The 144,179-nt window shown below is 44.0% G+C and overlaps 1 protein-coding gene across 1 annotated transcript; it reads left to right on the top strand.

Moving 5' to 3' along the window:
- The first annotated feature begins 56,966 nt into the window (after nt 1-56,966).
- On the top strand, nt 56,967-134,083 carry MOB3B (MOB kinase activator 3B). Its single transcript, XM_065405921.1, has 3 exons — nt 56,967-57,384; nt 124,663-124,865; nt 133,742-134,083. Exons 1-3 carry the CDS (start codon nt 56,967-56,969, stop codon nt 134,081-134,083), a joined length of 963 nt encoding a protein of 320 aa, XP_065261993.1.
- The last annotated feature ends 10,096 nt before the right edge of the window (nt 134,084-144,179 follow it).

Genomic DNA, 144,179 nt, shown 5'->3' with positions numbered 1-144,179 from the left:
GTACAATACACACGGGGAAACCTCAGGCACATAGGTTTCAGTTCAGTAAAGTACTTAAGCACATGCTTAATTTTAAGCACATGAATAGTCTCATGGGATTGCTCATGTGCTTAAGTACTTTGCTGTTTTAAGGCTATAGAGCTGTTTAACAGTAGTCAGATTTATTTTTTTTCTTTTTAATTAATCATTTTAATCTGGAAAGGTTTTAATTTGCAGTGCATGTAATACTAAATTTTCCTTTGATCTTGCTGCTTTTAAGATGTGGTTCCTCACTGCCATCCTGTCACACCTAGGCAGGCATAGTCCTGTGCACAGAAGCGACACCCATCTTAATAGGCATTCTCTATCCAGAATTAAAGATTGATTTTTTTTTTTCAAAGCAGTGCACATTTTTCATTAAGGCGAAGGGAAGATGAGTGACTAAACTCCTGCACTGCTTTGAAAATCTCCACAACTCTGCACAGGTGTGAAATAATAACAGCATTTCTGAACCTGACTGGCAAAAGATTTTAGATTTTTTTTTTTCCCCTCCAGATTCTGTAAATTCATGGACACTTTTAATTCTGTCCTGATTTTAATTTTCTTTCAGAACTGTGCATATTTAGAGATCTTTTGTTATATAGTCAGAGGGGAAAAAATTGAGCAGATCTAAAAGCCATATACAGTAGTCCTTACTTGAATACAGTGGATGGGCTCTGAGGTCTCTTGAATGGCGAATAAGCTGACGCATGTTTGAAGACGATCATTTGTTTGATCCATGTAAGAAAAAAGGGGAGGGTGGGAGATATTTGATTACATTAGTGCCAATGTATGAACTGTTTAAAACTGCCATTGCCTTTATGTGTAAACTTGACAATATAAATAAAAACTTCCTTCTTAGTGTTCTGTATTGGTGTAAACCATTGCGTCCAAAAATCTGTACCAATTGTTGAATGTGTCATAGTAAATAGGGAGAAAACAACCCTAGAGATTACAGGGACAGGTGCATTTGAAAGTAGATGATTGTAGCTGGAAACTAACCTTCTAGGTCAGAACCTCTGCCAACCAATGCTCTTGAGCTTTTCTTAGCCCTGGTCTACACTGGGGGGGATCGATTTAAGTTACGCAACATGAATAACGTAGCTGAAGTCGACTTACTTAGATCAACTTACTGTGGTGTCTTCACCGCGGTGAGTCAACTGCTGCCTCTCCCCCGTCGACTCTGCTTGCGCCTCTCGCAGCGCTGGAGTACAGGAGTCGAAGGGAGAGCGCTCAGGGGTTGATTTATCACATCTAGACTAGACGTGATAAATCGATCCCCGCTGGATCGATCGCTACCCGCTGATCCGGAGGGTAGTGAAGATATACCCTTAGTTTGTATATGTTGTGCCCTTTCAATATTTTAATCAATCAGTTTAAGAAATTCTGGTACAGTGTCAGATCTTCTTATGTATCATAGCTAACCCATACCATACCATATGGTAACCCATACCAGAGGTGTATTGTCCTCTTGACTCAGGCATGTGTGCCCCTGAGACTTCTTTTTAATGAAGAAATCCCTATATATCAGAAAAGAACAAAATCAATGTAATGATAAAAGGCAACAGTAAATAACTAAAAGCCATAAAATAGTTGATAGACCCGGTAAAATGGACATAAAACATTTTCCCAGCTCCAGGAGAGAATACAGTAGCACTCTTTAAAAACGCTCCACCTATTTTTAGGATAAACGTGTTAGGGCCAAATTTTCAAAAGAGCTCAGCTCCCACTGAGAGCAGTACGAACTGCTGCATGCGGAGTGCTTTTGAAATTCTGGCCATTTCATTTTAGCTGCCGAAATGGGAGCTGAACTCTTGGGAAGCTAGCCCCAGTTATGGGGGCATGATATTTTTGAAAATCTGCCCCTAAACCTTTTACATTTTTTTAAAAGCAGGAAATGGCTACTTTCTATCCAAGGGGGGGGGGGGGAATTACCTTTAATTTCTAAGTTTTTATTTTGTTTGTTTGTTTTTTTAAATGAGATGGTCAATAAACAGACTCTTTTCATTTCCACTTGAACTCTTTCCCGGGAACAGTTGGTGTAGTGCTTCTCTTTAGGAAATCTTTGATTCTTTGGAAGTATTTCTTCATGTTCAGAGTGCTCTGTAGGACCACATTTCCTGAGTTGTCTATTGCCTTCTGCGTCTCTGCACCCAGACATGTGTCCAGCTGCTCGATTTGCCAGTAAGGAAGTGGCAGTCTGGAGATGAGATTTTGGTGGAGGATAAGAGTTTGATAGAGAACACCAGCGCAAGAGAAATTTGCAAGAAATGTCTTTGAGCCCAGATGATCATGACGATAAAGTTATCAGTCCATCTCTCCTTGTCTTTGTGCAGAACCTGTAAGCCAGGATAGAGTTTTGTTAAATGCCTTTTGTGGACTCCATTGTTGCTCTTCCATGACTCTAAATTTATTTATTCTGCATGAGATAGTTGTATTAATCATATTCGGAGAGTTGTGGTTTTTTCACTTTTTAATGCCTTTGAGGCTTCTGTTTAATGAGTTAATTGTCTGGCACTTTTGCCACCTTCTTTGCCGCCTGTTAAAAAGTATAATATTAAGTAATATACTGTGGACAGATAATAGACACTATCCTATAACAGATTAATCAGATCCCAAACATGTCCCACCCTCTCCTCCTCTCCCTAGGGTGCTTGAAGTAAAGCATTTTTCCATACTGTCTGCTCCCAGATCTTCAGTGGTTTCTTGCTCAGAGTGGTGGTTGTGTTTTTGTTTTTGTCCCTCCCTCACCTTTGACCTTGCTTCCAAGTGGTAATTGAAGCATTAATCTAACGTTTTTCTTCCCTTTGCTGCACACTCACATTCATCTATAGAGGTTAATGGTGAAACTCTATTGGCTTGAGCAGGGCCTGGATCAGCCTATTACAAATTCCTGGGCTGCCTTGATATTCTGAAACTGAGAGAAATCTTCAATCTGCAGTTCAGAGCCCTTACCTCAGTTTCTTTGGGTCACAAAGTCTGGCTTTAATTACTCTTCATATGGGGATCAAGTGCCTAATGCTGCACTACTGAAATTGGTGAGTGTTCTGGGTGCGCAAGGAAGCCTGGAGTAGACTCTTACACTTAACACTATCTTAACTTGGCCATGTGAATGGCTTTTTCTTTCTAATATAGCAGTTTTTTATAGCTCTTGGGCTGAACTGTTCTTTTTCAAACTTGTCTGGTTTTTTACACTAAACATATTAAAAGTTTTTGATCAGGTCTCTGTTTATTGGTACCAAAAATCACTGGGCAGAAGTTAACTGAAACTTTAGTAAAGCACAGATGGTTAACAGGATGAGGCATCTTATTGATTAGTCTCCACAGAGTTTGGTTACCAGCTATGGGAATTTATAGGTGTTAACTACAGGGGAGCATTCTGGGAGCTCATTTAACTGAATGCTGTTGAAACCGAGTGGAGGGCAAGGAGAAAAATGAATATTTAATTGACTGTCAGGTCTGTTCCCTAGGGCCTAGTTCATCCCAAGATTGAGCTCCTGGAATGCTCCCCTGTAGTTAACAATTTAGGGTAAATCAAATAAATGTACTGTGTGTGTGTGTTCATGCCCAGAAATGTATGTGTGCCACTCCTGTTTATTTCAATTGGAAATACACATAGCATTAGCAGGCAAGTTGGGATCTTATGGGTTTAAAATTTTTCACATGAAATTCTTTTTGTTGAAAAATGACCATTTTTGAAAACAAAATTATTCATGAAAATTTGGCAACAATTTTCATTTGGGGGTGGAATTTGTGAAATATTTTAATAGATTTTTTTTTTGAAAATGTGACCTAAGCATTTACTGAAAATCAAGTTTTTAGTAAATAAACTTTCAATAATCATTTTAGCATTTTCAATAAAAAAAATTACTGTAAAATTTTGAAAAAAATATATTGTAAACCCTTTGACACAAACACCCCCCCCCCCCTTTTTTTTTCTTTTTTTTATTAAACTAGATTTCAACCAAGGGTGGTAGTGTTTCTTCACTAAAAAGTGAGAAGAGGAAAATTAAAATATTTTACGTTAGTTACCTAATTATCCCTTATTTGGGCACCTATGAGAGCTCACTGGGACATGTTGTTTTTTTTTACCATGACAATTTGTGATAGAAACTAAAATGTTTGTTGCAGTTGCCTGGGGGGGTGGGGTGGGAGGAAGGATTTTTTCAAAAGAATTGTAATTTTAAAAAGTTTCAATGAAAAAATTCTGACCAGCTGTACCACCGATTATTGTGATTGTACATGATATTAGCTCGTGCAAAAAGACAAAATAAAACTACAGCAGGAAGTAAGCTTCTGGGCCAGATTTTTCAATTCATGTACAGGCGAGTCTCATCTTACGCTGGGGTTACGTTCCGCTGTCAGCGCGTAAAGCGAAAATTGCGTATAGTCAAAATTACATTGAGTGTAATGGCGGGCGGAATCGCCCGCACTACAGGTATAGTATTTAAATTGTTATTTTTCTCCTTTTTTTTGTTTTGTTTTTGCCGACCGCGCAAAGCTGAATTCGCGCATGTTAAATGCCCATAAGATGAGACTCGCCTGTACATTCGTGTAGTTCCACCAATTCACACCAGCTGTGGACCTGCCTTTCTCTAGCTTTGTTTCGACAGATCAGTGTCTCAACTTTGGGCCTGTACGGAGTGTAATGGCAGGGCTCAGTTTGTAACATGGCTTGAGTTACTATCCCTACTTTCATTCCAGTCCATTGGAAAGATGAGCAGTGACGGCAGAGCTGCTTGATAGGATGGCATATGATCATGAGTTTTAGGAGATTCTTGTGGCGTCCTTTAGCCTCTTAGCGGACTCAGTGTGTATTTGAACTTCTGTCTCTGAAGGCTCCAGCTCTGGGAGTTTTCAACAACTGGTTTGTAGCTTCTCTTACACTTCTACTGTCTAAACCCTTAGATACCTAGGAGAAAGATAAGGGGAATAATTTATTGTCTATATTCTCAAGCTATTCTTGGATCTTTGTTACACAAAGAGATGCTGAATACCAGGCACTAAGGCAGTAGAGCAGAACTTGCTGCACTATATCATCTTGGCTTGCCTCTGCCCATGTGGCCTGATGATAAAACTCCCATTGATCTCAATGGAAGTTCTGTCTGAGTATGGAGTGGTTTGATTTGCTTAAAATACTTTTGTTACAGTCAACATACTGTTCAGTGATTAACACCCATTTCCAGATCTATTGATTACAAAGGATATCATGGCTTATAACAGACTAAAGCATCATTTATAATTTTGTCCTTGGAACTAGTTCTTAAGTAATTGCATTTAGTAAATCAATATTAACATGATGTATGTGCCTATACATAAAAGATCAGGACTATTTAAGAGATGATTCCTTCACCTCTGTATTTCCTAGTACATCTTATCTTTCTCTGTGTGGCTGTCTTTTAGCAGGCTGTATGCACTTTGGGGCAGGAACTGTCTGTTGTTAGTGTATTGTACAGCACTGAGCATATTGCCAGAGTTTATATAAACAACAAGAATACTAGCATGAACAAATAGATCTTGACCTGCATGGTGCAAAAGAGGTATGAATATCTCTTAACACATTGCTAGTTAACAAATATTCAGATTTAAAATTTTGGGGCTATTTAAAAAAGCCGAAGAAAAGCTGTAGACAGTGTCTCGTGATAGCAGATTTTAGAATAGAATGCAACATGGCAAAATGAATAAGCTACTCAGTGCTAACACTGATGTTGACCATTTCCAGTGTCTGCATTTGTTTCACACTGGATGCATGTATTTAGGAGTGTGTGTATGTGTAACTTATTTTGGGGTATGCCTGGCTTTCTGCATCTGATGCATATATCTGCATGTGCTGGGCAAGTCTTTCTGGAAATTGTATGTATGCGAAGACCGCTGCACCTGATTTCTCCAAACTTGACTTCATGTTGCAGACTTGGCTCAAGGAAATGGTTAGACAGAGTAGGTCTTTCTTAAAGAGCTAATTGCGAATGGCTGTATACTTTAAAGTGTTTATTATTGTTTACATTTATGCATAAAAATACAACCACTAATATTTTCCATTTCATAAATTTTTACTTCCCTGTGTTTGAAAATCTTTTTGTGTTTATACATAAACCCTACTTACTATGATTGGACGTGAGCCATAAATGACATCACTGATATGTCCCCCACCCCACCCCCATCACTTTGCAAACTTATTTGGGGCAGGTGATTAACAATATACTAGACATTATGAGATCGTGAAGATACAGACGAGACACTGCAACTCAGACGTGTAGTGCTGATTACAGTACCTGGCCTCTGGCTACTGTGGGAAAAAGTATTAGTGTTTAAGGAAGACAGCTTTGAGATCTGGATTAGGAGTGAGACAGTTATCATTTGTTACTCATAATAGGCAGCCTTCCTCTTTTTTTGTTTGTGTGTTTTTTGGTAAGTGTAGTGCTTCTGAGGGGACTGGATTGACCAGTTTGAATGGGGGAAATCCTCAATCCTCAACACAGGGCAGTGTTGGTGTTAGTTTTCTCACAGTGTCACGGTGCCTCAAAGGGGTGAGATTCTAGTGTTTGGCATGACCCTGGAAACTGCTGAAAAAGGTGGCTGGTGCTAGTGATCATCTGCTAGAAACTAAACCAAAATCACCATCCACTTGCTGCATGTTGGTTACTGAACCCTGGCAAGATGCCATGGAAATGCTATGATAACTTTTTCAGCCACTACAGACCTGGGTCAAATTTGAACTCTGTAGCCCTTTATCAATTCCCTTTCCCATCTAGTTCCTCCAGTTATATATATATATTGTGACAGACCCAGACCAGTGGGGTACAGGAGTCTGGTAGAGGGCAAATATACTGGTCACTGGATGAGTAGTTTTTTTGTTCCCTGAGTGACCAGAGCAGGGGCTGCACTAGAGTAATCAGGAACCTGCTAGAACCAGTTAAGGCAGGCAGGCTAATTAGGACACCTGGAGCCAATTAAGAAGAAGCTGCTAGAATCAATTAAGGCAGGCTAATCAGGGCACCTGGGTTTTAAAAAGGAGCTCACTTCAGTTTGTGGTGCGAGTGTGAGGAGCTGGGAGCAAGAGGCGCAAGGAGCTGAGTGAGAGGGTGTGCTGCTGGAGGACTGAGGAACACAAGCGTTATCAGACACCAGGAGGAAGGTCCTGTGGTGAGAATAAGGAAGGTGTTTGGAGGAGGCCATGGGGAAGTAGCCCAGGGAGTTGTGGCTGTCATGCAGCTGTTACAGGAGGCACTATAGACAGCTGCAGTCCACAGGGCCCTGGGCTGGAACCCAGAGTAGGGGGTGGGCCCGGGTTCCCCCCAAACCTCCCAATTGACCTGGACTGTGGGTTCTCCCAGAGGGGAAGGTCTCTGGGCTGTTCCCCAACCTACATGATGAATCTCTGAGACAAGAAAATCCGCCAATAAGCGCAGGACCCCCCAAGATAGAGGAGGAACTTTGTCACAATATATATATATATATATAGCTTGTGTTCTTGTAACAATCAGAAAAGATTCATGCAAAGATACATCTTTTATAGTAGTTGTTTCAGGTTCTCCCCTGGACAATTACCCTCTGCAGGAATCTCTGAATTGGGTAAGTCCTGAAATAGCTCTCTGCCATTGAATGGAGACTCAGAGATAGCATAATGCAGTATTCTTTCCATCCTTGCATCTCAGTAAAGTTCTGTGATGCATCAAGTCATGACACAAAACCAAAACCCTCTCATGGGATTGGAAATGGCACTTGCTCCCAAATGCTTTATCTTGGCAGTGCTGGTGAACTGGAGAATAAGTTGTATTATGGTTTGGAGTTAGTGTCCTGCAGGTGAAGGATGAGGTTTGGACACTGGCTCACCTTAGTCCCTCTCTTTTTCTCACCTGTTGTTAAGATATGCAGGGTCTTTAAAGCTGGAATAATCAAAATGCCGCAGTGAAACTAGCGAACAAAGATTTAGGGTTTTTTCTCCACTAGTAGATTAAAATTCCTCAAAGACAAATTGCAGCCTATTACAACAACTAACCCTAAGCCATAAATCAGGGGCGAGTGATGGCTACAGTACCTCGGTGGTGATGGTGACAGCTTTATTGTCTAATGGGAATATAAAGACAGTAACCATTATTCAAAAGATGTTTAGTAGACAGTGGGGTACTGGCCAAACATGCTGTCTTTCTGCAGCTCTGAAGCTAGAAAGACTTGTTACAATTTTTCTTCAAACTGTGAGGAAGCTGCCTTATTATTGCTATGGAGACTAGGCAGGGTTAAACTGATGGGAATGTCAATCTGAACTTTTTAAGTAATAAAAAGTAACTGAAGTTTATCTTAGAGGGACAGCAACCAATTCCAGTGACCTAGCATCCTTCCCAAAAGGGTCACAGGGGCCAGTCTGATGAAACACTGCCCATTTATCAGTAGTTAAGCACAGTTCAGAGCAGCAGCAAATATATTTATTTACTCTCATTTGAAATGTTGACACAAAGGGAGCAGTATGAATGGTGGTAGGATGCTCCTTGTATAATTGAGGGGGCATAGTGGCAGAAAACTCTGGCTCTCATTGACACAAGATTATAATTGGTGAATCAGATGAAGTAACCAGCTGATTCAAATCTTAATACATGGCTAGGAGCATATGGTGAGAGAGATTAGCTAAGTATGCTGGGCTGAATCGATTTGTACAGAGTATTAAAGTGAGTAAAATAGGTCAGATTCTGAGTTTGATTACCTTGGTGTAAAGGCAACTCCATGTAACGCCATGGAAGTATGTAGACTTCACACTGGTGCAAGAGCTTTAACACAAAATGGTACAGGACTTCATTGTAAAGTTTCAGTCACAATATAGATGGCCCAGATTCAGCCCTAGCATAAGCAGATAGAACGCTGTTCAGTGAACAAATGCCTGCTAATATCTGGACTTGGATTTGGCTCAATAACTGTAATGGAACTCTCCGGGTTAGATTCTCCTCTGGTGCAAATCTGCATAGCTCCATTGCAATTAGTGGAGCGGTTGTGTCAATTTATAACAGATGGGGATCAGCTCCTTCATCTTTAAAAAAACAAACAAACAAACAAAACAGTTTAACCATCCCATGGTAAACTTGGGCCTGATTCAGCACTGCTACTACATTTCTACAACTCCAATGATTTCAATGGGGTGACAATGGCATAAAACTGGAGTCACAGTAGTAAATCAGGGCCTTTATAGCTAGGAATAATTGAGATTGATTTTGCTGTCTCGTGCCTGTATATGAGGAATTAATTCACTGATTTCAGTTTAATTTCACATGTGTAAAAGAAGTGTAAGAGGAAAATGTGTCACAATTGTGCTCATGGAACAAATGCTCTCCCTTCTACTTTAAAAAACAAAACTCTGAGGAGGTCTGATTCTCCTCGCATCTATTTATACCAGTTGGAGAACAGAATCAGGCCCAAATTCTTTGTTCTGAAGAGTTTATTATGACCTTCCAGTTGATCTGGAAATTACTGTGGTGTTGGGGGGAAGAAGGGGGACGTGTAGAGGGGAGCAACACAAGATTTCAAGCGAGGAACAAGCAGTAATAATAAAAATAACAATATTTAGCTCTGTTAGGAGCAGGTGAACTATTACAATTTTCCATACGTGTTTATTAAAATAAATCCAAATGCAAATAAATGTATTTGTTGCAGTTGCTCTGATTTGAGATCAGTGCCCCATTGAGTCCCTAGGCATTGTGCACACACCCATAAGTAAAGACGTCCCATCCCTACCCTAGAGAGTAGAGTTGTTTGTAAATTCAGAGTTTTACTTGAGATGGCGGTAGCTTGTAACCCCTCCAGTTTGTTTTGCACACATAGAAATCTACTTTACCCAAGAGAATGGTTTTGATTTGAAACTCTCCTCTCTTGAAAACACAGAGAAAGAGAGAGCTTTCTTACACATTTCTCCTTCAGGGATTTCTCTTTTAAAGTAAAGGGTCTAGGTAGAGGCCAGTCTCTACACACTGATCTTTCACTAACCTAGTGTTAGCTACACATATGCAGTCACAGCAGATGTGTAAGTACTTGCACCAGGGGACTGAGGGAAAATGACTCTGTGACGGGTTCCCCCCAGGGTGCCACCTGGAACTGGGGTACCACTGAGCCCGTCTGACCCACCAGTCTGGGCTCCCTTTCACACTGTGCTGCTGTGACAAGTTGCTACGCTTTCCAAGCTTGTTTTTCCACCGGCATTCACACTGGAGGGACACACCCAGCTGTAGTAACATGCAAACAGGCTTTCTGACCAGGAAAGCTAAACAGCTAAGGCACTTACCAGCTTCTCAGGCACACCCCTCCTCTGAAGGGTAAACCCCAAATTATACCGTCTTGTGCTGCACAGGGAACTGTACAGCATAAGCTCATGAAATTCGCCTCCTCCCTCAATGTGGAGAGAGATATGCAACAGCTTTTTGCCCCCCAGTTATGATTTTCACACACTGATTTTAGACAAAACAAAATAAGTTTATTAACTACCAAAGATAGATTTTAAGTGATTATGAGGGATAGCAAACAGATCAAAGCAGATTATCTAGCAAATAAAACAAAAACGCAATCTAAGTTTAATATACTAAAGAAATTGAATATGTGTAGCAAATTTCCCCCTAACTGTTGTTTTAGGCAGATTGCAGAGATTCTCGAAGGCAAGCTGTCCTTGCTTGCGGCTTAAAACTCCAGGTATTCCTTTTACAGGCTAGACATTTCTCTAACCTGGGTTCAACCCTTCTCCCCCAGTTTAGTCCTTGTTTCTCAGGTGTGTTTAAACTGTCATCTTGGGCGGAGAGCCAGTGAAGAAGAACCATGATGATGTCACTCACCTGCCTTAAAAAAACTTTTGCATAAGGCGGAAACCCTTTGTCTCCCAGTTGGATTCCCACGCCCGGTCAGTGGAAAAACAGTAGTATTCTAAGATGGAGTCCAGTACCAGGTGACTTGGTCACATGTCTCTGTAGGACCATAGCAACCATGACTTGGAGGCTGCTTGTAGCATACTCTGGAAGGCTCCCCGATGGGAGATTAGCATCTTCTAAGACGTATTGTTTTCCCTAATGGCCCTTCCCAGTTAGACATCTAAACTGATTGCATTCTGGCTAGTGGGCGTTCCCCAGGTGTAAACACGTTTGTAATAGATGCATAGACAATATTGCTAACTTCAGATACCAGAATGATACATGCATACAAGTAGGATAATCATATTCAATAAATTATAACCTTTTCAATGACATCTCACGTGCCTTATCTTGCACAAAGTACATCATAATTATGCCACAATCATATCATATAACAATATCTCTATGAAAAATATGGGGTGTAGTGTCACAGACTCCACTGATCAAATTAGAAACTGTGACTGTCTGTAATCTTTTAAAAAAGAATAATTAAACAAGGCCCACATTAATTTTTCATCTCTGAAAAAGCTCCCTGGAGTTTGGCAAGTGACTCGTGTTCCATAAAAGAACTTGTTTGCCATAAAATGAGAGAGAATGTGACTTTTAAAAAAAGATCTCACATTTTAGATCACATTTTTTTAAAACTAATAATACAGGAACAAAAGGGCCTATTCCCCTCATTATGTTGGTTTCACACTGAAGGAGGAATACCTAATCCCCTTCTGCTGTTGCTGTGGTCTAGCAGTATGTGCTTCCATGTAGGATGTCTAGGAACTGGTCTTGAACCAGGCCTTTTATTCCCAGGGTCTCTGAGAGTGGGAATGTTGCATAGGTCAAGAGTTCAGTCTTCACTAGTGGGAGACAAACTGCAGGGTTTGAAAACTGTGGAGACAGAGGTGTCTTGTGGTTAGACCTGGGGACTAGGCGTCCCGAAATGTGGGTTCTAAGCCCAAAGCCGACATCATCTTGATGGTGACTAAGGGCACACCATTTAACGTCTCTCTGTCTTAGTCACCCTTCTCTAAAATGGGCATAATAATAATTTCATCGCTATCTCATGTGGTCAGGATGTCATGAAGGTCAATCAGTGTTTCACTTTGATATTGTTAGATGGAGGTGGTGTATTAGAATTATAGCAAATTTCAGCCCTCTGACCAGCATATTAATTCCTGAACTGGTGGCCGAAAAATCATGATTAGTCTGAGGAAATAGTGATGGTTTTAAGATCTGATATTTTATGAATTACCAGGACTACAAATAAATGCTTTAGACTGTATCTTTGGATAGATGAGTGCTGGTTTTTTCACATTTGTTCATAGCCTTGGCAGACTGTCCGATACTGGCCCATAAATTCACATCATTCTCATTCTTGACTCTTTCCCTGGTTTCTGTTATGACATGAATTTAGTAGCCACTGTCTCGAGTTATTAGAGCTAAAAATGAGATTTTATACTTTTTTGAAAGCTTGGGATCCCAGTTTTCAAATGGTACAAAGCATTCATCTCTGAACTGGAATGTTTCTTGAGATGGGTAATCAGAATTATATGATTTGATAGGATTCTGGATATTGCAGTCTGGCTGAAATGCTTTCAGGACTGATAAACTTTATCAAACCCTGGTTTTACACTGTTCATCAAAAAAGAAATGCTTTTGATTGTTGGAATGTCTTGTGCCTTTCAACAGGTTGAACCCCTTGTGGTTAGTTAAGTGGTAACATTGTTGGACTCTGAATGCAGTTCTCTTCATTTCCTCTCAGATGAAGGCCAGTGGTTGCAATATAAAACCTGTAATGTAATCTAAAGTATTTATAAGGCACCTATCTACTATGTATATAAGCATTGTTGAGAGGGGGGTCGATTCAGTCAAGGAAAAAATTGGAGGGATAATCAAGATTGCATCTAGAGCATGGAGTATCTACAGAGGGTAAATAATAAGGTCTCAATAGATGGCACAAAAAGAAGGGACAAAATACTCTGTTGATATTTGTTTGAATTCCAAAAAGCATTTCAATGTGGTTTTATTAACAACTGTTTTGTGTGTTTTATCTGTCAACCTTCTCTTTCTCACAATCCCCTGAGCGGGTGCGTGAGGAGCAGGGCTGACCTGGTGGGCACAGGGGATCAAATTTATTGATATTGGCCAGACCCTTTGAACAAGAAGGCCATCTGCTCCGTATGCTGGAGTCCATACCAGCCTGCCAGCTTTATGCATTTGTGCCAACAAAATCTGGATAGGGAAGACCTCTTGGATGGCCTGACACATGCTAGAGGGATTTCGTGGCTTCTGACCTCACCTGCCTCAGCCTTAATATAGAGCAGGCCTCAAAATTGGCAGGAGATTGGCCTCTCTGGAAACAGGGGATACAAAGTCTCTACTAGGAGGAGAATTAATGATTGTGAAAATAACAAGATATCAAGAAACCTGGGGCGTTCAAATGTCCACACTTAAAAACAAGATTGTGCGGGTCCCCAGAAATCTCCTTGCAGACGTACGTGTCTGTGAACCACTGTGCTGCTGTGCCTTAGACTGCCCTTGGCTTCGGTTACCATAACATCTGTTAAACACGTCATAAATCAGTTGTTATAAATAGTTGGGCTAACGTTATTGCTCTGTCTTTAAAGTGGTCATCTTGGCAGCCAGTAAAATTAGCACTCAGCAGAACATTGGTGGTGGTGATTTAGTCTGGGAGTATAAGGTTCCAGATGCTTTCCTATTTGCACCAATTAGCAATATCTGGATTTTAGTCTTCTTTCTTTCATCTTTCTTTGGGGGGTGGGGTAGGAAGAGTCTAGCCTTATTAACATCATGTACCTGTATAGTTAAATTATCCCCTAGCACGTACAAAATTAAGATGTCCTCATAGATTCTGCAAGCGAAACATAATCTCTTGTAGTTACTTTGCATACCAAGTGACTTTCCCTTCCCATAAACAAGCAACTTTGTGGTGCCCTTTTCTTCTCAAAGAGGTGGAAGGCCTGTGGACTTGAATCACAGGATCAAATAAGCTAGAGAGGGAAAACACCACTCAATAACCTTATCTATCCCCTGCCAGTGTAGAAGTGTTCTCTAAATTTAAATTTTTTAGATCTTTGCCCAATCAAATGACTCAAACAATAAGGCTTCCGCTATGTCCCTTGTGAGAGTGTTGAATACTTTAATAGGACTTTGGTAACTTCTGTACATTTAGGGATAGAAGCCTGAAGGTCAAAGTTTCAAAGCCTGCTGATGTCCTATAGGGGTCCTTAGTGTGCGGGAAATATGAGCTAGTGATTAGAGCAGGGAGTTGAGCCTCCTTGCTTATATTCTCAGCTCTAGCAGTGACTCTCTGGCCTTGAACATGTCTCTTCGCCCCTGTGTGCTTCATTCAAAGGAGATTCCAAACCAGGAGGCAGGAAACTTGGTATTTTGGGTTCTGTGGTGTGTGTTATGCAAGAGGTCAGATTCAATGGTTGTAATGGTCCCTACTGACCTTGGAATCTATGAATCCCACCTTCAGGAAGTTTTACCTAGAAATATTGTGGAGTGGTAGTAGTACATCCTCCACCACGGCTCTTAACCGCCAGTGGATGGGCTTTTGCTTTACTGCGGAATGTAGGACTGAACAAGCAAAACCTATTTAAAAAAGAAGAGTAATAAAATAGAAATCCTGCTCCTTTAGTTCTTAAAGACAGAATCGTTCCTTATTTGCATGTTTAGAGAAATCTTACTAGCTGGGGCCGAGATTGCAGCCTGTTGAGTGTGAGCTATAGTTCCTCTCTTACAGAGATGGGGGCCAGTTACCTACAAAGCAATATAATATTAGTATCATTATGTTCTAGATTACTATGTCCTGTAATAATAGAAGATAGAATAAGGTTAATATATATTTATATCCTATGTTATATATAATATTAAAGCAATTTATGTTGTTAATATTATTATCTTGTAATATGTAATGTATAACACTCAATATAGTCCCGAGTTATCAAAAATATATGCGTACAGCACCTCTGTGGTGGAGGACAGCTGCCAGTCAGTACACAGCAATGGGGTTGTCTTATCTAGAAAAAATTGTTGTGCTGCTGACAAGCCCCTGCAGTTTTAATATGGGAATGGGTTTGAGTTAGAAAAGGGTTGGCCATTGTGGTTGGAGAAAGAGGAGGGGACTGTTAAGTTTAGTGACATGCTGTTGCCCAGCTGAAATGACTTCAAATCTCAATCAGCTAGCTAAATTAAATTTAAAAATTGTCACTAGTAATTAATTCCACGTATAACTAAGACATTAGTAGCAAATGCTATATGGGATGTCTTTGTCAGTGAGTAAATATACAATACTGTTGTCCCAGTACTGCTGCTCCTTGCCTGAGGAGGTTGTGAAGGCTAGGACTATAACAGCATTTAAAAGAGAACTGGATAAATTCATGTAGGTTAAGTCCATTAATGGCTATTAGTCAGGATGGGTAAGGAAGGGTGTCCCTAGCCTCTATTTGTCAGAGGGTGGAGATGGATGGCAGGAGAGAGATCACTTGATCATTACCTGTTAGATTCACTCCCTCTGGGGCACCTGGCATTGGCCACCGTTGGCAGGGCCGCCGAGAGCGGGTTCGGGCTCCGGTGAAAATTTTTTTTTCGGGCCCCCCCAGCAAGGGCAGACCGGCTAAACAGGGCCGATAAGGGGAGGGGGGAAGCTGGGGAAGCTGGGCCCCCTTCCGGACTGCCAGGCCCCGGTAATTTGTACTGGCTTCCCCCCCCCCCCCCCCCTCGTCGGCCCTGACGGTCGGTAAACAGGATACTGGGCTAGATGGACCATTGGTCTGACCCAGTATGGCTGTTCTTATGTAACTTATGCAAGAGCTAGGTATGTGTGGGCAAATAGGACATAAGGGAAGGAGGGAGTCCACTTTTGCTTAGTTTGACTTATCATTATGGGTGGTACCATCAGCTTGAGGTGCCAGATGGAGTTACACCCATTTACACCAGATGAGGATCTGGTGCTGTGGCTCCAAGTTTATCAGGCTGGTTCCCACTGGACAGATGTCCACATTGCATAAACAGCCTCCACCAGCAGTACTAGTAGGTAACTTGGTTAATAATTTTGGCTAAAAGGCCAAAGATTGAATGGGCATGGATACGTTATTCCTTTCTTGCTTGGGGGTGCCGCACGCTGAAGATTGATTCACAGTGGTGGAGTGGCAAGGGATAACATGTACCTTTGCTGTCCATCTTGTGGGCCAGATCCTCACCTGGTGCAAATCAGCGTAGCTCTATTGACATTATTATTCTACTCTGATTCACCCCAGATTAGCACCTGGCCCTGGCTTGCTGTGTGCGTAACAAAGGACTGCAGTCTGAGTCTGCCATTCTGGCATCTTGCACTAGCACTAAATTGGTTCATGCTCATCCTGCCCTGATTCTAGCACTGTTGGCCAATACCTGATGTATGTGATTGGCATAGAAATAGAATCAGGGATCCAGCATGCTGATTTGGGACTTGCCTCCCCACTTTGCAACTCATTTGTGTGGGAGTTAGAGTAGTGCTGTCCTAGAGACACACACCGATCTAGCCACCCTCTGATTTCCTGAGCTGTTTGTAGATCTTTGTTCCTAAGGAGCTGGATCTCAAGTGTTTTTGTTGGAATCCATGAGAGGAAACTCTTCTGAAACAGGGAGGAGTTCGTGGAGCAAGTACCTTTGCCATCGCAGTGAAGTCAGTGAGCAGCCCAAGCTTTTAGCTCTGAGGATTTATTTTGAAATGTCTCATCACAGCTTTTAATGTAGCAGAGTCAGCAGGCTTCCATGCAACGTAGCAATATTTTGTACTGTGAGTGAACCAAGTAGCTGTGGACGTGCCAAACCTGGGCTGCAGACCAGCTTTTCATACAGTTTATTTCAAAGCCTACAATGCTGCCAGCTTTAAATCCCATGGTAGAGAAAGAAATATGGCAAAATATTGTTCTAGCTGGAAATCTGTACATCAGGCAAACAAGCGGGCTACTGTGCGTCATTGGTGGGCTGCCAAAACATGCCGCTCTGCTGTAAATTTCTTCATCCTGGTGTGCTTGGTGCTCCCCAAAAGAGTATGCGCCTGAACCAAAGCCCATTGGTCCAATCACAGACTTTCCACTGATGTCAGTGAGTTTTGGATCAGGCCTGAAATGAGTAGCACGTTTTAAGTTTGGCCCTTGGGTGTAACATAGGACTGTTGCAGTCTCGCTGGAAGTAGATTTGAATTATCACCAAGGAAAAGAAATTCTTTTCAGGCAGTTAAGTAGCAAGCTGCTGCCACAGTTCCAGGAGTTTTCATTTCCATCTGCCTGCCCAGGCAACTGATTCAAACTGTGACCGGTCTCAGTAGACCAGTGGTTCTCAACCTATTTACCACTGTGGGCCGCATATGCAGTTCTCTATGTGTTCTATGGGCCATGTCCACACACGATATACAATACCTGTACATCTACATGGGCTGCAGCTGTGTGTTGATTGGGCTGCGGGTTGAGACAATTGACAGTTGGGAAAGGCCAACACAGCTCCTCTCGCGTGAGCTCTGAAGACACACCACAGTGCACGGTCAGGGAAGAAAAATGGGCTATGCTAATGACTTGACAGTTACATTCAGTGAATCTAGTATTTAAATCACCACCGATTGTACTGATACATGTCAGAGGCTGCTCTTCAGAATGTTGAGCAATGACTGTAGTAAGCAGAAATACCAGAAAAATCAAAGTTGGTTGCTTCCCCACCCTAATAATTACACATCTTGATCTTCCCCAAAGTGCTGTTGAATGTCATTGATGCTTTCTTTAGGGGGTTACAACAGAACCTTATTAATTAATATTAATGATGAGGAATCCAGTGCAGATTGCAGTTGCTTTTTAATCAGCAAATTTTAAAAATGCTCCTTTCTGTCACAAAGATACCATGCAAAAGTATATAATGCATATTAATTATGATTTAAAAAATAAGTTTAATAATTTCAGTTATTTAAACCTGAAATTTCACGGTGTTGTAATTGTAGGGGTCCTGACCCAATAAGGGGTTGTGGAGGGGTCACAAAGTTATTTTAGGGTGGGAGTTGCGGTATTGCTACCTTTACTTCTGCGCTGCTGCTGGCGGTGGTGCTGCCTTCAGAACTGGGCAATTGGAGAGCGGCGTCTGCTGGCCGGGAACCCAGCTCTGAAAGCAAAGCCACCGCCACCAGCAGCACAGAAGTAAAGATGACATGATATGGTATTGCCACCTTTACTTTTGCGCTGCTGCCTGCAGAGGTGGGCCCTCAGTTAACAGCCGCCACTCTTCGGCCGCCCCGCTCTGAATGCAGCAGTGAGAAGTAAGGGTGGCCTGGTATGGTATTGCCACCCTTACTTCTGCGCTGCCTGGCCAACAGCTGCCGCTCTCCGGCCACCCAGCTCTGAAGGCAGCACAGAAGTAAGGGTGGCAATACCGCAACCCCCCTAAAATAACTTTGCGACCCCCCCCATCAACTCCATTTTGGGTCAGGACCCCCTATTGGAGAAACGCTGGTCTCCCCTGTGAAATCTGTATAGTATAGAGTAAAAACACACACAAGACCAGATTTCACGGGGGGGAGACCAGATTTCACAGTCCGTGACACGTTTTTCATGGCCATGAATTTAGTAGAGCCCTAGTAATAGTATATCCTTTACATTTCTTTTGACAAGTGCAGTTTAGTGTTGATTATTTTTTCTCATGCTTCATGCTAGACAAGTAGTTCGTTTGTAAAAGTGACTAAGTCCTAGGAGCATGAGTCCACACTTCTGCACTTGGTTATTATGTCTTTATTGCTGGCTGGTGTCAAAGTTAGACTTAGGACTCAGTTTGTCAGACCACTCTGTTTTATTAGCACAGCACTCTGCTAATAACACTCAGATAATGTGAGCACCATGCAAGATTCAAACAGTCTTATTTATACAGATAAAAGGGTGCGAACTAAACAAAGGGACAGAGAGAGCAAAACTGTAAAATTTGCCTGGGGCACAATATGCATATCCTGCTTCCTTATTAACTCTTATCGATCTAAGGCTAATGCTTCACCAATCCCCCTTAAGTGGAGCAATTGATTAACAGTTAATGTCTGCTTTCCTGACACCTGGATTGCAGCATTTCTTTTCTACTTAAAGGTATATACAGCATTCTTTAATTTATTCTATTTCTTTAATATAATTCATTTCACTTTCACACTGGGTCTTCTGCAGAGATTGAAACTGGCACCTTTGGGACTGAAAGCATGAATCTCTCCTGTCAGAGCTAAAGGACTAGTTCTGAACTGTGGGCGGCAGTAGCAGACTCATAAACTGTTATACGTGGTATAGCCACTCACTGGGTGGGACAGAGAGCCTGTCTGTGTTAGTGTGGGTTATGTGAAGTGGGAGGTGACTGCAGTGTTTTTGTATATGAGAATTATGAAGTGAAAGGAAAAGTAGTATGGTCAATAAATGCCACAGCGTCATCAGAACAGATCTGTTTCAACACCAACTCTTCAGAACGTTTTAACTTCCCATTGTTGCTGCTAATGAAGGTGTTTGAAGCCACAGCCTGTCCTTGTTTTGGATGTAGAACTCCCAGTGAGGTTTAGGGCGACCTGACAGCAAATGTGAAAAATTGGGACGGGGGTGAGTGAATAGGAGCCTATGTAAGAAAAAGACCCAAGAATCGGGACTGTCCCTATAAAATCGGAACATCTGGTCACCCTAGTGAGGTTGCTGGTAGGTTTGCACACAGACTGAGGACCTGATTCTCCTCTCAGGTTAGTTTCATGCTGGTATAACTCCGTTAACTTCAGTAGAGTTTACTTTTGATATAATGAGTGTGGGGATAGCGTAATCCTTTGAGGTCCTCCCAGATCTTCTTGATTGGTTCTCAGTTTGAGGTGTAAGGGCTTAAATTGTCATTCATAGGGCTAACTCTAAAGAGTGTCATTCCCTCTTCAGTCTAGCACTGCAACACTTTGAGACCGGGGAGACAGACCCACCCCAATCTGTGGGAGAGAGAGGACAAAGTATATATTTCTCCACACCCACATTATGCCCCACCATCTCTCACTAATCTCTCCATTGAGAGCTGAAGTGGTTTCTCACTGAGGAGTGCACATCAGTTTCTGGGTCTCTAGGGAACTTGCCCAGGTTAGTTGTGGGCAGGGCAGTGTGAGAACTGCTGTCTGCTAAGCGAAGCATGACAAGCAAACTGGGGCTTCTCCTGACTTGATCCTCCCTCCATGAATAAAGAGTAGGATTTGCTGTTGCCTGACAGCAGGCCTTTCAGACTCTGCTCCTTCTCGCTCAGGGTCTGTGAGACCATCATTTCTCAGGCAAGGTAATACAGTAGCTGGTTTTTAAAGTTACGTTAAGCTTAAGCCTCTGTTGCACTCCAGGGCTAGGCTTGTATTTGAAGTGGTACCTCCATGGCTTGATTCCTATTGCAGGGTTCTTGTAATTGCAGAATAATTGGCATTATCTGTGGAGTGAGAATCCCACTGCAGATTTCCCAGCCTCTCCCTCTCCATTTTTGGTTTCTTTTATTCGGGAACTTTGTATTGGTGGCAGAGAGAAGTCCCATTAATTTGTATGGCGAGTTCTTTTTGCTGTAGCCTAAGCAGCATCTTAATTAGGGTGTTCTATGGGATGGGTAGGGCAACTTCTGATGCCTAGCGAATAAATAATAATAATAATAATTATATGACACACCAGCTCTTCCCTAGCACTGGGTAGGCGTGGAGGGGTGTCTCCTAACTTCCAGATCTGAGTTCCTCATGCATGGCATCCTTATTATGGCTGGGACTTAATTGTGTCCTCGTTCCAATCTCTGAAGCACTGGGAGGGGGTATGTGGGTAGAGCCACACCTCTTGAGCAGAGGAGGTCTATGGTATTTTGCTGTGCACAATTAAATTCCTTACAATCACTATTATAAATGAGTAATACACAACATTTCTATTAAGAAGAGACTGGAAATAACTTTTAATTTGGGGGAATTTCCTTCTCAGTTAGGTTCTGCCCTTCAGCTGACTTCTTTGAGCCAAATGCAAACGAGCTGCTTTCCCATATGTGCTCTCAGCAAGAGAGGTCTCATTCCTTTCCTCTCAGTAGTCTCAATCCGCTATAAGAAGCCGCATTTTATGACCAGACCCAGAGACCTTGGCTCCAGAAAATCTCTCACTAGAACAGAGCACTGACTGCTCCACTGTTGAGAGGATTATGAAAACTAGTCAAACAATTTTCTTGCACCACATTGGGTTGGGGAAAAGTAACAACTGCTCTGTGATTGATGTGAAAAGCAGTAAGAATTTTTTCGAGTGCTTAAGTAGTTATTAATCATGTGAGGTACAGATATTAAAACCAGGAGCCTGTTATTCTCCAGCATCCTAAGTAAGTGAGAACCACAACTTTCTGCATTAATCACAGAGCTGCCAAGGGATGCCAATGTGTGTGTAGGGGTGACTGGGAGAGGGAAGTGGGTGGGAAATTGGAAACAATGCAAAGCTTCCCCTTTCATGCTCTTCCATTTGTCCAAGCTCTCCTCCCCCATCTGTTCAAATCTTTGGTTTCCCTCTCGACCATCCATCTCCCCACCTCATGGCAATTACTAGACAGTGCTGTTGGAGGGTATCCTGTCTCTGTCTGTCTGTCTGGTATGTGTATGCTTGTTAAGTCTGATTTTTCTTTGTAAACTGCTATAGCATCAAAGCCAAGGGGAAGGAAGATGGAAACTCCCCACTCCACCCCAAGAAACTTGATTTCCTTAATGGCATTTATACAATCATAGAGGTATAGAGAAAGGTCATGTAGTTTGTTCTGCCTGCAAATGCAAGATTGTTTTCTATCAGTTATCTTCTAGTGCTTTGTATTGGTAAGATACTGGCTACTTCAGGATCATTAATTGTGTTTGATTTCAAAGGCAGTAGGCATCCATTGGGGGCAGAAATGGGTAATGGTTCCTTAGTTATCAATTCCAGGGGAATAATTAGGATTTTTTGTCGTGGGTAGTGTCGAAAGTTTTTGTGATCAGACACCTGCTATTGGACTGAACCTATCACAGAGCCAGACTGTTGTATATTGTTAGTGGTTCGTAGAGGGAGCTGTTCAGGCTGAGAAATCGACTGAGGCCTGTTGCCTGTTCCAGTGAGGGGGTCCACTGGAAAATGTGACTGCAGTACATAGAGGACTGTATATGGGATTTATGATTTAAATCCATCTAGATTCTGAAGGCAGAGGGAATTAGCAGAAAGAAGCCTTTACAGCTGCAAGTCCATGGGAATTCTGCTGACCTTCCTGGCCATGCAGCTGGGGAACCTGCTCCCTATTCCAAGGCAGTATTTTTGGTAGCAGATCCTACATGCTGCTTCTGGCACTCTGCAGTATCACACCTCAGGGTAGCATGAAGTTCTGCTTTGTAATTTTAATGTACCTAGTGCAGGTGCCAGCTGTGTTTTTTTTTGGCTGAATTGCCAATTCAAAATCATTGTTAGGCCTGTGACTAATGCTACAATCCTGAGCAGTAAAATGGAGCATTTGAGGTCGAACGTTCATATACCTGGGCTCTCCTTCCCTGAACACATCGGCCAGCGCAGAGTAAGCATCCCAGGGCTAATGCGGCCTGGAAGGCAATGGGTGTTTTCTGCTGCATCATGCCCAAAGGTTGCAAAATCTGCATAGAACTATTGATGAGATTACTCGGCAAAGAGGATATCCAGTAACAAGGCCGTCATAACAAGATTATCTTCTGACTAGATCATCCCTTGATACAGGAAGTTCACTTGGCAACAGGACTGACTTCACCACATAATAATGGCCTAGACTAGAGCGACAGCAGTACTAGTGCTCTGTGATGGAAGGACACCAATCCAGCTTTTGTTTTCCTTACTCAGGCATAATCTTGTTCTCCATTTAGCAGTCTGGCTAGGATAAAAGATGGTGGCAGTCATGTCTGCTGGGCTTGAGGGTTGCTAGGAGGGAGGGTATGTTATAGGTGTTAATTACTACATGGAGCAAAAGGCTGCATATGCAGGTTTGGGAATATGCAACAGATTTCTTTGGATCAGGATCCCAGCTGTGAAGTCTGAATTTTACAACTCAGGTGTGAATTTTGTCTGCTTCCCAGCAAAGACGTTAAATTCCGCCTTTTAATGCCAGGTCAGGATTCCTATTGGCAACATGCCAGACCCAGAGCAGAAAATGAAATTAAAAAAAAAAGATTGGATGGGATGGTTTGGAGTAGCTGAGTATACAGGTCTGGCAAATATGCCCTTTGTAGTGGGATGGGCGAAGGATGGAGTGTTGCACACTTAGGGCCCAAACCCAGAGTCCTTAGTTGTATTTGGTGGGCATTTTTCCTGAGGAAGGAATGCAGGCGTTGGCATACCTTGTTGATGGCTGGTGTGGGGAAGCAGAGGAAAGTTGTTTGTCCAATTCTTTCGGTGAGACCAACATTTTCAAAGCATGGTGCCCGAGGTTCAGTTTTCAGATTCATATTTAGGAACCTAGATATAAGTGGCCTGGTTTTCAGAATTGCTAAGTACCCATCAGCTCCAACTGAATTGGAGTTGCAGGTATTCCACACCGTTCAGAGCCAGGCCACTTCTATTTAGACACCAAAATATGGATTTAAGAGCCTAACTTTAGACATCCAGGTTTGAAAATTTTGGAGACTGTTACCCAGGGTTGGCTGTTACCCAGGGTTCTCTTAACCCAAAGCTGGGGGTGACTGTACTCTTTGCAAGGCAGTGTCAGGAACAAATCAAAGGGGGACACGGCGCATCCGTCTGATTTAATATTGGCACAAACCCAACATGCTTTCATCCGAACTTACTATTTTATTAAGTATCAGAGGGGTAGCCGTGTTAGTCTGGATCTGTAAAAGCAGCAAAGAGTCCTGTGGCACCGTATAGACTAACAGATGTATTGGAGCATGAGCTTTTGTGGGTGAATACCCACTTTGTCGGATGCATCCGACGAAGTGGGGATTCACCCACGAAAGCTCATGCTCCAGTATATCTGTTAGTCTATAAGGTGCCACAGGACTCTTTGCTGCTTTTACTATTTTATTAGATCTCAAGCACACACAAATATGCAGAGTGCCCCCAAACAATAGCTACCCACAGTCTGAAGGGTCTTGAGTGGTCAAACGACAAGGTTCAAATGGCCAGCTACCCGCCTGTTGCTGGGGATTCCAAGAGATAGCCAGAAGGTCAAATCCAAATCATGCAGACCTCTTTCCCCTTTTATGCTCAAAGTGTCACATAGTTTGTCAATCACCTTTCACCGGTCACTCCCTCTCACCAGTCACTCATCTCCTCCCCTGGCCTGCCTACTTATGCTAAGGCTGCTACAAAGGCCGTACAGCTGCTTTTGGCAATTAGCATAATAATCAATATTCTAATACTGGCAGGGGCCTAGCATTCTGCTGCACAGCCTGTGTCTCCACTAACAGAGGCCAGCACACTTCCGTGTCTCTGGTCAGTGGTACATTTTAGATCTTGCTCTGTTGAACAAACCGAACTGCAATGTACTTACGATGAGTTAAATGACTGAGAAAGGGAGAGTAACATCAAAGTGCCAGCACTATGTGTCTGTCTGAGTGTAGACAGGTTTGCTTTACATCACGAGACCTCCCTTTTATGGAGACATCCAATGGAATTTAATAGAAACTGACAATGTTTCTGGAAGCTTTTTGGGCTATCCTATAGAATTTAATAGAGAATTATATACCTGCTGGATAATCCTATAAAATGGTTCATGAAACCTATAGTAATGATCTAATTCACTATTCAGTGCTGTAGGTTTTTAGTAATTTCTGTAGAAAATGTATTAATTTTCTATTGAACCCTATGTGTCATCCCCCCGTTATACAGTATTCGAAAATATAATAAATATTCATTTCTAAAAGTACTTGCATCTCAGGATCTCAAAGCACTTTGCATGGATAAATTAATTAAGCCTCACCTTAAATGCAGATAAGTATTATTATGCTTCATTTAGAGTTGGATAAACTGAAGTAAGAGAAGCAAAGGGACTTGCCCAAGGTCTCGCAGTGAGTCAATGGCAGAGGTTGGAATAGACTCCAAGGGTCCTGACTACCTGGCTCTTACCACTGCAGGGCACTTCATCCTGATGATGAGGAAAGGGACTGAATGTACCCAACAAAATCAGTTCCACAACTTTATGAACTTGACTATGGCATGGGACCTATTTGGGTCATCCACATGCATACTGTGGTGGTTAGCCTGATCTTGCTGGGTGAGACTGAAAGCAAGGGCTAAGGTTTCAAAAGGTAGTGGTTCCGGAATAGACAACTTCAAGGGACCTGATTTTCATACAGTGGGTGCTCAATAATGTATGAAAATCAGTCACTTCTAACGTGCCTTAAGTGGGGCACTCAGCACCCAAAAATCACTACTTGCTTCTGAAGATCTTGACCAAGGTGTGTCTCTCCATATTCAATGCTAATAGGGCGGGAAAAAAAATCTCTGTACCATCTTTAGCATTAAGATCCAAATCTGAACGTATGACCCAGTTGCAGTGTCTGTACGTAGCGTTAATTGCTGCTGAGATGGTTTGCTTGTTCATTTGTGTGGTTTTATTTGTGTGATTATTTATATCCGCTATAGGTCTAGATTCTGACCTTTCATCTAGAAATGTGAAATAGCTGAGTTTTAAATTTTGTTGATGTAATTATTGAATTTATAGCATAGTGCCATTAGCCGCTATTGATGTGAGGTTGTATCGTTAGTTAGTGCTGTAAACTAAGTTGATAGGCATTATTATTTGTAATGACCTGGTCACTTATACAGCGGTGTGTTTTAATTATGATACAAATGCTGTGTTTATATCACTGCACTAATGCTGTCAGGCATTAGTATTAAAGCCAGCTACCATCTGTACCATTTATAATGATCTGAGATAAGCTTCTGCTTAGACAGGGCAGTGTCATTTGATTAGATTAGTGTAACTAACTGAAGGAATATGCAATAGTTCAGAATATTTATCCAGTGTGAAAGCTGCCTTTCATAAGCATCTAGTGTCTAGAGTCAACCATCTAAGTTGTTCTGCTTTCCATAAAATTCATTAAAAAAAATTATCTTTTGGAGGCAAATTTTTGACAGTGGCCTATTAAAAATCACACCTACAATTTCTCCTAACTAAGGGCCAGATCCTTGGTCTCCCCTTTGTGCCATTTCCATGCCATGCAAAAGGGGTAGAGAGTTTCCTTAACAGGGTAACTAAGGATTCTCCTTGTGTACGACTTTGCACTCCAACAATCCCTACTTATGTAATGGTTTATTGGGGACAGTTGCAGACCGAGTAAGTTAAAGCATCCCGAAGGCTCCTTTAAATTGTGCTGGAGGTTAAACCAATCCCCAACTCTCCCCGGATTGGGGTAGGTGGGGAGAGGTAGGTGTAAAAATACCTTTAAGCCATCTTTGATTCTCATCCTCCAAGACAATAGGTTTCAGTACTACTTAGAGCTCAGCTGAACCTGAGGGTCTGGCCCTATGTCTCTGTGTATGCAGAAATTCAGAGTTGTGCACAAAAAAACTACTGAGTGCCCAATTCTGAGTTTTTTGGTTGTACAAAAACTTAAGTGTAGAGAGTTACATGCACAGAAACTTAAACCTGAAGAATTGTAAGCACAGTCCCGGAAAAATGGGAGCCCCTTTGAAAATTTGCCCCTTTCTGTCCTCCTGCAGAAGAGTTCTTTAATGTTCTGTTTTTCATGCATGGCATCATGCAGAACCTACTCCTCTCTTTCCCCTTGGTAAAGGCAATACAAATAGATGTTCCTACTATTGACCTTCCACTAGAAACAAAACCGGTATCACTCTCACCTAGTGAGTAACAGTGATCTCTGTTGCACAACTACCAACCATGGACTACAGCTCTGTAAACCTGAGTGAACCTAGCTGTGACAACATATAAAGGTACGAAATGGAAGGAGACGGCTAGTCATTCTGGAAATTCTGAACCTCTGAGTTTGGACATAGGAGCTCTGTTTTGGAGCTCAGGCGTAAGTGAAAATAAGTTTATTTTATTACAGCAAAGGGATCATTACATTGGTTTTGAAAATGAAAGGTCTTAATTTGACTTCAATGGAAGCTTAAGTCCCGGGAAGCTAATTTCCCTTAAGCCATGTGCTTCATCGCACACCCACCTCTAGGAAGGCAGAGCGTTAACCAGTCCACTTGGACTCTGCTGAGAATGCCAGAGTGTGAATTTGTAGGCTTCTTTGTGCTGTCAGTACCTGACAAAATTATTCTTAAAGGGGCAGGTGGGTGTGGGTGTGAGAGAGAGATATCAAAGTATTGAGTAAGAAACAAAGTGGGCTTGGTTATTGGAGATGCCGAACACCTGCATTTCTCATTGACTTGACTTCATTATGTTGTGTTGTAGTGCCTCTATTTCTCCCTCCCCCCTTCCTTACGTTTTAGCCTCAGGAGAGGTATAACGGAGACAATATTGTACTTTGTAAATTCCTTGGGGCAGGGACTTTGTCTATCTAAATTGGAGGGGCACAGAACAGCTCCCATTGACTTCACTTGCAATTGTGGGTGCTCAACACGGCTAAGCATTAGGCCCAATGTACCCCAATTTGCAAAGTATTGTCTGATCTTAGGTAAGTGGCCCTCGCATAATCTGGTGCTGATGGGTGCCTTAGGAATCTGTCTAATAATAATAATGATCAGTTTTGAGTGAGACACTGAGAGAGAAAGAGAAATCAAATGATTTGAGAGAAGTGTCACCTATCTCAGCAAGGCCTGGTGTTTCTGATGAGAACACTAGCTGCAGTGAATAATGCTTTCATTCAGTATTGATGTTGTCATCTGATAGTGTCCTGGTAGCCAAGTCTGAGTGAAGATTTAAACAGATGACAAATTAAATGCTTGAAACACAGTTTTCTGTGCCCTTTGGGTGAACATAACATCTGCCTGCTAATGGAAAAATGAAGTTCCAAGTGGAGTGATGCTAACAATTCTACTAGCCAAGGGACGTGATAAATAAAAAAAGAAAGGTAGGGTTATTCCTTATTCCCTAATACCTGGCACTGATATCTCTCCCATGTTGTGTACCATGGAAGCAGGTATTGAATTGATACGTTGTAAACTAGTCACAGAGAGCCATGTTCTGCGCTCATTTACACCCCTATTAAAAACAATGAGATTGCACAGATGTGTAACCCCCTTATGGGAAAGCCTTATAAAATTTAATGGAAGTATATCCACTTTTCTAAATGCCTTTTGGACTAGCCCATAGCACTAAATGGAGAATTAGATTCCCTGCTATAGATTTCTACAGGCTGTTTCAAAAAACTTTAGAAAGGCTCTCATTCTTTACTGTAAAACTCTCTAGCTTTTAATAACTTTTGTAGAACGCTGTTACATTTCCATAGAACCTATAGGTTTAATCCTTATTACATTCTATAAGACTTTTCAGCATTGGCCTGATTGAAAGCCCATTGAAGTTGATGGATTTTGGATTAGTCCCTAAGGGAATTATGTACAGAATTTGGCCTCCAAAGTCAAATCCAGTGATAAAAAAAATATATATGTTAATATGAATATATCTGAATATTTGTTATTACATGTTTTCCATTGGCAGAATGCAGACATTTCATGGCTGATTTTCAGAGCTGTCAATTTGTTTGAGTCACTTCTGTTTTCAGAGTGTGCAGCCCAGGAAGAAATAGCAGTTAGTACATTTGGGAGAAAAAAAGTAGCTATTGAAAGAAATGGAACAGTAATGACACTTACCAAAGTCTGGAAACTCCTGATTTCATTGCGGTGTAAGGTTATTCCATTATAGTTGTAGAGTAGATGGTTTAATCTCTTTGTGCTTGCTGTTTTTCCCCTTAGATCTTTTACCTCTCCTTCTCTTAGCTATCACTGTACCATCATATGCTCTAAATTCAGCTATATAGAAACCTCATCGTGGTAGTAAGTCAGGGCCAGATTCTGCCATCGTTACTTACATTGATTTCATTGGGACTATTGAAAGAATAAGGCTTTGTTCAGTGAACTTGTTTCTGATCTCACAGCATATCCACCTTAGTGTGACTCTCTTGACTTCACTGAAGTTAATCTCGATTTGTACCAGAGTAAGTGAGTCTAGAATCAGCCCCAAAGTGGGTAAAGGAGTAAAAGTTGGCCTTTGAGGACTATATAATATGCATGGTAATCTGTTGTCCCATTATCATAATACATTTTCACTATGAATACTTTTCTCTGTCATACACATATGCTCATGCACATAGATGCAAACACAATAACTGGATCTATATGCACACGATAAAAAAAAAAGGAATGTTGTCAGGTTACATTTTATTGCAGATCTGCCCATGATGCACTTGCCTTCTCCCACCATCCTTTCCTGAAAGCAACGGCAAACAATCATTTTTGCGCCTAAGCCTGGGTTACTCGTGCGGATGCCATAGCCTGGCAAGCCTGGACCCCGCTCAGCTGTACATTGTTGTTGTGAGCATCACAAACACCTCGCGCATCGTCCTGCAGTATTTGCCGAGCCTAGCCAGAGCCACCATGGGGAAGATTGTGATACCACACAAATAGCCGTGCTGGAAGCCATGGAATGGAGCAATTCGCACATGCTGTCAGCGGCAGCCGGGTTTGTTGACACGGTGGTACGCCACTTCTGGGCCCGGAAAACAAGCACAGACTGGTGGGACCGCATAGTTACGCAGGTATGGGATGAGGAGCAGTGGCTGTGTATCTTTCGAATGCGTAAGGCCACTTTCATGGAACTTTGCGAATTGCTTTCCCCAGCCCGAAAGCGCATAAATTCCAAAATGAGACCTGCTCTGACAGTTGAGAAGCGAGTGGCGATAGCCCTGTGGAAGCTTGCCAACGCCAGATTGCTACCGGTCAGTCAGGAATCAGTTTGGAGTGGGTAAAACTACCATGGGGGCTGCTGTGATCCACGTAGCCAGGGCAATCTATTCACTTCTGCTAAGAAGGGTAATGACTCTGGGAAATGTGCAGGACATAGTGGATGGCTTTGCCGCGATGGGGTTCCCTAACTGTAGTGGGGCGATAGATGGAACGCACATCCCTATCTTTGCACCAGACCACTTTGCCAAAGAGTACATAAACTGCAAGGGGTACTTCTCAATGGTGTTGCAAGCGCTAGTGCAGGGGTCGGCAACCTTTCAGAAGTGGTGTGCCGAGTCTTCACTTATTCACTTAAGGTTTCGCGTGCTGGTAATACATTTTAACGTTTTTTAGAAGGTCTCTCTCTAAAACTATATTATATAACTAAACTATTGTTGTATGTAAAGTAAACAAGGTTTTCAAAATGTTTAAGAAGCTTAATTTAAAATTAAATTAAAATGCTGATCTTACACCGCCGGCCCACTCAGCCCGCTGCAGGCCTGGGGTTCCGTTCACCTAGTTCGGCAGCGGGCTGAGTGGGGTCTGCGGGAGCCCGGCTGGTAAGGGGCCAGCATCCGGAACCCCAGACCGGGGTGCAGGTGGGAATGTGGGGGGTGGGTGCAGGAGCTCCCGTTTGCTGCTCAGGGTGGGGGTGGGGATGTGGGGGGGTGCAAGAGTCAGGGCATGGGGGGCTGGGTGTGTGGGGGGGTGCAGGAGTCAGAACGGGGGCTGGGTTTGTGTGAGGGGGAGCAGGGGTCAGGGCAGAGGGCTGGGTGTGTGGAGGGAGTGCAGGGGTGTGTGGAGGGCATGGGGTGTGGGAGGGCTGGGTATGTGTGGGGGGTGCAGGAGTCAGAACAGGGGCTGGGTGTGTGTGTGGGGGGGTGCAGGGGTCAGGGCAGAGGGCTGGGTGTGTGTGTGGGGGGGTGCAGGGGTCAGGGCAGAGGGCTGGGTGTGTGTGTGGGGGGGGTTCAGGGCTGGGGTGCTCGGCTCCTGGGGGTGCTCATGGCAGGGGGCTGGAGGGGATATGCCCCATCCCCACCCCTTTCCCCAAGGCCCCGTCCCCACCTCTTCTCTGCTTCCTCCCCAGAGGAGCGAGCATGCTGCGGCTCTGCTCCACTCCGCTCCCCCTCCCCTTCATAAGGGCGATCAGCTGATCGGCAGCAGGGAGAGGGAGTGGGAGGGGCAGGAAAGCACCATGCTGGGGGAAGAAGTGGGGGAGGAGGGAGCTTGGCTGCCGGCATGACCAAGCTTCTGCCTCCTGCCCCCGCAGGAGAAATCGGTGGGCAGGGGGGCTGAGTGGGGCCAGGACCCCGTCAGGCAGCAGCGTGCCATCAAAAATTGGCTCACGTGCCGTCTGTTGCCGACCCCTGCGCTAGTGTATCACAAGGGCCGTTTCACCAACATCAACGTGGGATGGTCGGGAAAGGTACATGACGCGCGCATCTTTAGGAACTCTTCAGAAAGCTGCAAGAAGGAACTTCCTTCCCAGACTGGAAAATTACTATTGGTGATGTTGAAATGCCAATAGTTATCCTTGGAGACCCAGCCTACCCCTTGCTCCCATGGCTTATGAAGCTGTACACAGGCAGCCTGGACAGCAGTAAGGAACAGTTCAACCATAGGCTGAGCAAGTGCAGAATGGTGGTAGAATGTGCCTTTGGATGTTTAAAGGGCCCTGGTGCAGTTTACTCACTGGGTTAGACCTCAGTGAAAGAAATATTCCCATTGTTGTTGCTGCTTGCTGTGTGCTCCATAATATCTGTGAAAGTAAGGGGGGAAAGTTTCTGGCGGGGTGAGGTGTTGAGGCAGATTGCCTGGCAGCCCATTTTGAGCAGCCAGACACCAGGGCAATAAGAAGAGCACATTGAGGCGCACTGCGTCTCCGAGAGGCTTTGAAAACCAGTTTCATAAATGCTCCAACACTGATGTGACAGTTCTGTGTGTTGTTCCTTACCAAGCTACCCCTTTTTTTTTTTTTTTTTTTTTTTTTTTTCATGTACTGCCCTGTAAACTAAACCCCCACCAATCACAGTGTGCACAGTGAATAAAGAGCCTCTTGTCATGCATTTTTATTATGCTAACAAACACTGAACAGAGACAGCAATGAAAAAATAAAAAGTGGCCAAAAGATTTCTTTATAAAAAATAAAAAAATAAAAGAACCCTGAGCAAATAGATTTCTCTGTCAAGGTCGTGCCTGGAGCGACTCCTTCTGGCAGAGTTAGAATTCTTGAAAAATAGGATTCAGAATGGAAATGCCCTAGGGCTTTGAGCGAACAAAGCACTTTTTAAACTTTAAACTAGGGCTGTCAATTAATTGCAGTCAACTCATGCGATTAACTCAAAACATTAATCATGATTAAAAAAATTAATTGCGATTAATCGCACTTACAGTAATAGAATACCAATTGAAATTTATTAAATATTTTTGGATGTTTTCCTACCTTTTCAATATTGATTTCAATTACAACACAGAATACAAAGTGCACAGTGCTCACTTTATATTATTATTTTTGATTACAAATATTTGCACTGTAAAAATGATAAACAAAAGAAATAGTATTTTTCAATTAACCTTATACAAGTACTGAAGTGTAATCTCTTTATCGTGAAAGTGTAACTTACAAATGCAGATATTTTTTGGTTACATAACTGCACTCAAAAAAACCAGTGTAAAACTTTAGAACCTACAAGTCCACTAAGTCCTACTTTTTATTCTGCCAATTGCTAAGACAAGTTTGTTTACATTGATGGGAGATAATGCTGCCTGCTTCTTATTTACAATATCACCTAAAAGTAAGAACAGGTATTTGCATGGCCATGGTACTTTTGTAGCCGGCGTTGCAAGGTATTTATGTATCAGATATGCAAAACATTCGTATGCCCCTTCATGCTTCGGCCACCATTCCAGAGGACATGCTTCCAAGCTGATGATGCTCGTTAAAAAAATGTCAGTTAAATTTGTTACTGTACTCCTTGGGGGGAGAATTGTATGTCTCCTGCTCTGTTTTACCTGCATTCTGTATATATTTCATGTTATAGCAGTCTCAAATGATGACCCAGCACATATTCATTTTAAGAACACTTTCACAGCAGATTTGACAAAACGCAAAGAAGGTACTGATGTGAGATTTCTAAAAATAGCTACAGCACTCGAACCAAGGTTTAAGAATCTGAAGTGCCATCCAAAATCTGAGATGGATGAGGTGTGGAGCATGCTTTTAGAAGTCTTAAAAGAGCAACACTCTGATGCTGAAACTACAGAACCCAAACCACCAAAAAAGAAAATCAACGTTCTGCTGGTGGCATCTGACTCAGACAATAAAAATGAACTTGAGTCTGTCCTCTCTGCTTTGGATGGTCATCAAGCAGAATCCATCATCAGCATGGAAGCATGTTCTCTGGAATGGTGGTTGAAGCATGAAGGAACATATGAATCTTTAGCGCATCTGGCATGTAAATATCTTGCAACACCAGCTACAACAGTGCCATGTGAACACCTGTTCTCACTTTCAGGTGATAATGCTACCTGCTTCTTGTTTACAATATCTCCTGCAAATTGTAACCAATCTTGTTTGTCTGAGTGATTGACTGACCAAGAAGTAGGACTGACTGGACTTGTAGGCTCTAAAGTTTTACATTGTTTTATTTTTGAATGCAGATTTTTTGTACATAATTATACATTTGTAAGTTCAACTTTATCATAAAGAGATTGCACTACAGTACTAGTATAAGGTGAATTGAAAAAAACAAGTTTTTTTTGTTTTGTTTTTTACAGTGCAAATATTTGTAATAAAAATAAATATAAAGTGAGCACTGTACACTTTGCATTGTATTGTAATTGAAATTAATATATTTGAAAATGTAATAAACATCCAAAAGTATTTTAAAAAATTGGGAGTCTGGTGGCACCTTAAAGACTAACAGATTTATTTGGGCATAAGCTTTCGTGGGTAAAAAACCTCACTTCTTCACATGCATGGAGTGAAAATTACAGATGCAGGCATTATATAATGACACATGAAGAGAAGGGAGTTACCTCACAAGTGGAGAACCAGTGTTGACAGGGCCAGTTCGATCAGGGTGAATGTAGACCACTCCCAAAAATAGATGAGGAGGTGTCAATTCCAGGAGAGGCAAAGCGGCTTTTGTAATGAGCCAGCCAGTCCCTATTCAAGCCCAAATTAATGGTGTTAAATTTGCAAATGAATTTTAGTTCTTCTGTTTCTCTTTGAAGTCTGTTTCTGAAGTTTTTTTTTGTTCAAGTATAGCTACTTTTAAATCTGTTATAGAATGTCCAGGGAGATTGAAGTGTTCTCCTATTGGCTTTTGTATGTTACCATTCCTGATGTCCGATTTGTGTCCATTTATTCTTTTACGTAGGGACTCTCCGGTTTGGCCAATGTACATGGCAGAGGGGCATTGCTGGCACATGATGGCATATATAACATTAGTAGACGTGCAGGTGAATGAGCCTTTGATGGTGTGGCTGATGTGGTTGGGTCCTCTGATGGTATCACTGGAGTAGATATCGGGACAAAGTAGGCAATGGGTTTTGTTACAGGGATTGGTTCCTGGGTTAGTGTTTCTGTGGTGTGGTGTGTAGTTGCTGGTGAGTATTTGCTTCAGGTTGGGGGGCTGCCTCTAAGCGAGGACTGGCCTGTCTCCCAAGGTCTGTGAGATTGAGGGATCGTTTTCCAGGATAGGTTGTAGATCGTTGATGATGTGCTGGAGAGGTTTTAGCTGGGGCTGTACGTGATGGCCAGTGGTGTTGGGCCTGTCCTGTAGTAGGTGATTTCTGGGTACCCGTCTCGCTCTGCCGATCTGTTTCCTCACTTACCTAGGTGGGTATTGTAGTTTTAAGAATGCTTGATAAAGATCTTGTAGGTGTTTGTCTCTGTCTGAGGGAATAAAATAAATGGTATTCTATTGTTGTTTAATAGTGCGATTAATTTTTTAAAATCGCGCGATAGCCCTACTTTAAGCACGTGAGGAGTCCCACTGACTACCAAAAGTCAAGTCAGACTACTCATGTTCTTAGTTACGCACATGCTTAAGTACTTTGCTGTATCAGGGCCCATGTGGATGCTACTGGCAGGGTTGCCAATTTTAGTTACACATATTCCTGGAGGTTTCATCACATGACATAATCTTTAATTAAAGGTTAATCTTTAATTCCTGGAGACTCCAGGCCAGTCCTGGAGGGTCGGCAACCATAGCTACTGGAATTGAAGTTACAGTACTCCTTTGTTTCCACTAGGTGCTATGCACTTTCAAACTGGACTGCTGTCAGAGCTATTGAATTCACATTTTCCTGATCATCATTTGTGCCTGTCTGTCACTGTTGCTCTGGAGGAAGATATTAATCCTGGAACAAATAGAAAACCGCCTGTAGCGTTATACAGCACTTCATGTGCACATACGCATGAGCATAAATAGGAAACCATGAGTTTCTTTTCTTGGTCAGGGATTGTGTGGGAGCTAGTGAAATTATGGTGTGGGAAATTTGCAGCACAAACTAGTTCTGTGGGGTGGGGGTTTAGCCGTCATTAAAACTCCCACTTTTAAATTGTGTCAGATTAACAGTTAAAATTTTAAATTAAAACAAGCAACTGCTTTTTAGCAAGGACTAAATTCAGTTCAAACTGGCTTCAGTGAAATAGCACCCTCCTAAGTATTTATCATCTGCACTTACTCTGGCGGTTGGCTGCTGTGACCACAAAGACCACAAAGGGTAATCAGATATTATGCTTCAAGACATAAGCTGTTTACCACAAGGACAGGAAAGAACACAGCTAACCTTCCTTCCTGATCAGTTTTTCACAGTCATGTACGTAATGGATTTTTTATTCCCTTCCTTCTGAATCATCAGGTAGTGGGCATTGCTGGGGCAGATCCTCCGCTTGAAGTCAATGGAGCTGTGCGAGTCTATCCCAAGTAAGGATCTGCCCCTTTAGCTCTAGTGTGGCAAATCCTCTGTTCCAAGTGGCTAGAAAGGTTTGGATTCACCTGTGCAAACTGGTTTACAGAGACAGATGAAACTGTTCTCAGATTGATGCTGGTGCTTGTGGGACAAGGCCCCTCTTTACTTACCCCTGCTGTGTTAAGTAGTATAGTGATTAAACACTGTGCAAAGCTAGAGAAGAGCCTTTGAAAGCTCGTTAAGCAACCTTAATTATTCAATCCAAATATTAAATAGAATTATAGACTTCCCCTTGAGCTTGAAGGGGGAAGAATGTCAATGCAGAGTTATTTCCCACAGTGTATTTTCTAGTGCAGAGGTCCCAGAACCATGGTCTGGGAAGCCCGCTGGAGAGCTGGCTGGTTAAATGGTGCTGGCTTCTCTTCCTGCTTTCTAGCTGCTAAATTGCACTAAAAGACAGATGAACATATGTATTACTTTTTTGGTGTGACTTCTACAAGTGATCATTCACTGTAGGTACAACAGTAATGTGACCAAATGGGAGGGAAGGTGTGAGATTGTGAATGTGAGGGGATTGACAAGGGTTTCCACCTTTTTTCCTATGGTGATTGTGTTCAGTATGAGTGGGTGGGAACGTGAAATGGAAGACATTTGTAGACGTTTCGTTGGGAGGGAGAGGTTGTAGGTTTTATTGGTGTGTGGGCGCATGTGCTGGGACAGAGATCTGTCTGTATGTAGTTTCTCTGATCAGATTTCAGGTACACCAAATGCTCTTGAAAGCTCTGTGTTAACAGGTGTGGTCCTGCAGATGGACCCAGCAAGACTTGGTATATTGATTTAGGCTTTTAGAATGTAGGTGACTAACAAAGTTCAGGTGCTATGTTTCTATCCTTATGTAAGGAGGTATATATTTAGCTTACTCGCTTTTTTCCTGCTGCATAATACTAGGTCATTTCAACCAAATGATAAGGTTGAACATGATGAAATTACAGGGCAGTGATCAGAGAGGCTTTTTGGAGGAAAATCTCTTCAGCGCTAGGGTTGGAATGTTTAGCTGTGCGTAGGAAGAGCAGGTTCTGAAATGAGTTCTTTTCACAGACTCTGTGGCAGCTTCATTTCACTGATTGTTGAAAGTACAGGGCACATGACCAGTCAGTCCCTTTGACCTCACCACTGACTAGGGGCTGTCCCTGTAAGAGCTGTAAGCAAGCAGCTGTCCGTGAAGTACAGTATTAGCATAGCTGCCCACTCTAAGGATCAAGTATATTATTATGTTGTATTTAGCAACATTTAGAAGCTCCAACTAAGATCATGGGCCCATTGTGTTAGGCACTGTACAGAAACATAGTAAGAGACAGTCCATGCTGGGAAGAGTTTATAATGGAAATAGACAAGATGGGCATAGGAAATAACATTACCTGGTTTTTACAGGTGGGGAAGCGGTACAGTGAGATTGTGACATAAAAGGCGTCTTTGGCAGATCCAGAATCTGAACCCAGATCTCCTGGGTTCTAGTCTAGGGCCTTAAGTACAAGACAGTTATTCCATTCAGTACTTAGAAAGATAAATTCTCCCTTGGAATTCTGAAACGAATGCATCTTGCAGTAGGTTCTCTTTGGTCTGAGTCTGACATTCTTTGTGATACAGTGGATTACTGCAGCTCAGGACGATGCTGCCACGTATCATTTTGAGTATTTCTGTCCAAACCCTTGAAAACAAGATTTCTGCCAGTACTGACCGTGTGGCATCCATTAGGAGATGTAGATTACAATTAAAGTCACCACATCAAGTCCTGCATTGGTCCACACTGTGTCACTGAATAGTAATACACAAGCATCAGAAAGTTTGGAATAACAGTAATTATCTTCTGCACTTACATAGTGCCGTTCATCTGTGGATTTTGCATTGTTTTACTAAGAGAGTTAAGTATTATGATCTCTGATGCACATATGTGGAAACTTCAGTCACCAGGATAATTAACATTTTTAATCCATAAGTAGGAGAAAATTACAAGGTTTTTGACTTAGCTTGCGTTATTGCTGATATTTATAGGTAATTGTTCATTTTCTTTCATACTTATTAATCTTGTAAGGAACTAGAAATTTCACACTAGATTTGGCAAGCCCTGCTTAGGTGCTTAATAGGAACAGGCAGAACGCATCTCCCTCCTCTGTAAGTAGAAATCACATTCTTGGTCTTGCACTTCCAAACTGAGTGTGTCAAGTTCTGACAGGTGCTATACTCCTCTAAGTGGAAGGGCATCTGTCATCAAGCAGATAAGGCTGCAAGCTGGGACTCGGGAAACCTGGATTCTGTTATCTCTGCTACTGACTCTCAGTGATTTTAGGGAAATCTGTTCCTCAGTCTTCCCATCTGTGACATGGGGTTAAAGATTCTTGTTCCTCTATGAATGAAAAACACTATACAAGTGTGAAATATTACAACATTCATTGTAATGGGGCAGGCAGGCTGTGGCACCAACTCCTTCCATGCTGGCCACTGGAGCAGGGGCAGTTCATGCTGCACCCTTTAAAGGGTGCGGCAGGCCCCATGCTGGTGTGCACCTTTCCAGCAGTCCCCGCACGCAATCCAGCCCGGTAAGCTGCACCCGTGATCCAGAGCCAGTTCTGAGTCCATATTGAGACGGGACCAAATCAAACCTGAAGGAAATAAATATATTTAGTGGAAAACCATGTATATAATTATTTTATGACCTGTTAATTTCAAAGCTGTTTGTGAATTTCCTTTCTCTCCTTTCACCTGCCCTGCCCTCCCATTCTTTAAAGGGTGAAAGGCAGGAATGTAACAACCCTTCGTGTTTCCTTTTAAACAGTTACTGCAAATTCCAAATTCTGTGTAATGCAAAACAATTGAGAATCAAAAATTATTGTGGTGAGAACTACATCTGTAAAGATAGTTGGTAGAATTCTGGAACGGCAAGTCAGTTCCATTTCCATTCATACCACAGTAACCAAGCCCAAGCATCAAATCTAGTATAAAAACATTAACAACTTATAAAAGCGATGTTCATAAGAACAGCTTCCCAAACCATGCACACACCACCATAATAGCCATATTTTATTAGCAGTGGAAGGAGGTGCTGGGTCACAAGGGCTTGATAACTGAAAGCATATACTGTTCCTCTACTGTGAGGGCATGTTCTAATAACTGCAGCTGCTACTGGATTAATTACAATTGAGACCATTAAATGCCCAAAGAGAGTATGGAGGGAGAGGTAGACAGGACACAATAGATAGCAAAATTGCAATGCTTAAAAGGACAGTCAGAAATTATAGGCTTCATGATGTGATCTGTTGTGGGTGTTATTAAAAATTCAGCACTTGTTAACCGTCACTACACAGCTATGCAAGTAATCCCAATAAACTCAAATGGTGCTACTCATATGCATTCATTTAACCATGTGTATGAATCTTTGCAGTGTCGGGGCCTTAGGTTGTGAAAACACATAGGGGCAGGGACTGAACTTTAATTTAACCCATCTATTTATATGGCCTCTTCCGTGGTAGATGTCAGCATTATCTAATTCTGTGGGGTGTGTTGCATATTAGGGCCCTGATCCTGAATGGGGGTTTCTGAGTCCTGCTGTAATATAAATATTAAATAATAATAGTAATCCATATCCCAAATACAGGAAAATACTGCAGGTATTGCGGGTACAGCTGCATGGTAACTGTTGACATCTTAATCATGATCACTGTATCGTAATGATATTTTGTGAGAGGGTGTGAGAATTTAGTATCAGAGGGGTAGCTGTGTTAGTCTGTATCCACAAAAACAATGAGGAGTCCGGTGGCACCTTAAAGACGCACAGATTTATTTGGGCATAAGCTTTTGTGGGTAAAAAAAACACTTCTTCAGATGCATGGAGTGAAAATTACAAATACAGGCATAAATATACTGGCACATGAAGAGAAGGGAGTTACCTTACAAGTGGAGAACCAGTGATGACCAGGCCAATTCAGTCAGGGTGGATGTGGTCCACTCCCAATAATTGAGGAGGAGGTGTTAATAGCAAGAGAGGGAAAATTGCTTTTATAGTGAGCCAGCCACTCCCAGTCCCTATTCAAGCCCTAATTAATGGTGTTAAGTTTGCAAATGAATTTTAGTGCTTCTGTTTCTCTTTGAAGTCTGTTTCTGAAGTTTTTTTGTTCAAGTATAGCTACTTTTAAATCTGTTATAGAATGTCCAGGGAGACTGAAGTGTTCTCCTACTGGCTTTTGTATGTTACCATTCCTGATGTCTGTTTTGTGTCCATTTATTCTTTTATGTAGAGACTGTCCGGATTGGCCAATGTACATGGCAGAGGAGCATTGCTGGCACATGATGGAATATGTAACATTAGTAGATGTGCAGGTGAATGAGCCCCTGATGGTGTGGCTGATGTGGTTGGGTCCTCTGATGGTGTCGCTAGAGTAGATATGGGGACAGAGTAGGCAACGGGTTTGTTATAGGGATTGGTTTCTGTGGTGTGGTGTGTAGTTGCTGGTGAGTATTTGCTTCAGGTTGGGGGGCCCTCTGTAAGCGAGGACTGGCCTGCCTCCCAAGGTCTGTGAGAGTGAGGGATCGTTTTCCAGGATAGGTTGTAGATCGTTGATGATGTGCTGGAGAGGTTTTAGTTGGGGGCTATACGTGATGGCCAGTGGTATTCTGTTATTTTCCTTGTTGGGCCTGTCCTGTAATAGGTGCTTTCTGGGTACCGTCTCACTCTGTCAGTCTGTTTCCTCACTTCCCCAGGTGGGTATTGTAGTTTTAAGAATGCTTGATAAAGATCTTGTAGGTGTTTGTCTCTGTCTGAGGGATTGGAGCAAATGCGGTTGTATCTTAGGCCTTGGCTGTAGACAATGGATCGTGTGATGTGTCCTGGATGGAAGCTGGAGGCATGTAGGTAAGTATAGTGGTCAGTAGGTTTCCAGTATAGCGTGGTGGTTATGTGACCATCACTTATTTTCACTGTAGTGTACAAGAAGTGGATCTCTTGTGTGGACTGGTCCAGGCTGAGGTTGATGGTGGGGTGGAAATTGTTGAAATCCAGGTGGAATTCTTCAAGGGATTCCTTCTCGTGGGACCACATGATGAAGATGTCATCAATGTAGCGCATGTAGAGGAGGGACGCTAGGGGACAAGAGCTGAGGAAGCATTGTTCTAAGTCAGCCATAAAAATGTTGACATACTGTGGGGCCATGTGAGTACCCATAGCAGTGCCTCTGACTTTAAGGTATAAGTTGTCCCCCAAATCGGAAATGGTTGTGGGTGAGGACAAAGTTACAAAGCTACCAGGTGTGCCGTGGCCTCATCAGGGATACTGTTCCTGACAGCTTGTAGTCCATCCTCGTGTGGAATATTGGTGTAAAGAGCTTCTACATCCATGGTGGCCAGGATGGTGTTTTCAGGAAGATCACCAATGCATTGTAGTTTCCTCAGGAAGTCAGTGGTGTCTTGAAGATAGCTAGGAGTGCTGGCAGCGTATGGTCTGAGGAATAACCTCAGATAATCCTGCTGTCAGGGTGCCAATGCCTGAGCTGATGGGGCATCCAGGATTTCCAGGTTTATGGATCTTGGGTAGCAGATAGAATACCCCTGGTCGGGGCTCTAGGGGTGTGTCTGTGTAGATTTGTTCCTGTGCTGTAGCAGGGAGTTTGTTGAGCAGATGGTGTAGTTTCTTTTGGTTCTCCTCAGTGGGATTGGAGGATAGTGGCCTATAGAATGTGGTGTTGGAGAGTTGCCTGGCAGCCTCCTGTTCATAATCCGACCTATTCATGATGACTACAGCAGCAAACTCCCTGCTACAGCAGGGACTTAGAACAATGCTTCCTCAGCTCTATTGTGCTAGGTGCTGTACAAAGGCAAAACAAAAAGGTGGCCCCTCCTAACCTACAGAGCTTCCAGTCAGAATAAATGGATTTATTGTCCCTTTGTTGGGCTGTATCTTGCTTACCTGATGTTTTCTAGCTATGCTCCAGTCGCATCCAATTTCTTAATATATTTTTATTGGTCATTATTTACCTTGGATTTATTTAATGTTTTCCCCCTTGTTTCTTCAGTAATCCACAGGGAGCGTAGGCTAATTAGGCTTTTGTATCAGGGTTTTACATGTGATATTTGAAACCCTGCTGATCCCATTGTGCATGGGTTAGTAGGTTTTGTGGATCTGGTAGGCTTCAGGATTGAGGACCTGATTCTACAAACACCTTTGAGTAACTTTAGTCAATGGGATTACTCACATAAGTAAAGTTACTCATGTATGTATTTGCAGGATTGGGTCCATAGTAGATAAAATGCTGGAGTTCCTTGTACATTCCTCAATACTTTGTTCTACATCTTGTGGCCCTATTTCTGATCTTACATCACTGGTCTCCTGATTTTATACTGGTGTAAATAAGATCAGACTCAAATCCTGTGTCATTTATATGAATTAGTTTAATTTTCCACAGATCAATAGACTATCAAATATTGTGGGTTTTTTTCTTGTGGTCCCTTACACTGGGCATGATCCTACAACGTGGGACTAATGGGGTAAGTCAGTAAAGTCAATTTTCCCATTTTTTTCCTTGCACACACACAATTGAATGCACATTATTGCTTGCTAATCAGATTTTGGTTTACATGGCAAACACTTCTAAACATTTGGAAAAGCTTATTTCCAGTCAGCACTTCGATAAAGTGTTGATTTTTTGTTGTCATGTAAGGATTTAAAGTTAGCCTTCCAACAGCTATGAAGGAAGGGAAAAATGCAGGGTGAAAAAAACCCTGTAATCCCTTAATGAAAATAACTTTGAACCAAATCTGAACTCCGCTGGCTCCAGTGGGATTTACACCATTGGAAATGCCAGCAGAATCTGGCCCTGAAGCCGCAGACAGCTTCCTTTCACTGGACGTATTAATCTTCCAGTGTTTATATTTTATGTATGGGCATATACTGGCTGCCAAGTAGTCTCACAAACTGTGGACAAAGGGGTGGGGGAGCATAAAATAAAAAACATTTGCATCTGCCTGCTCCCAAAACCTCTCCCCCCAAGACGTGTAGAGGGGCCAGAGGTGCGGTCCGTGCATTTGTATGTATGCCTAGTCTGGCAATGGCAATGACGTACCTTTTACTATTGTTGCTAGGAGCTCAAATAATCTGGGTGGAAGGTGTGTGTGTCTGACGTGGGTGGGGAGGAAGAGAGGGGATGTTGCTGGTCAGAACCTGCATGCATGATTGAGCTCCACGCTTATTTGTGTGCCCATTTTAGGGCCCTTTCGCCAATGGATTAGGATTTCCTTTATGATTCTTGTTACCTACACAATACAGGCACAACCATGTCTGCTGTATGAATCTCTGTTGCCTGATCTACACTGTAGATGAGTCGGGAATTTTCCCCATGTTGTCTCTTTCCCTGTGATATAGTTACACTGATATAGATATGTGTGTTGTTTTTTGAGTGTAATTCAAATTGCACAATTTTAATGAAAAGTATATAAATAAATGGCATGATATGTTTTCGTCCTTAACTACTCAGACAACGCTCCCCCCCCCCCCCCCCTTGTATAACCAGGAAAAGTTTATTCTGAACTCAGGACAGTGCTTTGTTTTTCTTGTTTTGTAGGTTTGCTGCATTTAGACGTTTCAAACAGAGAATGCGTTTTAGCTTGTGAAACCTTGTGGTTTGCAAATAGGAATCTGGTGATGCTATAAATGTGCACTTACACATGCACTCGTGGGCCAAATTCTTTCCTGGTTTAACTCATTACATCCTGGAATTATGCCAGGGATGAATGTAGCTCCTTGAACAGATAGGGAGGCAGGAGGCCGAACTTGAAAAGTGTATAAAGGGCTTGATCCAAAGCCCCTTAAGGTCACCATGTATTTCTGTTGACTTCCTTGGGCTTTGAATCAGGCCAGTAGAGTACTCAAGACAGAGAATGGCGTTTGGAACGGCAGAGGAGAGCGTTAGGGCTGGCGATGAGGAATTTTCGAGTATATTGCCAACTCGGGTGCCAATAGAGGCTCACTGTTTAACAGAGGCTAGACAAGTCACTTAACTCTGCTCCAATTCCTTCCTCAATAAAATGGGGATAGTACTGCGCTGCCTCGCAGGGGCATGATGAGGCTTAATGAATGATTGCAGTGTGGTGTGACATCATTGTAGGAAAGGTATGTGCATAAACACTGTGTGTGTTCATAAGCACAATGTATCCTCTTTTTATTGACTGCAATTACAACTCAGTCGAATTGTGCAAGTTTAATTAAAAGTGTTTACACAAATGGCATATGATGTTTTTGTCCTTAGTCACTCACACAATATGTTTGTACATGGATTTCTTTGTGGTGACTGGGTGGTTAAGAAGTGCTTTCTATTCCTTTGTGACCTTTATCCGTCTGATATTCTCACTAAAAGCTGCTTCAAAGTTTGTCCGAGTCCCATATTTGAGTGGTAGATGCAGTGAGAGCAGCCTCTGTTTCCATGGTGCCACTGGTGAAGCCGGTAAGGATCCCACCTCTTCTTCATGAGGAGATCTCAGCATCTGCTTATCAGACACTAACAGAGTTAGTGTCATCACCCATAGCACTTGTCAACATAGAATATATCAGAGTTAGAAGGGACCTTAGGAGGTCATCTAGTCCACCCCCCTGCTCAAAGCAGGACCAATCCCCAGACAGATTTTTACCCCAGTTCCCTAAATGGCCCGCTCAAGGATTGAACTCACAACCCTGGGTTTAGCAGGCCAATGCTCAAACCACTGATCTATCCCTCCCATGCAAGGGGAGTTCACTGAACTGAATTATTCCTCAGATACAAATCTACCCCTTGGGTAGTTGATGGTAACTGAGACACGCCTCTTTCAAAGGATATTGCTATTAAAAATAATAGACCCGGTTCTGCTGCTGCTGACGCTAGTGTTAATTGGGAGTAATTCCTGTGACCATCAATGCAGTTACAATGGTATAAGCCTGAGGAAAGCCAGGCTCAAAATGGCTTAAGTAATCTGTTACCAATAATATTACAGACTATTAAAACTGAGAACTCCTCCTCAGCAGATGAAAACTGGCCTCGCGCTATTGACAGTAAACAGAGCCAGACTGATTTATACCAGCTGGGGGTAGGACTTAATTTTTTTTTTTAATGTTACTTTTTGTGCTTCCAGCTGCCTGAAATTAGACTGAGGGGTTTCCCTTTTGTTTATAGTGTCGGATTCTAAAGCACCAGTTTTTATTTTGTTTGTATTCCCAACACTGTAGAGGGGATGTTGAACCTGCCATCGCTAGATCACTGGTACCAGTGTAGTTCAGTAGTGGCTGAAATGTGTTGCCATCTAATGGCCGTTGGGTGGCCTGTGTGAAATGGCTCGGTGGTCTCACTCCAATTTCATGTTGTACCTCACTCCTAACCCCCACCCCCACTAGCAGCCTTTGATGGCAGTCTGAGCTCTGAAGCTGAGGTTTTTTTAGGCTTGGACTGAGCCTAGAGACTGGCTGGGATTTTCAAACTAAGTCTAAAAGAGTTGCACGCCTCCATAAATCCCATTGAATTCCATTGCAAGTTGGGTGCCCCACTCCCGTAGACTCCTTTGGAAATCCCAGCCTAAACTATCCACTCATCCATGGGACCATCCCTACAGGCTGGAGTTGAGGCAACCTGACAAGCAGTGTGGGACAGCTTACACTGCTCCTTCCTTGCCTGTAAATGATGTGAAAGCTTCATTCTCCTGGGCTGTTAAGGTTTTGCCTTTCATGAGCACTCAGTTTAAAAAAGTTAAATTCTGGAAACCAAATGGAGCTGGTTGCTTTAATGAGGGGGCAGGAAATGTAACCAAAGTGGGAATGCTGGCCGTTTCACGAGAGGAAAACGCTCTCCTTTCTGTACTGCTGTTTGGGTCAAGAGGGTGTTTAATAAACTGGCAGAAACACACAGCAAGCAGGGCTCACAGAATTATCTCAGATGGGTTGGTTCACCACAGGATCCCATGGAAGTCAGATAATGCTCTTTCCCATTGCACTTCCACATGGGGGGGGGGGAGGAGAAAATGAGTCTTTTTACTGAAAATAGCCTCTTTTGCCTTTTGCACATTCCTTGCTTCAGTCACATTTAGCAGAGATCAAAATCACCTTTCGCTGAACATGACCCATGAATCTGACATGCAGTCTGGCCTTGCAAAGGGAGTGAATAGTTATACTTTTTAATATTGAATCAAGGGGCAGGGCGATGAATGGGACCTAGACAAATTAGAGAGGGAGATGCACAGAGGGACCTAGACAAATTAGAGGATTGGGCCAAAAGAAATCTAATGAGGTTCAACAAGGACAAGTGCAGAGTCCTGCACTTAGGACAGAAGAATCCCATGCACTGCTACAGACCGAGTGGCTAGGCAGCAGTTCTGCAGAAAAGGACCTACGGGTTACAGTGGACAAGAAGCTGGATATGAATCAACAGTGTGCCCTTGTTGCCAAGAAGGCTAACGGCATTTTGGGCTGTATAAGTAGGGGCATTGCCAGCAGATCGAGGAACGTGATCATTCCCCTCTATTCGACATTGTTGAGGCCTCATCTGGAGTACTCTGTCCAGTTTTGGGCCCCGCACTACAAGAAGGATGTGGACAAATTTGAGAGAATCCAGCAGAGGGCAGTGAAAATTATTAGGGGCTGGAGCACATGACTTAGGAGGAGAGGCTGAGGGAACTGGGATTGTTCAGTCTACAGAAGAGAAGAATGAGGGGGGATTTGATAGCTGCTTTCAACTACCTGAAAGGGGGTTCCAAAGAGGATAGATCTAGACTGTTCTTAGTGGTATCAGATGACAGAACAAGGAGCAATGGTCTCAAGTTGCAGTGGAGGAGGTCTAGGTTGGATGTTAGGAAAAACTTTTTCACTAGGAGGGTGGTGAAGCAATGGAATGGGTTACATAGGGAGGTGGTGGAATCTCCTTCCCTAGAGGTATTTAAGGTCAGGCTTGACAAAACCCTGGCTGGGATGATTTAGTTGGGGATTGGTCCTGCTTTGAGCAGGGGGTTGGACTAGATGACCTCCTAAGGTCCCTTCCAACTCTGATATTCTATGATTCTATGAATGAAGAAGAACCTGGGTTTATATCACACAATTCTGAGCACTAAATTCTGCGCTTAGGATATGTGCAGGCATCTCTCACTTGTTTAAATTCGGCCTTTAGGTATTCACATACATGCATGTTGCTGGAGGAAGTTGTATCTGAGGGCAGAGTTTGGCCCATTGAGTTTAGTGGGAGTTGTGTAACTTGGAGTGGACTTTGGCCTAGTGGGAATCGGATGTGCATTTCCAAGGGCAGAATTTAACTGTAGCTCTTGATACACAGAAGACTACCGAAGATCAGAGATGACAAATACAGAGAAATTTTGTTTCTGTCTATGCTGAATAATTTGGACCTGTTTCTCCACTCCGCTATACCAGTTTTACACCAATGTAAATTCACTGATTTTGCTACGTGTGCACGTGTTTTACTACAATCAATAACATTTGTATTTGGAATACAAAGGAGTCGTCAGAAAAATTCCTCTGATTTCTCCCATAGAAATATAAGCCCGTTGAGAATTGTCTCGATTTGTGTCCCAGGAAGAGGTGGATTTTTTTCAGCCTTTATTTTAAATAGATCAAGAGCCTCATCCTGCTCTTATTGAAGTCAGTGGCCAAACTCCTATTGCTGTGAGTGAGAGCAGGACCGGGCCTGAGGTTTGTAAAGCATTTTGAGCAGTGTATGGAACAGGTCAGAAAGGAAAACTGAAATGCCAGGGGCGTTTAGGTGGGTGTGATATAATAACCTGAGGCTAGGTCTACACTGCAGCGGGGGTCCGACCTAAGATACGCAACTTCAGCTACGTGAATACCGTAGCTGAAGTTGCGTATTTTAGGTCGGCTTACCTGGCGGTGAGGACGCGGGAAAGTCGACCGCTGCCGCCGACTCCGCTGCCGCCTCTTGCCGAGGTGGATTTCCGGAGTCGACGGCAGAGCGATCAGGGATCGATTTTACCGCGTCTTCAGTAGACGCGGTAAGTCGATCCCCGATAAACCGATTGCTACCCGCCGGATCGGCGGGTAGTGAAGACAAAGCCTGAGTTGGAATTAGCTAGGACGCCAGGGTTAGCACCCCTACTCTTGCAGAAAGCACAGTGGGCTCTTGAAGTGGTTGTAACCTTGATTTTGCTTTTCACCCAAAAGTTGGCACCTCCAGTAGCACAGCACTCCCTAACTCCGTGCTGGGATACTGGCTCAGTGCTGGCTCAGAGGGGAACATGTCATCAAATGAATTATTAATGCAACGTCCCACAGCACTTGGCTCTTCCTTGAGAGTCTCCCATCCAAATACCGACACAGCCCAATGCTGCTTATCATGGGTGAGCTGCAGCTGATGTGGCTTAGCATCATTAAACTGTGTTGGGAAGCTGTTTCCTAAACTGCCGTAGCTTTGTGCTTAGCTAAAGAGTTCCAAAGCCAGTTGCATTTAGCTTTCTTTTTTCCTTACCCTGCCTGGCGGTTTATCTGGGTCTTGGTTTAACATCACTTCAAGGGGTGTGTTGGGCATGAAACTTGGACAGTTTTATCCATCACTCTCCACTGACTTGGATGCCACTGGGAAAGTGTCTGTCAACCCATGATCATAGAATCATAGAATATCAGGGTTGGAAGGGACCTCAGGAGGTCATCTAGTCCAACCCCCTGCTCAAAGCAGGACCAATTCCCAACTAAATCATCCCAGCCAGGGCTTTGTCAAGCCAGGCCTTAAAAACCTCCAAAGAAGGAGACTCCACCACCTCCCTAGGTAACGCATTCCAGTGCTTCACCACCCTCCTAGTGAAAAAGTTTTTCCTAATATCCAGCCTAGACCTCCCCCACTGCAACTTGAGACCATTGCTCCTTGTTCTGTCATCTGCCACCACTGAGAACAGCTGAGCTCCATCCTCTTTGGAACCCCCCCTCAGGTAGTTGAAAGCAGCTATCAAATCCCCCCTCATTCTTCTCTTCTGGAGACTAAACAATCCCAGTTCCCTCAGCCTCTCCTCATAAGTCATGTGCTCCAGACCCCTAATCATTTTTGTTGCCCTCCACTGGACTCTTTCCAATTTTTCCACATCCTTCTTGTAGTGTGGGGCCCAAAACTGGACACAGTATTCCAGATGAGGCCTCACCAATGTTGAATAAAGGGGAACGATCACGTTCCTCGATCTGCTGGCAATGCCCCTACTTATACAGCCCAAAATGCCGTTAGCCTTCTTGGCAACAAGAGCACACTGTTGACTCATATCCAGCTTCTCGTCCACTGTGACCCCTAGGTCCTTTTCTGCAGAACTGCTACCCAGCCATTCGGTCCCTAGTCTGTAGCAGTGCATGGGATTCTTCCGTCCTAAGTGCAGGACTCTGCACTTGTCCTTGTTGAACGTCATCAGGTTTTTTTTGGCCCAATCCTCTAATTTGTCTAGGTCCCTCTGTATCCGATACCTACCCTCTAGTGTATCTACCACGCCTCCCAGTTTAGTGTCATCTGCAAACTTGCTGAGAGTGCAGTCCACACCATCCTCCAGAACATTAATAAAGATATTAAACAAAACCGGCCCCAGGACCGACCCTTGGGGCACTCCGCTTGAAACCGGCTGCCAACTAGACATGGAGCCATTGATCACTACCCGTTGAGCCTGACGATCTAGCCAGCTTTCTATCCACCTTACAGTCCATTCATCCAGCCCATACTTCTTTAACTTGGCGGCAAGAATACTGTGGGAGACCGTATCAAAAGCTTTGCTAAAGTCAAGGAATAACACATCCACTGCTTTCCCCTCATCCACAGAGCCAGTTATCTCCTCATAGAAGGCAATTAGGTTAGTCAGGCTTGACTTGCCCTTGGTGAATCCATGCTGACTGTTCCTGATCACTTTCCTCTCCTTTAAGTGCTTCAAAATGGATTCCTTGAGGACCTGCTCCATGATTTTTCCAGGGACTGAGGTGAGGCTGACTGGCCTGTAGTTCCCCGGATCCTCCTCCTTCCCTTTTTTAAAGATGGGCACTACATTAGCCTTTTTCCAGTCATCCGGGACCTCCCCCGATCACCATGAGTTTTCAAAAATAATGGCTCTGCAATCTCATCCGCCAACTCCTTTAGCACCCTCGGATGCAGCGCATCCGGCCCCATGGACTTGTGCACGTTCAGTTTTTCTAAATAGTCCCGAACCACTTCTTTCTCCACAGAGGGCTGGTCACCTTCTCCCCATACTGTGCTGCTCAGTGCAGTAGTCTGGGAGCTGACCTTGTTCGTGAAGACAGAGGCAAAAAAATCATTGAGTACATTAGCTTTTTCCACATCCTCGGTCACTAGGTTGCCTCCCTCATTCAGTAAGGGGCCCACACTTTCTTTGACTTTCTTCTTCTTGCTAACATACCTGAAGAAACCCTTCTTGTTACTCTTAACATCTCTTGCTAGCTGCAACTCCAAGTGTGATTTGGCCTTCCTGATTTCACTCCTGCATGCCTGAGCAATATTTTTATACTCCTCCCTGGTCATTTGTCCAATCTTCCACTTCTTGTAAGCTTCTTTTTTGCGTTTAAGATCAGCAAGGATTTCACTGTTTAGCCAAGCTGGTCGCTTGCCATATTTACTATTCTTTCTACACATCAGGATGGTTTGTTCCTGCAACCGCAATAAGGATTCTTTAAAATACAGCCAGCTCTCCTGGACCCCTTTGCCCTTCATGTTATTCTCCCAGGGGATCCTGCCCATCTGTTCCCTGAGGGAGTCAAAGTCTGCTTTTCTGAAGTCCAGGGTCCATATTCTACTGCTCTCCTTTCTTCCTTGTGTCAGGATCCTGAACTCGACCATCTCATGGTCACTGCCTCCCAGGTTTCCATCCACTTTTGCTTCCCCTACTAATTCTTCCCTGTTTGTGAGCAGCAGGTCAAGAAAAGCTCTGCCCCAGTTGGTTCCTCCAACACTTGCACCAGGAAATTGTCCCCTACACTTTCCAAAAACTTCCTGGATTGTCTGTGCACCGCTGTATTGCTCTCCCAGCAGATATCAGGGTGATTAAAGTCTCCCATGAGAACCAGGGCCTGCGATCTAGCAACTTCTGCTAGTTGCCAGAAGAAAGCCTCGTCCACCTCATCCCCCTGGTCTGGTGGTCTATAGCAGACTCCGACCACGACATCACCCTTGTTGCTCACACTTCTCAACTTTATCCAGAGACTCTCAGGTTTTTCTGCAGTTTCATACCAGAGCTCTGAGCAGTCATACTCCTCTCTTACATACAACGCAACCCCCCCACCTTTTCTCCCCTGCCTGTCCTTCCTGAACAGTTTATATCCATCCATGACAGTATTCCAGTCATGTGAGTTATCCCACCAAGTCTCTGTTATTCCAATCGCATCATAGTTCCCTGACTGTGCCAGGACTTCCAGTTCTCCCTGCTTGTTTCCCAGGCTTCTTGCATTTGTGTATAGGCACTTAAGATAACTCATCGATCGTCCCTCTTTCTCAGTATGAGACAGGAGTCCTCCCCTCTTGCTCTCTCCTGCTTGTATCATAGACTCTTAGGCCTGGAAGGGACCTTGAGAAGTCCTCTAGTCCAGTCCCCTGCAGGACTAAGTATTATCTAGACCATTCCTGACAGGTGTTTGTCTAACCTGCTCTTAAAAATCTCCAGTGATGGAGATTCCACAATCTTCCTAGGCAATTTATTCCAGTGCTTAACCAACCTATCAGGAAGTTTTTCCTGATGTCCAACCTAAACCTCCCTAGCTGCAGTAACAACCTTTTATGCACTTGAAAACTGTTATCATGTCCCCTCTGTCTTCTCTTTTTCAGACTAAACAAACCCAATTTTTTCAATCTTCCCTCATAGGTCATGTTTTCTAGACCTTTAATAATTTTTGTTGCTCTTCTCTGGACTTTCTGCAATTTGTCCTTATCTTTCCTGAAATGTGGCACCCAGAACTGGACACAATACTCCAGTTGAGGCCTAATCAGCACTGAGTAGAGCAGAAGAATTACTTCTCCTGTCTTGCTTACAACACTCCTGTTAATACATCCCAGAATAATGTTTGCTTTTTTTGCAACGGTGTTACACTGTTGACTCATATTTAGCTTGTGCTCCACTATGACTCCCAGATCCCTTTCCGCAGTACTCATTCCTAGGCAGTCATTTCCCATTTTGTATGTGTGCAACTGACTGTTCCTTCCTAAATGGAGTATGTTGCATTTGTCCTTATTGAATTTCATCCTATTTACTTCAGACCATTTCTTCATTTTGTCCAGATCATTTTGAATTTTAATCCTATCCTCCAAAACACTTGCAACCCCTCCGAGCTTGGTATCGTCCGCAAACTTTATAAGTGTACTCTCTGTGCCATTATCTAAATCATTGATGAAGATATTGAACAGAACAGCACTCATTATGCCCTTCCAGCATGACAGTGAACTGTTGATAACTACTCTCTGGGAACAGTTTCCAACCAGTTTTGCACCCTAGTAGCTCCATCTATGTTGCATTTCCCTAGTTGTTTATGAGACGGTCATGCGAGACAGTATCAAAAGCTTTATGAAAGTCAAGATAAACCACGACTGTCGCTTCCCCCCTATCCACAAGGCTTGTTACCCTGTCAAAGAAAGCTATCAGGTTGGTTTGACAAGATTGGTTCTTGACATTTAAATTCATGCTGATTGTTACTTATCATGTTATCTTCTAGATGTTTGCAAATCGATTGCTTAATTATTTGCTCCATTATCTTTCCAGGTACAGAAGTTAAGATGACTGGTCTGTAATGCCCTGGATTGTCCTTATTTCCCTTTTTATAGATTGGCACTATATTTGCCCTTTTCCAGTCTACTGGAATCTCTCCCGTCTTCCCTGACTTTTCAAAGATAATCGCTAGTGGCTCAGATATCTCCTCAGTCAGCTCCTTGAGTATTCTAGGATGCATTTCAGCAGGGCCTGGTGATGTGAAGACATCTAATTTGTCTAAGTAATTTTTAACTTGTTCTTTCCTTATTTTAGCCTCTGATCCTACCTCATTTTCACTGGCCTTCACTATGTTAGACGTCAAATCACCACCAATCTTCTTGGTGAAAACCGAAACAAAGAAGTCATTAAACACCTCTGCTATTTCCACATTTTCTGTAATTTTCCCCTCCTCATTGAGTTAACGGGCCTACCCTGTCCTTGGTCTTCCTCGTGCTTCTAATGTATTTGTAGAATGTTTTCTTGTTACCCTTTACATCTCTAGCTAGTTTGATCTCGTTTTGTGCCTTGGCCTTTCTAATTTTGTCCCTACATACTTGTGTTATTTGTTTATATTCATCCTTTGTAATTTGACCTAGTTTCCACTTTCTGTAGGACTCTTTTTTGAGTTTTAGATTATTGAAGATCTCCTGATTAAGCCAGGGTGGCCTCTTGCCATACTTCCTGACTTTCCTACTCAGTGGGATAGTTTGCTCTTCTGCCCTTAATAAGGTCTCTTTGAAAAACTGCCAGCTGTCTTCAATTGTTTTTCCCCCTAGACTTGCGTCCAATGGGATCTTACTACCAACTCCCTGAGTTTGCTAAAGTCTGCCTTCTTGAAATCCATTGTCTTTATTTTGCTGTTCTCCCTCCTACCATTCCTTGGGATTGTGAACTGTATCATTTCATGATCTCTTTCACCCAGGCTGCCTTCCACTTTCAAATTCTCAACCATTTCCTCCCTATTTGTCAAAATCAAGTCTAGAACAGCCTCTCCCCTACTAGCTTTCTCCACCTTCTAAAATAAAAAATTGTCTCCAATACATTCCAAGAACTTGTTGTATAATTTGTGCCCTGCTATGTTATTTTCCCAACAGATGTCTGAGTAGTTGAAGTCCCCCATCACCACCAAGTCCTGTGCTTTGGATGATTTTGTTGTTTAAAAAAAAGCCTCATCCACCTCTTCTTCCTGGTTAGGTGGTCTGTAGTGGACCCCTACCATGACATCACCATTGGTTTTTTTTATCCCTTTTATCCTTACCCAGAGACTTTCAAAAAGTCTGTCTCCTATTTCCATCTCAACCTCAGTCCAAGTATATACATTTTTAATATATAAGGCAACACCTCCTCCCTTTTTTTCCTGCCTGTCCTTCCTGAGCAAGCTGTACCCTTCTATATCAATATTCCAGTCATGGGTATTATCCCACCAAGTCTGTGACGCCAACTATGCCATAGTTGTGTTATTTGATAGCATTTCGAGTTCTTCCTGCTTATTCCCCATACTTCTCGCATTAGTATACAGACATCTAAGATACTGATTTGATTTCCTCTCCCAATTCTGTCTTCTCTCCTTTATCCCTGCTATAACAGCCCATGCTCCTCCCAAATTCTAACCCTTCTCCCACATCTCCATGTTTTTGACTTATCTGTGGGCTTTGGTCACCTGCCCCCTTCAAACCTAGTTTAAAGCCCTCCTCACTAGGTTAGCCAGTCTATATCCAAATATGCTCTTCCCCTTCCTCGATAGGTGGACCCCATCTGTCTTTAGCAGTCCTTCTTCCTGGAACAGTACTCCATGGTCAAGGAAGCCGAAGCCCTCCTGGAGACACCATCTTCGCAGCCAGGCATTCACCTCCAGGATGCATCCGTCTATAAAAATAAATAATAATTAATGGAGATATCCCATCTCCTAGAACTGGAAGGGACCTTGAAAGGTCATCAAGTCCAGCCCCCTGCCTTCACTAGCAGGACCAAGTACTGATTTTGCCCCAGATCCCCAAGTGGCCCCCTCAAGGATTGAACTCACAACCCTGGGTTTAGCAGGCCAATGCTCAAACCACTGAGCTATCCCTCCCCCTCTCTGCCTGGGACCCTACCCTTGACTGGCAGGATTGAAGAGAACACCACCTGCGCTCCCAACTCCCTCACCCTTACTCCCAGAGCCCTGTAGTCACTTGTGGGAGTGGTGGCTGCGATCCTCCCAGCCTTGGGGGGACATGGCTTCTCTTCCTGCACCTTTGGGGGTGATTCCTCATTGCTCGTTGCCAGGGCAACATATCCGTTTTCCATCACCATGGTGGGTCGGTTGGGAGAGAGGGGTGGAGCACTGCCTGCTGCCAGAAGTAACCAGCAGCCAGTGTCCTCCCTGTGACAGAGCCATATCCTCCTCCCCTAGTGGTGTAATAGCAGTCCTCTCTAGCTGGATAGCTCCCTTAGCCTTGGATGTCTCCATATGAATATTCTCAAGGAATTCCTCATGGGCACGGATGCTCCTCAGCCTAGCCACCTCCTCCTGTAGCTCTCCCACCTGCTTCCTGAGAGATTCCACCAGCAGGCACCTTTCACACTGGATGGTCCCCCGAGCCTGGCTTTCTGTGAGTGGGAAATGTAGACCACAGACTCCACAAATCCACACCAGGATCTGGGTAGAGGCATCCATGGTCAGGCTGTCTGTCTGGATACAGGTGGAGGTGACAGGAGCAGTGTTGGCACTGGCGATGCAGCCCTTCCTAACCATAGGGATTATATTATGACTCCCTCCCACAAACACCCTCTCAAACTCCCCTGTTTTGCAGTCCCCTGTTCGCTAGCTCCCCTTGCAGTGCAAGGATGTGCCAGCAGCAGTACAAGGGTTTGCCAGTGTTGCTTAGCTGCTCTTGCTGACAAATTGGCAGGATGCCAATCTCTGACTATTTTTGTTTTCTTTGTGGTTATAAATGCTCTATTATGGAGAGGATGCCTCGCACACCAGATTACTGTCTGTCGAGGTCTGTGTTGGTATCTTGTGTTGATAGAAAATGGGGGGAGGGTATTTCCTTTCTCCTCCTACCCAGTTGGCAAAGGCCTGGGAGATAATTTTCAGAATAATGTAGATTTAGTGCTTTGGACGTGTGGTCTAGCAAAATTTCCGTGTGTGTGTGTATGTATGTCTTGAGGAAAACAGTATAGCAGTATAATCCCCTAAAGAGAATTCATTAGAAGTTAATGGTACAAGATTTTTGTAGTTCTCTGCATATTTGAAACCTTTTATTGTATTTGAATAACACACTGCATGAAATGCCCCCTCTCTAGAGATTTATTCGTAAAGCCCTTACTTGTTTCTCAAGAAAAACTCCCATTAAACTAGCCACTAACCACCACATCAGCTATTAGTATGCTTCATTTACTTATGATAATAATCCCTGGGCACATGTACATAGAACGCAGTTATGGAAGGAATAATTTCTCCCTCAGACAGGCTAACTATGAAAACCATAAATGGTGTCCTGTCAGACCTATTCATAAAACACACCGCAAACTCTTGGGGACCAATATGCGTAGCATTCCCTTGTGGAGAAGTCCTGTAGAATTTTCTAGAAAGTGACAATCTTTTCATAGATTTTTTTTTTTTTAAACCACACTATAGAATTTAATAGAAAATTAGGACTGTGCTATAGAATTACACAGAATGGTTCAAAAGAGCAATATAAAGGATGTTATTCTCCATTTATTCTACACATTTTAAGAATTATTTCAATAAAGTCATATAGATTTCATCCCATTAAATCCTATAGGATATGTAAAATGATTAGGTTCACTAATTAAAAATACAGAGTTCAGCAAATACTGCAAAAACATACTTGTAATCTATAGACACAGAGAGGAGAGCATGGATTTATAATTAAGATTTTGTATCGATACTGTGTGTTTTTTATGAACAATTAGACACCACAGCTGAGATACAGTATTACTCTTGGTTAAATTTATAAATAAAGGAGACATGATCACTGTAAAATTAAGCACAACTGAAAGGTATGTTCCGAAATTATGGATGCAGTAAGAGCCTGGGAATATATTATAAATGACATGTTTCGTTCCCCTTTTGCTAGTGACTAGTGATTTTGAGAGCCTCGGGATTTGGGTGCCCAACTTGAGACATTTTAAAGTGGTCGGGTATTCAGGGCATGCTGAAGATCAGGCCCTTTTAAGGATTCTCAGAATGGGCACTAAAAAATGGAGGCACACAAAATACCTGGTCACTTTTGAAAATTTTGGCTTATATCTTTTGGAAATTTGCTTTTCAGCTCCCTAAAAATATGCTTCCCTTGGTTTTGAGCGTGATGATAAAACAGTAGCAAATTGACAAGGCCAGAACTGGGCTTAACACTAACATATCTTTCCATGTCTTTAGGAACATGAGGTGGTCTGGGCTTTCAAGAGGAAGAGCTGGTGGACTGCATAGACATTGACAACCATTTGTGTGACGAGAGTGGGACCTGCGACAGGAAAGTCATCACTTTGGATATATACGTTAAATCTTAGCCAGTTGCTAGAGGGCAGAAAATTACCAGACATGTCCATAGCCCTCAAGCAAGTTTTTAATAAGGACAAGACATTCCGTCCCAAACGCAGATTTGAACCTGGGACCCAGAGGTTTGAGCTCCATAAACGAGCACAGGCCTCGCTGAACTCGGGAGTGGACCTGAAAGCAGCCGTGCAGCTGCCCAATGGAGAAGACCTAAACGACTGGGTGGCAGTTCACGTGGTTGACTTTTTCAACAGGATCAACCTGATCTATGGAACTATCTGTGAGTTCTGCACAGAGAGGACCTGCCCGATGATGTCTGGGGGCCCTAAGTATGAGTACCGGTGGCAGGATGACTTGAAGTACAAGAAGCCCACTGCATTGCCAGCACCCCAGTATATGAACCTTCTCATGGACTGGATCGAGGTGCAGATCAACAATGAGGACATATTCCCTACTAGTGTGGGTGAGTCTAAGCAAAGCCTAGAGCCACAAACTATTTCACTCTGTGTGCCTGGAATGCTCCATTTCTTTTCCTAATAGCAATGGCTCTTGAATTCAGAGGGTTAGACACTGGGGTGCTGCTGGGGAGGTGTCAGGCATTCTATAGGAGTAGCGTGTCAAAAAATGAAATGTTAGCTTGCTTTTTTTTTTAAAAAATATTTAAAATCTTTTCAGCCCAGCCACTCATCCCTGGTAAGCCACTTAGCTTAATTATTTAGGGGTGGCAACAGCAAGGGCAGCAATACCATAGTAGCCTATCTGAGGCTAATCAGGTCTGAACTTCACTCCCTTGCACCTTAAGTAGCCATTGACACATATACAAAGTGAGCATAAAAAGTTACCTAATCAGAATGGTGGCGTTTTACATCCACTTCTCTAAGGTGGAAATGGCTGTGCACAGTGTGGATTGTTATCCATGGTCCCTTTGCCCCCTCTCCTGTCCCCCCATGAAAAGAAGACGACGGGGGAAAGCGAGAAACTAACCTACAGAGGAAAAAAAGCTAAATCTTGTCTGTGCCCAAGTCTTTATGATGGCTATTGCTGCTAACTGTGGATGCGACATTTTTCCTTAGTCACTTTTCAAGGTAGCGCTGCACTTTAGAGGAGGTTTGATTTAACAATTTCTTTTTATTATTGCTAACTTCTTGCAAATCTCAAAGCTGTGTGATTATCCTAAGGGATAAGGGAACGTTGTGTTTATCAGCGTGAGGTTCAGAAAAGATCTGGCTTGATTGAGGTAAAGAGTAGCAACTGGAGGGCGATACTGAAATCAAGTGGTTAAAAGACTACACAGGCTGGCTTAGTTTAGAAGGGTTTGTTGGGAGGTGAGAGCATGCAGCGAGATTGCAAATATCAGTAAGCTCTGCTGACCTTTGGATTGCCTACTGCCCAGCTCTGATCATTGTGTGGGTGGGTGGGCAGACTTGTTGTGGGTTTGTGTTCCAGAGACTTGTCCCTATTCCTTTCCTCTTGTTGCACGGCAGTATGAGAGGTGGTGGTTACAGGCTGTAACCTAAACTCCAGTTCATTGCACAGAGGAAGAAGGCAGGTTTCAAAGGAAGCTGTGCCTCATTTTATGGGCAGCAGGAAGTGGTTTTGATTTCTCCAGGTCTCCTTGATTTTTGAACTTTCACTGAAATGTATGTGGGCTTTGTTGAACCATGGTTGTGTGATGGCCCGTTGCAGTGTTTCACTTCCCTTTGGTAATATCAGTGACTTTGTTTATATGTGCAGAAAATATTTATGGTCAATTCTGTGGCTTTGGGAGAGGCAGATAACATGCTGACAGCTTTATTGAACCAACAAATAATCTATAATACCCAAGCTTTCAGTGCTAATAATCCTCTTTTTTGGAAGAGGTGACTGGAGGAACTTTTTGTCCTGAAAGCTTGTGAATTATGAATTATTTGTTAGTCCAATGAGAGGAATGATTTGTTATCCTCGTCTACTTTGTTGTTAAATTCCCAAAGCCGCCTCGTTAATAAAAGCAGTTAGCTGGTGTCTGGGAGATGGATTCCCCGCTGCCTAGTCCAGGGTGAACCTCTCAGAGCTCTGTGGGAAAGTGCCACAGAGGTTAGACCTGATGCCCGGGCATCAGAACTTCTAGGTTCCATTCCAAGATCAGTTAGTGACTCTTTGGGAAACTTTTCTGTGCCTCAGTTTCTACATACGTAAAATGGAGATCATTGCCACCCAACGATTAACGTATTGGTTGGAAAGCTCTTGGAATAATAGCTGTGCTTAGCTGGCACATTCCATCCATGTTCTGCTTTTCGCTGTCCCCACTGCACGAGACAGAAGCTTTGGGACGGTGCTGTGCCATGGTTGCTGCCAGAGCTGGCCCTGGACCAAATTGTGCCCCAGGCAAGGAGTGTGTTTGGCGCCTCCCCCTCCATTTGTGAAACTTTTGAATACCTTGCAGCACCCCAGGCGGGTCGCCTGCCCCTGAAGCTGGCCCTGGTTGCTGCTATCTGAGTGGCAGCTCCCCTGTGCATGTTCTCTTTTCTATGATCTCGATTCTCCTTGTTTTCATTCTGAAAAATTAATCACAGTGAAATTCCAAATGCTCATTCCTTGAAGCAACTGAAATTGATTACAAAGGATATCTGAGCAAAAGAGGTTTGTCTTGTGCCATGCACTATGGTTGCTACCACAGTAGTTTTAAAGCATGGCGAGCATTGTTATACCTCTTTTTAGGCCTTCTTTACGCTGCAGCTACCTCTGTGATCATAAATAGGAGGGAGAGAAGGGTCTGCAAAAAGAAACTCTGCATCATAAAAGTCTGGCTATTAATGGAGGGATTAATTTACTGCTGTGCATCTCTGCAGTGCACAGTCCCCATAGATTCCTTTAAAAAAAGCATGTGTCCTTTGTACAGGATTTGAGCTGCCGTTTCCATTAGCAAATGAATTTACCTAAGGGAATCCAGGGAGGGATTTGTAATGGCAATCCATAGAAACTGTACACATTTCCAAAACTAATCCTATTAAATAACACCCTCTTTAATTTTATATACATCATGCAGACTATTTAGAGTAGGATTTCCATAATTGCTGTTAAACACAGCTTTTACTGAAGAGCTACTTGAAGGGGTTGAAAAATAATGTCAGGAGGGCCAGTCCTGTTGGATTTCTTTTTGTTTGGGTCTTGGGTGTTTTTGTTTTGGTTTTCCTTTCCTTTGTGGTTAAAAAACTGTAACTAGGAACTGGGTGAGTTAAAATGAGATTGTTACCAATTTATAACACAGACATCTGTATATATTTACTCTCATCCCTGGGCCCCCATCGGGGTCAGTTTGTGTGTTTCCTGCGGTCTATGGTCATTTCCTTCTGTGCTTTCTGCAGTCATTCTGAGCCATTCATTTGCTGATCTCACAGTCTCTCTCTCTCTCTCCTGCTAGCATCTGCTGTTGCTAACACACAGGAATGACTGGAGGATGAGAGCAGGACCTGGTATGGGACTTGAGGTGCTGATAGCAGAGTGGTGAGTGGCTAACAAAACCACTTGGCTGAAGATAAGGCGCACTTCCTTCTGACAGTGTGAAGCCTTAAAGGGTCTCTTGTGGTGATAGCCTCTTGCTGTGAAGAGCGGTTTCCTTAATTTTTCCCAACTGTTCTCAGTTTGTTTGAATTTTTGTGAAGTGAGATTATAGCATGTCCGAAGCTAACAGTTCTAGAGACTGAAATTATATAGCCACAAATTTCAAACTCCCTGCATTCCCCTACTCATATGCCTCAATCCTTGCCTATAGGATTTATATCTGTAGTGTGAAAGATAGTTCAGTCTCTGTGCCCGCTCGAGGCTACTGTGTTGAGGCCATCAACACTGGTTTTGATGGCGCGTTTTTTTTTTTGTAATTTTTTGATTTTCCTAAAAAAACCAACCAGACAATGAAAAGTACAAAAAGCTAAATGGTTTCCAGCTTGTATATGTTTCCAAATACCACATGTTGCATGGGATCACCAGCAGAATTATAGAATTATGCAATTTTACGACTTGTCAAAGCTGCAAGGCCAAGCAGCACAAAGCCAGACAACATAAACATAACATGTTAGGGTGGGAATAACAGTAATAAAATAGGAGACTGTGGACATAAATAGGGAGAGGCAGGGAGGGCGGGAAGTCGGTGGAGGGGAAATGAGAAGAGGTTTGGTGGAATGGCTGGTTTGAACCATCTCAACTTTTTTTTTTTTTTTTTTTAATGTACAAATGTATCTAGAAATGGGGTTCAAGTTTCATAGAATTCATGTCATTGCTCTCTATGGCGATAAGCTCTTTTTTCTTTGGCTGATAAGTCAGACACGTCTGAATACCGCTGCTCTATTCTGGACATAAGCCTGTTCTTCCCTTTTTTGTAAACTCGTGCTTGACTGATTGCAGCCCTCAAGAAACCAGTCTTTGTGGTAGAGTTAAACCCAGGTTAGCAGGTAGATAACCTAGGATATAATTTTTGGCTGAGGTTTGGCTGCTGAAGCCTAGCACTATTGATGTGGACTCTTCTCCAGTGGAGACCAACTCATCATGTAGGCCCTCAAACAACCATCACGTGGCACCAACTTTCAGTGACTGTCTACCCAGGCTGGATTCAAATTGATGACTTAGCAACCAAAGGCTCCATACCCTCTTATGTATCTCTTGGTCCATCCAGTTTCTTTTCTCTTTCCCCCCTCCCCTCCGTATGATCTTTGGTCAGCAGGTAAAAGGCATGGTGAACATTTTTATATTCGAGGATCAGGAAATAGTAGCTCCTGGGAACAATTGCAGTATTTGGTGAGTTGCAGTTTTCATCTTTGAGAGCGATTAATTACAATATGCTGTGTGTAGACAGTGCTGAGAGGTGAACTGGGTGATCTAACAGCAGTTTGATGTGCTCATTGTGTGCACAAAATGAATTAAATTACCGATGGCTCTTCTTTCTCCCCCCTTCTCTCCCCCCCCCCCCCCCCCCCCGCCGGAGCCTTACATTGGGCATAATTATTTTTCATTGAGATTTTGGTGGGGAAATGTTTCTCTTCGAAGAGTCACTGAAAAAAATACTCAGATTCATAGATTTTTAAGGACAGAAGGGACAGTTAGACCTCCTGCATAACAAAACCCAGAGAACTTCACCAAGTGACTTTGCATCAAGCACATAACTTGAAATGATGAGAATTCCATGTGAGAGACAGTATGTTCTGGTAGATTGAACATGGGCTGGGAGCCAAGAACTTCTGCATCATAGTTCCAGCACTGATAAGTTATTTAAGTGGTGGTGTAAGTTACACATTGGGTATAAATTGATCAGAAACTGGATAAATACTAAAGGAGCACCGGTTTGGCATTGAGTGGAAGTGCAAAGTTACTTATGCTCTAGGCCTTGTCTACACTAGGATTTGGAAGGTGTTAGCTAACACATGTTAACAGCCTAGTGTAGCCAATGTGGTGTTAAAACTGAGGCTCTTCCCTAGGCTTTCACTTGACCAGTTTAACACATCTTAAAAAGTACACTGCCCTGTGTACGCTAGGGTATGAATGCGTGGTAGCTAACACCTTTCAGATCCTGGCGTCGATCAGGCCTGAGAGGTGAGGGAGTGGTATAGTATCCTATGGGAAAAGTTCTATAGAATGTCATATGGATGAAACCGGGGATCCTAACAGACATTCAATAGGGTTTGTATAGTTTCTTTTTAACCAACACCAGGAGCTGTATATGGCCTCTATCGATCTGACCAAAGCCTTCAACTCTGTCAGCTGTGAGGCTCTGTGGAAAATCATGTCAAAGTTTGGCTGCCCAAGCAAATTTATCACCATTGTAAGACTCCTCCACGACCAGATGACTGCCTCCATCCTGTGCGGTGGCTCTACCTCTGAGCCCTTTGTCATCCGAACTGGCGTAAAACAAGGTTGTGTACTGGCACCCACCCTTTCCTCCATTTTCTTAGCAGCTATAAAACATTAACCCAATACTGTCTACCACAGGGCATTGGCATCCAATATCGATTGATGGCAACCTCTTCAACCTTTCTCGTCTCCGTGCCAGAACTAAAGTAATATCGGCAACAATAACCGAACTCTGGTACACAGATGATTGTGCTGTAGTTGCACTCTCAAAGGAGGATCTTCAAACAGCCCTTAATTGCTTTTCTGAAGCTTACAAAAGCCTAGGGCTAACTCTGAACATCGGCAAAACACAAGGTCTCCACCAGCCAGTCCCTGGTCAATCATGAGACCCATCAAGGAAGATCTACATCGACAGTGAAGAACTGGAAAATGTAGAATACTTTGCCTATCTTGGCAGTTATCTCTCACAGAGGGCAGACGTAGATGTTGAGATTCAGCATAGAATCCGCTGTTCCAGCCTTGCCTTTGGCAGACTGTCTCGCCAGGTGGGTGTTCAACAATCACAACATCAGAACACACACTAGACTTTTAGCTTATAAAGCGGTGGTAATCCCAACTCTCCTCTATGGCCGTGAGACTTGGGTAACCCACAGAAAACATCTGCAATACCTAGAATGCTGGCACCAGCACTTTCTTCGGAAGATCCTCAACGTAAAGTGGGAGGATCGTCGCACTAATGTCCGTGTCCTTACAGAGGCCAACATCTTCAGTGTTGAGGCCCTGATTATCCAGCACCAACTGAGGAGGAGCGGGCACTGTGTGCACATGTCTGATGTACGCCTACCAAAACAACTGCTGTATGCCCAACTCACCAAAGGAGAAAGGAAACAGGGAGGCCAAAATAAACACTTTAAAGACACTCAAGATAAACATCAAGAGATTAACACCAGACACTGGGAGACAGCAGCCCAGAATAAGGATAACTGGTGAAGACTTGTCAGAGAAGAAACGTCCACTTTTGAGGAAAATCACCTTGCCCTGGTTGCAGAAAAATGCCAGGAAAGAAAGGAAAGACAGTTGTTACGCAGCAGTCACAGCCCAACCCTGTCTTCCAACACCACCTGCAGCATCTGCCAACGAGTCTGTGGCTCAAGGATCGGACTCCTCCGTCACGAAAGGACCCATGAAAAATTAAAACCTGTGAAAGAGATCATCACTGACCTTGAGGGATCGCTGAGGAGCATTTTAAGACAGGGATATGATTCTCTATTAAGTTACATAGAATGGTTCAAAAAAGTCTATAGAATAGTTACAATTGTCGATTACTTTTCCAGTAGTAATATAAGACTTTTCCAAATGGGCAGGAAAGTAGTATAAGTTAAAGCAGGTCCCTTGTACTTTAGCTCCTCATCTACTTATGCCAAGGCTGGATTTGGTTTAAAGAAGAGCTTTGTTTCACAGTCCATTTACTCCTCACATTTTTGATCTTCTTCCCACCACAACCCCTACACTCTCACTTGCACATACCCTTTTTTTGGCCTTTGGGACAGCACATTTGTTGTCCTGGAAGTGACAACAATGTTGAGGCTGTTGGATAATGTTAAAAAGAGTAATGACCCACATGATCAACTAGCTCCAGTAACAACCTTTTGGGAAAATCCTATAGAATAAATATTAAAATCTTTGTTTTGCGGCCGTCCTATACAGCTTAATAGAGAATTGTAACCCTACTGTTGAATCCTACAAAAACAAAATAGCAAGGATTTAATTCTCTATTAAATCTGACTGGTTTTAAGAGTAATTTCTATAGAAGCCAGTTCAGTTCTTCTTTAGGATCGCAAGAGAGGGGATTAGCAGCATTCAAATAACCAAGTCCAAATTAGTGAGCCTATAAGTAGCTTCAGAAGAGGCTTGGTGTAAATCTGACACCACTGGCAAACAATCCAAGCAAACACGAATTTATGGTCTAGTCCATAGTTTCCTGGTGGTGTCCACAGTCATATTGTGGGTTATCTCTCATCTTCCAGGGGTGTATGAGATGACGACAGCATCTGCCATGCAATGTTCTGAAATGGTTCAATATGGACCATTGTTTCCAGGGTAGGCTGAAGCCTGGAAGATCTTTTGTCGGGCTGGCAATCGGGTGCGTGTTTGAGACGTTAGCTTATCCCAGGATTCTTTCCAGTGTGTCTCAGGGTTGAGTGAGAGAGCTTTAAGAGCTTTAGTCCTGTTAAATTTCATTAATACCTTATCAATTTAATCCCTATTAAATTACATGGGAATTTCCATTAAGGAAGAATTGGCTTCTTTCAATAGAATTTATTAATTTAACAGTTTCCATTTGGCTATAAAGGATAAACTAAAACAAAAGGTATAAAACATATTGTATGCCCTTGTCTCACCCTGTCCTGGTACTGGTTATTAATTAAAGGCCTGAGTAAACAAGTGTGCCCTGGACTTTGGTGGACTACTAGGGGAAGCCGGTTCTATACCACAGCAGAGTATCCTAACTCTGATCTGGGAAAGCATAGGTTTCTCCTTCTGTGTTTGGGAAGTGAGAGAGGTTAAAAGAGGGCGATTCCTTCTGCACTCTTTGCCCTGCATGAGTGAAGAAATCAACAGAGCACGGACAGGTGTGTGGTCATTGCATCTCTCCAGTCATCAAACCACATCAAGAGTGTGTGTGTGTGTGTGTGTGTGTGACAATTACAGAACATTTCTGCTTTCAAGAAAGGTTTTGAGGCCCTGCCGACCTAGGTTATATGTCAAAGTCTCCACCACCCTGTTTTTTGTTTCTATTGTTCAGGAGCTAACAGATGTCTCTGCATAAACTGGGCCAGAAGATAAACTAACTCACAAACTTAAAAAAAAAAAAAAAAAAAAAAAAAAAAGACAGTTGCCGCCTCCTCCAGCAGGGCTGAGAAGCATCCCACTAGCCCCCTCTGGATAATGAACAATGCAGTTTACAAGATAATTAGAAGCCTGGCCTTTTCACCACTTCAACGCCTGTCTTGTGTAGCTGATTATCCTTGTTTTTATGTGTTATATAACATGTGTTAACCCCCTCAGGCTCTGTGCCTATGAAAGAATGAGGGGCAAAGCATAGAAGTAGTCTAGACAAGCTCCAGGCCCAATCACTCTTAATTACTTTGGGGTAATAGTGATCACCACAGCTCCTTACTATCACCCATCCCATCTGTCATGCCATTTTAATCAGGAGCGACTGCAGTGCTCTTTTAGTTAGTAGACTAATGCCAAGACTCAAAACACTGGCTAATTTTGAGTTGGTAAGTATCCAGTATGGAAACAGTGCAGTTCAGAACACATTGTATGTTCTTTAGGGATCGGATATTGGGAGTTTTAAGCGACTAGCTAGTGTATAGCTACAAGGTCAGAAACAGGACAGCTTTGGCCAACTGTTGCTCTCATGTAGCAACAGTTGGCCAGTGTAATTCTGACTTCAGTGGGACTGCTCTGGAGTTACTGAGAGCAGAAATTGTCACTTGGACGCTCAATGTAAACGTGCCTTTGGAGGAGCTCTCAAAACTTGAAAGTGCCAATATCCTCCTCATTGAAGCTTTCTCACGATGACATTGTGAGTTCCAGATTTATTCTCTCTCAGTGGCATTCAGAGCAGCTTTGCCCCATTTCTAAGGTATGTTTTCGAACTGCTAGCCCTATACACTCAAGCTGAAATTTGAAAATCAGACTCTGCTTCCCACTTCTTAAATCGTGACCATTAACAATCCATCAGCAGCAGTGCCTGCTGCAGTCCCTGGATCAGGGCCGGCTCTAACTTTTTTGCCGCCCCAGGCAAAAAAGAAGAGTGCCGCGCCCCCCCCCCGCAAGCGCCGCGCAGCCGAACCCCCCCCAGTGCTGCCAAAATCCCTGCCCCTCCGAGCGCCGCGCCGCCCAAAGCCTCTGCCCCTCCTCTGAGCACCGTTCCGCGCCAGCCCCCGCCCCCCAGCACCGCGCCAAGCCCCCGCCCCCTTCCGAGCGCCGAGCCCCCACCCCCTCCGAGCACCACGCCACGCCAGCCCCCGCCCCCCCAGCGCCGTGCTGCCCGAAGTCCCGCCCCCCCCAGCGCCGCGCCGCCCGAAGCCCCGCCCCCCAAGCGCCGCATGCGGAAACAAAAAAAACCCCTCCAGCGCTGCCCCGACGAACCAAAAAATAAATAAATAAATAAAAACCCGAGCGCCGCCCTGCCCCAAGGTGCCGCCCCAAGCACGTTCTTGGTCGGCTGGTGCCTGGAGCTGGCCCTGCCCTGGATGAGCTGATTTGGGCTCAAGGGCAGTTATTTGCTATTGTTGAGGGGCGGTGTGTTTGGAGTAAAGTGGAAGGAGAGAAGGAATAGTACCTCTGTGCAGCGTGAATCCTTCCCTGTGCTGTTTCTGAACCCCCCGCACCCCCCACTTGCATAGAGCAGATTGGAAAATGACCATGTTGCCCAAAATTAGGAATCAAAAGATCTCATGTTCCCCCCGCCATAAGTACAAATGCAGTAAACCTCAAATAAGCACTTTTAGTGGTATAGCGTGTAAGGCCTAATGATCTAAACGAGGAGAACCTTTTCCAAGTGCAAGCTCCGCATTGACAAAAGGCTTTGTGGTTCACCAGAGTCCTCTTCCCCAGTGAATGCTGCTGGCTTGTTGCCATGTGTGCAGCTTAATGGAGGACAAAGTCTGCTTCCAGTTCAAACATGTAAATTACACCTTATCTCAGTCCTCTGTTGACAAGAGTCTGCAGCAGAAAACAACTGTCAGTTCTTAGACATTATTTCACAAGGGAATCCTTCACTCAGTTGGCATGAGGGTGGAATGGTTTCTCAACTGGAGAGTGTATATTACAAGACTGGCTCCCCATCTGTTTAGTTCCTTTATATCATGGCCATCACCATGGTATCTGAGAAAGTTTATTAAAACGAACCTAAGAAGGTTTCAGATTTTCTCCATGCTGCAGGGTTTTTTTGTTAATGGTGGGGTTAATGAAGGAAAGCTCAGGGTTAGGGCCAATAAGTGGGTTTGATATTTCATTCCAAAGGGGCTGAGACTTGTGCTCTGATCTCTTCTGGGAGCAGGATGCAGATTTGTGGGCCAGTCACAAGAAGAGCTTTGTCGTCTGCATACATAGGTCTTACTCTTGAGCTTGAGAGTTCAACTGTTCTAGCGGGAAGTAACTGCCCTAGCAGGTCCTGATCACGTAGGGTCAGATGTCTCTTGCATTAACTAGGGCTAGTCACACAGAGGGCTCACAATCACACTCACAACCTGAACTCCACACTCACCTAGACTAGGATCTATTGCATTGAGACATTTGTACAGCAGGGGTAAAGTCAGCAGTGTATTGTTTGTACATGGTGCTGGAGTTCACATGGTCTGTTTTGAGTGTGAGGAACTGGATGCTTACATGGGCGTTAGTTATTTACTAGAATGGAAAGCAAGTTTGCTAGTGAGCTGAAGCGTCTGTGAGTGACTTTCTTTTGCAGAGCTAAATGACATTCTTATGAATCAGGGGAATAACTCTTTGTGTGAAACCTTTGAAAAGTGGCTTGTGTCTGAGATGTTATGAGACTTCAGATGTCGGTGACATTTTGGATTTGGTGTGTCTCTGGCTGTTTAGCAAGAAGGACCCGAAGAAAGTGAAACTTGCAGAGAAAATTTTCAAACAGGGTTCATTTCCCCATGTTTGCTCTGCAAAAGTTAGTAAATATTTTGCCATACAAATATTGTGGAAAATTCAGTTGTGCTCAGAGGAGTTATTTAGTGTGTTACATTAGAATACATGCTTTTGAGAGCAGTGACCATATATGTCTTTGTGTGTTTGTGCAGAACCAATCTCAGTGGGGCCCTGATCATAAATGGGCCTTCAGATGCTACAGTCATGCATCAATAATAGTCAGAATACAATTTAATCATTAAGGAATAAAGGAATTTTAATTCAGTGTTTGGTGCAAATCTCAATACAGTCTTCCCTATGGAGCTGCGTGGCTGCCTCTGTCATATGCACTACAGATCAAATTCCAAAGCTTTGTAAGTAGGTATAACTTCATTGCACCTGTTTACACCACAGTTGCACCAGCTACACCAGGTCTGAATTTGGACCTGTTTTTTATTTTTATTTTTTTGGAAACAAATGGTAGAATTAGAAATCAAACAGACAATAGCTTACTTTAAGGCAACCCTCATGTCTTTATAGACATTTTTGGACTTAATTCAAGTATGTGCTTAAAAAGTAACTGGTTAAACTTCTGATAATAAAAGCCATGTGTGATCCCTTATGCTTAAAAAATATATATATATCAGGGACCACATACTCAGATAGATAGTTTGAAACATTAGTTTACACCACTCTTGGATTCCTCGGTGCTGGAGAGAATTATTCTGTATAGGTTCTTCTATCATCATAATTCCCAGTGTATTTGAGCACCTTCTGGTAGTGCATTGAGTGATGTGACTAAAATCTGTCACATGTGGCTTGTTCTTTAATCCTCTTCCCTCGGGGAGAATTGTGTGTGCAATATAGTCTTTTAGTTTGGTAGAATGTTGTTCAATGTATACGATGCTGTGTGTTTATATTAGAGAAGCCAGCTTGAAGGAGTGTGCCTTGCACTTGGAGTGGAAGGTAGTGAGCTTTGTGATGGTGGGCCCTTAGTTCCTGTGGGAGTTCCATAGTCTCAGACTAGCCCCCCAGGAAAGCTTTGTCTCGTGCACAGATTAGCTTTATCCCGGTGCTAGAAAATTCCATTGTGCCTGATGAGTGGAGTTATTGTTTTCAGTGTTCATCTCAGAGCTTTAGGCGATCTTTTAGGTATACTGGGCCCTGGCTTGAAGATAAGGACGAGTGCAATTCAATCGCTGTACACCACTTTGGAAATTTCTGAACGTGTGTGACAAGTCTAATAGCTTAACTGATGTACCGGTAGGTATGAAGTACTGAAGGAGCCATGTTGCCTGCATTTTTCTCCTAGATCACAGTTGAGTTGCAGACCCAAATGTAAAAGCATAACATTGTTGTGTGTTTATATTAAACACCGAGTTAGGTTAAGGGAACACTGGTTAGGGAACACAGCAAAAGAGAAAATGAAGAAGAGCATATCCTTTGTGACAGTCATTTCATAGGAATAACTCTTGTATGCCAGTGATGTACTCTGTCACTATCAGTTGTCTTCTGCTCTGCAGAGGTCAGTGGTTGTTCTAGATATAGTTTCTGTTCTATGAGATTGTATTTCCCGTGCTAGATGTATTAGCCAGTAACTAAAGTGGAGAGCATGAGGCCGAGTGCACTAACTTTTACATTTAATGACACCTACGCGGCCTTTTGCCCCTGAAGAATGGTGCACAAATGAAAATGAGTGTGTAGTGCCTTCTTTTCATGTGTCAGAACTATTGCACAGCTTAGCACTGTGCATCACGGAAGGCAGTCTCTGTTCAACAGACGCCCAGCACTGGAACAGCCAAAGTTATTGCAGGTCTGAACTGAAATTCATGGGCAATGCTACAGCATTTAAGACAATTCACACCAGAGCCTGTCTGCTTTGCACTGGGCTCAGGTCACTTCTTGTCAGCGCCTGATGAATGGGAGAGGCCTGATCCTGGGAAGTGGCGAGCATGTGTAACTCCCATTGACTTCATTAAGAATGTGTTAGATGCGCAGCCCTAAATTCAGCCACAGATCAAGTAGAGAATACTCATCTCATCTGCAAAAATTCTGGGTTCAGATGTGACTCTGATAAATAAATGAACTATTAGGCATAATAATTAACAGCATATCACATATTAAACCTTCCTAAAATTAGTGGATCAAATTCTTCTGTGTTACACAGGTATAAATCTAGAGTAACGCCACTGCCACTTACTAGAGAAATACCAGTTTAACTGATAACAGACTTTGGCCTAATATCCAAGTATTGATGTCAGATTCCCTCTTGTTAGGGGATGCTGTGCCAGGTTGGATATTATTTGATGGAGATCAAAATTAAAACACCATTCAGAAGCCTAAAAGATTATCAGACTTGGACCCAGAGGTTTCTGGCAGGCAGGGGAACAATCTTGCACTCAAATTTATTAAGAAGAAAAGAAAAGACATTTGGAGAGACTAATGCCATACGTGAGATGGTGGAAGGAAAGTGTGTGGTCTGTTGCTGATCCTAATTGCCTGCTGTCGCCTTGTGCATTGGGATCACTTTTACCTGTGCCTATGTAATTTTAATAGGTACTTGTCTCAAGTGACAAGTTGCTGTTTCTAAGTACCAGTTGGAAGGGGGAACCAGATATCGGAGGTTTCATAGGTGCCGGCAGTTAGAACAAAAACACTACAAACTCTGTGGCAGACAAGTTATTTTCATTAGCTTTTAACTGACCATCCACTGCTGTTCTTTGTTCAGTGGCAACGCAAAGCACAGAGCCATCTGGCAAATGCTGAAATAAGGGGGAAACCATGCCAACCCTTCTTCTTGGAGCCTCGACCAGTTTATCACTGAGAACTTTGATACTGGGCACACAGCTGAAAATAGGCTGGAATACAGAGATGTGGACTTGAGAGACAAATGGGGCCCTAAAATGCGGTTTTCTGCCTGTAACTGCCCTGCCTGGGTCTAGCTCAGGGGTCGGCAACCTTTGGCACGCAGCTCGCCAGGGCATCCCTCGGCCCGCGCTGCTTCCTGCCGCCCCCATTGGCCTGGAGTGGCGAACCGCGGCCAGTGGGAGCCGTGATCGGCCGAACCTGCGGACGCGGCAGGTAAACAAACCGGCCCAGCCCACCAGGATGCTTACCCTGGCGAGCTGCTTGCCAAAGGTTGCCGACCCCTCACCCCTGGTCTAGCTGATCGACTTCCGGTTTCTCATTCATCGAGTTTAAAGCCAGAAGAGACCCTTAGATCATCTATTATGACCTTCTGTATATTACAAGTCATTAAATGTCACCCAGTTAATCCAGGTTTTTGTTGCTCATGAAGTCAAATTAACAAGCAGTTTGTGTTCACCAGCAGCGTGTCAGACAAAGCAGTATTAGAGTGAGGAGCACTCCACTAAATGAGCTGGGTCATGTGTGTAAATATTTATCACCTCTAATGAATGAAATATGCATTTTCATTGTATGTTGCCAGTGAGGGTAAAACAATCAGTTCAGAAATCTCAACATGACTGTTAAAAAGTTATGCTTTGTCAGTCACAGTACCCTGCAGTGCTGTAGTATTTAAACATGCTCCGTTCTTTCAACCTTTCCTCATAGGTCATGTTTTCTAAACCTGTTATTACTTTTGTTGCTCTCTTCTGGATTCTCTCCAATTTGTTCACATCTTTCTTAAAGTGTGGTGCCCAAAACGGGTCCCAGTACTCCAATGCAGAGTAGAGCAGTTACCTCCCGTGTCTGCTGTCTGAGTATAGCTTTGGCTGTTTGCTCCAGAAAAGGAGAAGGAATTTAGCTTTACACACCTTGGGGCTGATGAAAAGAGAGTGCTGTGATGGCTGAACAGTGTAAAGGGGGAACTCAGTGCTGTTACAGCTGAGTGGCTGTTTGGATTCTTAGTGTTTATTAGTCATTAAACCATACGATGCTGGTGCTTGCAAACCATCTGGCCATGTGAATGTGTAACCCTTACACTCCTCAAGTTGAACAGATATTCAACTTTTAGGATTCTACGTTTAGGGATGAGAACCCAGTCAATTTGGCTGACTCATTTCACTGCTTTCTACCCCATCCCATTAGGAGCCCTGTTCCTAGCTCCTCTCCTGAGCCTGATGAGACTCCTCAAGATGTCTCTAGCTATCTTATGACCATCCCGATACTAGGAGAAACCCCTTCCCAAATCTGATTGAGAACCAGTCAGTCACCAGCCCTCTCTCCTCACTCTGAAATGCATGCTTTCTTCTGTGTGGTAGTTGATCCCTATTCCAGGCTTTAGCTGCTAGTCCAAGCCTGAATGAAGGGGCGGGACCATGGCAGTAACGGGGTCCTGAGTGCTCTGCCTTCTGCCTCAGTGTGAGTAGGTTGCCAGCCTCAAACCCATTGTTAGGGTATAGTAGTGTAGTACCTCCTCTCCTGCGGGAAAGGGGCAGGGCAAGGTGTTTTGTTTTTTGTTTTTTTAAATGGACAGTTTGGGGCTTTCCATCTTGGTGATTTGGAAAGTTAACTTTCCCCAAAAGGTTTGATCCCATTTCAAATGAATGTCTGTCCGTTCTATAAACAGAGCAGATCTCTCTTGGTCAATATAACCAAGGTCATAACACAGGCAAAATAATGTTAGTTATTACGTATGAGGTAATCAGAATTGCTAACCGCAAGCAATCAAAAATCATGGGTCAGGCCCTAAAAAATCAGGAGATTGGCTTAAAAACCATGAGATTTAATAAATTATAAATTTGGGTTCTTTTTATTTTCCTTCGGAGTCCATGGTTTTCACTGAAACCATGAGGGCTAGAAGCTTACTTTTAAACGAAAGCTGAGATTTTCACAGAATAATCTTATTGTAGCAGCTGGGGCGTTAAGAAAAATAGCAAATGTAGTAAAACTCATGATACAATCAGTGACAACACTGGATAATTCAGCACACAAACCAGAAACGAATAAAGATGAAAACTTGTGTTGGTTTATACAGAGATCACAAATGCAGTCATCTATAAAATGGGCATAATTATGCTTACGCAATTCATGGGGTCCCCTAATGCTCAACTTATGAATATTTGTAATGTGTCTTAGCTCCAAACATGGAAAACACTATATAAATTAAGTATAATACTGTACTATTGGGCTGGCTGAAAATTGTCTATCAATAGAAAATTAGGTTTTTGATTGAATTAATTTTTTCACTAAAAGTATCTGCTTTCTGTGGGAAATTATCATTATTTTGCTGGTTGTTGAAAAACGGACCACTGAAAAATATAAATCTTTTGAGTTTTTGACTGAAACATTTCTGCTGAAAAACGTTATTTTGATTTTGAAATGTCATCAGAGATCTTTAGGGCAGGCTAGAGCATTGTAGTGATATTTTGTCTTAAATTTTGTCAGGATGAAATATCTTTCCACCAACTCTAGAGAAAAAAGCAGCATGTATGGAATAGAGGGCAAAGGTAGGATTTAGGAGCCTTTCACATATTGCAGTGAAATACTTGATATTATCTTCTTTCCTGTCCCCCTGCCCCTCACCCACTCACCAACCTCTTCCAATCTGACATTTCCAGTTTCCCAACACAAGTGTCAGCAGCAACCAAATGTGAGTGGCTGGATGGCGTTTTGCAGTGCAAAGGGGATTAACACCTTCCAGTCTCATGGTCAGTTTTCAGTTTCCAAGTGAAATAATCTCAACCTAAGAAATTGAGAAGCCCTTGATTTTTGTGCTTTTCATTCCCTTGATAAAGTCTGGTTAGGGAGAGAGGGCGTTATTCGTTTTTTGTGATACTCTCAATACACACCATTTATCACCCTTTGCCATGATAAACTAGAATGAACGAAGCAGCATGAACAAATATACTAAAAGGAACAATCCTGATATGATAGCTGCCTGGACTAGACCTGCTAGGTCTTTCACATCTCTGACTTCTATTGTTTTAAATTCTCATTGATTTCTGTGTCTCTGTGACGGGTTGGAACCCCCTTCTGGGATGTCACCTGATGTACTGGGATTTCACTGAGCCTGCCTGCTCCACCAGCCTGGACTCCCTTTCCCTGTTTTGCTGAATCAGGCTCTCCGGCCTCTGGCAGCGCGCGCACACAGGTAGGGAGCACCACCTATAGAATCACACAGAGGCTGCAAACAGCTCTCCAGGGGAAGGTTCAGTGAGGAAATTGCCCAGCACTCAAGTGCAGCTTCCCTCTGGAAAAATACACCCAAGATAATATTGTCTTGCGCTGGATAGAGAGATCTGCACAGCAGAAGGTCATAAAAATTTGCCCTCTCCCTCAATGTGAAGAGATATGCACAACTTCTTCCCCTCCTGCCCCCGCAGTTTAACTTGCACAAACTGGGTTATGTTATAAACAAGAAATACGTTTATTAACTATAAAAGGTAAATTTTAAGTGATTTTAAGGGATAGCAAACAGAACAAAGCAGATCACTAAACAAATAAAACAAAACACGCATACTAAGCTTAAGTTCTTAAAGAGACTGGTTTCAAGAAGTAATTTTTCACCCTAAATGTTATTTTAGGCAAGTTGCAGAGTTTCTGTAGCTAAGAGTTCCAGTTATCTCTTCTTACAGACTGGACCCCTGTCTCAATCTGGACTCACCCCTGCCTTTCCCCTCAGGTTAGTTCCTTTGTCTCTTCAGGTATTTTCAGCAGTCTTTCTTCTTGGGTAGGCATGAAGTGGGAATCTTTTGTTTCCCAGTCTTGACCTCCCCCTTCCTTTTAGTGGAAAATTACTAGAAGTCCAAGATAGTGTTGAGTACCAGGTGACAGGACCACCTGACCCAGTAGTGTCACGGATATGTCCCAGGACCCCTCTCAGGAAGGAGAGAGATTAGTATCTTTAAAGTCTTATTGTTTCTTCCTAATGGCCTATCAAAGCTGATGGCCTGTTGTCTTGTGGGTGTCTCCCAAATACACACACAGTTGTAATTGTTACATAGTCAATATTTCTAACTTCAGATACAGAATTGATACATGCATACAAATTGGATAATCCCATTCAGTAAATCACAACCTTTCCAATGATGCCTTACATGAGCTATCTTGCATAAATTATACCTTAGTTATGCCATACTCGTATCATAACCATATTTCTCTGAAGAATATGGGGTATAACGTCACAGCCCCTGCTGTGGGCACTTTAATATTCTGTGGGTTCTCACCAGATATCTCGATAGCAAGCCAGAATAATAGGTAAATCAATGGGCTGCATCAGTGTAAATATAATATCTGGCTGTTTTTCAGAGGATTTCAGTACATGATTATTTATTTATCGTTTGTATAACAGTGGGGACCTGGAAGCCCCAACGGAAATCGAGGCCCAGTTGATGTACACACACTTAGTAAGGATCCCTGACATGAGGAGCTAACAATCCAAACAGACAAGGCAGACAAAGTGTAGGAGAAAGGAAGTTCTATCATCTTCATTTTACGGGCAGGGAACCAAGGTAAAGAGATTGTGACACCCCATGATCATACAGGGAGTTTGGGATGAGGAATTGAATCCAGTTCTCCTGAATCCCAGTTCATTGACCACAAGACCATTCCTCCTCCTTGTCAACATAATTGCTTTTCAATAATATTTACTTTTGTCCTAAGAGAAATCCAGCACACATGACACTTGTTTATTCTGTTTGTGTCGTGCCCCGCCTCTTCCCCCCCACCCCCCGGTTCTGCTTTGGTTCTTTCCCCGTGCCCATGACAATAGTATTGGAGTGCCCGAGATGATGGTGTGTGGTGTACAGAGTGAAAAGGATGCTGGTTGAACTGTGTGTTTAGTGATCTCCTTCCCATCCATATGTTCTTGTGTTTCTTGACTGTTGTTGTTTTGTATGATTTAATGGGAATTTCTTGGCTTCTTTGACCTTTTATAGGGGAAAAAGAAAACTTTTTAAAAGACATTTTGTACTTCCTGCAGCCAATGTGCCCTCTGCTCATCTCCCTGGAGCAAACATTGTGGATATGGGTTTTAGAAGCATTACATTCCTGGCTTTTTCCAAGGTCGCTTTTATAACATTGAGCTGCTGCCCGGAGATGGGAAAATTAGTTATCTCACATTTACGATTTGATATCAGCCCAAACAATTAAACATTTTTAAAGCTGGCCACTAACTTTTTGCCAGTTTTTGATGGCTGAACTATTGTCACATTTGGCTGAATTACAGCTAAGGGGATGGAGCAGAGTCACTGTCTGAAGGGCCTGAACATCACAAAGAGAAATTAATTGTTTGGGGTGATTAGAATTGTGATGGGATGGAAGAGGGAAATATGGGCAGATATCAGGAAAAACTTCCTAATGATGAACCCCCTATTAGGCTATGCTATGGAAGGAGTATAAGCACCATCTCGAGAGGTGTTTAAAACTAACATAGCAACTAGATTATATATGTATAGAGAGAGAGAGAGCCTGTGTTTCCAGGGAAGACTAGCTGACCCTTACTAGGTCCAGTCCATCTCTAACATCCAGCAGTCAGATCCTCAGTGGGTGTAAGTAGGCCTCGCTCCTTTGAAGTTAATAGAGCTGTGTCGATGCACACCAGTTGTGGAACTGGCCCTAAGTTTTTATGATGTTAAGGCCTGATTCTCCTCTCTGTTATACTAGTTTTACATTGGGTGTGACTCCATTCTTCTTAGCATATGCGCAACATGCCTCAGGTGGCATGTGACCAGGATTCATCACCAAATTTGTTCTGCTGGTTGGATCATTAGCTTCCCCGGACCCGTCCGCGTACTGACTGAGAGCGTGACATGAATGCTAACTCCATTGATTTCAATGGTTTCATATTGCCATATAACTGCTATAATCAGGCTTGCCATCTCCTATGCATTACCACTCGCTGAATTCTGCTTCTGCTTCCCATCTACTCCATAGTCCTGGTAAATCACTGGCTGCTATGTCCAAGCGTCTGTCTTCCTAAATTCTACAGCTATTGGTTTTTCGTAGAAGGTGCTCAGGTACTGTGCAGCACTCACCACTGTGTAGCAGCGTAAAACCCAACGATAGATAAACGTTAGCCCTCTGTTCAGGGACTCCCTTCCCATCAGTTCCTTTCTCTCACCACCCTCCTGTTCTGTCTCTTGATGATAATGAAGTCTTCACTGGACAGCACCGTCTGCTGAGTAAGAAGGCTGACCTCTGGGAAAAGCTTCTCCCATCTGTCTTCATTAACGTCCTGCAGCTCATGACATAGTCTTCATATGGGGTGCTGTTTAGCACAGCTGGCTGTCAGCATTTGAAAGCAGTGATGCAAATACCTCTTAAAAATGTCCACCATATGGAGCAGCCCCGTGGAGATAGACGGGTGATGAGCAAAAGGGTTGTTTTTCCTTTGATGCTTGTGTGCCATATTTCTTCAGTTCACTGCTGAACACAAGCCTTTTGTGTCTCTTGTTACTATATGACTTGGGCCCTATAGAAAAATGTGACCATGACAAATACACACAGCCCCTTGAATTACTTCTCACCTTCACAGTGCCCCAAAGAGAGAGCACCAGGATGTGACATGTTCTGTCTTTGGTTACATCTGTGCATCTCGGTTACACCCACAAAACCCAGTGACTGCAATGGGGTTGCGCAAGTGTAACTAAGGCTGGGATTTGGCTGACTGTTCCCTTGCGTTGTGGTTGCACATGATTGTGTTTGTAAGCATCTCTGAATTGACACAGACCCTGGGAGCGCTTTTGTGCTTGGGCAGCTGTGACTGAAACCCACCAGCCAACACAATGGAGAAGCACAGGCAACAATGTGAGACAAGAACCAGAATCTGCGTTCTGCCTATGCAGGTTGTTATTGGAAGGCTGCAGATGGCACACAATCGCAGCCGTGTGGCTGTGACGAAGCAAGCTCATTTAATTGCAGACGAGGAAGAGAGCTGATGGGTTGCTGAAATACTGTTTGGCTGTCATGCTGTCAAAATGAAATAATCCTCTCCCGTTTCTTAAGTGCCAGAAGGTTTTCCCCCTGTATTAGGATTATCTTTATTTTCCCCATCCTGCTGCAGCCTGGGATAACCTTCTTTAGGTGTGTCCATTCAAGCACCAGACTTTCCCTTCCCGCTATTGCAGGGCAAAGCTGCCTTCCCATGCCTGAGCAGAGTTAGAAGTAAGCCAGGTGCTAATAGACTGCAGCCCATGTTACTGTCTCACTTCCTGGAGAAGAGCTAGACAGTCTGACCCAGTCACTGTTGAGCTGGACTGATAATTTGGTGCCACAAAGAGGAACTGAGCAGGCATCCCTCACAAGAGAGAGACCCCTGAATCTTTTTGTTGTTGTGGGTTTTCTTTTCCACCACAAAGCTTACTTACGCAGCAAGAGTAGGGAAATATCAAATCACTTTCCTCGTTTCAGATGCATTTGGTGGGAGAAACAAAGCCTTGTGGTTATGAATTGAACCTCAAAGAATTCTTTTTAGCTGAAGGAGACCATGAAGCCAAGCTGTGACTGCTTCTGTTTTCCGAAGGTCTGACAGAAGACACGCTCCTAACCACAAGAGTGAGTTCCTTCCCACGCAAATAAGCGATGGGAGTTTCTTAGAACACAGACCCTCATTAGTCTGCAGAAGAGAAGAATGGGATTTGAAAGCTACTTTCAGCTACCTGAAAGGGGGTTCCAAAGAGGATGGATCTACACTGTTATCAGTGGTAGCAGATGACAGAACAAGGAGTAACGGGCTCAAGTTGCAGTGGGGGAGGTTTAGGTTGGATATTAGGAACAACTTTTTCACTAGGAGGGTGATGAAGCACTGGAATGAGTTACTTAGGGAGGTGGTGGAATCTCCTTCCTTAAAGGTTTTTAAGGTCAGGCTTGACAAAGCCCTGGCTGGGATGATTTAGTTGGGGATTGGTCCTGCTTTGAGCAGGGGGTTGGACTAGATGACCTCCTGAAGTCCCTTCCAACCCTGATATTCTATGATTCTATGATTCTAAGAATAAAAGTGTCTCCTTTTTCAAAGGTGTCATCCTTTACTTGGCTGATCCTCTGGGCATATTTAAAATCTCTGGGATGATGAGCAAATGAATGGCTGAGGTGACTGCCTGATAACTGTTGGATGTGACTTTGAATGAGAACCCACTTTCCAAGTGGGGAAAAAGAGATGACCAAAAAAAAAAAAAAAAAAAGCCAAATGTACCTGCAGCTTGATGTGAGTCAGGTTTACTCCACCTCTGACACACACTGTTTCTTCCTCCTCGGGACTCACAATTCGTCACATGCCTCAGGAGCGCCGGCACAGTCATGGCTGTTCACAAAGCTACAGCAGAAGTTTTCAGCCCCTTCTTCCCATAACATGAATCAGCAGCACTCAGAATCGGGGCAAGGGAAGTAGACCCAGCACTGACCTATGAAGTCAGAAACACCCAGGATGAGAGAAATCTAACGTTTGACATTAGATGGAAGTTTTAAAAAAAAGTGCATCTTGCTTTCTTTAAATGCCAAACTGTACTGTTGGTAAGGGAAAAATGTCCTCTTTTAATAGCCAGATGGTCACCTGAGTCCAGATACTGTATTATATAGTTTACCATAAAACGTGTATACCAATGTTAGTTTAGTGTAATAATGGGAAATAATGTTCATATACTGTCAATCCTAATAAGCTTTAACACAAAGAAATTTGCCCAGTAATAGACAAATCTGTAAAGTGTGGAGCAATTGAGGACGATCCAAACCACATGCCTGGATGAAGTCAGGCCTTTTATAAAGTGTCAGCAAATTTTTAGGCATTAGAACAATAAGGCAATTTAAAATTTATACGCTTTAAAATTAGTTACATACCAGGCTTTCTTTATACGTAAACTGAAGTCTTATAGGGTTTGTTTTTTTTAACTGCAATTCTCAAAGTGCGCTCTGCAAATGAAGGTAAGTATGATTATCCTTGTGTCACAGATGGGGAAATGGAGACCGAGATAATTTATAAGGCCAAAATTCTCTGCCTTAATTTTGGATATCCAGCCTCTCTTGGAAATATGGGCCTAAGCCATTGCTCACAGCCACGCAGTAAGTCAGTGGCGGAGCCAGGAATAAATGGTTACCAAACCTCATAATGTTTGGTATTTTTTAAAGCCCCGGCTCCTGGAGCCATGTGAATACATGAGGATCTCAACTTTCATTTAAAATAAAACTATAAGTTTCTAGCCCTGGTTGCAGAGAGAAAACTGAAGATACATAAAAAGAACCCCAGGTGTATTATTTAAAAACAAACAAACAAAAAACACCACTCTCATATATCTCTCATGATTTTTGGTGCCAGATTCATGATTTTTGAACGCTTGGGGTTGGAAATACAGAATAGTACTCAGGTCTCTTGCCTTGTAGTCCCATGTCCTCTCTGCTAGAGCATGCTGCTTCCTTACCCTGACAAAACGCTCTTAGTGTTTTAGGAATCTCAGTTTTCAGTTGGTTTAGTTTCATCTTATTTTTTTGCAATGAGTGTCTCTGCCCAGATGGTTCCCTGTAAATAATGCTGGTGAGGAAGGAGGCTGTTGGAGGCAGTGAGACTTAGCACACTAGACTGGAACCGATTTGAAATGGACAGCTTCCTATTTGGGACATGTCAATTCCTCTTTTCTTCTTCAACTGGACGACAACGATTTCGAGGCTTTGGCCCCAGTTCTGCTCTCCTTTACAGGACTGTAAGTGAAAAGCAAACTCCCTTGACGTAAGCGGCGTAATGAGAGGAGATTCAGGCCCTTTGTGTTCTTCATAAATTGGCTCACTTTGACCAGTGGAGCTTTTAAGGCTCTTAAGGTAACCGCGCCTATCATTTCCAGGTGGTGAGACACATGGAGTGGTTGCAATAAACAGGCTACATTAGTGTTTTTGGTCATGCTGTAACTCAAGCTAAGAGACCGCCAATAACTGAGGCTAACTAACACATTCATCAATTCTAACATAGATGTTCCACACACATTCCCATTCTGAGTTTCAGCATGACCAAAATCTCTGGCGGAGACAACCCCGAAGAGAACTGTGCAGCACATTTAATTGTTTTCTGAGAGGAAAACTGAAAACAAATAAATTGCAGCTTGTTGACACCAAAGAATCAGTCACTTGTGTAAAGTAAAATATTTGTCAGCAGAAACACGGTAAGACTTTGGCTTTGCAGGTTCCATGCCTTGTGCAGACAGTTGGATCACGGAGCGCTCGGGACTTCCCTTTGAAGCAGCAGCTGCCTTGCACAAGAGCTGGGAAGCCTTACAGTGAAATAAGTGATGACATAAATGTTCAGGCTGAAAAAATCTTCCTGTGGAATGTAGCCTTCGGCTGAAATGAAGGATTTACTTGTTATCTCTCCTGTCATCTGCCTGAGCTGATCCTAGCATGCCTCCTATTATGGGATCTCAGCTGTTAACAGAGACAAAACTTCCTTTCATTCCTTTTTATTAATATGTGTCTTACCAGTTCTGTTTCTAAAACAAAACCAAAAATCTCTGTCCTTCCATTATCAAAGCTAACATGGGTGAGAATGATACTTCTTTTTAAGTGTTTAAGCAGACTTTGATTTAAACCCAGAATTCCCATAGGGGTTATCCATACAGTCAACATGGATTCACCAAGGGGAAGTCGTGCCTGACTAACCTAATTGCCTTCTATGATGAGATAACTGGCTCTGTGGATGAGGGGAAAGCAGTGGATGTGTTATTCCTTGACTTTAGCAAAGCTTTTGATACGGTCTCCCACAGTATTCTTGCCGCCAAGTTAAAGAAGTATGGGCTGGATGAATGGACTGTAAGGTGGATAGAAAGCTGGCTAGATCGTCGGGCTCAACAGGTAGTGATCAATGGCTCCATGTCTAGTTGGCAGCCGGTTTCAAGCGGAATGCCCCAAGGGTCGGTCCTGGGGCCGGTTTTGTTTAATATCTTTATTAATGATCTGGAGGATGGTGTGGACTGCACTCTCAGCAAGTTTGCAGATGACACTAAACTGGGAGACGTGGTAGATACGATGAAGGGTAGGGATCAGATACAGAGGGACCTAGACAAATTAGAGGATTGGGCCAAAAAAAACCTGATGAGGTTCAACAAGAACAAGTGCAGAGTCCTGCACTTAGGACGGAAGAATCCTATGCACTGCTACAGACTAGGGACCGAATGGCTAGGTAGCAGTTCTGGAGAAAAGGACCTAGGGGTCACAGTGGACGAGAAGCTGGATATGAGTCAACAGTGTGCTCTTGTTGCCAAGAAGGCTAACGGCATTTTGGGCTGTATAAATAAGGGCATTGCCAGCAGATCGAGGAACGTGATCATTCCCCTTTATTCGACATTGGTGAGGCCTCATCTGGAGTACTGTGTCCAGTTTTGGGCCCCACACTACAAGAAGGATGTGGAAATATTGGAAAGAGTCCAGCGGAGGGCAACAAAAATGATTAGGAGTCTGGAGCACATGACTTATGAGGAGAGGCTGAGGGAACTGGGATTGTTTAGTCTCCAGAAGAGAAGAATGAGGGGGGATCTGATAGCTGCTTTCAACTACCTGCAGGGGGGTTCCAAAGAGGATGGAGCTCAGCTGTTCTCAGTGGTGGCAGATGACAGAACAAGGAGTAATGGTCTCAGGTTGCAGTGGGGGAGGTCTAGGTTGGATATTAGGAAACACTATTTCACTAGGAGGGTGGTGAAGCACTGGAATGCGTTACCTAGGGAGGTGGTGGAATCTCCTTCCTTGGAGGTTTTTAAGGCCCGGTTTGAAAAAGCCCTGGCTGGGATGATTTAGTTGGGAATTGGTCCTGCTTTGAGCAGGGGGTTGGACTAGATGACCTCCTGAGGTCCCTTCCAACCCTGATATTCTATGATTCTGTGATTCTATTTACAAAAGATGTATTCATTCCATTTGGATTTTGTTGCTTTTATTTTCTCTCATCTATATTTCTTTTGCTATTTATTGTCAGAATCACATGGGCTTCTTAGTCAGGATAAAGAAATATGGGGGGGGAGAATTTAAGAGCGTGGGACCCACTGAATTTCTGTGGGGGCTCGAGCACCTAAACCCCTTGGGCACTTTCAAAAATCTCCCCTAAAAACAAGTATTCCACGTCTCATAATTTGGGGAAAGGTGAAAGGGAAGGGTGAGCTAATAATGATTTCTGTTCTTGCAAGAATCTCAGAATATGGAAGCAAAGTGCCAGGAGCAATTAGGACAGCATACATATATGTCTCAAAAATAGTGGCTGGTTTTGTGCCCCCCGCTCCCCGCATCTCTATGACACTTGGGCAATGAGATGCAGGAGACCAGGGAGAATTTCCCCAGTGCATGAGTTGTGTAGGGCCGACAAAAGTGGCACTACACTGCCCCCTTGCAGACTCTGTCTTATGAGACTGTGTCAGAGGAAGAGAGATTAGCTGCATCACTCAGCTCTGCTGAGCATTCTGGGTCGTAGGCAGCCCTGGGGAAGCTGCCATAAATTAGAGCAGCCCTGGGGGCCATTTTAGACCCTTTAATAGACCTTACAGCTCCTTTGTAATACTCTCAGTGCAAGAGAGAGGAGCTGCTGTTGAGGTTATTTGTGCAGTTAGTGATCTAGTTACTATTCGTGTATCAGAGATTGCAGTGTGCTATTATTTTTCCCCCAGGGTAGAGTCTTCCGTATCCCACATTGGGGTCTTTGGGGTACACTTTCAAAGTGGTGCTTTAGCTGGGCAATGCCTCTTGGGAGCTACGTTGCTAAAAACCCTGTGCTGTATTGTGGAAATGGCCCCTATGTCTCCACTACTTGCCATGCTGTTGGCCCAAGAGGATTGAGTGGGGACTCGCTTTCTGAGCCTTTCAAAGAGTCCCTAGTGTCAATTGCCTTCCATCTTCGTTTTCCGGTAGCTGGAATGGCCTTAAAGAAACTGTACAGTCCAAGAGTCAAATTCTGCCCTTGGTCAGACACAGCTCTCCCTGAGCTCATGGTGAGGTTTATGCACAGTGGTTAGCATTTGGGTGCATATGGTTATGCAGTGAGGTTAGCATTTGGGTCTAAGCTTTTATGTCATAGAATCATAGAATATCAAGGTTGGAAGGGACCTCAGGAGATCATCTAGTCAAAACCCCTGCTCAAAGCAGGACCAATTCCCAGCTATTTTTTTTTTTTTTTTGCCCCAGATCCCTAAATGGCTCCCTCAAGGATTGAACTCACAACCCTGGGTTTAGCAGGCCAATGCTCAAACCACTGAGCTTTTGTTTGCTTGCTTCTTTTTGAGTCTATGTCTCTTATTCTGGTAAGATCCATAATTTTAGCTGTGTGTTGGCCTAATGATTCCTACCATGCCCTGGGATGGGTGGCACCTGCATGGGTGAGGGGCTATACCTCCCACCTTATCTGTGCCCACGAGAAGATATTTTACCCCTTCTTCTAACCAGCTCCCACTGCTGCTTCAGTGTAGGCCATAAGCCCAGACCCCCCATGCCTTGAACCTGCTTCCATTCCTGCTGTACAAACTGGGTCTCTGCAGTGGAAGTATGTGCACTGTGCGTGTTTTCTCTCTCAGCCTGCTCATGCGCCTAGATCCATCTTTGCTGAGCCAGCACTAGCTCCTGTGCCCAGAATTGTCTCCAGGGTCTAGTTCTGAAAAGAAAAGAAATATGTTTTTAAAAACATTTAAGCAGATATGGTGAACAACCTCCCCAGTTAATATGTAGCAGGGTCGCTAGTCTCTGTCACAAAGGATAGTGGATAATGCCTTTCTACCAACACCAGGGCAGGGTAAAAACATTTTCATTAGGGACAATGGGCTTGATCCTGCAAGGTATTGAGCATTCTGGCCCTAATCCAGCAAAGCACTTGTGTGCTGAAAGTTAAGCACATGCTTAAGTGTTTTGTTAGATCGGGGCCAGAGTGTCAGCACCTTGCAGGACTGAGTCCTATGATACCTTCACTTAAAGCTAGTATTATAGTCACTACTGTGATTATAGTTACTTCTCTTTAATAATTTTTTTTGCCAGTATAACAGTGTAATCTTACCTGGTAAACTAGCCTGCTAATGACACTGTACAGTTAAAAAACAGGGTTGTTACATGGCACAACCACTGTATTGGAATCTCTCTAAGTCTTCTAGAATATTATTAATTTTCATTCCGGATGTACTGGATAGTGAAGCAGAAAGGCTATGAGCATTGTTAGGATGTACTGTGATGGGTTCCCCCCCCCCGGGTCCTATTTGGAACTGGGGTACCACTGAGCCCGCCTGACCCACCAGCCTGGGCTCCCTTTTACACTGTGGTGCTGTGATAAGTTGCCAAGCTCTCCAAGCCTGCTCTTTCACCAGCATACACACAGATAGGGACACACCCAGCTGCAGCTTCCCGCACAGATGCTGAGATCAGCTCTGCATGGGAAGGCTCAGCTAAGGCACCTCCCAGTTGCTAAGGCACGCCACCCCCCCTTCTGGAGTGCAAACCCAAAATTGTACCGTCTTGCGCTGCACAGAGAACTGTACAATGTAAGCTCATGAAATTCGCCCCCTCTCTCAATGTGGAGGAAACTATGCATCAGCTTTCTGCCCCAAGTATGATTTCCACACTGGTTTTAGACAAAACAAAAACAAGTTTATTAACTACAAAAGGATAGATTTGAAGTGATTATAGTGATAGCAACCAGATCCAAGCAGATTACCTTAGTAAATAAACAAAACTGCAAACTGATCTTAACACACTAAATAGGTAGGATATGAATTAGCAAGTTCTCACCCTGAGAGATAAATAGGCTGGCAGATTCTTAAGGCACAAGCTGCCTTGGCTTTCCCAGATTTTCATACACAGGCTAAAAATCCCTTTAGCCTGGGAACATCACTTCCCAGAGATCAGTCCTTGCCCCTCAGGTGTTTCCACGTGTGTTGTTGTAGGGAGAGTGAGGTACCATCATGATGTCATTGTCCCCCTTTTATATCTTCTCCCCACTTGCTGGAAAGCTCTTTTGCTGTGACCTGGGCCAAACCGTTCCCATTGTGTAGTGCTATCGCTGAGAGGTTTCTATTGTACGCAGTTCCTGGGGTAATCCTTGTACTTGTGTGCATTTCCTCAATAAGCCATTAACATTGTTTGGCCTTTTTACTGTTGTACCTGAAAGGCTGCTTGTGGGTGTTTTCAGCCTCACAACGTGTTTCAGTAACACATACATAGGCAAACTTCATAACTTCACATATGACGATAGCGTATACCATCCAATGAGATATTAATGTCTAGCAGATCAAGACTTTTAGAATGATACCTCACAAGACATACTTTGTACCAAACATATCCTAATTACATGACAGTGGTGAATACTGGGGTGCCAGGGTCTCACAGGTACATGATAAGATGTAGCAAAGAGTATAAGGATCTATAAAATCTCTCCAGTGTACAATTAGTTCTATTCCTTTTCATATTCTTTAAGGGGAAGAGAAATGTACCTCAGCTGATAGGCCCATGTCTTGCAAACAGAGAGAGAAAAAGACAGGATGAAGACAAATTAAATGTATCTTGATGTAACTAAGCTCCTGATAGTTCAATGCTCAGTAACCATGTAATGCAACAGGGACAACAGATCACAAATCATTGAAGCCAACAGTTCTTCACCATTAGCACTAGCTGACAGCAACAGTAAGGTCCATTTTAATTTAAACCGATAGGGTTTGAGCAGAGTCCAGGACCCAGAAATTCATTCTGTAGCATTTTATATTTTAGTACAAAAGAGGCCAACTACACACGCTCTATAAATCATTTTCATGTTCTCAGCCTCCCTCTGGTGGGGCGTTCTGCTGCTTCCCTTTTGCCAGAAATCATGTGTCAGTTTCTCTGTTGCACTGAGCCCTGTGTAGTCATTTACACCAATGGAAAATGGTATCAAATGCTACTTAATCAGAATAATGGTAGTTTAAATGACTTTGCAGTGGTGTAAGTGACTACACAAAATGCAGGGCAATGGAAATCAGGCCCAATGGCTGTTGATTATTTTTTGCTGATTTTTTTTTTTCATATCAGTAGATACGTTGAAAATTAATCTACAGCAAGTATTTCTAGTTCAATGGTATTTTATCCTTAAAAGTTAAATGGAAAAATGTTTCCAGCTTTTGGCTGTGGAGTCAGCTCTTTTCTTGATCAGCTCCGAATTCTCTTGGGGCGCTATGTCTTGCACACATTTTTGTTTTTGAGAGTTGACAAGCATTCGCGTTCACCTGGAGCAGTTTTAAACCAGCAAATCAGAGGCACAGTGCTCCATATCCTGTTACAAATCCCATTCTCCCTGACTGAAATATTTTATTTGTAACCTATTTGTCAGTTTATATGCATGGAGAGTCAAGTTGAGCTTTCCATATGATTTTCCAGGATACTCTGCTAAGCCAAGGGGCACTGCTTTCTTTTAAACTCTCCATAGTGATTCCCAATGACTGAAGACAGACTAAGAACGTAAAGACTATTAGCTGCAGACTCCAGCTGCTGAACTCTTGCCTACAGACCTCTGTTGGCTTCAGCAGATGTTTCTTCTTTTTAGCACTGGGTCTTTAATGAGCTACTTCCCCTCCCCTACCAGGGACAAACATCAACTGTAAAATCATCTGAAGATATTTAAAGATACCTATAAAGCTTTCCATCTGCTTACCACATTTGAAATCAGTTTACTGCCACATACCAATAGGATTATTACCACAAGAGAGACAAGCGTAAAGAGCTCCAAGTTCACATTTCCAGTTGTCTACTTTGTCTTGAACAGTGCATATCTTTTTGTTTGTTTTAGTATTTTTGATTTTTTTCCTAAATAAATTCGAGTGCAAAGACACAAACATTGAGAAATTGTCTTTAGCTTTAACCTCAGAGAAAATCAAGGGCTTAACTTTTGTATTGTATTGTATCTATTGTAGCTTTTAAAATCTCTGTACTGTAATCATTTTGGCCAAGATTTTCAAAAGTGATTCGTGATTTGGGTGCTACAGTTTTTGGGTGCCCAGTTGTGACAACTTTTTAAAGGGCTCTGATTTTCCTATATTTGCACATGGTGCAGTGCAATGGAAAATCAGGCCCACGCTCTCTCCTGTACTGCACTTGTGGCTATACAGATACTGTAAATATTAACTGAACTTTGTTTCATGCTTTGTCTCCCCACTCAGACATCTGATTGCTGTCTGACCATCTCCAGAAGAATTTTTCCTGATGACATGGTTATTTTTATGGCCAACAGAGGGGGTTTGGAAGGATAGAAAATACCTAGATTGTGCCTAGTCCCTCTTGTGGTCATTTTGCTCCTGCTGCACATCCACCCCTCCTTCTCTGGAAGGTTTGCCTGAGGGATATTTTATTTCATGCTTCTCTTCCCTGGCCTTGAACTCATTGTGTTGATTTACCTCCTGACTTTATAGCCCCCTTTTTTAATAGGACCATTGAGGAGTCCAGAGCAAATGAATGGCATTCCAAAGCATAGTGCACAAAGGCTTTCACCTTTCCACTTCTTGCCCCGGATTGTGATGGGTCCCTCCTGTAAAATTGTCCTCTTGATTTTCAACCTCTGTGGAGTCAGATGGATGCACTCAAGCAAATTCAAAGGCTAGTGTTGCAAAGCTATAGAACCAAAGAGATGCATGCTAGGAAAATCTCTTAAATCTCTCAGCAAGTCCCGAGGACAGGATGCGTCTCATTTCTAGATAAGATTCAGAGAAGAGGATTTTGGTCATGGGCTTCAAGCTGAGAGATCTCCACTGTGTTAGGAAACCTATTATTACACCTCTCAAGTTATTGGTGTAATTACTAATCCTGACCACATATTGGCCATTTTCTCTCTCTCTCATGTAGATGATGACAATAGTTAGTGCTTATTTTATATCTTCAAAGAATTGCCCAGACAGCTAACAGATCCCCACAACACCCTTGTGAGATAGGTCAGCAACACTGGACCGGGTCCTGCTTGATTTATGCTGGTCTCCAGTTGCTGTGCACGGAGACCTTTTAAGACACTTCATAGTTCTGCAGTAGAGACGGGAGGTAGCTGTATGGCAGTCATTGCATGGCTAGTTGTTCCTCCGATTCTGTAGGAGGCAATATGACCGCTACAGAAGAGAAGCATTGAAGCTTGACTCTGAAAACCTTCTGAGTCACTGCTGCCTCACTGGAAGTATTAAACCAGGTGTTGGGTTTTACTAGACTATTTTTGACTGATGAAGAGAGCAAGGTAGTGCTCTTTGGATGTTCAGACACTTTCCAGGACACCCTGAGGAGGTGCTGGGGAGTCTGGTCTGCAGCCATGGTGTGTGATGCAACCTTTGTCCTCCTCTTATTACATTCTAGTGTAATCACTAGAGAAACTCTGGCTTCATCCTTCTGGGGCAGGAGAAAGAGGTTTCTCCCAAGTGCTTTCTGGAGTACTGGAACCAACGTTCTACAAAGGCTTGGTGGAAGCTTTTTAAACAAAAACTCTCAATGGTTCTTAATTTTTTGGAGCTGCTTATCCCGTTCCTAGCTCTTCCTCTTCCTCCTCATGACGCATCCCAAATGGATGCAGCCTCCTCGCAGATTGAATGCCACCTGGATGGATCTCTAGCTAGGCCCTTAGACAGTCTGGCAGGATGTTCAGTCTGTCTGTCTTTGGCAAGTTCTGAACCAGAATTCCATTGTTCTTTTCCCGAATGCTTTGTTAGAGCCACCTCATTTTCCTATTTCCAGTTTGGAGCAGTGTTCGTTCATTTAAGCAGGTTGCCCTGAAAACGGAGACTTTCTATGGTGACTTGACTTCAATAGAAATTAAAAAATCTTCATGCTTTCTTTAGGCAGCACTAACAAATTCAGGATGTGTAGCGATAACTGTTGGATTCAGGCCCCTTGCAGGTCAGGAACGTTCTAGGGATAGTTTTATTAAATTAGTTAGCAGTATTGCCAATTCCAAGCATTCAGAAACCATGAGTCAGGCCCCAAAACTGTGAGAAACAACAAATGGGGATGTTTTTATTTGCCTTCTGGTTTTTGATCCTTTAGCGTTCACATTTGTAGGCTTTGCTTGTTAACTATAAAAGGCAAAAAATTTACTTAAAAGAAAAGAGAAGAAAGCAGAGATTCTCACACACTAACATGACTCCAGGAGCTGGGGCCTTAAGAAAAACACCAAATATTGCAAGACTTATGATAAAATCGTGAGACATGTCAATACTGTCGATCCCACATCAAACAAATTGACATGTTAGGGGCACTTTGTCGCTAAAGTTCTTCTTCAAGAAAAATGGAGGAGTGGGCTTCATGGGAGAAGGGCCAACTTGAAAGAAGACCGGATGGCAGAGCAGGTCAGTAAGGGAGTTCCAGGTGCCAGGGCCATCTGATGTAAGGTCTGGAAGTGAGAGCATGAGAAGGAAACAAAGGGAGCAGAGCAGAGCAAAAAACATTGAGGAGGAAAGTGAAAAGCGAAAGCAGAGAGGTAGGAGCTAAACCTCTGATTCTGCAAAGCACAGAAGCATGTGCTTAAAGTTAAGCATATGCTGAAATCCATCCCTGTTCAGAACAAGACCTAAACCAAAATCCACTGAAGTCGGTGGAAATTTCTCCATTGACTTCAGAGAGATTTTAATCAGGCCTTTAAGCATTCTATTAATGCTTAAATGCTTTGCTCAAAATGGGTGGAGTTAAGCACATGTTTAAGTGCTTTGCTGAATCGGGACCTAAGCTGAGTAGATTCTTACGGGTAAGGACGTGGAATTATGGTATGGCCAGAGCAACGTAAGGTTCGAACTTTAGCTCAGAGAGGCAGAAAAACTCAATTAAGAGGTAAGATATTAAACCTTTCCTGCAATGCAGAATTTTTTTGTCAGTGAAATTAAGGAAAATCTTTTAGGTGTGTGACTTAAACTAGGACAGCTCAAGTATAGTAGGAGGTGATAATTACTTGAGCTGTTCAGAAAGGACAACTGCTTTTGGAAGGTCGTTTTTGGTTATGTGTTTTGGCAAGGGAAGATTTGTGTATTGAATAACCAGGCTGTACATTTGCCCTTAGTTGTTGTTGTGGGTTTTTTTTTTTAACATATATAATGCTAAGCTGTGTTTGGAGGTGCCTCATATAGTCATTTCTGCAGCATGCAGCTCACTGTGGAGTAGGGTGACCAGACAGCAAATGTGAAAAATCAGGACAGGGGGTGGAGGGGTAATAGGAGCCTATATAAGAAAAAGACCCCAAAAATCGGGACTGTCCCTATACAATTGTGACATCTGGTCACCCTACTGTGGAGCTAGCAGGGCTATTGGCTAGAGTAGTGACGTAGCAGGACAGCCTGAAAAACATCTGTGCTGTAGACAGGTCAGTGAGATTGGCGAGGTGCCGTGGATGTCTCGCGGTTCAGGGATTGGTGCAGTTTTCATTTTAATCCAAAGTTTCCTGCTAGGAAGGAAGTGAAAGTGTTGCAAACTATACACATGGTTCATCATCTCTAACAGCATGGGCTTGTTTACGTTCGTCCTTCTCTTTTACTGGGTGTGAAGAGACATCCCCCGCAACAAAAGCCACGCTTCTGAGCTCGGAGCATTGTGAACACTTCAATGAGGATTACGGATGACCTGCAGGATCTCTCAGTAAAAATGGAGCAAATTTTTTGAAAAAGGATGATCCCAGAGATTCCACTGATGAATAAACACAACGTAGGAGGACTGATACCTTGCAATGATTTCACACTTTGTGTGCATCTGGAAGCACAGCATAAAAAGTGTCTTCAGTCACCATAAATCTGTGATAGGAATAACCCCCAAAATGTGTGCTACCAACAGCAGGAGAGTTGGCAATATGGCAGTACAACTCTAACTGTTCAAAATCATGAGATTGGCTTAAAAATAATGAGCTTTTAAAAAGTGACTTTTGGGTTCTTTCTGGGGTCTTCTGGTTTCTGGTTCACATTTTCAAGCTTTCATCTGCAATTATGAGATCTAGAACCTTACTTAAAAAAAAAAGCTGAGATTCTCACAATCACATGACTCCAGAGGCTGGGGCTTTTCAAGAAAAACATCAAATATCACAAGACTCTGGATAAAATTGTGAGAGTTGGAAATACTGGATGGGCACTGAAACAGCATGGTCCAATATGCACCCCTGCTCCATCCCCCCACCACCCCAATTTCTAATTCAAGCTCTGCTCTGTATCTTTGCACAGGTTTTTTCACTTCTGTACTTCAACTTTCTCATCTTTAAGATGGAGATAATAGCACCTATTTAACTATCTCAGGGCGGTCTTGGGAAGATTCAGTCATTGTGAAATGTTTGTGCAGACTTTACACTGCTAGTGCAAGCTTGCACAGGTGTTAAAGGTGAGCACATACTCACATGAGTAGTTGTGACTTTTGTGTGAATAAGTGCTCACCATCATGAGTAAGGGTTACAGAATCGAACCATTCTTATTTATTCAAAAAGAAATACACTAGCCTAAATTTAGCCCTGAGGTGGTAAGCGGTCACAAGTCCATTGAAGGCAGCAATAGTTAACTTAGGCTGAATTCAGCTCACTTTCTTCAACTAGAATGTCTGGAGGACATTTACCTGTGTGATGAGACTGTATTGTCCACATAGATGTGTTGTTGCTGCTGGAGTGTTGTAATATTGGGTTATTTTTCAACCTCGTTACAAAGGGAGGTATGCTTTTGATCAGTGAGCGAATGACTGGATGCAATTTCTTGATGCAGAAATCTAAACAGTTATTGAAATCACTCTTTTCGAACAGCCCCGCTCTGTCCTTTACTTTTGCCAACAGAACTACAGCTGCTGTTGCTTATAGCTCTCAAACAGGAAGACGAGAGCATATCATGGGCATGTGTGCTTTGGAGTGTCTCTACATCTTGCATCTTCGGTGGAGTTCTCCTTTGAAAACACATTTGTAGCACATTACACCTCATTAGGCATTATTTCCATGGTGTTTGGCTAGAGGAAATGTGTGTCAGGTTGGGGTCTTTGTTGTCTGGGAGATCTAATGTTTTCTGGCAGGTTAAACTGAGAACATTTGGAAAGTAAAGGAGGTAAGACCCCTAGTTTGTAATTATCCTGTAATGAAGATTTTAGCAAGTTATATCTGGAAATGAGCAGGGGGAGGCTGTGGTTTGTGCAGAAAGGCATCTTGTCTTATTGTGGCAAAGCAATCAAAAGTAACAGATCCTGTTTCTTTATGAGGATTTACTTACATTTCCTTGCTCTTGGGAATGAAGGGTCAGGTTTTCAACAGAGTCCTACCTTTGAAAAGTAGGAAATGGACGCCCTGAAAATCTGGCCCCTACGTGTGGGTAGCCTTTCGAAACTTTGGCACTAAATTGGCATTTCTCTTCTAGCAGTGATTTAATTACTCAAATCCTTCCGTTTGTATTGTATAACAATAAATCATCGATTCGTAGGTTCCAAGGCCCAAAGGGACAGCTGTGATCATCTAGTCTGACCTCTTGTCTAACACGGGCTCCCCCCCCCCAATAATTCCTACAGTAGATCTTTTAGCAAAACATCCAATCTTGACTTAAAAATTGTCAGTGATGGAGAATCCACAACAACCTTTGCTAAATGATTCCAGTGGTTAATCACCCTCACTGTTAAAAATGTACACCTTATTTTCTACTCTGAATTTTTCTATCTTCAACTTCTAGCCATTGAATCATGTTACACCTTTCTCTGCTAGACTGAAGAGCCCATTATCAAATATTTGTTCCCATGTAGGTACTTATAGACTGATCAAATCACCCCTTAACCTTCTCTTTCTTAAGCTAAATAGTTTGAGCTCCTTGAGTTGTCTTCCTTTTCTACGGTATGTCAGATAATACCACCATGGGATCTAGTTCCTCCCTCAGCAGTGTTAGACGCAGCTGCTATCTCCTTCTGGTAAGGGTACTAGTGCACCATTGCTGCACTCTATGTTGTCTTCACTGCATTCGGGATTAAGTTTTGTTATAACAAACAGAAAGAGTGCTCAGTGACTCAGCTAGTCAAGACACTTGTCATTTTTCATTTTTGAATGCCTCAGTTCCAGTCTGGTTTAGAACACAAATGAAACAGGTTTAAGAAGTCTCAATCTGATCTACAGTGAAGACGTGTTCAAATCCATGATTGTTATTTATCACATAATTCCGCAGATTTGGCTGTCTTTGTACGGGAGAGATTCAGGGCTGCAATAATGAAGGGTTAGGGTAAGAATTCAAAGTATGTTAGCAGGTCGGGATTTTGCTTATTGAAGCATTAAACTCATTAAACCAATAATGGTTAATAATATTTAGCACATAATCTCACAAGGAAAACATGTTGTTGCTCATAATATGGGCACTGACCCAGCAAAACACTTAAACATCTGCGTAACTTTAAGCAGGGGTTTAAATCAATCCCTATTCAACAAGTATTTAAGCATGTGCTGTAGTCTAGTGCTGAAATGAAGCAATGTCATCTCTAGCATAGTGGTGCCTTTAGCTAGACCAGAGGTGGGCAAACTAGCCCCCGGCCCCTCCCCTGCTGTTCCCCTTCCTCCGCAGTCTCAGCTCGCTCGCTCCGCCGGCGCAATGCTCTGGGCTGTGAGCTCCTGGGGCAGCGCAGCTGCAGAGCCTGGCCTGACCTGGTGCTCTGTGCTGCGTGGTGGTGGCAGCGTGGCCCGGCTCCAGCTAGGCGGTGCAGCTGTAGCATCGCTAGCCACCGGTGCTCCAGGCAGCGCAGTAAGGGGGCAGGGAGCAGGGCGGGGTTGGATAGAGGACAGGGGAGTTCGGGGTGGTGGTCGGGGGCGGGGGTGTGAATAAGGGTCGGGGGGGGAACAGGGGGTTGAATGGGGGCAGGAGTCCCGGGGGGCAGTCAGGAAGGAGGGGGGGTTGGATGGGCCAGCGGGGGGCAGTTGGGGCGGGGGTTCCGGGGGCAGTCAGGGGACAGGGAGAAGGGGTGGTTGGATGGGGCAGGGGTCCGAGGGGGCCGTCAGGAATGAGAGGAGGGGTTGGATGGGGCGGCGGTCAGGGGACAGGGAGCGGAGGTGTGTGGATGGGGCAGGGGTCCCAGAGGGACCATCAAGGAACGGGTGGGTTGGATGGGGCAGGAGTCCCGGGGGGGAGGGGCAGATAGGAGGTGGGGGCCGGGCCACGACCTCCTCCCCTAACCGGCCCTCCATACAATTTACGAAACCCGATGCGTCCCTCAGGCCAAAAAGTTTGCCCGCCCCTGAGCTAGACTGTAGATCTCAAACAGTGTATTAATAAACAGGCCTGGTAAGGAACAAAGAACACCTTCCTGCAGCATAGGTAAGTAAGGTTGCCCCAGAGTAATTTTTAAAATGGTATGCTGGAGAGCAGGTTTCCATTTAAGATTTCAGGAAAGGGGGATGGGGATGATGGTGGCAAGCTAGCAAAATGTCTCTGGTTGTGTGCAAGGGTGGGAATGTGTTACATGATAGAAACATAGACAAAGTAGCTGTATTTTTTTCTTTATCTAGAGCTGCCTGGACCTCCCCCCCCCGAAAATTATGGCAAATTAAAAGAAATCAGATTTTCAGCCTCAAATTTTGAATGTTCATCAAAAACAAATTGTGCTGAAAAAGCAAAAACCAAAACAAAACACCAAACAACAACAAAACAACCCTTTGCTTATGCTGACCAAAAGTATCCTAAAGAAAATCAGACACTTTACCTAAAAATTTCTGTTTAGTCACAAACCTAATTTTCCATTGAGAAGTTTCAAAAGGAACTTTTCAACCTGCCCTGCTCTTTTTGACATGATATCAGAGTTAGTTAAAAGTGAAGAGAAAAAGCTGTCAGCCTAGTGAATGCATGTGGGTGTGAGGGTAGGGGGAAAAAATCCAAGCTGTTGCAGTACTGCCACCCACCATTCAGGATTTGGGGGCATGCCTGGCTGGGTCTAGTCACCTCTGGCTCCGGTGACCAAGTGAGAGCAGGTTTCTCTCATTACAATTTGTTTACATTTTAAACAGTTGTTCTTTGCCCACTGCATTGTAGTGAGGGTTTACAGTACTGTCCCCATTCAAAAACTGTGAGTCAGGCCCCCAAAATTGAGAGAGATTTTTTTAAAAAATGCTGGGCTGTTTTTACTTGTCTTCTGCTCTTTGAGTCCTTAGAGTTCACGTTTTCAAGCTTATCTCTGTGTAACCCCGACAGAGCCCGGTCGTCGGTGGTTGGGATCGAATCTGGGGCTCTGGAACTTAGTGCATGAGCCTCTACTGCATGAGCTAAAAGCCATATGGCTGTTAGCAGACTCATTAATCTCTCTCTTTAAGTGGTCTCGGTGCCACTAGGTGGGACAGAGCACCACACCCAGGAGGTGTGTGGGTTACACCTGCAGCCATGAGGGCTAGAAACTTCACTTTGTTTTATTTGTAATGAAAACTGAGGCCTTGGCTACACTTGCAGTTGTACAGCGCTGTGAGTTAAACCTGACTTCGTGCAGCTGAGTAGGGAAAGCGCTGCAGTCTGTCCACACTGACAGCTGCCCAGCGCACTGTCGTGGCCACATTTGCGGCAATTGCAGCGCTATTGGGAGCGGTGCATTATGGGCAGCTATCCCACAGAGCACCTTTTCCCATTCTGGCGCCGTGGGTTGTGGGAAGGGGGCGTGGGTGCGGGGGATTCTGGGTCCTGTCCCAATGCCCCGTGATGCATCACTTCGCATCCCAGAAATCCCTTTGTTTCCGTCCACCTTTGGCGCCATCTTTCAACGGTTTCTGTGCAGCGCGATCTGTCTGCGGGAAATGGAGTCCGAACTGCTGAGGCGTATGCTGACGAGTCTCATCAGCACGTCACGTTTGGCTGTCAAACTATTCCTTAAGATCCAAAGTGACAGTGAGGGTGAGGAGTCCGACGATGCTATCGAGCCGCGTAACGCGTGCGACACGAAATTGCTTGTGGCATTCACGGACATGCTCAGCACCATGGAACGCCGCTTTTGGGCTCGGGAAACAAGCACCGAGTGGTGGGATCACATCGTCATGGAAGTCTGGGATGACGAGCAGTGGCTGCAGAACTTTCGGATGAGAAAAGCCACTTTCATGGGACTGTGTGAGGAGCTCGCCCCCACCCTGCAGCGCAAGGACACGAGATTGAGAGCTGCCCTGCCAGTGGAGAAGCGGGTGGCTATTGCAATCTGGAAGCTGGCAACTCCAGACAGCTACCGGTCGGTCGCAAACCAGTTTGGAGTGGGAAAGTCGACCGTTGGAATCGTGTTGATGCAAGTTTGCAAGGCCATTAATCGCATCCTACTCAGAAGAACCGTGACTCTGGGTAACGTGCAGGAAATAGTGGATGGCTTTGCACAAATGGGGTTCCCTAACTGTGGAGGGGCGATAGATGGGACGCACATTCCTATTCTGGCACCACCCCACCTAGGATCCGAGTACGTTAATCGGAAGGGGTATTTCTCTATGGTTCTCCAGACACTTGTGGATCACTGTGTTCATTGACATTAACACAGGCTGGCCCGGAAAGGTGCATGACACACGCATCTTTCGGAACACTTGGCTATTCAGGAAGATGCAGGCCGGGACTTTTTTCCCAGAGCGGAAGATAATGGTAGGGGAAGTTGAAATGCCCATTGTGATCCTTGGAGCTCCCGCTTACCTGTTAATGCCGTGGCTCATGAAACCCTACACAGGGAGCCTTGACAGCAGCAAGGAACGGTTCAGCTACAGGCTGAGCTGGTGCCGAATGACTGTGGAGTGTGCCTTTGGCCGTTTAAAGGGCCGCTGGCAATCTCTGTATGGGAAGCTGGACTTGGCCGAAAACAGCATCCCCGCGGTTATATCCGCGTGCTGTGCCCTCCATAATATTTGTGAAGGGAAGGGTGAAAGCTTCACTCAGGCATGGACCTCCGAGGTTCAACACCTGGAGGCTGAATTTGCACAGCCAGAGAGCAGGGCTATTACAGGGGCCCAGCGCGGGGCTGCAAGGATTAGGGATGCCTTGAGGGAGCAATTTGAGGCTGAAAACCAGCAGTGATATCTGGTGCCCTGCATGGGACTGAAGTGCAGTAGTTCCAATCTTTAGGAATCAGTGTCTGCTTAGCAGACATGCGGACTTGCAGTGCCTATTTATTTCATGGGCTAAGGAGTCTTTTACTTTATGCAATAATAAAGAATGTTTTCAAAGCCAAAGAATCCATTTATTGAAAAGAAACAAAGGGGTGGAGTGGGGAACGGTACAATCATAGATTCGCGAATGTCCTGTCTGGTGTGCTGTGCAGTGAGTGCTGCACTTCAGGACAGCTATACTGCATGGTGATGGGGGTTGAGTGCAGAGGGTAAGGGTCGTGGTTTTCAGGGCTGGGTGGTGAAGATACTGGTGTTGGAGGCAGTGGGTGGCGTGAAGAACACGGAAGTTGGGGAAAGTGGGTTGGAGGTGACAGTGGGGCACAACGGAAAGAGTTTTGGGACAAGGGCTGTGGGGGGGGGGTGGCGTTTGCGGTACTGCTCCTCTTTCTGCATGGCTACCAGCTCCTGGATAGCGTCTGCTTGGCGCTCCAGGATGCTTATGAGCCGATCCATGCTTTGCTGCCGGTGCTTGGTGCTTTGCCGCCGGTGCGCTGCGTTTTCCTGGCGGATCCTGCTTTCTCTCTCCCTCCAGTTCTGTGCTTTCTCATTCTCTTTAATAGATTGCCGCATCACTTCTTGCAGCATGTCTTCTTTGCTTTTTCGCGGTCTCTTCCTGAGTCTTTGCAGTCTCTGAGCAGGCGATAAGAGGGATGGCTGAGGTCTCAAGGTTGATGCAGATGTATAGGCAAAATGCAACATTTAACAGAGGCAGCATTGTTTATACCAGACAGAGTAATGATTCCCCCCGCACTTAAGGAGTAGAAAACACACAGGGTCTACACAATAGCATAATTTTCCCGTCCGAAACAGAGCGCACACATCCCACGGGAGCCTCAAAATGGTGAGTAAGGGGGACTGATTGTTTCAGGGCTGCACTGTCCTCTGGGTTTCTGTGCCTTGGGGAGAGCCAACACCTTCAGGGGTCACCTACACTGAACATTGTCCCAACATTTTCCACAGGAGTTCGTCCTGGATGATATCTCGCTGCTGAGGGTGACCTGGGAAGCAAGGGAGGGTCTTCTACTGCAATGCGGCTTCCGCCCTGGCCCATATGCAGCTTGCCTGTGTGCAGCAATGGTCCCCCCCACCCCTCGCAGCACAGTGGCGCGGACACATTAGCCTGGCTGGGACAAGGACCACGGGAGCGCATTGCACACGTTCTGGATGAGACATTCGAGGAGATTACCGAGGCCGATTACCGCGATGTGATAAACCACATCAATGCACTATTCCGCATCTAGCCATGCATGCCTAACCCTCCTCTCCCAAAGAGCCCACACCGAAAAAATTCCTTCCCGGAAAAAAAACCCGCTTACCGGGAACCTGCTCTTCTGTTTGTCCTCCACCAAGTACTAGCCGCTGCGACTGGCTACCTTCCTCCTGGCTCGAGAAGAGCTCCTGGCTGCATGGCTCCAGGGATTCCGGGGTGTGTCCATCCGGCCCACCACCATCACTCCCGTTTTCCTTCTCCTCCTCCTCCTCCTCCCCACCGGCTATGAAGTGTCCATGGTGATGCTCGGAGTGGAGGTGGGGTTAACCCCAAGTATCGCATCCAGCTCTTTGTAGAATCGGCAGGTCGCGGGGGGAGCACCCGAGTGGCCGTTTGTGTTGCGGGCTTTGCGGTAGGCACTCCGCAGCTCCTTCACTTTAATCCTGCACTGCAGGGCGTCCCGGTCATGGTCCCTTTCCATCATGTCCTTTGATACCTTCCCGAAGGTATCGTAATTCCTACGGCTGGAGCGCAGCTGGGACTGTACAGCTTCCTCCCCCCAAACACTGATGAGGTCCAGCAACTCGCCATTGCTCCATGCTGGGGCTTGCTTGGCGCGTGGAGGCATGGTCACCTGGAAAGATTCGCTGATAGCACTCCACACCACGCCGGGCTGAGCAAACAGGAAGGGGATTTTTAAAATTCCCGGGGAATGTAAAGGGTCGGTCACATGGTTGGTTACCTGAGGCCAGGGCAGTAGAGTTTGAACTGATGACCAGAGTGGCTAGAACAGGCATTGTGGGATACTGCCGAATAATTCTGGAGGCCATTCACATTGGGCGGCCACACTGGTGCCGCAGCGCTGCAGCGGCAGCGCAATACTCGCTATTCCTCTCGGAGAGGTGGAGTACATGCAGCGCTGCAACCACAGAGATACAGCGCTGCAAATGCCTTGCCAGTGTGGACGGGGAGTGAGTTACAGCGCTGGGGGAGCCTTTACAGCGCTGTAACTCGCAAGTGTAGCCAAGGCCTGAGTTTCTCCTTGAATCTCATGACTCCAGGAGCTGGGGCTTTTAGGAAAAAAAACCAATCACTTGAAGACTCATGTTAGCTTTTAGACTAAGACTAAGCTTAAAAGCAACCCCCCCGCCCTTTCTTTTCCCTTGAGATCTGCCATGTTTGGTAAGAATTACAATACAGGTTTCTAAGTGGGTTTTGTGAGAACTTGAGTGGAGAGATGTCAAGCAACTGAATCTTTTACATAACTGTTGCCATATAGAAATATTTTTTTTCTTAATTAAAATAACTTGTGATGACATGACCCGTGTTTTGATGCTGCTGAGCCACCTCCATTTAGCACTGGCCAAGAAATTTCTACTTGAAAGCAGCAATCAAGGCTCTCAGGAATTTGAAGGTCCCCAGGCAATTAAATGGTATTTAGGTTTTTGTGGAAGCCAGAAATTATTCTCATTATTACGGAGGAATTTTCCATTTAGATGTGCTATTGAATGACTTTTCAGCACCAGGCACATTCCACATACTGTAGACATTTTGTGCCTTTTGTTAGATAATCCAGGTGATACTTCAAAAGTCTTTTCCTTGTTGCTGGGTAGGGAGCTGAAGGAAAGGCAGAAAAGAAACATTTCCATTTTCACATCTAGTATTAAAAGTACTTTAAGGATGAATTTTTTTACCTTGGGTTGAGCAGGGACAACTCCATTTCTTTCAGGGCTCAATTCGGCTCTAAGGCTCAAAATTCCATGCTAATTGGGTGCTAAAGGCAGGTAACTTGTTTTTGGATAATTATAATTGTATTTATTTACATATATTGTTTGCTGTTTTTGAAATTCACCTGACCTGTGGAGCACCTAACTCAGCTGGGCTACCCCTTTATTCAGCGACCCTTAAATATAGTGTAGGGTTATTTATCTGGTAAAAATCATTGGTTAAGGTCAGGCTAATACAACGTTGGAAATTAGTTGCAATTGTCCTTTTTCTAGAGATTTTAAAATAAAGAAATTCCACTCAGAGCCATTATATTTTAACCCATGACAATAAAGATGATGCTCTGTTGCTTGATGACTTTCAGGGCCTGCTTCCCTTTCAAAGCTTTGGTTGACTTTCAGGAGCCTTTAGTATTTTAAGTTAGAGGCTTTCCTTATAGACATATGTTGCACCAATGTATCAAAATTGTCACCACCCCTTTCAGTGGGTACTCTTAAATCGCTTTGAGTGCCCTATGTTGACTTAGCCTAAGATGGTAAGGAATCAGTAGGGAAAGCTTACTAATCTGAAGGTGATTTTCGATAGCTATCAGAACTGAAAACAGAACTGAATGATCTCAGCAAGAAATATGCACTTCAGACTTCAGATCATTTTTCACCTGCTACTTCATCACCTTATTTAGCTCCTACATTTTGTCTCTCAGCATTTTAGCCCGATCCAAAGTCTTTCCATTGACTTCACTGTGCTTTGGATCAGGCCCTTAGTTCTTCAGGTTCAAGTAGGTTCACTTGGAGACCACTGTACGTTTGCAATGGTGTTTTCTCAGTGTTGTGGATGGTGCTAGAAATGTCTGATGCAATGAAACAGGTCACAGCACCCTCTCTTCCTCCAGCTAGTTTGGTTGCTTCAGGGTTTTATCTGACTCGCAGTCTATTCCCCAGAGGTATCACGAGAGACAGGTAGGCTAGCACCCCGAATATTCATCATCTGGGGATAATGCACTTGCAGCAAGGAGGAGGTCTTTAAATATAAATGGAAGCACTGTTCACTTGAATACAATTTAAAGACAGTTGCCTGATATTTTAAGTTTTTTTTTTTTTTTCTTCAGCTGGTGGATTCATTCCGTTTTATGGTCTCTTCCACTGGATGTTTTTTTTAATGCTTTGCTTTTACAGAAAACATTCATTGTGTTACACCCAATCCCAATGCTATTGTCAGGCTACTATAAAAACACAGAGAGTTAAACAGGTAATATAAAGTTTTAAAAGCCTTTAGTAGCCTCGCCCTTCAGGCCTGAGACAGCCTGTAGAATTCTCTGCTGTCAGACATCATACTGACAAACCCATGGGCCAGATCGTGGTCTCAGTTGCGCCCGTTAAATCCACCAAAATCAGTGACGCAGATTCTGCTCTCATTTCCACTGGTGTATATTTCAATTAACCCCACTTCTGGTTCTGAACTTGCTGGGTACTGTTAAACTGCTGTCTCTTCCACTTCAAGAAGTGGCTGCATTTCATGGGAGAGTGAACTGATTCCTCTATCATTTGCAACGTGCCTTTTGATCGTTCCTGAGAAACTGCCCAGGTAGACATAAGATGTTATTTTTGCACATGTAAGATTCTGTCTAACTCAACAGAGAAACTAAAGGAGTAATTGGAGCTAGACTCACCACAAGGGGGACACCTGATCTATGATACTGAATCAGTTACTAAAACTATTTGGACATATTTCATAATTGCTCACTGAAAATCAACCTAAACCGAGTATGTATCCTAAGAGTACAAATCAAGTGTTCAGAACATTTAATTTCTTCTGTAGTGATATCTCCTGTTCTGTGACCTGTATTTTTAATTGCTTTTGTGAAATTAAGAATCTAAATGAAATTGCCAGTATTAGTGTCACAGAATGGATTTTGGCTGGTGTAAGGATCTAGGTACTAATGGTTAATTACTAGCTAAGTGCATCTCCGAGAGAGCAGAATGTTTTGCCTGGCTTTGAGCACATCTTCAGTCATGTAATGGTGCAGGTACCTACTTGTTTCTTTTGATATTATTGTTTCTCTCCGTCTGGGACAGGCCCATGAGACACTGAGACTGTAAAAGCCTAGTAATGTCACCCATTATTTTGGGAGATAATTTGGAAAGTGGTGACGTTTCTCAACTGCTCAAATAGTTCTTTGGCCTTTTCATCCCCACAAATAATGGGTTTCTGGTAAAGTGTCGTGAAAACATGCGAGAGCTTGATCTGAAGCCTGTTGAAGTCAATGGGAATCTTTCCAATGATTTCAGTGGGCTTAGGATCAGGACTTTGCCATCTACCCTTTATTCTTGCCCTGCCGTTCTCTTTGGGGAAGCAATGTTCACCTATTTTAACAAGGGGTTCCCAGCAAAATCATTTTCCTTTAATGTCTGATTAAACCCCACATTCTAGGGGCATGAATGTCTGCAGAGTGGAAGAGTGGGGAACTATTTAAACGAAACCTCTTCCTCATAACTAAGCAAGAGGATAATAGCTATTAAACTGTGTGTCTGCCAGAGAAGTTTACTTGGTTTCTGAGTATATTGACAGTATGGTACGGTACTCCGTTTTTGTAATGTGAAACAAGGGTGAAGACCTCATAGACAGAACAAGAATTTTTTTTTTTTTTTGGTACAACTGTTGTTGGATGCAATCTGATCCTCTCAGGAAGCGTTTTGATGGGCCCTGGGGGTAGAGATGATTGAGCTGTATCTACAAAGGCAGGGAAAATACTAAAGGTGTGAAGGTCACCCCAACCGTCCCTTCAGTTTGGTGGCAGAGTTTTAACAAGACTCTCAAAGGAGATCACTCAGAGCACACTCCATTTTGTCTCTGCTTTGAGCACAAGATTGTTGCAAGTAAACCATGTTAATGAAGTAAATAAAGTAGAACACTATTGTCCAGTCAGCTCCCCGTCAGCTAAGGCATCATCTTGATTGATTTTCAACTCCTGTGTGACAAGCTACGTATATATCCCCTTTTGCACCAGATTCCTGTCCCCTTCTCCAGCCTTTCCCCCCTAAAACATTGAGATACACTTCAGAGTGTAAAATTGTATACACACCTCACATATAAGTCAAAGTTTGTTCATCTGACTGCGATAGGGAACGTGAAAGTAATTCAGATAAATGGGATTTGGGATAAGCAAGGGACCTTTCAGTGTATTTGCAAGTGTCTGCAATATGACCACAGCTCAGAAGCCAGAAGATGCCACGATCATCATTTTCTCTCACCCATTTTCCTCCAGTCTCTGCAGGTAAGGTAAAGAGATCTGTTTTCACCCCTCTTACAACTCCTCCTTAATCACAGGGTTATGTGTATTCTACAATATCTCAAGAACTAATGGGATAACAACAATTCTTAGATTTTTAAGGCTAAATGGACCACTGTGATCATCCAGTCTGACCTCCTGCATGGCAGAGGCCACAGACTCTTGCCCAGTATGTCTGGAGTGTTTTTCCTCGCCATGTAAGTGACCACTATCATATTTAGTAATGTATGGCTGAACTTGAGCAGATCTTCCAGAAAGGCATCCAATATCAATTTAAAAAGACACCAAGTGATGATGCGTTTACCACTTTCCTTGGTAAGCTTTTCCAATGATTAGTTACCCTAACTGGTAAGAATTTTCATCTTATTTCCAATTGGATTTTTTCTAACTTCAGCTTCTAGCCATAGGATAAAGTTATGGCTCCTTGTACTCGATACAGCCTAGATTAACAGATCCAAGAATGTAAGATATCTTCTTCCTGTGTAGGTATTACAGATTAGTGATCCCCAAACTGTGGGGCATGCCCCCGTAGGGGGGCACAGAGGAATGTTTGGGGTGGGGCGGAGCCCTGGCCAGCCCCCATGGGAGGGTGGGGAGGGGAGTGCCACCCAGCCTTGCTCTGCCCCCAGCTCCGCTCAGCTCCACCCCCGGCCACAGCCCCACCCCAGCCACAGCTGCAGCCCAGCTTCTGGCTGTGGTTCTGCTCCTGGCCCCAACTGCGGCTCCGCTCCCTGCCGCATCTTCTCTTTAATAGGCTAAATTGGTTAAGCTCCTTAAGTCTCTCATTGTGGGACATATTTTCCAGACCTCAAATTATTTTTATAGTTGTCTTCTGATAAGCAAGGTTTGATTGTTTATGTTTGTATGTGTGTGTGCACACAGCCAGGCTATGATGGGTTATAACATGTCATTCTATAAGGTAACATTGGCAAGATAAGTACATCTTTTTTTTTTTTTTTAAATCTCATTAGTAAATAGCAATTTGTTGCTAACGGTTTTCTACATTTTCATTGTAAACCAGAGACCCGGAAAAAATCTATGAGAAAAATCATATCTATTTAGAGAGTAATATGGCAGATCATAAAATTTACTATGCAGCTAAGATGAGATGTGAGTAAGTAACATAATATAATAATTCATACAATTGAGTCAGCGAGAAAGGTGACTGAACATAGCTCTATGACCATCTAACGTATTTAGGTGTAATTTAGCTGGGCTGCAGTAGTAATTTTTTTCCTGCTGATTTATGGCTTTGAGCCACGTTGCTCCATGAGGGAGTGGAGAGCTCATGCTACTTAATTAATTTTCATACAGTTTATCCTTAATATTACAGCACCCTGTGACAGCAGCACCTATAAGTAGGATCAGCCTTGGAGGGCAAAAAAAGAAAATATCCTGTGAAAGTAAATACACCATTCCTTATGAATTCTATCTATAACACAGAACATTATAGGAGACTGATGAATCCACTCTTGCAGCATGCCCATAAATAAAATAATCACCACATGGATATTTCTGGAGGAGAAAACCTCTGCATACAGCTTGTCTGATTCTTTCATATTGCTGCCATAAAACGCAATAAAAATATTTCATGTGAAAGTCGGTAGAGTTGCTTCCCAACAGAATGTATCTAAAAGCATCTCCATTACCCTGCAATGAAATGTCTTCATTGTCTTTTATGACCATAAGAAAAAATCTGTGTGTAGCAAATACTGCACACAGTAAATCAAAATTAAAGCTGCTTTCTTTCCCATTAGTAGTAGCTAGAGATGCCACTGGTTTGGAAAAGGAAATTGATCAGAATACTCCATACAGAAGACAAGATAAGCCACGCACTTCAATAACCAATATATTGTTTACGCATACTAGAAATTTCTCCTGTGCTTTCGTCCACAGTGAAAATTTGATAACACATGGCCTCTTTTTCTGCCCTTTTTCATGTATCTAAATATTGCCATTTGCACTTGCAATAGACGATGGATTCAAAATTAGAGACTACTTCAACAAAATACGTCAGTACATCACCTCCCTTTTCTTACTTTCTGCATACAGGAGGCATGCACTCACGTGGTTTTGATAGAGGAAAGCGTCAGAGAACATTGGTTGGGTCGAATTCAAACCTAGCATGGCTTTTCTAAGGTGATTGCCACTTAAACCACAGTCCAATTTGGCTTTCTCTCTGAAGGCCCCATGGCTGCTACATCCATGAGAGTGATCATTCTGGAAGTTCCTTAAGGCCTGGTCTACACTACGACTTTAATTCGGATTTAGCTGCTTTAATTCGAATTAACGCTTGACCCGTCCACACAACGAAGCCATTTAATTCGAATTAAAGAGCCCTTTAATTCGATTTCTGTACTCCTCCTCGACGAGAGGAGTAGCGTCTAAATCGGTATTGTTAATCCGAATTAAGGTTAGTGTGGCCGCAATTCGAAGTTATTGGCAATTCAATGTTATTGGCTACCCACAATGCAACGCTCTGGAAATCGATGCTACTACGGTAGCTTGGACGCACACCACCGAATTAATGGTGCCTAGTGTGGCCGAATACATTCGAATTTATAAAATCGGTTTCCTAAATTCGAATTATATAAATTCGGATTAATCCTGTAGTGTAGACATACCCTTAGTCTATCATGCCAGACAGCTTTTTAAGACTTCATTAGGTGCCACAAAGAGCTAATAAAATACGTCAGGGAGCATCTGATAAGTTGTAAAAACAATTCCAGAGGTCACTGTCAACCCTTAGGCTTGAGATGGCTTTAGAAAAATAGATGAAACACTGTTTCCAATGACAGATCTGTACCTCCTTCATACCTGCAGTGAGAAGTAATCCCAAATAAACTGTTAAGAATATTTGCTTTTGCAGCAAACTGGCCAGGGGGGAATGGGACGGGAGGGGACAGGGGAGACGATTTGTATGATTCATTAACTTTTGTGTGCAGTCTTTAACTTGTGGTTTGCTTTAGTTGATCTCTCCCTGAATAAGTTACATATGAACAAAGGATTTACTAGATCAGATCATTGGTTCATTAAAGGCAATATCCTGCAGCTAATAGCTGGTGCATAATACCCCCATAATGCACATAGCAGATTCTGACAAACTGACTACAGTTGTTACCCCACGACTCTCACAGCCACAAGAATTGCAGAGTAGCTACAAAAAAGAAGCCTAAAATAACATGCAGTTGCCCTGGAGCTTGTGTAGTGAGTAGTTCTCCTTCCATGCGCGTACTCTGCTACTTCCCCTGATTTGTCATATCCACCTCTGTTAAAGATGACACATTGGGTGTCTCTACCCGGGGATAAAAAAAGCCCTCAGCAGAGTCTCAGAGCCTGGGTCAGCTGACTTGAGCTCACAGGGCTCAGGCTGGGGGGCTATAAAATTGCAGTGTAAATGTTTGGGCTTGGACTGGAACCCAGGCTCTAAGACAGCCCCCTCCCCGCCCTTGCTGGGTTTCAGAGCCCAGCCTCCAGCCTGAGCCCGCATGTCTACACTGCTATGTTTAGTCCCACAGCCCAAGCCCTGCAAGCCGACTCAGTTGACCCAGGCTCTGAGACTCAGTGCTGTGGGTCTTTTATTGCAGTGTAGACATACCCTCAATTGATAAGATAATGCAGACGATACTGCTCTGGTGTGGTTCCCTTTGAAATCGATGGGAATAGCACCTGCATTATACCAGAAGTTAATTTGGCCCCATAATCCAACATCCTGTTTTCTAAATTTAAATAAAGGAAAACGCTTCCAAGGTCCCGTAAATCCATGGGACGTGTGAGAGCTCCACCTTTTTCTCTCAGGAAGTTGTTGTGCATCCTTCATGAGTGAGATGGTCTATAACTATTTCCTGCTTATTTTCCACCCATTTTATATCAGCTGTAGTAGGCTAACAAGGAAAGCCTTTATGTCCCAGCGGTACATCACTGGCTTTTGGAAACTGTAATAATTAATGTTAATTATTTTTAAATAATTGATTTAGCTTGTTTTACAAATAGTGGAAACTTTCAAAGGATACATTGGTTTTTTTTATTAAATATCTTTTGCCATACATGTAGAGATCTTTGTTGTTTTAGGAACTTTGGCTCCATCTAATAATTATTTTGAAATTTCAGAAATTCAGAAATAATTTTCTAGTATCAGTTTGTGGTGGGAATTTCTTCCAGTGTTCTCAGACAAAGAAACTCTTTTGGGTCTACCCTTTGAAAAGCAGGATATATAGGTATATTCAGAGAACAGGCCAGACCTTGATATTCAGTAGCACAACTATGCCTGTGATAGCAGCGTTCTCCATCCCCTGATAGGCAGTGGGGTCCCACTGGCATGCTATTTCTGTCGGAGATATAGGCATGTCTCTTGTGATGCCATGAGAAGTACGTCCAGGGGCAGTTAATTTTGCAAATAAACTGTGTACAAATTTAGTGCTGGTGAAAGGGACTGGCCGTATAGCCCTGAAGATTCAAGTCCTGTTTATCCACAGAAGCAGGTGCAGCATGGGCAGCTGCAGTGAAACTGTCTCCCCGCTGCACTGCCTTACTCCTCGTCTGGAGAGGACACCTCCAGGAATGAGAGGGAAGATCAGTCTCCATGCCCATTCATTCTTTGGCCTCTGCTTAGACTGCCACATGTGATAGTAGATTGTCCTGCGGTGAACCCAGGTCCCCTGGGAACTAGACGGAGACCAGTGAACAGTAAGCTCATCAGTGCAGCCAAGGATACACAGGTTCATGCAAAATGTAGGGGGAAACTAGACAACTTTTTTCAACTGCCTTAATAAAAACGTTTGCAATTTCCACTCTTGGGGGATGATGATGGGTGGATAGATAGAATGTAACTGAGCAAGTCAAAAATAATCTGTAGCAGGAGCATATTTTAATCCTTTCTGTGATGATGAAAAATAACACAGCCCACATGCATTACTGATGTTTAGTGCTGCTCTTTAAAAGTCAGTATTCCAGTGGGTCATTAGCAGTGCAAACGCAGCATAATCTGACAAGCGGAGCAGCCCTGGAGCTGCCTTTTGCCACATGGATATATGGCCTTGGAGACTTGGGGGTTTAATATCCCTCTGATATAGGAGGGTTTCACATATGGAACCATCTATATTAAGTGGAGAGCTCTCTTTGTACCGCTATTACCACGTTTCCTCAGTGGTGGTGCTGTACTGTAATGTGAAGTAGATAGAACAAGCTGCTAGACAATCTAGTGTTCTAACTTAGTCACAGATGTGAAGCATGACCTAAGGATAAGACAGATCTGTGTAAACAAGGATAGAACTGAACTGAGAGAATCTGCTTAAATGTAGGAATGCTGCAGAAAATAAAATGAAAGACGATGGCTAGAGTAGTTGGCTGGGGTTGTGTGCTTTAAGGCTGGGATCTATATAACAGGATATATTCTGCTGCCTTTAGGGGACCTGGGGTTTGTCTGAGTTGAACATGACGTGCACAGATCAGATGGAGAGAAACTGCTCAGTGCACCATAAAAAAGTGACATAATTGTCATTTTTTGTTTGTTTTTTTTTAAAAGCCTATATACAAAACAAAAAGCCCTTCTACATGTGGAAAATGTCCCACTGTGCGAAGTGATGATTCATACCAAACGTGAGAAGATCTCACCATTCTCTGATGTGGAGCTTGATTTATGCCCACTTAATAGGCTCAGTATAGATTCATATGGCATGTAGTTTTAGTATTTATGGTGCTCTAATTAGCAAAGCCTGGGATGTTTACATCTAATGATGTAGCAGGACTAATGATGTAATGTCTAGTGGTGGTGCCCATGGTGAAAATCTCAGAGGGGAGGGGACACAAAGCATTCTGCTTGGAGGGTGGAACTCTTTCCTGGGGGAGACAAAAATGCAAAACAGGAAAATAGAAGCAAAACCTGTGTGCAGTGATGAAGACTGAAGAGTGGGGACAGTGGATGGAAACAAGTAACAGTAGCTGATCATAGACAGGTCTTGTGATTTAGCCTAAGGTTGTCCACCCAGCAAGACTTTGGAGTTTAATGACTGATATAACTCATCTAGCCCTAGGCCCATCAGTACTGGACCTGTGGCACATGTTTATTGTCTCAAGTTATGTGCTCGATGCAGAAATCCTTGGGTGAAATGCTATAGCTTGAATTATGGAGGAGGTCAGACTAGATGAACAGAATGGTCCCTTTCTGGCCTTAATAATCTGTGAATCTGTGATACTGGGAGAGAAAGAAACAACATATGGACAGTGCAGGATTCTTTCTTGACTGTTGGTTCCCAGTTTTGGCCCAACCCTCTCTCCAAAGACAAAGAGCCAGATCCTCACCTCATGCCTGTAGATTTCAGTAGTGCTGTGCTGGTTTATGCTAGCTGACCAGCTGTCCCTTTCTTCTTTGATACTCACAAGCAGATAGGTAATAGAATAATAATATTGGTGAAAGAAAAATCCTAATTATTCCCTTCTCTTGGCTTCCAAGTGATCTGGCAACAGTGTGTCTTCTTTAGATTATAGGTGAACAGACTCTCCTCTGTCTTGTACATGGCCAAACACATTGTCATCACTTAACACAGCAGTTCTCAACCAGGGGTCCATGAGCAGGTTGCAGGGGGTCCACCAAGCAGGGCCAGTGTTAGACTCACTGGAGCCCAGAGCAGAACGTCAAAGCCCCACTGTGCAGAGTTGAAGCTGGGGCCCTGAGCTCTGCCACCTGGGCTGAAATTGAAGCCTGAACAACGTAGCTTTGCGGGGTCCCACTGTGGCGTGGGGCCCCAGGCAATTGCCCGGCTTTCTACCCCCTAATGCCAGCCCTGGCTTTTATATGCAGAAAAACAGTTGTGGTGGCACAGGTGGGCCATGGGGTTTTTATAACATTTGGGGCTGGGAGGGGGGGCTCTGAAAGAAAAAGGTTGAGACCCCCTGGCTTAACAAATATTACTAAAGTAACTCTTCAGGTATGTCTACGCTGCAAAGAACAACCCACAGCGTCAAGTCTCGGAGCCAGGGATAACTGAGTCGGGCTTGCAGGGCTCGGACTGCGAGGTTAAAAACAGCAGTGCACAAGATGTTTGGGCTGGAGCTCATGCCCTGAACCCCAGCAAGGGGGAAGGGTCTCGGAACCCGGGCTCCAGCCCGAGTGGGAACATCTGCGCTGGTTTTTTTTAGCCCTGCAATGCAGAGCTCAAGTCAGCGGACTTGAGCTCTGAGACTTGGTGCGGTTGCTTTTTCTTTGCAGTACAGGTATACCCTTAATTTTCTGTTTGGTGTGTAAATATTGTGGTCATGGCTGCACTAGAAATACCCAGGCTAGATAGATGATGTAAACACATTAAAAGGCTAAATATTAGTCTACGGTATCTTTAAGAGGGTTAATCCCCTTTTACTGCAAATCCATCCTGGCCTGCTGAGGTTTGCTCTTCTCTGTATGCGTTTTAAAGTGTTTGTTTTTTTTTACACTCAAAGAAGTTGGCATCACAATAGGTTTGCCTTCTGAAAGCGCCACTCAGTGGCCAGATGTGGCCCATGGGCCCCTTTCCTCTAACTGCAGGATGAAAATAGCTGATCAACAGTGTGTTTTTAACACTGGGGAACTCAAGCAATTTCTTTTCTTCTTTTAAGGCCGATATAAGTACAAACAAATGTTAAGACTACATACGTGCGTGTGTGCAGCTTTTTAAAATATATATATTTATTTATTTGCAAAAGTGTAGCCCTTTCCCTCTTTGCGTGGTCTGTCTGCATTGTGCTCGTCACCATGGTATCCGAGTACTGACAGGTGAGTTCCCACAGCATCTCGTGGTGTCATGGAAGTTTGGGTACCCCTGCCTTAGTAGTTTGAGTTCTGTGGTGCAAATTCTGCACTCTGAAGTGTCCCCAAACACAAAGCCTCTTGTGTGAGTGTACTTCCCCAGTCACATGTTGGGAGCAAGACAGGACAGTCCAAGAGGGCACATGAAACTTTTGTCTTCCATCTGACCATTTCCCCTCCCTTTAATTTTCCCAAAATGAGACCAATTCCAAGAGGCTGCTGACTGAGTGAGTTCATGTTTGGGCACTGGCCCCAACCACCCTGTGGATGAAGATTATAGATTCACTCCCTGTTATGACTGTCTTATAAACACTAGAGGTTGCTGTGTTGGACATATTTTATATCCACCAGCTGTCTTTGACAGTGTGTATCAGAGTGGTGAATTCTTCAGGGACTGTTTCTGACAGATAAAAATGAGAGGAGGGGAATGGCTTCCCAAAGACACATCCCTCCATCCATTGTTTCAACAGTATTGGTACCTGCAGGCTGCCTCACAATGCTATCCCAGAGTAGTTAGCACAATCTGGTATCACAACAGGGCCTGAGGTAATCCTTCCGAACTCCCTCCCCCCAGACAGCTACTTCTGAGATTTACCTTGTATCACTCCCAGTCTGGAGCATTCAAATTCATACTGACAGCTGTAACGTCACCAACCTCAGTGTGGTACCAGGGAAGAGACAGGTTTATGAAAATAAACATCTGTCGTTTTAAAATTATATGCTTTTTTTTTAAAAAGGGCTGTTGAAATGGCTTCATTTTCTAGTCTGCATGTGCAATAAATGGAAAACCAGAATGTTTGTTTCTAAATATACTGAGTGTTACTAACAAAAATAAAGACTCTGCTGACGAAGGATACAACCACAGAGGAACGTCGAGGCAGTGTTACTGCTCACAGTGCCAGAACAAGCATTTTGAGGACAAAGTTATTTAATGAACCTATGGCTCCTCATGCAGTGGGGGATGTTAATCTTGATGTCTTGCCCAAAGTCCTCCATGGGGCAGTTACATTCTGCTTACCTAAATTCCCCCTGCAGGTTCATCTGAAGATGGTGTTCTTCTCTTCATACGCTAAACTCTTATGTTGGGTGCTGCTAAATGGTTGCTGCGTTCCTCCCCCAAGGTGGCTGCATTTAAGTAGTGAGTGATTCAGTGATGTGTGTGTGTGTGTGTGTGTGAGAGAGAGAGAGAGAGAGAGATTTTGGGACCAATTGGAATAAGAGGAATAATGTATTAATGCTGTGTAAAGGCGCTCAAATGCAGAGTGCCACAGAATTCCATCATGTCACCCTGCTTAGTTAATATGCATCCAGAGCTGCTTGTGGAGGCTAAGGCGTTATGATTTTCAATGTCTTGGATACATGACTCTATTCTTCCTTTTCATCACACCCAGTGCCTTCACCGTGCTAAGGTCCACAAATCCATTACAATGGGTACTTAAGCCTGTTTACAGCTTGGGGGGCAGAACCAGACCTGTCAGTCACTGGTAGCCTGGAAATGCCCTTCCTTCTCAAGTTCCCTTCAGTTTTTCTGCTTCCACAGTGGCTACAGGCTCAGCTAGGACCCTGCCCCCCCTTGCTGCAAGCTTTTGAAGATCCCTCCCTATATACATACAGCATCATTGAAATGTGGCCAGCTCTCATTTGAGAAGGCAGCAACCAACTGGCACACAGCACAACTGGGAGAAGGTGAAATCTTGGCCAAGGAGACCAGGTTAAATTTGCTTAGGAAAACAGCCAGGGAATCTTCAGAGCGCGCACACAGCCTGATTCCACTGACCTCAGTGGGATTTGTGGTTTTAGGTCTTACCCAGAAGATATCTCCTTTGGCTAGACTGTTGTTAAGCTAGTTGAACAAGCGAAAGAAAAGTACATCATCTTCTTCCTGACTTGTGGCGGCAAAGTTGTCTTCAAATCTACTGTAAGACCAAACAAGGTAGTTATATAGGGAAGATGCTTGTTGGTTGGATATAGACAGGTTTCATTTAACAGAGTTCTGACCTTTTTGTTCTTCTATCTGAGACAGGAGAACAAAATCCATCTGTCTAATGTACTTATGTTTGTGTAGCCCATCAGTGTGGTATCTGAGCATCATTAGGGTACGGGAGTACACAGTAGCCCAACTAGTCATTTCATTCATTGAAGGCACATCAGATGTAATTTGAGAGCAGCAGCATTTTCATCTGCCTGCTAATGGCATTCCTGTAAAAATAATAAGTAATAATTATTGATCACAGATTAGTCTGTTTTTCTTTGTTCTGGCCCAGCTGCAGTGATAACAGGCAGGAGGGCTACGTGGAGAAGATGCAAGTACATAGTAGCCTGGTTTATCTCTAACCACTTGCAGCTGTCAGCTTATTTTGGGGAGGAACAAAGTCCCGCAACACTGGGGTTGTTTTCCTTGGCACTTGGGGCAGACGCTTCCTTGAGTAACACATGGATAACATGAAACATCTGCTTGGAAGGATTGATTCTTTGCAGAAGAGTTTCCAGGAGCAATAGCTTAGGGCATCTTTCACAAGACTCTTGTTTGGGGCTGGGGGTAGGAGGCGAGGGAAGGAGGGGAAGGGGAATATTATTCCTTGCCCCTTATTACAAAGCTGAGCTTTAGTTTTGAAATGGCATGTTCTCAGTCTCTTTGCCAAGGAGCGTCTATTTTCTTTTCCCATATGTATTTTTAAGTGAAGTATTGAGAATGAATGAATGAATGATTTCTACGACTTGTGGAAGGATTTTCACATATCCAGTGTTATTTCTATGCACAGTCACCAAGGTACTCACCAGACTCTCCCAGATAGAACTAGAATGAAAACAAAACAACAACCCCAGAAACAGACATTTTTGATCATTGTGAACATACCATTAGGATCCCAGAAGACTTCACTGGAATGGGGATTTATTTTCATTCCATGTCATATGGCAGGTGTACATCATTAAGGAACCTTACACATCTATGTAACAAGTCTGAAATGTACCACCGGCTTCCTCAAAAACAAAAATTTCAGATGGTATCGAGGGTGGCTCTTTTCCCCATGTAGACATAGGACTGTGTAGACCTTTGGAGTTGACATTCTGCAGGCCCTTTGGGAGTTCTGCATATGTTGAGACAGGGAGAAGCGTCAGAAGGTCTAGTCTCTGAGTTTTTAAAATGGAACCCCTTCCCATTCAACTCAGGGCATCTATTCACCCTCTCTCACTCTGGCTCCATTTGGTCTTGTGAAGAGCAATTGTATTACAACCCCCCTTGGGGGACACCAGCAGTGTTTGAACCCAGGCTCTTCCTCACAACAGCACATACCTCTACCATGTGAACTAACAGACCATTTGTTGGTGGGAGTAATAGGCTGCTATCCTCTAGTTGACCACCCACTGGCAAGGGATATGTCTCACACTTTTCCATTGTAATATATAATCTGAGGTACCACTTATCTCATTAGCTGGTAGCAGTACTAGACTGTTATCCTCTAGTCTTTATGATTAGATGGGCAAAGTGTTGTCGGAGAAAAACAGAGTTTTTACTTTCAGGTTCGGTGCAGCAAGTTAGATACTTTATTTTTTTTAGCAATCGCGTGGAGGGAGAGAGCAGAACAGGTCTCTTCTTAGGTAAACAATTACAGCAAGCATTTATAGCTTTGTTACATACAGTAATGGGCAACAGCTGCATTTTGTTTATACATAGGTTATTTTGATATTTTATTTTTGTTACCTTTATTTAGACTATAGTCTGCATTCCATACTTATTTAACACAAGGTCACAACAACTTTTTACACAGTTTTTTTTCCACTTGCCTTACACAATTTTTGCTTTTACAAATTTTGCGTTATTAGGGTTACAGCTAGCCTGACTTTTGCTTACATAAGGGGACTGCATGGATTTGAAATTTCCTTTACATTCCCGTCCATTTTTTTTCTACTTCTCTACTTCCACAGTGTACTGAAATTTTTTTTGTTGTAACATTAGGTCACAATTTGAAAAAGCCTGAAGACCAGCTACTAGAAGGGGGTGTGTCACTCCCTTTACCAGTGTATTAAATAATCTGGGGGTCAGGTGTGGGTGCACTCACCCAGCCTGGCTACAAGATCAAAGTAACTTTGTGCAAAGTGTGAAGTCGTGTCCTGTTTCAGATAAAAACCTGTAGAGATAAGGAGAGATGAGGCTGTTTTTGCAAAGAAGAAAATAACTCTTTTCAAGTTAAAAAGAGAGAAAAAAGTAGCACTCTTACTCTGTACTTCAGTAAATCAGGCTCTGAATTTCTTACAAAGCCTCTCTGAAGTTAGTGGGAGCTTTTCAGATCAGGCCCTTCTCAGTGCAAGCAAACAGCAACAGAAAAACGGGGGAGTATGGACAAGTGAGAGGGGATATAAAATAAAACTATCTTGTTTTTATGCTGCACCCATCACTTGGTATCCGAGAGCCTCTGATATAGTTGACCTTTGTATCCCCAGAGAAGTGTTTATGGGTTATGCGTGTATCCATGCAAGGATAGAACCAAAGGCGCTTGAACTGCATGGCTGGAATGCTTGAGAGCCGTTTGCATAACTTGGCATATTTTTGGGACATAATCAGGAGCCCTGGGACTCTGAACTCCAGGTTAACAGAAAGAATCTTTCTGGCGCTCCCCTTCTCACGCAGCACTGAGCCCTGGCTCAGTTTGGAGTTGAATTGAGGCCAGTTAGTTCATCCAAAAATCCCCCCCACTTTTTTTTTCCCCCCAGCAAGTAGCAGCTAGCTCAGAAGTTCTATTGTCATCTTTTTGTTGTTCTGCTTTTTAATATCCATAGCTCAACAATTTAATCCAGTGCCTTTGCGCTTCCTCTGCCTCCAATATCCTTTCACTTACATTAAGACAGTAATCTCCTCTTTTGGAATTTATTATTAAAAAATAGTGTCCAACTGTTTAAATAAATTTTATTTTATTTTATTTTTTTACTACAAAGTGCCAGAAAAGGAAGGGTTGAATTTGGGCTGTGTGTCAGATAGAGGATTGTGGAGGAGAGGGAGGTAAATAGTGGTGTTGGTAAGCCAAGTCAGAGATCTAAGTGAAATCAATACAAGTGACTCGTGAGAACTAATAGCGTTCCACAGCTGGTTTACATCTAAACAATGGGTGCTGCAATGGGATCAAAACATTCAGCCAAATTCTGATCTCACACCTCCCAATTTAAATCTGGAGTAACTCCACTGACTACATTAACATCAACATTAAAAAGTTACTCTGGGTTTACCCCAGTGTAACTGAGCCTATCTTCAAATTTAGGCAGACGCTGAAACCTGGGAGTGTTCATTTTTTTGCTGATTTGGATAAAACAGAGCAGGAAGGCCGTTGACATTTGTTCAGTGTAAAGCCGCAGCCACTGCTTATTTACACTGGTATGTGCCAAATCCTGAGGTCCTACTCAGTTGTTCAGCCCTCAGTCAGGCAAAATCCCAAGGAGTAAGGACCTCAGGACTCAGAGCACAATTAATGGCCCATGAAGTAGCAAGAAATATATTTAACATGCTAGTATTACATGTTAACATGCTAAGGATTTAGAGGGAGAGAGTATAGCCATAAAGCCGCTAGATCAGTGGTTCTCAAACTTTTGTACTGGTGACCCCTTTCAAATAGCAAGCCTCTGAGTGCGACCCCCCCTTATAAATTAAAAACATTTTTTTATATATTTAACACCATTATAAATGCTGGAGGCAAAGTGGGGTTTGGGGTGGAGGCTGACAACTCGCGACCCCCCCATGTAATAACCTCGCGACCTCCTGAGGGGTCCTGACCCCCAGTTTAAGAACCCCTGCGCTAGATAAAAGCAAGCTTAAGCCAGTGATCTGATCATACTACTGCAAACCAAAAAACAAACCTGTGGCTTGGCAAGTGGAATTCAAATGATTTCACTTTCTAATATACAGTGTTGTGAATTTCCTAACTCTCTGGAAAAGGATGAATAATACCAATGTGTTAATCTGTGATGGAAATTAGATGCCTCAGTCCATTTTACATCTACAGTAAGTGCAATGGAAGTCCAGAGGAGCTGTAGGTGTCTCGGGGCTGTGAAAATTTAAATTAAATAAATTAAATTAAATTAATGGAGATATCCTATCTCCTAGAACTGGAAGGGACCTTGAAAGGTCATCAAGTCCAGCCCCCTGCCTTCACTAGCAGGACCAAGTACTGATTTTGCCCCAGATCCCTAAGTGGCCCCCTCAAGGATTGAACTCACAATCCTGGGTTTAGCAGGCCAATGCTCAAACCACTGAGCTATCCCTCCCCCCAAAAATTGGTCTCCTGTAGGTCGTTATGGTAACACTGAACATGTGCAACCTTGTGGCCTGAGTCTCTACTGCCCTACCCCCGATTGTCATTTACACCTCTACAAAACGAGTGCAAAGTGCATGTAAAAGGCCACCAACAGGAATTCTCCACTCACCAGCAGTAGGGTTATACACCCACTTTGCACATCTGTAAATCGGCACACAGGGTGCAAGGCAGTAGAGAATCAGGCCCTTTGCCTTTGTTGGTTTGATTTATTAAACTAATGGTAGCTAATTAATAATGGCCTACGAGTTTCTTCCTTCATTTTGACAGTATGCTAGCAATGACATGTCACTCAATCCCAGGGGAAAGGGAACTAATTACTCTCTATTATGGAGCATGTTGAAACAACAGAACACGGAGCCGTGGAGAATTCACGCTTTATCCATCTGAGCAAACCTGTAGTAACACAAATAAGTCCTAGGTGATTTCCTGTTCAGACCTTAACATTTCATAAATATATTTTAAAACATTTTCTTTTGGAGATCCTTGTGGGGTTTTTTTAATTTTTGGAGCACAGCAGTGGGGCAGTCATTCATGGAGTTAGGCAACACTCCAAAGGCTGAAATTTGATCCGCCTTATTAGCAAGTGGCTAATTGATGTCCCCGTCATTTCCTGATATATTGTATTCACTTGGCCTGAGAAGATAAGTAATTGGGATCATTTGAAATAATCATGGCTGTTTTTAAAGGCCCTGGGATAATTCTACCCATTTGGATTCAGTTATTGCTGAGGCAAAACGATACCGTGCCGCCTCCTCGAAATCTCAGCTTTGTGGGGTCCGAATTCACAGCTCCAGAACTGCATGCTCTGTGCCCTGGGAGTCCAGCACTTTTTACAGAAGGATAGCAGTTATGATTGGCTAGACCTATTGTAGCCAGCCCCCTGCCTTTGGCCCCCAGGCGTGTGTGCGCGTGCGTGCCAGAAGTAGAGTAAAGGATTGTGATCCTTGGCAACTGCCACAGGCTGCTGGCCTTTTTTAAATGTTATTTACATCCCTAATCAGCAGGTGTTTTGGCTTTCAACTGGTCTAAGATGGTGGGGAGCGGAAAGGTGATGTGGAAACCCCTCTTCAGCTGTGACAGCTGTCAACTCAGCAGAGCTAAGGATTGAGCATCATGGGTACATTTTAGTTAGGTGCGTGGGAAATTATAATGGGAGGTAAGGGAGCTCTCCACCTCCACCACCTCGCAGAATCCGGCTTTATCTCTCATTCCCAATCCCTAGATCTCTCCAGGGCCTACTCTACCATTTTTGCCGCCCCAAGCAAAAAAAAAAAAAAAAAAAGCTACCTGAACTGCTGAAGCAAAAAAAAAAAAAGCCGCTCGGAGACTGTGCCGCCCCAAGAATGGACGGAATGCCGCCCCTTAACATGCGCCTCCCCAGGCACGTGCTTCCTCCGCTGGTGCCTGGAGCCGGCCCTGGCTCTCTCACTTGTGGTGATGGGGGTTTTTTTCATGAAAATCGATGTGAACCATTCCTGTCTTGCCAAATTTGGTGATGGGTTGATGGAAGCATGAGACAAAATATGGAGGACTTCACCGGTGGTCTTGTTTGCCATTGAATTAATGCAGCTAGATCTTGTTAATCGAGGTTTATCCACAGCCCGGGGATCCAAAAGCTTTCTGCAGTTATCAGTTTCATACCACAGGCGTATTACTGAGTCATTAATCTGAAAGGTTTTGTTCCCTTTAAATTTGAACAAACATGACATTTTGACAAATGATTTGGATTAACCATTTCTGAGTGTAAGTCATCAATGCATACGGTAGGAAGGGAATATGTTCTAGTGGTCACAGCAGTGGATTAGGAGTCAAGATCCCTTCTAGGTTCTATTTCTGAGAGTACTGGATATTGGCCTCATTCTGTGGCCTTGGACAAGTTACTTCAACTCGTCTGCTCCCCTTGTTCATGTGACATGCAGGGTAACAGATGACCATTAATTTACACAGCGAAGGGCCAGAGAAGGTGGCTGTGGAGGGAAAACGCAGTTATGCAACCATAACGTAAACTACATAGCCACTGTTAAGAGCTTCATGTAAATAGCTGCATTCACCAGGTTTTTTGAGTTCTGCAAAACCTTGGAGCTATACTGCATATTCTTGAGCACCGTCTAATGGCACTGTATCTATTAACTATTTACACATCCACCACGATAAAGCTCTCTTGTAACAGCTGCCACCAACTCCTCTCCATTTACATGAATGAGAAATGCTGCAAACACTAGGCTGGGCATCTGGCAGAAGCGGAGAAGGACTTGGGGAGCAGCCACTTGATGCTGTTTTCCAAGGTAGTCGAAATTGGGTGCAATTTTCCCTGTAAATTAATGCTGATTACAGCGGCATTAACTAACATGGAGCAGCCTGTGCATTGGGATTCAAGCATTTGAAAATGGCTCCAGTTGTTCTGGAGTCTCCGTATGACTTGATGAGTTGCTACAGACCAGGGCCTGGCATTATGAGCTCCATCAGAGGGGAATTAGTCCACCCCTTTCTCTTTTCAAACAGTGGATTGGCTGGCAATGTGCCTTCACAGGTTTCCTGCAGGATGTCTATATTTTTCCCATCTGTTCAGTGGATTTATGTGGCCATGTCCCTTCTCCCTCCACGAGCTTGGAATTTGCTCTTGTAGGAGTGGTTTCTGCTTTCTGGATTTGATCTTATCTTTGTTCTTATGCTTCTTATACTCTTCCATACTTATTTATTTGGCAGTCCTTCGCCTCTATGTGCCTCAATTTACTCATCTGTAAAGTTGGGATAATATACTTTCTTGTAGCACTCTCACAAGGATGATGCGAGGATTGAGTAATATTTTAAAGGAGACGAACAGATGCTTTCAACTAATATTAAATGTAAGTAGGTGGCAACATTACTGAGAGTGCTGTCTGGACACTGGTGTTTGGAAGTGGAGGGGGAAGATCCTGAACATGGGCTTTTCCCTATTTGGTTTTGTCAGCCTGGTGTTTGAGTTACTTATAGAGAAGACATATTTTGTATCGCCAAACATTTAAAAAGGAGTAAATCTCCTTATATAAATGCCTGGCTGGTTTCTCACTGCCCAGATGAATCATTTGGTAATAAATTATGCAAAGGAAAAAGATTAGTGTTTTCTCCCTTTTGAAATAATTTGTAACATATACAGCTGCTGCCTTCACATCAATTGCTGTATTGTATAAGTTCAAGTGTAACTGTAAAACACTTCAGAAGGGGTATAAAGGAATAGTAAGGAAAGCTCTATCGCAGTTGGAACAAAAGACTGTGAGGGGAGCTGCGGAGTTTCTAATTACAGCTGTGCAAAACCTTCATGACACAAGCCCAGGTGAGTGTTCACCTGGTGTTGACTTTCATTCTGAACTTGAAACTTGGGCCAAGCATTTGTGACCCTTTAGAGGGAACCTGTATCAAGTTTCAGATGAACTCAGGCCAAGTTTGAAATGAATCTGGCCAGTGGGTGATATCTCTGCAAAACATGGTGAATAGAACTTTTGCTGTTGGATCTGATCAAACCCCAGAATCCAAGCAAAAATCAGGAGGGCGCACAAAGCCATGCAAAGTGACTATGTGATAAAGTTCACACTAAAACACTTTGCAAAGCTGGCTCTAGGTCAGAATTTTAGATGGGGTGCTAGTAAATTGTTTTATCTCTATATCTGCTCATTAAGAACCTGATCCTGTGAAGAGCTGAAGGCCTTCAACTTTTACATAAGTCCAATGACAATTGAAGATACAGAGCACTTTGCAAGATCAGGTTTCGTTTAAGAGAATTTTGAAGTGCTCTTCAGTGCTGTGTTGTGGAGGTCTGACTGTTCCCTTGCCAGCAGCAGCAGCAGCAGCATTGCTTGCTTTGGTGTGTGCGCCTGTTCATTACAGTGCATGGGACACTGGGACAGCTGCCCCAAATGTATAAGAGACATTCTATTAAAATAACAATTGTAAAAGGTGCATAGAATAGGGATGAAGATTAAAAAGTGACTGGAGCAGTCTCTTCCACCTTAGACTTTGTATAAAGATGGCAACACAGTCAATGAGATCCATCCCCTGGAACCAAGCTCATCATGTGTATCATGGGCTTAATCTCATAGCACAAGGAACGGTAGTCCTGGAGCTGAAAATGATTTGTGTAAGGGCATGGCTATACTTGCAGATGTAGAGCGCTTTGAGTTAAACCAGCCTTCGTAGAGCGCAGTAGGGAAAGCGCTGTAGTCTGTCCACACTGACAGCTGACAGCGCACTGGCGTGGCCACATTAGCAGCTCTTGCAACGGCCACAGAGAGCAGTGCATTGTGGTAGCTATCCCAGCATGCAAGTGGCTGCAACATACTTTTCAAATGGGGGTGGGGGGGTGGAGTGTGACAGGGAGTGTGTTGTGTATGTGGGGGGAGAGAGAGTGGGTTTGGGGGGAGCTGAGAGCATGTCAGCATGCTGTCTTGTAAGTTCAGACAGCAGCAGACCCCCACCCCGGACTCTCTCTCTCTCTCTCACACAGTATTCCACACTAATGGTTTGCTTTGTCACGGAGCAGATAAGCAGCCAGCTGTCAAACGGAGCTTTCAAAGGGCATATCCAAAACAATGACACGAGTGGCCACTTGACTTACGGGGATTATGGGACGTTTCCGGAGGCTGATCAGAGCGCAGTAATGCAACACCTCGTTCACACTGGTGCTGCGGTGCTCCAGCGGGGGCGCAGCAAATGTTCTTCCACTCGCCAAGGTGGAGTACCAGCAGCGCTGTAGCCGCGGAGTCAGAGCGCTCTACGTGCCTTGCCAGTGTGGACGGGGAGTGAGCTAGTGCGCCCGGGGCTCCTTTAATGCGCTGTAACTCGCAAGTGTAGCCAAGCCCTAAGCAAGATGGTACACTTGGGAATCAGATTCATACTAGTGGACATTAAGAGTCTGGCTCTGCCCCCCTTAAAGTAAATCGCAAGGCCCTCATTGTTGTCTGTGGGACCAGTACCAGTGCCTATGATCTTGATCCAGCAAAGCACTTAAGCTCATGATCACTTTTAAACGTGAGTGTGGCGGGACAACGACTCACCGGCGCGGCGCCTCCTGCTGGTTGTCCAGGGAATTAGCTCTTTTCCAGTTCTGGAGCACCCTCTGCTGTCTGATGTCTCGACTGCCGCTGGCCCCCATGTCCCTCCCGGACCCTGGTACCCTTTATCCAGGGGTTCTGCCCACCGCAGTACTCCCTCTGGGTCTCCCCTCCCAGGGGAACCCCCAACCCCCTTTCCCCACCTTGCCTCAGTGGCTACCGCCCGTCTCCATTTAGCCCCCGGTCCCTGGGGCGGACTGCAGTCTGTAAACCACTCATCATCGGCAAGGGAGGCTGGACCAGCTGCCTCTGCCTATTCCTGGGCTTCCCCTCTGCAGCCCTAGTACCCTCTTGTGGGCCCTTAACTCAGCCTGCAGCCTGGGCTTTGCTAGGTTGGAGTTCCCCAGCCTCTGCCCTTCCCCAGCACTGCTCCACCTAGGTACCCTCCTCAGCTTCCCAGGCAGCCAGGTCCTTCTCTCTCAAAAGGCTAGAGAGAGTGTCTTCTCAGCCTCTGGCTCTCAGCCCTCTTATAGGGCTAGCCATGGCCTGATTGGGGCGTGGCCTCACCTGTGGCTGCTTCCCCAATCAGCCTTTCTTTTCCCAGCTGTAGCCCTCTCCAGGTCTGTTTTAACCCCTCCGGGCAGGAGCGGGGTGGCCACCCCGCTACAGTGAGTGATCACAGTACCGTAGGTAAAAAGATAAGCACAGGCATAAACAGAGCCCTGCAAATCTGCAGATATCCACTTTGGATCCGCAGATGCAGATATCCATGGACCATGTTTGCGAATCGTGGATGGATGAGGATCCAAATTTTATATCTAGAGCCCTGCAAATCTGCGGATATCCGCTTTATATCCACAGACCATGTGTGTGGATCGGATGCAGATACAAATTTTGTATGTGCACAGGGCTCTAGGCGTAAGTGCTTTGCTGGATTGGAGCCTACGTCTGAATCTTCAGAACTCCCTTTCAGAAAGCCGTGATCTAATCTAAAGCAATTATCCTCCCTTCTTTGTTCACAGGTGTTCCCTTTCCAAAGAACTTCCTTCAGATCTGCAAGAAGATCCTGTGCAGGCTGTTCCGGGTATTCGTTCACGTCTACATTCATCACTTCGACCGCATCATCATCATGGGAGCTGAGGCCCACGTCAATACCTGTTACAAGCACTTTTATTACTTTGTAACAGAGCTCAATGTCATAGACCGCAAGGAGCTAGAGCCTTTGGTAAGTGGTAATCTACAGCCTAACGTGGTGGAGAATTCTCCTTTTTCTTTCCCTTAATTGAGCCTTTTCCAAACCTGTCACAGTTGATCTCCACTAGGAATGAAATGTCTGTGTTTCAAGACAGACCATTTAAATAAATGAACGCATGCCTCTGCAATAGGCCAATTCCCTCTACTGCAGCATTTACAATTGGGGAAGTAGTAAGAATAGAGTGCAGGGTGAGGGAGGGGAGGGCGGAGGTGACCTGTATAACAGTGAAGTAGGATTTCCTTTGTAATAATTATGTAGGTGTTTGTGAAAGTAGTGGGTGTGCTGCACTTGGATTTATTCACTTTCAGTCAGAGATTCAGACAAAACCAGACACTTCCCTTGACTTAGGAGACTTGGCTCTAGATAGATCAATGTTTAACTTACTGTCTCCAAAGATGAGATTCCAGAAATGGGACATACTTTCACTATTTCCTGAAGGTTTAAAAACATCTTCGAGAGGAGAGGGAAGGTTCAATTTGGAAAGGGATTCTCTGTGCAAACGTTAGCACCGGGCCCGGGGGCACCTTTAGAATGGATGGGGCTCAGGGTTCTCCACAAGTCCGAAGTCGCAATTCTGTATCCTACAAGTTATTAAGGAAGCGTTGGCACTGTTCTGCTTTTTTAATGGTTAAATGCACATTACGAGCATGGCTGACCAGAAATGCGTCCGTGTGTGTAGAAAGCAGACGCTTGCCTCTGTGTCTTTCTCTCTGTGTGTCTGCATGCACATGTGCAAAAAGTAGATGCCTTTGTGTGTAAAGCAGATGCCTCTGTTTGTGTGTGGAGGAAGGGTTATGTGTTTATCTTGACTGGAGCAGGAAATGTGGAGTGAGACAAAGGAGACAAGAGTTTCCCAGTGGTCCCCAGAAAGGAATGACCAGTTAAGAAATTTCCTTTTACCATATTAATTAATCCACAACATCCCTTTGTTGTAGGTACCTGTTATGCCAATGTTACAGATGGGAAAACTTAAGCATAGAGGGGATGATTCTCTGTTGCACTGTGGCCCCTTTACACCACACTGGCAGCAGAAAGGGGCCTTAAAGGGATGAAAAGAGGCCTTTGAGGATACGGCTACAGAAAAGAGGGCTTTCCCACTGGCATAGAGATGCTAAAGCAGCTCTACCTCATCCCCCATCTCTGTGCCCAGCCTGGGGACATGTCAGAGGCAGGAGATATGAGAGGTAAACCAGAGCGTGTTTGGAGAACACTGCTCCACAAGTTAGAGCAGCCCTGAGGTCTGTGCTGGCCCCAGAATACAGAGAGAGTAAAGACGGTTTCAGTTGTTAACCCCCTTATTCCTGAATTTGGCCAGAGTGACGAAGGAGCTTGCCCAAGTCCAGAGTGAGTCAGTTGCAGAGCGAGGAATGTAATACAACTGGTGATATGTCCATTGTGTGCAAATCCTCTTGCATTCCAGCAATCTGTTCCTGGGAATGGGAATTCTATTTAGAATTCTGATGGAATTCAGCAGCTTCAAAGAGGTTATGTCCCTGACCTGCATCAGGAAGTACCATGTCAGCAGGCTGATGGAGCCCCACCTGCTCTCGCTGCCTCGCTTCCAGAATCTTCTTGGCAACCATCAGCCTAGACCACAGCATGGAAATGCATAAAAACATATGTCTGTATCTTCCTTTTCTTCTGGGCAGAGAGGAAGGAACTGATTGCCAAAGTGAACACAGACATGACAAATCATCTCAAACGTTAATGCAACTGCTAAGGATGAGCTGTGCCCCAGCAAGTTCACCGTTGCAGGAAATGAGCCAAAATTATCCCACTAAATTAGAAAATGGGCCAAGCTCTGATTAAATAAACCGATTGCCATGCGCTCTATAAACCAAAAGCTGGCTGATGAATCAAAGTATTTTTGAAAAAGAGAAACAACTCCAAATGCTGGTACTGGATTAATAATAATAAAGCTGACAAAGACTAGCCTGGAGGCAGGATGCTGGCTTTTTAAAATGGGGCTTATCTGACTTTTAAATCCCAGTACAGCAATTGTAAAATCAAAGAGCAAATTGGGGTTGTACATAGATGATTTCCTTTAGGCAGTTACCTGATTAGCTCTTGAGTCAACCAAAAGATGGGGGCTGTATTTTTAAGCCCTGCTGATTAGTGGGTCATTCCCCTCCACCTCCGACACCTGGTTATTTTGACAGAGTTCTAAAAGTTCTTTGTAGAAAGTTCTTTGTCCCATGTGGCAAAAGGGAGAGCTGACTCACTTGCTAGCACTGCAGGCAGTTCTAAGGAGAAATACAAGGACAGATGATTGAATCATAGAGAAAGTCTTTGAAATCGTGCCCTCCAGAACAGCTGATAAGCAGGACGCCCTGAGACGTTACTGTAAATATTTTGAAATTTAAATTTGATTCTTGGTAAAAATTCTAATGGGACTCCAGAGAGATTGCAATATACTGACCAGCCCTGCTTCATGTATAATGCCTCACTCCTGATGCTTGTTCTCTTTTCCTGCAGCGAACCAAGTGCCATTCGTAATAAATAATAGGTAACTGTATAGTGCGTTACATCTTTAGAGTGACTTACAGACGTTAATTTGAATCATTCATGGTCTTGTGGTTCAAGCCCAATCTTGTTAAATGAATTGCACTCTGTTGCCACAGATTTCCTGTGTGACATTGGGGAAGCCAATTCACATCTCTATCATCAGTTCCTCATCTATAAAACCGATATAATAATACCAGCTTTACGGGGGGGTTATGAGGCTAAATTCATGAATGCTTGCAAAATGTTTTGTGATCCTTGAATGGAAGGTACTGTAGAAGTGCAAAATGCCATAGTGGCTGTTGTATGACGATTATCCCCTCTTCCTCCACAGAGGAGACTCTGAAACTGGCACACTGCACTTGAGCCTTCAGCTCAAGTTAGCTCTGTTGACATCCAAAAAAAGTAGGAAAAACTGTTGGCCTTTTAGCGAGGCCTTTTTGGATTTGCTTTCTAGTCAGTTTAGGTGCTTCCACCAGTATCAAACTGAAATGTATAAACACAGACTATGTCTATACTACTGCTTATGTCGGCATAACTTATGTCACTTGAGTGTGAATAAATCACCCCCCGAGCAACATAAGGTACATGAATATAAGCGCCAGTGTGGACAGCGCTATGTTGGTGGGAGAGCTTCTCACTTGTGCTCCTGAAAACTCTCCTGTCTGGGGATTAGTGTGGCTGGAGCGGGGTCTCCTGAAAAAAAAATTAGTGCTCTAGATGGCTGCCTACAAGAATTATATCTAATGCCAGCCCTGTACCTCAAGATTTTATCCCTTGGAGGACAGTGGGAGTTGCACATGGTAAAAACACCTTAAAATGGTGAGCTGTGATCCTGCCAGCAGGTAGGGGATCTTGGGGGACAACGACTGCACTAGTGGGGTGCAAAATAAACTTTATTAAGAAAATGTAAAAACAGGGAAAATTCAATAGTGAGGGGTATGGGGTTTGTTAAGGTAGACAATTGGGGAGGGGTTTCTTTTAGTAAATAGCATGGGGGTTTCAATAGTGGGGTACAATACAGTTGGGTACAATACAGTTGGTAACCAATTAACACTGAAGTATAAATGTAACAGGTAGCTAACAGTTTCTATGTAAAGGGTGTGTCACAGCAGCATATAACCAACTAACAGTTATGTGTTAAATAACCAACAACTCTAGGTAAAAATATGTCACAGTGGTGTAAATGTAAAATGTGAGGTGTGTTAGAAAGGAAAAGGGTAACCAATGGGGGTTTATGCTAGACTTTAGTAATACAATTGAGGTTTGGCAGCAGTAGGAGCGGGGTGAGCACGTGGGGGAAGGGATTAAAGGAGAGAGAGAGAGAGAAAGGCAGTGGTAGAGGAATGAGGTTGGGGGATGGGGGAAGAGGAGCACGTGGTGGAGCGGAGACCAAAGGCAGAGGCACTGCGGAGGGAGATTTAAACTCAGGGAGACACAGAGAGCAGACAGGCTGCAAGTTTAAACAGCAGAGAGACTGCAACGAGTGACTGGGGAGCTCGGGGGGAGACACGGGCAAGCTCAGGAGGGGGGGGGTAGCGGGAAGACAGACTTAACCACAATTATACAGAACACAGCAAAATCTTATCTATGATCTAACTTAACCAAGACTACACCAATTAGCAAGTAACAGAACACAATGCAACAATTTTTTAAACCTAACTTAACCACAGCTATGCAAAATGAAATTACAACTTATCTGGACTAAGAACCTGATTCTAATAGGTGCACCTTACACTCCCTGCCACTTATTTGATCGGGAGGGGGAGCAGTTCCAGAGGGCAGAGTGGTGTGTGCCCAGGGTACAACCCGGGGGGGGGGAGGGGGACTAGTGGTGGCCGCAGCAGTGGGGTGGCTGCAAGCCGGCAGCCCAGGATACAGTCCAGGAAGGCACAGCCTAGCAGCGGCACAGACTTATTTCTAGCAGCAAAGGCGCTGCGGAGCCAGAAACAGATTACAGATACAGACCAAGTAGTTAGCTTGAGTCTGTCTACTGGGGAAACAAGGCCAGCAGCCAGGACAGGGGGAGTTTGCAAGAGGGAGTTCTTACCATTCCCCAGGACAGCAGCAAGCACAGAGACAGGAACGGCAGTAGCATCGGAGGATGGAGAGAGGACTCGATTCGCTTACAATAATCAGGAGATCTCCAGGCACAAATTCGTTGTTCGTGGGAGGGGATTTTAAAAACCGGGGTACGCTCAAAAACAAACAAGAGCGGGGAGAGGGCCCCCCAAAGACCCCTAGCTGATCAGACCAGGTGGCAAAGCAAGGACCTTCTCCGAGGTCTGATCAGAAAATGTCCGGCTTTAAAGGCAAACTCAGGCAGTTTCCCACCAGTACTTTTGATTGGCTCCTCTTGATACAGGGGAGGAGAGAAGGCAGGGAAAGGCTGCAGGTAAGCATAGGCATGCCTGGGCATGTTCTGAGCCACAGGTATGACTCATATGCTTAATTAGTTGGCCACTTCAGGTCTTGCATTTCTGGGCAGCGCCCCCCACTCTGAGCCCGGGTCTGAACAAAGGAACCAAACAAAGAAGCAAGAAGCCCCCTCCCTAGGCAGAGCAATGGCTCCAGTTAGTCTGTACAAGCCATTCCTATGAATAGGGCTGTGACTTTAGTTAGCACAATGGCCAGGAGGGGCGGCCACACAGGACAAACAGAAAGGAGAGGGGAAAAAAGGAATGCAGCAGGGGGACAGCTGTAACAGACAAGCTGTAGTAAGAGTGTCAGTTCAGTCACTTTCTAGCTGTCAGATGTAGATGCTGTGAGCTTTGAGGGTCTGTTCCCAGTACGTTGCATTTTGTTGGATAACAGTGACTTGGGAGTGCAATAAAATCTGTTCCTGAAAAGCTGTGACATCTGAGCACAGTCCTTGATGCACTGCCGTGTTTTTTTGTTTTTTGTTTTTTAACTCAATGCATTGAGCTGGCCTGCAACTTACAGGCAGGGCTGTCTCCTGCTCTTTAGATTTATTAGCATTTTTAAAGGAATTTGTTTTAAATGGTGGGAGTTTGAGGCTAAATTTAGCTTCAGAATATGGTGGAGTTCATCTGAAGGAACAAGGATCACAAAGGCAGAAGAGTTTTTAAAAACACACTTTCTGGTTACTGAACATTACTGATTAACATGCAGTTACATTAGATCTCATTAAGAGGAGAGATGAATAAAAAAATATACCCAGTCTCCTTGCTGTGGAACCCTGTGCAAGGTCCCAGAGAGGGTGAGAACATATGCTGGGATTGGGTACCCAAAGTGTACTTTGAAACCAGGGTTTTAATCTAAAGGTTCAGGTTACCTGAGCAAAACTACTCAAGTTTTCCATTGGCACAATGTCATAGAGCTGTTTGCAGATCCAGGGCTCCCGTGAGTTCCTGCATTACAAGTTACACTAGAGCAGGGATCGGCAACCTTTGGCCCACGGCCCGCCAGAGTAAGCCCCCTGGCGGGCCGGGCCGGTTTGTTTACCTGCCCCGTCTGCAGGTTCGGCCGATCGCGGCTCCCACTGGCCGCGGTTCGCTGCTCCAGGCCAATGGGGGCTGCGGGAAGCGGCGCGGGCCGGGGGACGTACTGGCCGCCACTTCCAGCAGCTCCCATTGGCCTGGAGCGGCAAACTGCGGCCGGTGGGAGCCACGATCGGCCGAACCTACGGAAGCGGCAGGTAAACAAACAGGCCCGGCCCGCCAGGGGGCTCACCCCGGCGGGCCACATGCCAAAGGTTGCCGATCCCTGCACTAGAGGTTCATGGGAGTGATGGATGGGGCAGTCCTGCAAAATGCCAGGGGATGAACAAAGTGATTCTTCCGCCCCTGCTATCTCTGATTCTCCCATCATGTGGTAGGAGCTGGGAAATCCCAGCACACACATGAGCTTATATTCAAATCTAGATAAAATTGTATTGAAATGTAAACATACCTATACCGGTGCTGGGCAACCTATTGGCCATAGGTAGCAGTATATTTCAGTGTGCGTATTCTTCTGTTTTAATAAGTATTGCAATGTTTTACATAATGCTTTTCATACAGGCCAGGACTATGCTACAAAGTTTGGTGGCATGACTGTGTCACTCAGGTGTGAAAAAAATCCACACCCTTTGTCCAACATAGCTATCCGGCGGGTAGTGAAGACGTGCCCTAAGAATTTGAGTAGACAAACCAAAGAGTAAGGCGATGGCTTTTTATTACATTAACCTAATCAGAATATCTGTATGTCCTGTTGATTTACAGTAAGCAATGCTATATATTACATCAAAAAACTTACACTGTACTGGGCAGCATTAACGTTTCACAGTTGCACACAGGGATGCTGGAACAATTTTTATAGTGCGGGTGCTGAGGGCCACTGAACCAAAGTGTAAACCATCTATATAATGGAAACCACTTCAAGCCAGGGGGTGCAGCAGCACCCCCAGCACCTATAGTTGCGCACTTTTAAGTCAGGAAGTTCCACGGTTCAGACTGTGTAACTTAGCCTTATCTCTGTCCCTTGTGTGTGATGATACAGGGCCAGATTTTATTCAGATTTCCACTGATGTGAATGCAGAGTATTTCTTTTGTAGTCAATGTCATTACTTTAGATTTACACAGGTATAACTTAGAGTGAAGTCTAGCCTCACCGTTTTTGAAGTACATGATCATTTCTCAAATAACGCTAATATAACATCAGGCACTATTGTGTATTCCTTTATAAAATGTGCTTTGTCCGATGCATGTTAATTAGCGTTAATTGGTAGACTTTTCGGAGGAGCAGCCAGTGATTTGAACAGGCAGGGAAACTGAAGAGATGTTCTCTCCAAGTCCTCCAGCACGGTTGCAGCTCCTAGACAGGAAGCAGGAGTTGCCTCTGTTCATGCCATAACTTGTTCTGTGGACAGAGTATTTCAGTCTCCAGGACTCTCAGGCCAACATCTTCCTTACACTAAAAAACCCAACCCCACATAAAGTGTAGTTCTTTCCCCAAACACTGTAGAAATGGACATCTGTGTTCGCATAGGGTTTTATGTTTGTATTTGCAGATTTTGCCTATGCCAGTTAAACAGTGTATTGAGGGAACCGGCAGCCCAATGAAGTCATGATCAGGATTCACGATACTGAGTCAGTATTTCTCCATGTGTCTTTGTCTGTTCAACTGCACTTTTGATGCCAGCCCATGTTTATTAGGGTGTATTAATTAGAGGTATTCTGGGCAAACAGCGCACATTAAACACTAAGATTACTCTTCTCCCATTGTTGGCTTACCCATGGCATGACTAGCGTGATCCCCAGACCGCAGCAGTGCATACCAAGTACCACTTTGCTTTTATATCACACAACACTGTTGTCGCTGTGCCTGAGCCACAAGCAGCTACTGTTACTATCCAGTTTACAGCAAACAGTTCATCCTGTCACAAAACAATTGGCCGTTTTGCTCTGTGTTTATCTGTGTAACATAAAATGTTTATTAATCATGCAGCTTACTGACAGACTGCTCCTATTCAGAAATCCTAAAAATATATCTCCTCAGTTGTACTGTTATGAGCCCCATCTGAAATTTGCACCAGCAAGCTTTTGGGGGATGTTTTGTTTTTGTTTTAAAAAAAGAGCAGTTCCAACCAGCGAAGTTAGTTACATTTGTCCCGTTACATTGAACTGAAAGGTATGTTGGTTAAAATCAATGATTAAACATCCTGGGGAATTTTCAAACTTCACTTAAAATATAAATCCATTTATAATTCATTAGATTTTTTGATCATCTTTGGTCATTCTTATTGAAGTTTCTGCTGAAACAAGAATTTGCACCTTCCCAGTCCATTGTCTCTCTCTACTGTACTGCATCCCACTGTGAAGTCATGGTACTGCATATATACCAGGGATGGTCATCTCTAGAGCAATAGACAGAGAGAGAGGGAAAAAAACCAGAAATAATATCGCACTGCCAGTGCAGCAGTAGGGGAATCTGGCCTGCAGGGTAAGAAAACCACGTCATTTCACTCAAGCCACCATGCTCTCATTATCCAAATCTTTTATATCTATCCTATCCCCTCTCTCTGTATATTTTGATTTTATAAAACCATCACCATGGTATCTCCGTGTCCTCACTTAAATCCTCCCTGAAGACTCATTCCTCCTGCTCTGCCCACAAGAAGTGAGTCAACAATAACATTAACATATTGTTTTTAAAATATCCTCTTCATGCCCTCTTCTGGACTTTCCACTGTGTCCTGTACGCTCTCTGCTTTGTTTAGCCTGTAAGCTGTTTGGGGGAGAGACAGCCTGTATTTTGGGCTTGTATGGGTCCAAGTATATGGTTGGTGCTTAATGATGATAAATGATATGTACAAACTGTCTTCATTCCATAACCTGCCTCAGAAATATCCTCCGTACCCTTTGGCCCAGAAGAATCTCAAACCAAGATCCGTTGACACAGTCAGCCAAGAGGATATGAGCACCATCATTGCTAGGAGGCGTTGGAGATGGATTGGCCATGTGCTTCAGATGGAAATTGATTCCATCACCAGAGTAGCAATAAGATGGACACCTGAAGGCAAGCGAAAACGAGGCCACCTGAAAACAGCATGGCAAAGAGCTGTGGAAGCCGAGCTGAAAAACCAGGGGCACAGCTGGGGAACCATTGAAAGACTTGCCAGAAACAGACAGGAGTGGAGGAACTTCATCGCTGCCCTAGCTGCCACAGGCGTAATGGGAACATGATGATGGTGATGAATGATGATCAATAATTTACAATCAACAACTTCTAACTCTAAAATCTGTTCAAGAAACTGGAAACTTTTCTCTACCTCCTTCCCTAATGCATCAAACTTTGGTCATTCAGATAAAAAGGAAACAGAATCTGAAGTGCCCTAGTTAGGGGTATGCCAAACCAACACCCAACTAGTTATTTTTGAAAAACTGAAATCTTGATTCTTTGGCCCTTCCCTAATATATCTTTGTCTACCCTCCCACAAAATTGGGTACCTCTACTGGATGGAATGCACCATTTACAGCTGATCATTTCAGATTGGTCCACTAAAGACTTATCACTTCTTTTTAGAACAAATTTGCTATATATTTGAATATACAATTACACACCTAATTTGCATGCACCATCATAGTACTTTGGCATGCAAATATTTTAATTGTGTGTGCAACTGGCTAATAATGGTTATTTGACTACAGTTGGGCATATAAATTAGACATACACTTGTAATTTGTTAAGTCAGGCACATATGCTATAATGTTACTATGCAAGCTTACAATACTGACCTCTCAAAAGTGTTCCTCTTAGTGCCTGTTGCATATAGTGGATATAAGTCCTAATACTAATACAAAAGTGGAAGAATAGAATATTGCTAGTCTGAAATAATATCCAAGAGAATATAAATGACTAGATGTTTTTGTGTAAATTTTACTTTTTCATTCACGTGTGTTCCAGTACCAGACTCCTTGCTGTTAACCCAGCTGTTCTTCTTTTTAGAAGAATTTCCTTCTTAAAAATCTTTTTCAATTAGAGTTCATCTTTTGTGAGCACTAGTCATATTGACCAATATTTTACTTTACATGTTGTCAAAGTGACCAGAGAATTTGACAGTTACAAATTTTCTCCATCCCATGTAAAAAATAAACAAAAATTAGCGTTCTAGGACATGTGTGGCTGAAAAATTTTACTCTCAGCTGTGATGAACAGAAAAGGCAAGGCCCGAGCCACAGAATGGTGCCAGAGTTTTTAAAATTGTCATCTTCTGCATACATATTTTATTGATTATTGTTAGTGCATTAGATGATTAGATTGCTCAGTGTCCAAATATGTAATGGTAAGGACAGGAAACATCAAGAATGTTCCTGTTGATGATCTCCTTTGTCTAATTAAACCAGGCCAGGTTTTGGGTGGTACAGTTTGTGATTTTGATAATGTTTTGGACAAACTGCCGAGCTGACTTGTATTAAGCTGTGACGCAGTTTCTCTTTCTTGTGGGTGCATAAATGTATGTTTCAGTTTCTTGTGGGGAGCGTACTAAATAGGTCCTGCCTTAAAACTTGCTCCATTAACATTTGAATTGCAGACTGCTGTGGAACTTGTCCTCCTTTAAAATGAATTCACGTTCCACAAATTGTTAAAAAATAAATACATCTGCTTCAAAGGCAATCATTAAGACATGATAAAAGCAAGAGTTACAATTTCCCAGTCTAATAAAGATAAACTAGAGGCAGTAGGAATCAGTGGGAAACTTTAGACAAATCTGCAGGGATTTTATTCCTCCAAATACATAAAATGCTGAAGAGCTTTAAAAGGGCACAGTCATATTAAAAATAGCACCTCTCTCTGAAACTTTTTTTTTAACCTCCTTTTGTTTCATCTAGCCTAATATTGATGTGGGGATTTGGGGAATCTGTGTACAATTTATGACTTCCAGTTTGAGATTATGAATTCTCTGTATTGATCTCTTTATCAAACTACAAACTCCATTTTGATTGTAAGATTAGCCTGCCATCTCTGGCGTCTTTTTACTTATTTAGGGATAAAATTACAAGGCTTGGCAATACAGGGCTAACAGTGGAGGGTCATTAAACCTTGGCAGTCTTCTATTGAAATGGAAGCCCCCTTAGTCAAAGAAGGTGGCCAGACCAGGAACACCAGTCCACCCAGGTAGGGTTGTAACTGAGCAATGAATCACCTGATGAGGTTGATTGAGGTCACCTGACAAAGAGGGCCTGCAACTTTATAAAAGGAGGACTTTCTCACTAGCCAAGCCAAATTAGTGGGAAGGAGAAGGAACTAGAAGCAGAAGGCAAGGCTGTGCAGGAGAAGAAAGGGGAGGATCTGGACCCCCTACAGGACTCTGGCCTAACCCCAAAGAATGCTCAAAAGGGGTGAGGAAACAGAGGCAGGGAAGTGTGTGTAGGTGTTTTATTGTTTTGTCTGGATCTGTGTATTTCTGGTGCTGTCTAGAGCAGTCGTTCCTAATCTTTTTACTAAGGTGACCCCTTTTGAGACCCCTGCATTACATATGTGCACCCTCCTCCCCAGCAGCACAACCATAATCCCAGCCCAGTTCTGAGGGGAGGCCCTCGGGGGAATGGGGTTGGAGAGCAGGGTCACCCTGCCTGCACTCACCCCGCAGCATCAGTTCCTGTCCTGCAGGACTGGGCCCAGCTCCCCACTCTGGATGTTGCGACCTGATGTATGGGGACACGGCACCACTCAGGTCATGACAGAGGGGCAGGTGGGCCAGACCTGAGTGGTGCTGTGACCCAGTGCACCAGGACTCAACAGCCGGAGCAGGGAGCTGGGCCCAGCACCATGGGACAGAAACCACTACTGCGGGCCAGGAGAAGTGTATGTTTGCCTCGCACCACGGTAATTCCCTCTGCTGTCAGTGTTCTCACGTTGTCTCTCCCAACCAGAATTTCTCTTCACAGGGCTGTTGTCTTTAGGGCCACGTGAAAACTCCAAAAGTTGGAGCCGTGGCTGGGGAGACCCTTCCTGAGTGGCTGTGGTTGGCAATGTCATGACCGGATGGGTGACTGTTCATGGAATAATGTCTTTTATAAGTCATCACCGGTGGCCTTTGCTACACCCTTTTTGAAAGGTCTGTTATATTCTGCACCCAGCACTGGCCTCCAGATGCAGTCTGCTGCACAGCTATAAACTCCCTCTCCATACACACCTTCCAGGTTATTGAGTGGACTCCTTGCATGGGGCTCTCTAGAAGGAATGTAACTACTTCTTCGAGTGCTTGTTCATGTCCAGTCCAATCAGGTGTGTGCGCAGGCACGTGCACAGTAGCTGGAAGATTTTCCCATAGCAGCATCCGTCGAGTCGGTCTGGGTGCCATCTTGAGTCGCGCCTTTATGGCGCTCAATATAGAGCCCTGCCGATCCGCCACCCCCTCAGTTCCTTCTTACCGCCGGTGATGGTTAGCTGGAACTTCCCTGTACTCTTGTCTCGGCAAGCGCATTTAGCAGTCTATATACATAGTTTTCATTAGCTCTGTTGTGTTAATTAAATAGTTAGTAGCCCTTAGTGTTAGATTAAGTTCCCTTGGTTTCCCCTCCTACGCTCTCTCGACAGCGGGGCATGCCGGAGTCTCCGGGTTTCAAAGCCTGCAGCAAGTGTATGCCCAGAAGCAATCCTCACACTTCGTGTTTAGGAGAGAGCTATCAGAAGGATTGTTGTGCCATCAGGACATTAAAGGATAGAGATCAGCGCCTGAAGGTCCTATTAATGGAGGCTGCACTCTGCCCCAGTCCAATCCTGGGTCGAGGGACCCTGTGCCGAGTTCCTGTTCCTTGGTGTGGAACACTCCGGCACCGTCGTCATGAGCACCAGTGCCGAGTAAGGACAAGGACTCACGGCACTGTCCCAGCTCCACTCATGGCTCACATGCTACACACAGGTGCCGCAGAAGAAGAAGAGGCCAGAGAGGGGTCGTTCTCCCCCTGCTAGGCCTAAGGAGCCAGCCGTTATGAGACCCAAGTTGGGCCACACTACTTCCACTCCACCACTGCTGATGGTCACGTCGACTCCTGCCCTGTGTGGAAGGGCAGTTGAGTCAGGACCCTCCTCGTTCACCGAGGCTGAGTCGGGAGCTGTACCTCCTTCGACTCCGGAGGCGTTCGAGGCAGCCCAAGAACTGCTCCATCTCACGGCACTGTTCTCCCCTCCTAGACAGGACAAGTTGCCAGCACCGGTCGCTCCCTGCGCACCTTCAAGGGGAAAGCCCGCCATGATGCCTCGCCGATCTTCAACCCCGGCATACCACTCTCCGGCACCGGAACAGACCCAGCAGCCGCGCCAGTCCCCGAGCCCTCGGCGCCAATGGTCGGTGCCTAGAAATACCGCTCCTCCATGGTCCTCTTTGTCAGACACCACGCAGTCGGACTCCTATCGGTCCTGTAGAAGTAGGCGCAAACGATCCGCGTCAACACAGGACCAACACCCTTACCCGGCACTGTGGCCCGCCCAATGGCATCAAAGCCCAAGGTCACATTCCAGGGCGACGTCGGTGGCCTCAGCCACGTTTGTACCCCCCTCCAGCACCGTCAGCATCGGCAGGATCAGGGGTAGCCCCATTGCCACCCAGCGCCACCATCCCGACGGCACCGGCGCAGCCTGCACCGGCCCCAGTTGTTTCAGCTCTGATGGCTCCAACACTGATGACGACTCCAGGACTGACGACGGCCCCGGCACCAACTGCGATTACCTCAGCACCGATGACACTTTCGGCACCAGCAGCATTGGTGTATGAAGTCCCGACACCGAGGGGCACGACACCATGTGGGACGGCACCGGCCCAAGAAATCCAGATGCCGCGGGACCCGTTGGGTGCGGAAGGAAGGGAGCAGCCACCCCTTACGAGGGTCTCTTCCTCTTCCTCACCGGATGAGGCACTGGCGGGCACAGCTACAGCCCCAGCCATGGAGGACAGCAGGGTTCTACAGCAATTGCTGTGGCGGGTTGCCCAGGGCCTGGGCATTCAGGCAGAGGAGGTAGTGGAGGATGCAGATCCAATGGTAGACATCCTTGCCCCTTTCAGACCTGCATGTTTTGCCCTGCCTCTTATAAAGACCATCTCTGACACCACAAAACCTTTGTGGCAGACGCCAGCCTCATTGCTCCCTACGGCTAAGTGCAACAGAAGGCGCTACTTTGTGCTGTCCAGGGGATGTGAGCATTTGTAACCCATCCCCCACCTGATTCTCTCGTGGTTGATGCTGCCAACCAATATGAACACCAGGGCTTCGAGGGACCCTCCTCGAAGAATTGGGAGGCAAAACGACTCAACCTTTATGGAAGAAAGGTCTATTTCACTGACAGATTGCAGCTCCGCATCTCTAATCAGCAGGTACTCCACATCTTAGATTCTAGGACTGGAAGGAACCTCGAGAGGTCATCGAGTCCAGTCCCCTGCCCTCATGGCAGGACCAAATACTGTCTAGACCATCCCTGATAGACATTTATCTAACCTACTCTTAAATATCTCCAGAGATGGAGATTCCACAACTTCCCTAGGCAATTTATTCCAGTGTTTAACCACCCTGACAGTTAGGAACTTTTTCCTAATGTCCAACCTAAACCTCCCTTGCTGCAGTTTAAGCCCATTGCTTCTTGTTCTATCCTTAGAGGCTAAGGTGAACAAGTTTTCTCCCTCCTCCTTATGACACCCTTTTAGATACCTGAAAACTGCTATCATGTCCCCTCTCAGTCTTCTCTTTTCCAAACTAAACAAACCCAATTCTTTCAGCCTTCCTTCATAGGTCATGTTCTCAAGACCTTTAATCATTCTTGTTGCTCTTCTCTGGACCCTCTCCAATTTCTCCACATCTTTCCTGAAATGCGGCGCCCAGAACTGGACACAATACTCCAGTTGAGGACTAACCAGCGCAGAGTAGAGCGGAAGAATGACCTCTCGTGTCTTGCTCACAACACACCTGCTAATACATCCCAGAATCATGTTCGCCTTTTTAGCAACAGCATCACACTGTTGACTCATATTTAGCTTGTGGTCCACTATAACCCCTAGGTCCCTTTCTGCCATACTCCTTCCTAGACAGTCTCTTCCCATTCTGTATGTGTGAAACTGATTTTTCCTTCCTAAGTGGAGCACTTTGCATTTGTCCTTGTTAAACTTCATCCTGTTTACCTCAGACCATTTCTCCAATTTGTCCAGATCATTTTGAATTATGACCCTATCCTCCAAAGCAGTTGCAATCCCTCCCAGTTTGGTGTCATCTGCAAACTTAATAAGCGTACTTTCTATGCCAATATCTAAGTCGTTAATGAAGATATTGAACAGAGCTGGTCCCAAAACAGACCCCTGCGGAACCCCACTTGTTATGCCTTTCCAGCAGGATTGGGAACCATTAATAACAACTCTCTGAATATGGTTATCCAGCCAGTTATGCACCCACCTTATAGTAGCCCCATCTAAATTGTATTTGCCTAGTTTATCGATAAGAATATCATGCGAGACCGTATCAAATGCCTTACTAAAGTCTAGGTATACCACATCCACCGCTTTCCCTTATCCACAAGACTCGTTATCCTATCAAAGAAAGCTATCAGATTGGTTTGACACGATTTGTTCTTTACAAATCCATGCTGGCTATTCCCTATCACCTTACCACCTTCCAAGTGTTTGCAGATGATTTCCTTAATTACTTGCTCCATTATCTTCCCTGGCACAGAAGTTAAACTAACTGGTCTGTAGTTTCCTGGGTTGTTTTTATTTCCCTTTTTATAGATGGGCACCATATTTGCCCTTTTCCAGTCTTCTGGAATCTCTCCCGTCTCCCATGATTTTCCAAAGATAATAGCTAGAGGTTCAGATATCTCCTCTATTAGCTCCTTGAGTATTCTAGGATGCATTTCATCAGGCACTGGTGACTTGCAGGAATCTAACTTTTCTAAGTGATTTTTAACTTGGTTTTTTTTTTATTTTCTCTTCTAAACCTACCCCCTTCCCATTAGCATTCACTATGTTAGGCATTCCTTCAGACTTCTTGGTGAAGACCAAAACAAAGTCATTAAGCATCTCTGCCATTTCCAAGTTTCCTGTTACTGTTCCTCCCTCTTCACTAAGCAGTGGGCCTACCCTATCTTTGGTCTTCCTCTTGCTTCTGATATATTGATAAAAAGTCTTCTTGTTTCCCTTTATTCCTGTAGCTAGTTTGAGCTCATTTTTTGCCGTTGCCTTGCTAATCTTGCCCCTGCATTCCTGTGTTGTTTGCCTATATTCATCCTTTGTAATCTGTCCTAGTTTCCATTTTTTATATGACTCCTTTTTATTTTTTAGATCATGTAAGATCTCGTGGTTAAGCCAAGGTGGTCTTTTGCCACATTTTCTATCTTTCCTAACCAGCGGAATAGCTTGCTTTTGGGCCCTTAATAGTGTCCCTTTGAAAAACTGCCAACTCTCCTCAGTTGTTTTTCCCCTCAGTCTTGATTCCCATGGGACCTTACCTATCAGCTCTCTGAGCTTACCAAAATCCGCCTTCCTGAAATCCATTGTCTCTATTTTGCTGTACTTCCTTCTACCCTTCCTTAGAATTGCAAACTCTATGATTTCATGATCACTTTCACCCAAGCTGCCTTCTCCTTTCAAATTCTCAATGAGTTCCTCCCTATTTGTTAAAATCAAGTCTAGAACAGCTTCCCCCCTAGTAGCTTTTTCAACCTTCTGAAATAAAAAGTTGTCTGCAATGCAGTCCAAGAACTTATTGGATGGTCTGTGCCCTGCTGTGTTATTTTCCCAACATATATCTGGATAGTTGAAGTCCCCCATCACCACCAAATCTTGGGCTTTGGATGATTTTGTTAGTTGTTTAAAAAAAGCCTCATCCACCTCTTCCACCTGGTTAGGTGGCCTGTAGTTGACGCCTAGCATGACATCACCCTTGTTTTTTACCCTTTTAGCCTAACCCAGAGACTCTCAACACTTCCGTCTCCTATGTCCATCTCCACCTCAGTCCAAGTGTGTACATTTTTAATATATAAGGCAACACCTCCTCCCTTTTTCCCCTGTCTATCCTTCCTGAGCAAGCTGTACCCATCCACACCAACATTCCAATCACGTGTATTATCCCACCAAGTTTCAGTGATGCCAACAATGTCATAGTTGTATTTATTTATTAGCACTTCCAGTTCTTCCTGCTTATTACCCATACTTCTTGCATTTGTATATAGGCATCTAAGTTACTGGTTCGATCTTGCCTCCCAGTTTTGCCCTGACCCTCCTTTCTCTCTGCCATTATAGCCCACACTCCCTCTTGTTTCCGACCCATCTCCCTGGTCTCCATGTTCCCCACTTACCTGTGGGCTTTGCTCACCTGTCCCCGTCGAACCTAGTTTAAAGCCCTCCTCACTAGGTTAGCCAGTCTGTGTCCAAATAGGGTCTTTTCCCTCCTCGAAAGGTGAACGCCATCTCTGCCTAGCAGTCCTTCCTCGAATAGCATCCCGTGGTCGAGAAAGCCAAAGCCCTCCTGGCGACACCATCTTCGCAGCCAGGCATTCACCTCCATGATGCATCTGTCTCTGCCCGGGCCCCTACCTTTGACAGGAAGAATCGAAGAGAATACCACCTGCGCTCCAAACTACTTCACCCGTACTCCCAGAGCCCTGTAGTCATTCTTGATCTGCTCAGTGTCACACCTCGCAGTATCATTTGTGCCCACATGGATGAGTAGCATGGGGTAGTAGTCAGAGGGCTGGATAATCCTCGACAATGCCTCCGTAACATTTCGGATCGGGCCCCCGGCAGGCAGCATACCTCTTGAGATGAAATGTCAGGGCGACAGATGGGCACCTCCGTCCCCCTCAGCAGAGAGTCTCCGACCACCACTACCCTACGTTTCCTATTCGCAGTGGTGGCAGCAGACCTCCCAGCCTTAGGGGTACGAGACTTCTCCTCCTTTACTGTAGGGGGTGATTCCTTCTCTCCTGTAGGAAGAGCATAACGGTTACCTATTACCACGGCGGGAGGGTTCGGAGCAGGGGTGGAGCACTGCCTGCTGCCAGAAGTAACCAGCTGCCAGTGTCCACCCTGAACCATCTCCTCCTCCACCAGTGGTGTATCAGCAGTCCTGTGTACTGGGACAGCTATCTCAGCTGTCTCCACATGGACACTGTCCAGGAATTGCTCGTGGATTCGGATGCTCCTCAACCTAGCCACCTCCTCCTGTGGCTCTCCCACCTGCTGCCTGAGAGATTCCACCAGCAGGCACCTTTCACATTGGATAGTCCCCCCAGCCTGGATATCAGTAAGTGGAAATTGCAAGTTACAGTCTCTGCAAAACCACACCAGGATCTGGGTAGAAGCATCCATGCTCAGGCGCTCTGTCTGGCTAGAGGTGCAGGTGAAGGAGACAGAAGCAGTGCTGGCACTGGTGTTGCGGGTCTTCCTAACCATCGTAAGCTTCCCTCTGTCAAACTCCCTCTCAAACTCCCCTGTCTGCAGCCCCCTATCCGCTGAAAGGGTTGTTTAAGCAAGAAGTTTTGAATGTAGTTTGATTTATAGGTTTTAAGGGGAATAAAGGGAAACAGCTAGAAGCGGCAAGGGACCCCCGTTCCCTTCCTAAACTCCCTTGTGAAACTCCCTGTTAGTAGCCCCTGGTCGCAAAAGCTCCCTGGTTGCTTGTGCACTGCTTTATAAAGCCCTGGCCTGTGTGAATGCCCCGCCCACTGATTAAGGCTCAGCCAATTACCAGAGGCTTCAGCTTTCAGACCTTCCTTTGAAGCTCACAGCTTCCAACTGCCAGCCAAAGCACACGGTCCTTCAAACAACCAAACAGACTGACAAACACAAGCTCAGCACACAGCAAGTAACCCCCAAACACAAACAAACACACACTACAGACAGTCACTTACCCCAAGGGTGCTGTATTGCTCCTCCTTCACCTGGAGAACTCCCTTGCGAAACTCCCTGTTAGCAGCCCCTGTTCGTAGCCCCTGTGCTACAACATATGCGGGACAGTGGTGAATTTTGCGGAGATGATGCCTCAGGACTCCTGCAACGAGTTTTCGGCTCTGGTGAAGGCAGGGAAGTTCATTTCGTGAGCTTTGCTACAAGCCGCACTGGATGGAGTGGGTGCGGCTACTTGTGTGATGGCTATGGGCATAGCCCTGAGAAGGGGCTCCTGGCTCCAGGTCTCAGGCCTGCTGTTTGAGGTCCAACAACTATCCTGGATCTCCCATTCGAGGGTTGGGCTCTCTTTTCTGAGAAAACAGACAAAAGGCTGCATAGCCTAGAGGACTCAAAAGCCACTCTCCAATCATTGGGCCTCCATACTCCCGCTACGTGGTGGAAGCATT

This window comes from Emys orbicularis, chromosome 6 (genome assembly GCF_028017835.1).
Source record: "Emys orbicularis isolate rEmyOrb1 chromosome 6, rEmyOrb1.hap1, whole genome shotgun sequence".
NCBI classification, from domain to species: Eukaryota; Metazoa; Chordata; order Testudines; family Emydidae; genus Emys; species Emys orbicularis.
Note: the sequence above shows the minus strand (reverse complement) of the source record. Positions and strands in the feature narration are given on the sequence as shown.

Coding starts and splice junctions, on each gene's coding strand:
- MOB3B (XM_065405921.1), top strand. CDS start 56,967: ATGTCCATAGCCCTCAAGCAAGTTTTTAATAAGGACAAGACATTCCGT. Junction 57,385..124,662: donor CATATTCCCTACTAGTGTGG/GTGAGTCTAAGC, acceptor CTTTGTTCACAG/GTGTTCCCTTTCCAAAGAAC. Junction 124,866..133,741: donor GCAAGGAGCTAGAGCCTTTG/GTAAGTGGTAAT, acceptor AACCTGCCTCAG/AAATATCCTCCGTACCCTTT.